Source organism: Gavia stellata, chromosome 5 (assembly GCF_030936135.1).
Source record: "Gavia stellata isolate bGavSte3 chromosome 5, bGavSte3.hap2, whole genome shotgun sequence".
NCBI classification, from domain to species: domain Eukaryota; kingdom Metazoa; phylum Chordata; class Aves; order Gaviiformes; family Gaviidae; genus Gavia; species Gavia stellata.
In genome coordinates, this window is record NC_082598.1 from 15,372,709 (window position 1) to 15,516,887 (window position 144,179).

Below are 144,179 nucleotides of genomic sequence, written 5' to 3' on the forward strand. Positions count from 1 at the left end.
GCCAAAAAGAGAGCTGAAACCATAAGTCAAAAGAACAATCTTCTTCTGGAATCATTAGAACTACAAAAGATAGAAACTAAAGGCAACCCTTTTGAGGGACCTGTTATTTCGTCTGTGTTTTCTCTTAGCTCTGGGGCTGAAAACGTTCCAGAGGGTGTCAGATGGGATGACACAACATGCAACAAGAAATCAGCAACATTGCTGTGTAGAAAGATTGCTCAGCTCATGTCTGCTGCTGAATCTAACATGAAATCCATGCCTTTGAGATGTCAAGCTTCTAGTAAAAAGGTGCTTTTCCCTCAAGAAGATTCAGCAAGCTGTGAGAGAGTTGTTCCTGCCACTGAAGTGGAACAGTCTGCATCTTTGCCTCAAGTGCATGGTGGAAGCAGTGTGATTAGTAGTGAAGAACACAGTAAAGATCAGTTGCTTACATTTGCAAGAACATCTAAAAGCAGGGTAACTAAAAATTCCCATGTTGCCACTCCAGTGTTTATCCCCAAAGGGACAATGCTCAGAGTGCTGAATGCTACTAGCACTCAAAAATCAAATGGAATAGAAAGCAGGAGTGAAACATCAACTCCTATATATTGCAATGAAATGTTTCTGCCTCGCCCAGTTCCTGTTAGTGTTTCTGAGACACTTGGCAGTTATTTGCCATGTTTGCCTGATCAGAGTGAACCGAATGCTCAGTCCCGAAGTCTGTCACTCAGGCAAAGGCCAAAGCGAGAGGCAAGTGTTAAAAATAATAGTAAACAAACTGGTGTACCGTTTCAGAAAAGCAGTGGTGTGAATAAGCAAAGCAAACCCTATTCAAAAAGTCAACTAGGTCCCAAAAATAAGGTGAAACAAGCAAGCTTCAGAGAACTTCCTAAGAGGAAAACAAGAACTCAGTCAGAAACCAGTTCAAGTTCTGACATGTCGTATCTGTTGACAGCAAGACGTCTTCGGCTTGTCCCTCTGAGAATGAATCAGTTGATAAAATGCCCTCGTCGTAACCAGCCAGTTGTGGTGCTAAACCATCCTGATGTTGACTCACCAGAGATAATTAATGTCATGAAGACTATCAACAAGTATAAAGGTCAAGTCCTGAAAGTAGTTCTATCAGAAAGGACAAGTAGTTGTCTTGGTGTCAAACGTTATCGAAAGCGTCTTACTCTTCAAAATGTTGAGACAGGAAACCAAGCAAAAAAGCAGAGTATGCTAAAAATGAAACTAAAAAAGACCCATAAAAACAACTACCAGGTGGTGGAAACTTCACCATCTGAAACACTTCAGTGTATGTTTAAGTGTTGGTTTTGTGGAAGAGTATATATGGACCAAGAGGAATGGATAAGTCATGGACAGAGGCACTTGATAGAGGCAACCAAGGGTTGGGATGTTCTTTCTCTTCCAGCAAAAAAGCATTAATTGGGAGACTTGGGGGGATTTCCGCTCTTATTTTTAATGAGTGCCGCTAACTTACTTGGAAAGTAAGATTGAAATAACTTGCTTTATTTTGCCAAAAGGTCTCTACTGTTAGCAAAATGGGAGAGGAGAGCGGAGTTATAGAGATACAGACAAACTGATACTGAGGATTAAGCACTACTTTGCACTCTCATGTTTAAAATTTGTATTGGAGGTCAACTTCATCTGTTCCATAGGAGAAATTTGTAAAAGATTTGCTATGCAAGCATCTTTCTAGTTACCATTGTCTGTGCTAGGATACTGTGCTGTAACTGGTTTGTGTTAGGGCTGTATGTGTTACAATCTTAGACGATGAGATCTTTGTAAGTTTAACAGGGTTTAGTTTGCTTTATTACAACGTGGTGTTTCAGGGATTGAGCATACATGTACTGAAAAGCACCTTTGATCCTCTGTGGGCAGCGAGTGTATATCATAGGTTTTAGTGGCAAATTAAGCACCACACATAAAAAAATGCAAGTACTCTGTTTCAGTGAAACAAAACCACTTCTGCTGGCTTCAGAGGAGATACAAGGGTGTAAATGAAGAATCTGTGGGATCAGAGTTACACCCCCTAGGTCAGATAGCACTAAAAGTTTAATTTTTTTTTTTTTTTAGTACTTATTCTTTACCTAGCCTGTATTGCATAGATGTGAGAAACAGAGCAGAACACTCAGCTTTCTGTATGTCTTTGTTCTGAGCAGGCAGAGCTGGAGATATCAACAGGCTTGGACCAACAGCAGAGAGCAGCTTTTCTCTATATGGTCTCAAGGCTCTTCTGCAATCTAAGGAAGTAATGGCCAAATGTGAACCCTCTACAACCATGTGTGTGTAGCCTGATAGAAACACATTTGCAAAATTTGGGTTAGAACTCTAGTCTGTGCATTAATGCTTATTTACAGGGGGAACTTGCTGAAGATGAAGACTTTTCAAAATGAAAAACCGTGTTGCACAGCTTTTACATTGACAGTGTTGAACCAGGTTTTCAGTGCAATCTTTCATCCTTCTTAATCTTAAGAATTTAGTTGTGTTAGAATATATTTTTTGTAGGTCTCAATTCATACAAGCATGTGCCTGATTACATATGTATGTCTAACGTGTATCTACTGACTTCAGTACAATGTAAACATTGCTCAGTTGCTTAAACACTTTCCTAATTCAGGGCCAAATTTCAAGTTTTTAGTGAAGAGGGATGGATGATACTGAAGTCTAATGTTTCTGTTCATGAACAATAGATGTTTTTCTTCATCTTGTCAATTTTAAGTAATTTTAAAATCATACAGACTGAACTATATTGAAGCACACATTTACAATTAAAATATCTTCTTACATTTTTACAGATAAGAAAATCAATACTGACTCTAATGCTGGATGTGTGTTCTATGTTTGAACTGGGACGGCTCTTGAAAAACTGGTAGTTCCCAACTCTCTTCACTGTTGGTGCATTTTTGTAAACAATTTAAGTGGGAATATTTTTTATATACTCCAGCAGATTATACATCGTTTTGATAAAGTATGTATCGTATCTGTATTGAAATGTAAATACTGTAAAACTACATCTGACTAAGGCTTATTTTCAAAACCAGTTAAAACATTGCTTTCTAGTAATTTTGCAATACAGTGTTAAAATCCTTCAGAGAGTTGGTGCTTTAAGTCAGATCTTTTTCATCATGTACACATGGAAAATTTTTTGTATCATTTGTATCAGACTAACCTGTTCCACAGAAAAAACTTCCTTTTGTCTGTTTTGTCAGTAATAATGAAATGACAGTTCTCATTTTGTATTTAAATGGAATTATATTTTTTTAGATGGGTACATTAGAGGGTTTTTTCACTTCATATACTTTGATGCCAAACCTAACAGTACTATTTGCATTTTCAGTTGTGAAAATAGCTTCCATTTTAAAATTCTGGTATATCACATATAATAAACATTGAAGTTGTTAACATAAGAAAAAAACATGGTTAAAATTCCTCCTTTGTTTTAACTCCTTCAGTCCAGGTTGCTGTTTGATTTAATTTTGTTTCTGTAGAAACTACTAAATAAATAGTTTTGAATTTGCTTCGTAAGAGTTATCACTGGCAAAATTAGAACATTCCGCATGAAGGCTGTAGTGGGGGGGCAGGGAAGTGCTGCTGCTCAGCATTATAAACTCTAGGTGGTTTAAGTAGACCACTAATGCTTGTCTTTTGTAAGCAAGTTTACTGTTGTAGTAAACATCTGCAAAGCTTTGTATGTCGCTGCCATAATCTGCTGTCTAGATTGTTAAACTGTGTTTTTCACAGGTTTAATTTTAGAAAATATTTTTTTTGTTTTAACATGAAAACCTTTTGTAAGTTAAATTGTATGGTGTATATGAAACTCTTAAAGCAGGTTATGTCATGCCTCTTTTCCTTTTTATGAGCTCTGCCAAACTCTTTCTAGCAGTTTCTGTTTTGTTAATTTTCATTCTTAGTAGGTAATGTCATGTCAAAATAATTTCCTTCAAGTTTAACAGTCTCAGTGGTTTGAGAGAAATAATTATAATGAATGTTCTCTTGCATTTTGATGCGGCACTGAGAAATAAAAAGGTTGCAAGGAAATAACAACCAACTGCTAAATTTTTTTAGAGCTGGTTTGTGCCACTACATATTACATCATAAATTGGGTTGGAATGTCATGTTTTAGGCTTGAATGTTTTTATTATTCTTCTTCCTATTCTGTAAGGATAAAGTAACTGAGGTTGCTTTCTTGGTGTATTCCAGTTACCTAGTCAAAATTCTGAGTGTGCTTAGAAGGAAAGATTATGGATGCTTTGCAGAAAAATACTGATGTTTGCCTTTCATATTTATGATCAATTTAGTTAACCCTTCCAAAACTGAAACGATGTGAATAAACATACCATATTTTTTGCTGGAAAAATATCATCTTCTTGTCATCTTTGACACACACTGGAACATGTTTTCTTGCTGAGTTTGAAGCATATCTACTGTTCCTACTGATGATTTTTATCTCTGTTTGCACATGATATGAATTCAAAGGGACTGTTTGCATAATGGCCCTACTATGTAAGTGGTTGAAGGCTCAGATATGGAATACCAGTATCTGCTACTTAAGTTAAAGAGTAAGTGTTAGTTAAGTAATAAGTTAAAGAATAAGTGTTAGTTAAGTAATAGAATTTACATAATTAAAGCTAGCTTTATAATCTGCTCCAATACGTGTAAGCACCAGCTGACACCCACTGACTTCAGTGGCTGCTGAGCACAGCTTGTTACTGTGCAAACACATATGCAGACCGAATGAAATTGTTAAACAGTGAATACTCAGATAAATAGCATTTCATGTGTATTTTTAAAAGCAAGAATATTTTTTTGTATGACTGCAGTATGCTTTATTAGGTTTTGCTACTGACTGAGCTTCAGTGACATTTAGGTAAGCCAGATGGAGTTTGGTTTTCGTCTTGTGTTAGAAGGTACAGTGCAAGATAAGCAAATTGCTTATCATTGTCAAGATATCAGGAGTCAGTCTCTCTTAACACTTTCTGTGAATTAATACAATGGCATATACTTTACCTGTATCCTCGAAGTTAAAAACAAATTACAAGAATCAAAAAAATGGAGTAGATCTGTATTCTCAGTTGGAGAGAATGTTTCATAGTATTATGGGGAGCTCCTCACTCAAAGGCTAACCTCATTTTTGAGACATTTAAATAATTGTTCTGTTTACATCTATACAAACAAATCGGTGATGTTAAGGCAGAAAACATCTTCTGCGCAACTTGAATGGATATGTAAGGTAGCATTGTTCTCTCTGGATTCCTGACTTATCCTTTCCGTCAATGAGTGTGATGGGAACATATTTGTAGAAGTCAATGATTTCTTTCACAGAATTAAATTTCTGGGAGGAAAAAGAAAAATTGTAATTAGTGATTGAAAATGGAAGTGCCAGATGTTTTTGTCTATAATATTAAAAGAGTTGCAAATGACAGTATTAGAAATAGGCAGTATTTTGCATAGAATTATCATTAGATTAGATGCAAGCTATCATAAAAGGAACAGCACCATCATTTAATCCTCTTAATTCTTTTGTGTCTCTCTGTCTTGTGTAGGAGAAAGCATCTGGCTGCTTAGGGCAAAAGGGGAGCGTGTCTAAACCCTGAGAATGCAGTATCGCCTGTAAAAGTATGTGATGATAGATTTTGAAAAGATGAAGTAACTATAAATCATTACTAACTTTCCCCTGTCAAAAGTTACACTTAATTAATAGTACATGATACTTTACACTGCAAGTTTCTTTGTGCCTTTTTAAATGTAGCTTTTATTTTCCCATTCAGTTTACTGAGAAAATTGCTATAAAATCCCTTTAAAGTATGGAATAAGAAGGTTCTCAGCAGGCTTTTAGTCTTGTTCTCTGGTGTTCAAAATAATGACATCCTCCAGGCCCGTTCCTAAAATAATAAAGGTGTGGTTCGAGATTCCTGAACTGATCAAGCAGTAACAGAAAGCTATCCAAGGTATTTATTCTCATCTGTCCTGGTGGGAGTCTCTTAATCCTACCCTTCTCATGGTTAGCAGTCCTTCAGTTTAAGTAGTTCTCTTCCGTGTGTGTAACTTGTAAGCTCTCATCATACCACTAAGCTCTCGTTACATCAGTGTTTCTCCTCTTGAGCTATGCTTTGGACTCATTGGTGTTAAATCACTAGAACTACAAACAGTCATGCAAGCTTACTGTGACATTAATGCTTATCCTGTATCTGTATAATATCACATTTACTGTAAGTATGGGCATTCATTGTATATGTGAAGGTATCTCATGGTAGTCTGTCATCTCCACCTGATCCACACCTAGTTTATAACAAGAAAATCTGATTAAATCTGTGATTTGGTGTAAGTGTTTCTGTGTTATTTTAAGATGAAAATTATTTGATCTCTAAACCAGTGTGCTATTGTTAAAAGTTTTGTTTTTATTATTTTTACTTGTATACATTTGTTCTACTTAGCTGTTTTGTCTTTGCCTTATGTTCAAGATCACTATTGTTACTAGAAATCTAGGCAAAACTGTGGTTTGTATTTCATGGCATACCAAAGTAATCCTAACTTTTTTTTATTCTCAACTTACTCTTTATCAGCACCAGTTCTTTCTCTGTTTTCTGATAATTTTTTGTTGGTTGGAAAGTTAAAAAGTCTTACTGTAATTTTTCATCTGCTTTGGAAATTTAACTTGGCTTCACTTGGCTAATGTCACATTAGTCATTACTGTACCATTTAAGCTGTAGCTCTTTGGTAATGAGGGAAAAATGTCGCAGCTGTTACTTTGATCTTTTTTCCTATTTTTTTTCATCCTGTACTGTTATTTAAGTTAGTGATATTTAAATTATTAACCTCTGAGTCTCTTCATGGCTGCTAGAACATGAAGTTGACTTAGACATCATACTGATGAGCACTGATGGTCCAGAACTTTACATCCTTCACCCTTTTAATGGAAACCCACACTTTGTTAGCCATAAAGACACCTAAAGACAGAAAGATGAAGATAATTCAATGCTTTAGAATTGTTCATTTCCCTTCACTGTCTGAAGAGACTCAAACATATCTCTGCTGTCTTAAGAATGTCCTATTTGCTGGTCTCCAGACTGTTCTGGGGAGATAGGAATAGGGTCTCAAGGATTACTTGTGAAAGGCGTAGTTTTGAATTGCGTTCAGGTGGTGGTAGGACTCTGGACTACATGTCGCACATCCTGAATGAGAACAGTTCATCTTTGAACTGTCATTTAAGTTGTGGGCAAGATGTTTTACCTTGTAAACATCTCTCTCAGTTGAAAGTATTAGCATCCCCTGGCAGGTGCTCACTGTGCCCATTTTCCTGGTGCTTTCAACATAACACTGTCAGTGGAAGACATTGTGAAAGTACTCCCTCCTCTACTCTGAAGAGTCAGGCCAGTTTAATGGCTGATAAAGGTGGTTGGAGCTAATCCATTTGACTCACTTTGAAATGAACTGAGTTGAATTGATGTGACTTGTATGACCAATGATTTGAAAATGAAAGGTAGCTGCAAATAGTGATAGGGAGTGGTGAGGGTGGAGAAAAGATCTGTGGCCAGAACAGTGATATCCAGAGATACACGTTGGGCTGTGCTCTAAGCTTCTGTGTAAAACAGGCACTGAGTTGAAGAGGAACCTACTTCTGCCTTTGATTTTTTTAGTTACTGTGTATTGAGCCTGGTGTTGCAGACATGCTAAAAACATGTATTTTGTGTGTGGCAATCTAGCTTTGCAAAGGCAATAAGAAAAATATTTAAATTTTGTATCATGAGCAGCTTTAAATGTGAGCAAGGTTTTGATTTCTTTATCTTCAAAAGAACTGTGTAAATGAAAAGAAGCAGCATTACAAGTATCTCTGGATCTTTACTATTGAAAACTGACTGGAGTGGGGGAAGGCAACAGCCAAGTAAAGGGCGCTCAGGACAGCAGTTTTGAATGTAAATGCCTAAATTCCACATATGTCCCATTTGGGGATCTGGTCTTTATAGCTTTATGTGATTTGACCTTTAGTGAGCTCAGTGTAATATATGAAATATCTATGTAGATGTGAACATCTGTGGCTAAATTGCTAGCAAAAGATACAGCTCTACTAACAGTTAGTGTTTGGGTTTTTTTTTCTCTGCTTGTATTCGTTACATTCCGGCTTGATACTGATTTTGCTGCGTGGGACTTCAGTTACTTGCTGTCGATTGCCATCACATTAACATAGAAGTAACAATTTTTTAAAATAAATGGAAATGTGATGATCAATGCTTCTCCCCCCCCCCCTTACGGCTTTAGGCTATCTGAGAGCTCATGAAGCATTCATGAAAGTTGAATTAAATACATAAAAATAGTGTTAATCAAAAATCTTTTTTGATCATACAAAGTTTTAACACCTTATAAACTGTATATGACAAATCAAGAGTTGCAATTGGATAGGGAAAACTTTGAATAATTATGTGCAAGAGAAACCAAGTTTTTAATGGGTGGAAGTAGACTAATCAAAAAGTGAAAAAATGCTGCAGAAAATCAGTAAGATTGAACTTTTGAATAAAATGAACAACTGGGGAAAAATGTAATAGGTCTGCACCTGGTTGTTGTTTAGGTTGCTTTCTCTTTAGCAGGTAAAGAGGAAATACTCAGCTAATCTAGATAAAGCAGCTGGTCTGTCTGCATTGCATACTGCAAAATGTGGTGTAACAAAGGGTTTCCCTGTGGAGGGACAATGCAGAGCACTCTGGAAAGCATTTTAATAGGCATTGGAAAATTATAGGCAGCAATTTTGTTGTAACTGACAGCCTTACAAATTGTTTTCACCCTCCTGAGATAAGAACCTTAAGCGAGCTGCAGAAGTTGAGATGACAGTTTTCAAGAAAGAGCATTTTTGGGGAATCCTTTCAGACTGCCTGAGATGGAAGTAGCTCTGCTGAGCAAGGTTGGTGCCATTGGTTGTTCATTATTGCACATGTGCTTCGTGCCCAGTCCAGTGTTAGTTTTATTTTCATGTCTGCTGCTGAGAGTAATGCATAGAAGTGGGAGGCTGTAATTTCTGTGGCTCCCCGGTACTACACATAGCTGACTAGCAAAAAAAAATTATGAAATTTTGCTGTTGTAGTTGATCTATGGGAGGATTTCTTATGGCGCTGATGAGGCCGCACCTCGAATACTGTGTCCAGTTTTGGGCCCCTCACTACAAGAAGGACATTGAGGTGCTGGAGCATGTCCAGAGAAGGGCATCGAAGCTGGTGAGGGGTCTGGAGCGCAAGTCTTATGAGGAACGGCTGAGGGAACTGGGGTTGTTCAGCCTGGAGAAGAGGAGGCTGAGGGGAGACCTTATCGCTCTCTACAACTACCTGAAAGGGGGTTGCAGAGAGGTGGGTGTTGGTCTCTTCTCCCAAGTGACAAGTGATAGGACAAGAGGAAATGGCCTCAAGTTGTGCCAGGGGAGGTTCAGGCTGGATATGAGGAGAAATTTCTTTACTGAGAGAGTGGTGAAGCATTGGAACAGGCTGCTCAGGGAGGTGGTGGAGTCACCCTCACTGGAGGTGTTCAAGGAACATGTGGACGAGGCATTGCGGGAGAAGGTTTAGTGGGCATGGTGGTGTTGGGTTGATGGTTGGACTTGATGATCTTACAGGTCTTTTCCAACCATAATGATTTTGTGATTCTGTGTGATTTTGAATTCAAGAGAAACAATACTCAGCATTGAAAAAGAAGACTTAAGGTGTCATGATTACAGATTTGGCCTGGTAGAGCCAAGTCTTAGATATACTGTTGATTATTAACGAGATGCTTGAAATCCTTATTCTGGAATTGTAACTTTCCAGTTTGACTGTTGTCAGTCTGGGCCCGCTGTGTAAGATATGCTCCAATTTGTGCATAGAAAGTACATACAAGAAGTCATATATTTTGGTATTTCCTGAGATGGGAGTGATTATGTTCTTCTTCCTTTTAGTTCAGTAAAAATTGTTCACATATTTTTCAGGTAATTTTCTAGTTGCCTTAATTTTTAAAACTGTTAAAACGATGAAAATTTAGTTTTATGTCTTCATTCTGTAGCGTACTGTACGCATACTACATTATACTGTAGTGTACCGTGTTTCGGTTCCATTCCGTTTTTTCAGTCAGTCATTGTTTCTAATCTGAGCCTGCTTTTATTAGGGCCATTACAGGAAGACTAAACAATGCAAGAACCGTGGAAAACTTAACTTGCTTTCTCCTAAATCATACTGAAACTCCAGGAAATTATCTGGGACGTTCAGTTCGGAAATGCAGACGGTGTTTTACAGAAGACTGATGGTTCACTACAGCAATGCCTGGCAGGGTGATGGTACCTGCAGTACAGTTCTCAATTTGTTCTACCCTTCTGCTTCTCAAACTGTTTCAGTGTGCTTGAACAATGAAGGATTTTTTTTCCTCGTTATTAAATCAGTGTTCCTGAAGAACAACTTGCCAGTAAACCTTGCCCCTCATCGCTGAAAGCTCATGAATCCTATCCCACATTTTCTAATAAGAATCCAAATGTAAATCTTGGACCTGCCAAATTTATCAAGTTAGCTTGGGTTGGTTTTGATTTCAGTTTTTTTTAAGACTATCTATAGAAAAGATAAGTTTTGAAAGTATTGACATGCAGGAAAAGGACATAATTGAAGATTCAGCTACAGTGGCTTTGCTACTTCACCTTAGTTGGATTTCTGTCTGTCATTTACATAGCTAATAACCCTCGTAGTAGTTTGTTGCTTTGCTTTTTTGCTGTGCAGCCCGTCCTCCCTTATGCTGAATTTCATGCTCAGCCGAGCATTCTTTATTTTAATTTTTTTTTGCGAGTATCACATATTTGTAGAGATGACTCAGTTTTAACTTTTCTTTTTTGTGTGTGAAAGACATGCAGACGCAGTATTTGTTATTTAACCAAATAGGTAGAATTAGACTCTTATCATGAATATAATTGAATTTAGTTATGTAAAAAAGCATTACTAATCTAAAGGGATTTTCTAATTGAAATTTACCATATCTGAAAGACTGATTGGTGGGGACCCACATGATTTAATTGCTTCTGAATATCCATGACAACTTTTGTCCTATTTCCTCATTTTTTAAAAAAGACATTTATTCCCCTTTTGCTATATGAGAAGCAAACAATAAGAGATATTATGCAGCAGTAACAGCAACAGGCCATGGTGTCAGATATATGGACTTGTATATATTGTAAAATATCTGCTTATATTATGACAAGTTAAAAATTTGCTAAAATAATATGTATACTAGGAAAGGGAGGACTTTTCTTTCCTCTTTACTTTGCAGGTGATACTTAGAGTAGGTAGAAGTATTATAAGTACTTAGGAAATTTTCACGTTGATTTAAATCTGAATTTGAGTTTGATATGTAAAAATCAGTTTTAAATTGTTGGTTTAAAGTTGCTTGAACCTTTAAGAACATACTTGAAATAAGAGTACTGTAAAAGAAACTAATGAAACAGCAAGTTTGTTATGTGGAAGAGCTTATAACTAATCTTTAGTATTAAGAACTTCTGAAGTGCGACATAAAAGCGATAGAATATAACATTACATTGGTTTTTACTTACATCATCTCCTCTGAGCCCTGTTCCCAGTGCGTATTGTTTGCTCTCTTCCAGGAAACGTACTTTAATGTTGTATACTCTTCTTCCATAATAGACAACCAAAACATACGGTTCAGCGTTTGATTTCTTTGAACAATCTCTAACCAAGAATGTCTCATCCTGTATGACACATATAAATTATGGATTGAATGGTTAGTTCACAAAAAAACTTGCAAGCCATCATGAACAGTTTACAGATAGATGTTTTCTCCAAGAGTTTACACCCCAGGGGTGTCCAGGTAAATTGTACTCACAGTGTTTTCCTGTAACAATGCCTTCTCTGCTTCGTGGCGATCATATTCTCCAATGTACCATTCATATTTGTTTAAATCCTTAATTTTAAGATAGTATAATCAATGTATAGAAATTAACCACAGCTGGCAGAAGCAAAAGCCAGTGAAAATAGATTATATCAAGTTTAGCATGGTTTATAAAAATAATTGTAGTGTATCTATATAGAGAAGTCCTATTAGGAAACCTGAATCAAATTAGACATGTAAATTATCCGTGGTTTCAAGAGCTCACATTGGACTGTTTTCAGGCGTGAAGTGATAATCGTGTTTTCTAAAAACCTGTCTCCTTACAAAGTGAAGCGTCCTTTACCTTTTCAGTGGGTTGGGTAAGAGATTGCATTTCTTGTTTTACAAGTGAATGTTTTGATTTATTTTTGCATGCTGTGTACGGCGTAGGAGATGGTGACCTCTTTGACAAATTCTCTACATTTAATGTGGACCCTGTAAATTCAAAAGGAAAAAAGTTGTATTTTTTAAACTTCAGTTATAGTTTAATTTTTTCCTCTCAGTTTTGCTCAGTAAGTCTGAGGATAGCATTTACAGTTAGAAATACAGTATTGTGATATTAACCTTTAAAATTTAGAGCTGTCAGTTATGAGTGGTCTTCTGCTAAAGCAGCACCAGTGATTTCAGATTCAACCCCCAAGAGATTTAACACATTATTTTCCTGATGTTTTTGTTAATTGACATCACTCTGGCAGGCTCTTGAGCACATAAACATAATAAAATATTAAAGAATAAACTATTAAGAAAAAATAGCAAATGCTAAATAAAATAATACATATGGGACAAGTGTAACGGTTCATTCTGTTCTACTTTCACCTTTTGAGCCCCCTGTATTTGTGTTAGATCAGAGCTGCTGCTATGTTGGATCATATTAAAGCCCCTTATTATCCCACTGCCAGCTAGCATTGTTTCCACCAAGCTATTGAAACCTTAAAGGATTCAGAGGTTCTGCCATGCTGATGAATTTCAGTCTTCTCTGCGGCTTGTTTCAATTAACAGATTTAGGACCAAGAAGTGAGGTTGCTCTTGTATTAAGAAAAAGATGAAGGTGGTTGTCCTTGGCTGCGTGTTCTTGCTTCATGCTGCACTGCTGAGAAGGCAGCCACCTGAGGGAGCTTAGATAGCTTAGGTAGCTGAAAACCATCTTCCCAAAGCAAATGTGGTTTGCAGCCTGTGGATTTCGGGCTGCCATTTACCTGCCAGACCCAGCTCGCCATGTCACTCTGTGAGCGCAGGGGATGGGGCAGGAACATGAAGTGTGGGTTAATGTGGGGAGGTGTGGGCAGGCTGAGTCAGATGAGGATGCAGCAGAAACGGCCTGGGAAAAGCAATGGCCTGCTTTCAATGTATAGGTCGAATGCAGTTTGCAGGTACACAACATGGGGAAAAAATGGTTAATTAAAGAATAAAAAACATCATATCCTGCTCTACAACAGAAAGCATTTTTGTTTGTTTCATGCAATGCTAGTGGGAAAAATTACCTAGTGTCTATTGTAAGAGTAAATGAGAAAAATGTGATTATCGATGGCTTCCATCTTTTCCTTCTGGTTACTCTCACAAGAGATAGTACTGTTTGCCAAAGTGGTATTTCATTATGTTTTATCTATTTTTCCTGCTTTATCAGTTAATTATTTTTCTGCCCATGCATAGCATATGACAGAATATTAAAGAAATTCAACTTGGAAGACATTCTTTTACAGAAGAATAATAGTTTTCACTGTGTTTCACTGTTTCATGCATATATGTACCATGTTCTGGTTTATAACAGCATTACATTTGTTTTTAAGACAGTAAACAACATCCACTGATCTCAGTAGACAAACAGCCATGATCTTCAGCAGGCAATCAGTCTGTTCAGAAATGAAATCACTGTTCAAAGGATCTGGGCCCAGACATCTACATGGTGTTTCTGCAGTCAGTTTGAGTTGTCAAAATGCGAATATGTCACAGTTCAGCTTACTGGATCCTGATTTTGGCATTTGGGTTCACATTGCATTTTTGTTGGCTATCCCTAGATGTTTTATTTTTAAAAAGAGACCCCACAATTAGGACCATGTTTGCTTTGTGACCGGTGCTGTGTATGCCCAGGGAATTGGTGGAGTCACCCTCACTGGAGGTGTTCAAGGAATGTGTGGACGTGGCATTGTGGGACGTGGTTTAATGGGCATGGTGTTGTTAGTTGATGGTTGGACTTGACGATCTTACAGGTCTTTTCCAACCATAGTGATTCTGTGAATTTTTTTCTGGTATGTCTTAAACTGTGGGACAAGAAGTGGAAAATTTTCTTCCGACGCCCGTGGTCTGGCTCTGGCTTGGGATGGAGTTAATAACAGCTTGCTGAGAAATTAGAGAAGAATGTTTTAGATTTTTGAACAGAAAATAATTTGTTTTCAACAATAAAAGCTGAAAATATCCAAGAGAGAAGTATGTACTTACATAAGATAAAAAAGGATAGTTGTATAAATTTAATAAAATTAATGTTTCTTCTTTAAATATTTTTTAATCCAAACTTGGACTTGAAAGGAAATTGTAGGATAGCAGGGGGAAAGGACACTTGTTTGTTCTGTCCCTGTTGTTTCATGAGGACAAGGAGTTTACAGAGGGAAAAGGGGATTCTGCTGTCCCAGAGAGCCTGAATGACCAAGAGCAGTAGTAGGAATGGTGGAAAGTGTCTGGAGATGGGTGTGGGGCACCTAGGAAAAAGACTGAGAGCCTGCTGAGAACAGCAGGAAAAAGAGACCTAGATGAGCTTTGTGGATTCTGTAAAGACAGATTTTTTTAGTAGATGTCCAGAGGAGAGTATGTAGAATTGCACCTCCAGCACAAGAAGGATGTTAATAACCAGGAGTGGCTCAGTGGAGGGCCGCCACCAGAGTCAGGGAGCTGGAGCCTGTGAAACAAAGCTGGGGGAAGTGGGCTTGTTTAGTCTGGCAATGACCGAAGTTCAGGTGAATCCTACTTCCTGAACAAATAATACAGCCCATATGTTTTTCCTGGTGTTATGCAGACGACACCAAGTTGGGCGGGTGTGTTCATCTGCTTGAGGGTACGAAGGCTCTTCAGAGACATTTGGATTGATGGCCCCAGGCCAATTGTATGAGGTTCAACAAGACCAAGTGCTGAGTCCTACACTTGGCCACAACAACCCCATGCGACGCTGCCGGCTTGGGGATGAGTGGCTGGAAAGCTGCCTGACAGAAAAGGACCTGGGGGTATTGGTCGACAGCCAGCTGAGTATGAGCCAGCAGTGTGCCCAGGTGGCCAAGAAGGCCAACGGCATCCTGGCCTGTATCAGAAACAGTGTGACCAGTGGGACTAGGGAAGTGATTGGACCTTTGTACTTGGCGCTGGTGAGGCCGCACCTCGGATACTGTGTTCAGTTTTGGGCCCCTCACTAGAAGAAGGACATTGAGGTGCTGGACTGTGCTGCTCTGTAATGTCCTGAACATCTGTAGCTTCCATTTAGCCCAGTTGATTGCATCTCTGCCTGAAAAAGCGGAGACTGTTGTGCTCACAGCATGCTCTTTCTCCATGGGTGTCTCTTTGTATGTCCAGTTTGTCTTCTCTGCCTCTCCCCATTGTCCTTCAGTGGCTCGTCCAAATCCCCTTCCTTTTTTGGGTCTGGGGGACTGCAGTGGTCTAACGCTTACATTGTGGGTTGCACATTTCTTAGCTTGGACCAGGCATGGGGTATAGCCGTGCAAGTAACTCTCTGCTTGTTTCTTCACTGCTATTGACTGTGCTTTTTCTATTGTGTTTTACTTGTTTTCTTCTTGCTTTCTTTAACAATCCCTTTGCACTAACTCTGTCCGTTGAAAATCCCCGATGCAGACATACCCACGTAGAAACATGAATCTGTTTCTTATTCTTATTTATCCCCACCTGGTTTAGTTTTCAAAGCAATCTCTGGTTCTTACCTGAGCTGCAAACGGTTTTAGAGCTCTGCATACATTGAAGGCTAGGAGAAAGCAATGAATGAAAGTAACATCAGAAAAATATTTCTGTTAGTGGCAAGTATTTAAGAGTAAAATTAGAGAGCAATGCATAGCTGTGCTTCCCCAGAATATCCCTTCCTCCCTCTCTCTGCAGATTGCAGCTTTGGGCCTTCCTGGGTTTCAGGTGGTAATTTTGTATTTAGTATCTTTTGACAGATATCTCTTCCATTAATTTCACCACCCACTTTTTGAAGTTATATAAATTTTTACTCCCCACAAGAGTCTTTGGCAAGAGTTTCACATTTTAACTGCAATGTGTAGCAAAGCACAATTTGCTTTTGTTCATTTTGAGCCCATTCCCTGCTAATTTCACCTGATGTTCCCAGTCCTTCTGTACGAAGACCCAGGGAGCAGTTGTTCCCTGTCCTTTCTGATTTCCTAGACTGCTGCTGAGTACGTAGCTGGTATTTTGTTGTGCTATTAATTAGAACGGTTACACTGGGAAGAGCACTGACCAAATAACCTCATATAACGGAGTCACTGGTACCACACAAGAAGAAACCAAATACTAGGGGTCGCAAATGCTGTCACGTTTACTCCAGACAATAATTTTGTCTTGGAGAAATGCTGTCATTGTAAAGAAGGCTAGATGAGAGATTCAGTATTTTTCTAGGAAAGATGTGAAATCATTCATGTACTTCCTATATTTTATCATACACTTCTGGTTTTTGTGGAGTACTTTAAGAGGATACAGATTTTTAAAACATATTTAGAAAAGAAAGATTTGTGCGGGTTAGAAAAGAAAAATAGGAGCAACTGTGGCAGATTTCTATGGAAGAATAATTGGTCTTTGAAAGGCCAAGTATGTATTCTTTGTATATAAAAATAGAAAATAAGGGGGAGAGGAAACGCTGAGACTGGCGATGGCAGAGCTGTTTTATACAGTATATTGGACACCCTATCACAGAAAGTGAGGCAAAGATGTAATACAGTGGGATGCTATTAAAGATAAAAATTGAATGTGCAATTAGAATAGCTTGAAAGCAATTTTCAAGGACAGTTTTTGTCATGCGTCAGGGCAAAACATATTATATCACTACATGGCATCAGAAAGTGATATCATCTTGCTTTTATTGCATAGTGAAGTATAATTTTCTAGGGCAGAACATTTAGTCCTTGAAGCATCCAGTACAAAGCCATGAAATTCTTATATTCCTACCTGGCTTCAGGATGATGCTTTGGTTTATACTGTTGTGCTCGAAAAGATATTTCAGGTTTCTTCCCCAAATCTGTAGCTATTAATAAAAAGAATAAGAACTTATTTTTTCCTCTTATGAGTAACTTTGACAGTATCTAGCAACTACCGTGAAATAAATTAACTTAATTAAATTCATATATGAGGGGAGGCAGTTCAATAGAAAAAGCTAATAGGCTACAATCAGTCTGGCTTAAATGAGTCAGCTAATGATTTCAGTGGGAAACATTTGTACTCGTACTGAATGGTGAACGTTACAGGTTTTGCTGATGTCAAGTATGGCTTAGCATAATGGTAAATAATGCAGAATGCTATACTGCAAGTATACAGAGGGCTCATAAAACCTTTTTAGAGGACAGGATAGATAGACATTGAATGTATTAATGCAGTCAATACTATTTCTAGCTGAAAATCAGGAAACTGTGCCTTAATCAGCAAAAGGAACTGCCAGAGGAAATTATCAACTCATTAACATAGAGGTGTAAACAGCATAAAGATGGTATAACCTGTATCTGTCTTCAAAGTATTTCAGAGTAACATTTTTTTTTCATGGCCCTTCATGCACACATCCACAGCGAGTGGCTTAAGCTGGTTTTTCCAAGCTGTATGTACATCTAAAGAATTATTTATTTATTTTAATGTGTTTTTAAAATGTGTTTTTTTAAAAAATTCCTGCTTTTTGTAGCTTTAAAAACCTAAAGCTTTTAAAAATCTTTTTTTCAAAATTCTCACCCTCAAGTTACGGGAGAGGAGCAAGATGGAGAGAAGGGAGATAGTCTCTGTGCAGATCCAGAGATGCAGATCCATCCTTTTCTCTTCAGGATATCCTTCCCTCAATTTTTTAGGTTCCAAAACTCTTGTTTTCCCCAGGACCTTAAGACTTTGATTTGCTTAGAACAAATGAGATACCTTGGTTCCCCAAATAGCTGTAGTCAATGCCAAGTTAAATTCCTTTTTTCTGCTACATCTTCCACAACTGTTGAGGTCGCTCTAAATCTCAGCAGATGTATACCTGGGGGATGTCTCTTACTCATTTAAATATAGAGCCAGATGGCCGGATTCTACATGGCAGGTTAGAGGTCAGGTTCCTATACTGATTACTTCAGCTGGAGTTTTAATGATAGAATATTTTGTTCTTGGAATATGAAGGAAAGACAGCAAATTAATATCATATTATTAAGTACTAACCTTGTTCTCTTCCAGGTGCCTGTATAAAATGATAACATATACAGTAAATATTTTTCTTTTGATTAGCAACTTGAACTTACCCCAACAGACCCAACTATCTTTTAATTTTAAAACAATTTATAGACATTCAATTACTAATATCTGGTCACTTTGTCAAAAACTCAGCCTGAAGGTTGATCTCAGTCCAGTGACAACAGTGAGAACTGAATTTTTAGGGGTATGAGTGAGCATACGGTTTATTGCAATGATCACCATTTCATAATGACTGTTGAGCATCAGTTTAACTTACAATATGGTTTTTCATCATTGATCCTGTATTAAATCAGGAGATTGATTTTGATTGACTGGAAATATGCTATCCAAAGATTAAAATCAGTAATTTCTTTTCAGGCTCCTCAACTGACAGTAGAATCATTTTTACTGTCATGGCAGATACTTCATTCAGAATCACTGTGCGGAGTCTTAATTCAGCATATTATGTTACAAAGAAGTGAATGATAGACAGGTGTCTAGAAATGAGATTTTGACTCATAAATTTTCACTGTATTTCTGTATTATTTGATTCACATGGGAATAGTAATTATTTTGATTAATTTGATACACACAAGACTGTAATACATAACTAGTAAAGATAAGAATTTTTTACTCTTTGTAAGTGTTGCACCTTGAGTCTTCCTTAAAAGTTACTTCCCCAGTAATGTTTTCCCATTACTTAGAAATTTATAGTCTCATTCAGGTTGGAAGGGACCTAGGCAGGTCTCTAGTCCAAACTCCTGCTTAAAGCACAGTGAACTGTGAGATGAGACGTGGGCTCAGAGCTTTGTCCAGCTGGGTCTTGCAAACCTCCAGAAGATAGATTTCATAGCTTCTCTGGGAAACCTGATCCAAGACCCTCATAGTTATCCTCATAATTAATTTTCTTCCTTATTTCTGGTTGAAAACTCCCTCATTTCAGGCTCATTGCCTCTTGTACTTCCCCTATGCACTCTGTAAAGTGCCACGCTCTGCCTTCTTGATAATCATCTCTTAGGCTGTGGCAGGCTGCTATTAGGTTCTCTCCCACGCCAGGCTAAGGGAGCCCAGCCCCATCGGCCTCATTTCACAGGGCCGGTGCTGCACACCCTGACTGTGCTGGTGACCCTCTGCTGACCCACTCTTTGTCAACAGCAGTCCTGTGCAGTACTCCAGGTATTGTCTAATGAGTGACGAGTAAAAGGGAATAGTCCCTTCCCTTGACCTCTTGGCTATGCTTCTCTTGATACAGCTCGATACACTGTTAGCCTTTACGGCTACCAAGGGCACGCCAGTGGCCCATGTTCAGCCTACGGTCCCCAGGTCCCCAGAGCTGCTGCCAAGGGTGTTAGTCCATCCCGGGTCAGGATTTTGCATTTGTCCTTTCCAATTTCAGGAGGCTCCTCTTGACCCTTTGTTGCAGCCTGTCTGGGTCCCGGTGAAGGGCAGTCCTGCTCTCAAACCTATTGACCTGCTGTTCGGTGTCTGAAACCCTGACAAGGGCACATGCTGTCTCCTCCTCCAGGTCACACTGAAACTATTTATGTCTTCAGAGCTGTATGAATGGGAAGTGATCCAGATTAAATTTTATCTTTTCCATGTTATGAGGTATACAGTATTTCTCCTTAAGATGTAGCCAAACTAAGAGCTTGTTAGGAGCTGCAGTATTTGTGCAGCTGTACAGTGCCCAGCCAGAAATATTAATTACAAATGTAACATATTTATTGGTCTTGGGGGTGTTTTCATATTTGGTTTGTAATGAGTCAGTATCTAGCATAAGACAAAGCTTTTTGTGTTAAAGTATTATCTTTCTTGCCAATATTTCATTTTTTAGCATTAAACATTAATTACAATATTGCAATCAAACCATGTTTTGTAATGATCTTTCAAACTAAAAGAGTTTCTAACCATGGGAGGACTGAGGTTCTGGGACAGCCTCCCAGTCAGAACTGTGGAGAAGAAAAAATTAAAGGATTTGAAAGTTAGGGATAGACCAGTCTATAGATTTGTGTTACAGCCCACTGTGATAGCAAATGGCTGGATTTAACTAGTATGGAGATGCCTTTCTTTCCTGTTTTCCCTTACAATGAGATAAAAAACAATACAACAGAAACATATTAGTGCATTAAATAGAACATGCAGTGAGAAATAAAAAATGGCATAAATTATAACCTATCTCTGAATTTTACAAACATCCTTTAACACCCTACGTTATTGTAGGGACTGTATCTTTTTATACATCTTATAGGAAACCACTTGTCGTAACTAAATCCCTTTATTGCTAAACCCATTTCCTCTGCTTTACTTCATTGGCCCGAGTAGCAAGTGAAGGAACTGGTTAAAAACTTTTTACAGAAACTGGGATCTGGGAAAAAAAAACCCAACTGCTTTCCTTTACCAGTCTTTGTGTAAAAGTTACTGCTTTCTGCTTTGTATATGCCTATAGGTGATTTCGCAGCATTGCTTCAAAGCTTCTGCCCTCTGGCCGCAGCCAGCTGGTGCAGGGGTCGTTGGTGGCAGAGCTGCAGGCGACTGTGCTGGGAGGAGAGGTGGTCAGCTTGGAGATGTGGGGAGGGAGGGAACAGCCCTTTTAGTCTCTGTCAGACAGGGGAACTCAGAGCTGCTGCTTCAGCATCGCTGGCGTTGAGAGCACACACGTCTCAGTGGTGCCTGGAATCTAGAGCTGCCCTTGGTGGAGCTTTGCAGACCGCCTGTGAGGAAGGTGGGCTGTGACCTGGAGGATGGGGCCAGTGGGAGATGAACTGGGGGATGTACTGGGGCTTACTGGGCTGCCCATAGCTCAGGAGGTTTGAGGACTTAGCAGAGTGTGAGCTGTGGCAGAAGGGCAGGTGGGCTGCGCTGTGTGGGGCTCTGCTGGGCTCAGAGGGCAGCGAGGACCATGCATTGCTGTGGCTGTGGTCCCCATTTTGCTGGGGAAGGCAGCGAGGGGTTCAGCTGGGGGAAAGCAGTAGGACCATGCAGGTGCCTGAGCAGCAGTGTGGTGGCCCCCTCGGTTGCTGCCAGAGCTATTTTGCAGGCAAAGCTGCCATTTGTCTGAGGTGATGGATTTTGCAGGACTTGGGAGAGGTGCTAGGGAAGGAGGGGCCAGGAGGAGAGGGAGAAGGAAGCTGGAGGATAATAGGTGACGTTCATTCCGGATATAAAATTTGTTGGTTTTTTATTACTCTTCCTGAAAAGGGTCACATTATTTTCGAGGTAGCCTCATATTTGCATCAGAGTAATACTATTACACTGCTCAGTTTTCTGCTTTTAAAAATCTATGTGGAATCTTTATTTCTCTGGAAGAGAAGGTCTCTCCTGCTGCGCACCATTCATAGGCATCCACAGCATCTGGCAGTTATGAGATATGCTTTTATGTGCATACTTGGGAAGGTAGCTTTACACTGTATGTATGTTTTTATTTCTGCAAGCAACTTCAAGAACTTACCTTACCATTCACAGAGTAGTGGTATTGAAAATGCTACATGCGTCAAAGAATGGAATGTGTTATGCTTTTTATGGTCATAATATGTACAAAGATGATTACTTACTTTGTTTAGCTCCTTAACAGATAGATGTCTGGAAAAGAAAGAATTATGTGCAAAACATTTCATTATCATAAAATAAAAATCACTTTGAGTACTTAAATACTTTGATTACATCATCACTGAAAATTAACAGCCCTTGGCACGGGAAGGATTTTATTAGTGCTAGAGAAATTGAGAGGCTGGTTATTTTTTTACATAAATTATTTGCAGGAAAAGACTTCCATAAAAAAGAATAGCATCCACTGAATTCATTATGGTAAATAAGAAAAGTCTTTGTTAAGGATTTATTCTGGGAGGAGGGGAGAAGAGATATGACTGATTATCAGCTTTCTTCACTACTTTTCATCTCATGCCAAAATGTCTTATTATGAACTTTAAAGTCAGCTATAGATGAAGGTAAATTCCTTGAAGAGTTTCAAAAATGAAACATTCAGAGAGGCAGAATGGAAGGTGTAGAGGAAAAGAGGTGCAAACCAGGAAAAGAGAAATGGAGATTGCTCTTCATGATCCTAATTCAAGTAGGTGTTTAAGTATTTTTCTGACTTCTCCTGATATACCTGAGCAACAGGAAGACCTTCCTTTCCTGAAAAGGATCATCAGAAAATATTCTCCCCCAAAAGGGACAATATATTGAGTCTGACATATTTTGTTAGATGTCCTGGGTTTGATGAACACTCATGCTTTTTAGCAGCTTGTATCTCATAATAAAATACTTAGAAGACCTGATTTTAGAAGTTATTCACCAACATAAGGTGTGGATAGGCATCTAATAGTTTTCTGAAGGCTCCAGGATTTAGTCCCTGCTCAACTCACCCCCTGGACTGAGAAAATACAACGGTCAGTTATTTTGCTAAATCAGTCAGAGAGAGTGCAAAAGGAAGACATGGTATAGAAAACCCTGCGAGCTACTTTGCAACACTTGTTCAGTGACAAGGGGTCTCTTCCTTGCGCCTGTGCTGAAGACGTCAGCGTGGAAGGTTAAATAGGCAAGAAATTTGGGAATGGTCTGTTAGGGAAAAGTTTCAGGAAGGCTAAGAGAAAGAAGGGGAACTGTTTTGGGTTTGGAGAGGTGCTTTTGTGTTAGCTTCTGCAGTTTGTTAGCTTGGTCTTCAGGGTCATTATTTGACGTGTGAAAGCCTGTATTCAACACATTGGGTGCATGGTAAAGTTAAGCGGTAATAAAGGTGTGCTTGGAGGGCTGGCCTCCACCACGAGGGGACATGCCATGGTATGGCCTGCTTACCACAGGCATGTAAAAGTTTAAATCTCACCAAAGCTTCTAAGATACATTCCAGGATCCTGCACATGCCTATATTTTTTATGAGGCTATTTACAGAGTGTATAAATAATGATGTGTTTAATTTTATAAGTCTTCCAGATCTTGTTGGAAAACAGGACTTGCACTGCTAAATCACATCTGCGGTTTGACAGCTTTGCTTACAGTCTAGCAGATAACGGCTGTAGCGCTGTACTCCTCCACACTGCAGCTCCTATGTATGTTTTCTCCTTACAAAGCTGTGACTGGACTGAAAATGAGGGAGAAATATTTTGAGTGAAGCATTTGTGTGGGAAATTTGTGAAGTGCCTTCCCCAGATCATGTGTGGTCTTAGTCTCATACTCATGTGATTAAAAAAACCTAGTTCAATTAAAAAAACCCAAATCTATTAGAAATATTTTGGTATCTGTACCTGCAGTGTGGAGTTTGGTGGTTATGATTTTTGCTGCTGCCTTTTAATTCTAGCATAAGAAATTACATGTATTACAGATTTTGGCTTTATAGTAGGACCTTTCAAATCCAAGTGCTTTGCATACTGATGTCTGCTGGCAAACATGGCTTATAACAGTTCTCACAGAGCTTTCAATGTATGTGCTGCCCTACCAAGAGAGGGGATCAGTCATGGGATTTGAAACTTTGCAGCTATAGGTCAGGTCACGCTTCTGAATATGAAGCTACTTCATATTAATAAAATGTCTTAACAACTAACAGCTTCTGGATCCTGATCCATGAAAGAATTTAAGCACCATTCAGGAAAAAAAACCCAACATACTTAGAGCTCGCTCCTTAAGTATATACTTAACTAAGCAGAAGATTGCTTCATTGATTTGTTAGCTTTCTTTTTTTCCACATGGGATTTGTAGTGACCTTTGTAAAATGAAGCAAAATTCCATCATGATGAATTGAAATTGAAACCATTTATGGAAGGAAGACAGGATTGACACAGCTCAGTTGTGCCCAGACTTCTGGCTGCAATAGGTTTTCTTCAAGAGGCATTTGTGCATTATACCCTGTGGCTCCTCAGTGTGCGTCGTTCCTGTTCCCAGCACGTGTCCACCACCACCACCATTTATGAATGTGCATTTTGGTCACACAGCGAGAACACTACACATCTGGTTACATGGCAGTGAGCAGCATACATACATGCTCATCTGACTAGATAAGTGTGTTATGTGAAAAAAGCAGCCGGTCTCGTAACCTGACATACGCATATGCTTGGTCAAACAGCTGGACACAAGCAGTTTGTGCTTCAGGACTCAGCACTGCTCCACACTGCCATGTCAGGATGCTGAATGAACATGGGTGTTGTATGACATAGGAGGGCAAGATGGAAAGGGCAAGAAGTGACTCATAGTCTGGATTCATTGGTCTCATGGGCTGGAGCAAGACTTCTGGCTACAGATTAGTCATTTCTTTTGCTGGATGTAATGTCCTTGGGATGTGGAGTGTATTTCTGTACCTCTGGTGTGGTCAGTGTATTTCCCCCTCACTTGGTTCACCAACTGTGCTAAGCAAGTGCAATTGTTTCTACTTAGTAATGGTTGCAAAACCTCTAAATGTTAGTAAGAAAAAGTAGGACAAACCTTAAAGTGTTCATGAGAGTTCCACCTACTTTTCCACTCCTTTACCATTATTTTGGCAGTTTTTTCTTTAAAAAATGCTAGTGTCACATTACGCTAAATACTTCTCTCAATTATTCACAGCTGTCTAAAGAATAACTTTTTTTTTTCTTAAGTAAAAGCAGAGGTGCAGTGGAGGTAAAGTCTTGTGGTTTGACTGGGGAGAATGTTTTGATTCTCAGGGAATGAGGATGAGGAATGCACCCATACCTTGTGACTTTTGCTGATATTGGAAAGGTATGAGCTTGGCTGAGCGTTTTCCTCGTGTGAAAGAACTGGCTGCTTATCTTCGGCTCTGGAGGAAGTGGCTGATACTGCTTTGGCAGCGTTTTCAGAGGCCTAGAGAAAAGTCAAAGGAGAATTTGAAGAACTATTAGGGAATAAAGGAGGCAGAGGGACTGTGTTGCAAGTGCAAGCTCAAGAAGTAAAACACTGGAATTTTCCAGGAGCATTTCAATGTATACGTGCTAAGCTTAGCTCAGGTCCAGGAGCTCCTTGGGGCCCTTCAATAGCACTAGTAATTTTTGATAATATTCTACATTTGCAAGACATCACTGTGCTGTGTTACGTGCCACCTCACATCGCTTTCGTGCGCTTCACCAAGTACAGCCCTCCAGTGTTGATATTTCTGGGTGGATATGGCTGTGTGTAAGGCCCAGCCAGGGAACACGCTACAGTTCAGACACACAGGAAAAAATGCTCTTCATCGCAGAAAACTCACAGCTAACACATGCCCAATGTTTCTGGCAGATGTGGGCACGCTCTGCACTGCAGTCCTGCCCTTCAGTGGTGGGCTCCTGGGGAGGGACCCTTGTGCGCTTGCATGGTATGGACCAAAATAAAGTCAGGTGAGAGAATTAAGAACCATTCTGGCCACCATAACACAAAGAGAAACAAATAGTGAAATTTTGTGGAATAATGGAATGAGAATGTTCTTATTTCTGTGCTTTTACAGTTTTGAATTTGTGAAGCTACACTGTCTTTTTATGCTCTTATTTCATATTTTAGCTTAAGGAATAATCTGAATATGTCTGTAATGCTAATCATATTTTAAACTTTATAGCTTTTACGGCAGTCAGTGTAGGCATGGAGGAATAAGCTTGTCAATCCTGGATGACCTTTTGGAAAGATGTCTTAATTGTAGCAGTTATTGTTTGAGGTTGAAAAGATAAAGAAGCAATTAATTTTTTGTTTGTGGGCATATAATAGAAAAATACATTTGTGGAATAGAGTTTGGTCCATCTTCTGTGGGAGTAAGTGGCAATATTCCAGCTGATTTCTATGGACATGATTTAGATTTGTAGCAAAACAAAATTGGCAGAAAGATTTAAGAGGCAATGTAGTCAATATTATCATAGTGAACAGAGCCTAAGGCACCAATACAAATTGATGGAAGATTTTTTTTCCCAACAATTTATATCTGGGTTGAACCAGATTCAAGATTTCTAGGCTTTTGACTTGGTCGTAGGCTCAGCAAGTTGATTTTGAAGTTGCAGGCCTGAGCTCCTGCTATGAACATTTATGGCTCATGTTTTGTTCTCCCTAATTTCATATCAGAAGCTAAAAAAGTCCAAACTGAGCCAGGTAGTCAAAGGATGCTGGCTCACTTCCAGTCATCTCATTACCATGAGCAGTACAGATGGATGCGAGTGTTCATAGCACTGAGTTCCCCAAGGACCTCAGGTAAGTGATCTATTAAGTGATCTTACCGTGGGGGAGGCACAGGTTCCTGGAAAAGAGAGGAAGCAAAAATCTGTGTAAGCTTTTTTCCTTCTTTTACTAAGGGAAATTTAAAGAGTTTAGATTAAGCAGACATGCGTGTGTCGGTCAAAGGGTTTATGTACTCTACAGCACATAACATCATACGTTAATATGCCGTTTTAAAATCACTAAGGAGTAAAAGACGTCTACATAAACCATGGCTGCAAGTAAGTGAGATAATGCAGGACTGCAGATATGAGTTCTCTTATCCTTTGGTTAGTGCTAGCAAAATTGCAGCCTTCTTTTAAAAGTATATTAAATGGCAAAATGTCCTGTAAAAATTTTAATTGATGAGAGATTCTGCTTACCTGGGGTCCATGTATTTTCATTCTTTCTCCTAAAAAAAATTGTTAATAATTGTTAATAGAGTGCTACCCATATAATCCACAAATAAAGGTATAGCTTTATTCTGGTATTGTTGTTATTATTATTGGCAGTCAAACCCCATCGCCCCCCCCCTTCAAGCCCCACTTGAGCTAAGAATCAGTTCAAGTGAAAGCAGGAAAAAACAGGTATTTTTGGTTCTTTCAGCTTGAATTATAAAATAAAGGAAATAAAAGAATTGTCATGTTACTTGATAAAACAGAGTGAACTTTGGTTTTACCTCTGGCTTTCAGAATGAAACATTTGAGTGTGATATTTATTCAGGTATTGCAAATTTAAATATTGTTCCGAGACTTTATATATATGCTTATCAAGTTGTTTGGGATACATTTTTTGTCTGTTTTGATTTTTGTATAGGAATTTATTAAAATCTCGAATATGACTGATTATTTAAATTAACATGGACATCTTACCAATAAAAAAAGCTATCTTACTCTATTTGAATTAGATTTTGATTTTGAAAATATTTTCATAAGTTCTACATATTGAAATCCTAACTAATGCAAAAAGAGATGCAATATATCTTAAGTTCTCCTTCAAGTAAGCCATAACAAATTGCTCTGGATAAAATAATGGTACCTTAAATGTTTAACAATTCTAGAAAATAACTACTGACAAAAATTCTTCTGTGCTGTTCATGCCATCTTGTGGCAAAGCCACTTAATAGCGCTGGGTATGAGAATAAATATTAAGATGCAGTTAATAACAGTGTAGTTATTATCAATAGAGTCCTCTATAAGCACTATTAGCTCAGGATGTACTAAAAATAAGTATAAGTTGCATTCACGAACTGCAGTTTACCTGCCTGCACTGTCTTTGGTTCATCTTTCTTAATGTCAGCACACATCTCATGGAGGTAGACAAACATGTAAATCCAACCTACTAAATCCTGGTGGAATTTGAAGCTTTATCTAAGCTGGCAAACTGTCAGTGGGACCTTGCCTACCGATTTCTGCAGATTTTGAACCTGGCTTACTCAAATTTCTCACAATTCAGATTTTTTACAAGCTACATCAGGACTTGCTCACAAGAGTCAGTCTAACCTTTCATTTTGCAAACTTTATAGTGCTTACTTTCTCTGTAGGAATTATTTGGCTCTATGTTTTGTATTATAGTATGAACTAAAAGGAAAAAAAATAAACAAATTCTGTTTTGCATGGAATTCTTTGCATTAGTTTTCTGGCTGATCAAATATAATACTGTCTTGAAAATCAGCTGGTACAGCAAACATAGAAAGGACCGTATTTTCCTGGATTAGCAATTGCATTCTTTTTGACTGGATTTAGTATATGGTTCAAAGATTTGAAAATGCTAAGAGAAAAAAATATCATTCCTTTTCAAGGTTAATTAGATATTTAATCCTTCAGTAGCTGAATTCATGAGGTATTGCTACATGTAAAGTATATAAAATATAAAAAGGTATATAGAAAAGTATATAGAAACCTACTTTAAAAATAATCTTATGATTGAGTAAAACCATCAATTAAAGGATTTAATAGTTGGACACCTCATTAGATTCTTGAAGGATAAGATAGCAGTCTGTCTCTGATTTCACCACAAGAAACAAAACAGAATGAACAAAAATTAAAGGTACATTTGTGACTCAAAATTATAGGATTTTGAAGCAAATTTACAGTTAAAGGTAAAGCAGTGGAGGAAAAATATATGCTAGGTGATATACCATATAATTAGCATATTCTTAGTAGGAGAACATTGTCAGATAGCTTTTGTAAATAGTTACCCTAGGATGTAAATCCTTAATAGAAATTGCTAAAGTTGATATTGCTATTTAAAAATAGTTAGTAGATTATGCTTTACAATATGTTCATACAAAATGCCTGAGAAGGATAGGGAGCCAAAAAGCATGCGATCATGAGAAGGAGAAGTAAAGCAGAGCAGGGATCTTGCAGCCTTTTGGTGGAACAGTTCAGGAGACACAGGTTTCCCCCCTCTTATGTCCCTATAATTGTAGGGAAAAGGAAAACCTAGTTTTAAAATTGAATAGCTTTTTTTTCCTCCCCTTGAGGAACAGGGAGCTCATGAGATGAAATATATCTCCTTTTGTAAAGAATTACTTTGATGTTAGATATTTGAAACAGTATTGCAAAATTTGCAGTGTGATTATTTTGGAAAGCAGCTGCTGTTCTGAAAACCATGTCTATTCTATCACCTGCAATCTCTGCTTATGTACAAAAGCTAAATATAGAAGCAACATTTTCTATTTCTGATTTCAGAAATGGGTAGATTTTCTTTATTATACCTCTAACACTTGCCACACTCCTCCCCTCCAGAACAGATGTGTGTTTCTGTTAAAAAAACAAAATAAAGATGTGATGTTAGTCATCATCCTTGAAACAATGGCTAGTAGAAACAGTGCTGCTCCTGACTGGGATGCCTCTAATACTTGGTGGATCCCCAGGAGTCAACAAGTGAGAGCAAGTGACGAGGACATTGGTGCAAAGTGAAACAGGAACGGCTCACAGGAACTTGTGGTACCTTGTACAATTGAATGTTACGAGGCTAAGACTTTAAATAGACTGCAATTAACTTTAAATGGTATTACAGAAAAGGGGAAATCTCTTTGTGAATAGGGTTTAAGATCTTTACTTACAGCTGAGTATTGAGGGGGCTGAGATGTATGCTGGCTGTTCGTTGGGGAAGTGGTACCTGAAGGCCTTAAACAACGTTTATCTGTAAAAGAGGAAGAAAAAGCAAGCCTGAGTAATTCAGTAAGACTATGTTTTAAGAAGAAGAGGTTTTAATGTTCAGAAAATGTTTTGCGGGTCAGATCTTGCCATTTTTATAGCACTGTAATTTTTTCCTTTTCAGAACTTAACCGTTATTGTAATAGCTGTATTGAGGACATAAGCATGACCCTGGTAATAGCTTTATGGTTAACATCGTCACTGTGGTTAAAAAAAAAAGCCTTCATAAGCTGGTACACAGTTAAGGCAGACATTTGACCTAAGCTACGAATAGATTAGTGAATTTGTTTTTCGTTTGAACCTTTGTTCTTGGCAACGCCGTTGTGTTGTTCTGGTTTTGCGAGGGGGTGGGGTGGGGTTTTACTCTCTGGAGAGCTTTTTAATTTTTACTTCAGCTTTTAATAAAAACTGCTCCCATGGCCATCTAAAAGCAATGCACAGGTGGTACACTAGCATGTGTTTTCGAGTCATTAATTTTATATCTCAAGGACATTGTTATTTGTCTAGGAAGGATGGCAAAATGGGATGTTAGCATTGAGTTTTGCCTTTCTGAAATACATCTTCAGACATCTTCTCGCTCTTGTATCCTGTCAGATTATAGTCACTGGGCATAACACACAGGCAAAAAGCAGCTTTTTGTTTAATGTGTTTTCTCTGAAATCACAAGACAAAAATGGTGTCTTTTTGGTATTTCAGGGCATTCTTACATAAACAACAAAAGATGTTGACTGCTGACTGAAAGTCTTTACTACCAACCCAGATAAAACCAGGATTTGGAAATTACTTCAGATTTCCAAATAAAACGCACAATGAGTCTTTGGAACATAATGTAGAATATCTGGATGTTCAGACTGATTGCTCACACACTGATAAATTTACTCACATTAAAAGCCATCTATTTGTTTAGACATCAAACTAATTCCCACAAAAATCAGTAGAAAAATCTTTGCTGGCTTTGATGTGAACTGGAGCAAGCTTTCATACATATATTGATCCTGTATTTTCAGATATTTTTGGTTTCTGGTTTCCATCTAGGATTTCCCCTGTTTTTTAACGATCTAAAACCTCCACAGAGTGTTTATAATGGCTTTGAGCAATGGATAGCTGGGATGATATTTCACTTCCGTAAATGGGATATTTATTGGCTATGTGTGCATGTGACTTAGAATAGCTTTAGTAAACCAAAACTTGATTGATGCAGCTATCTTGCAAATTTAAGAATGCCTGAGAAACGCACTCGAAGTTATTGCTTATTACTGCTATTGAAAGCAGCAGAGAATGCCTTTAAAAAGAATACTACATTTCTTCATCTGCAAATTATCATCTGGAGGAAAGTTTCATGTGTTCTTTAATATGTTTTCCATCTTAAAGGTTTCTAGGCTTAAATAGCAGTGGGCTTTTCTGAAACGGTTGTGGGTTTGACCAGTCAGTTTTTTGCACATTCCAGGTGGAATGGGATCATAGAATTTCTCCCATGAAAGTAATATTAAAATTACAAAAGCAGCATGTAATTGTTACTTTAACATAATCTAATGGAAATAAGGGTAACTGTTGAATATGAAGATGCAGACAAAGATCTTCTCTTGTTCCTGCCCACCAGTGTTTTATTTTCTCAGTCGAACCATTTCAGTTTAAAAAATAACTGGATGGAAAGCCCCAAGTCTGTACTGTTCCTATTTACCTCTATGTTTGGCTCACTTTCTGCAGACAGCAAAAGTTACCTGCATATTCAGATTCTTGTAGAGGTTTGGCAGGAAGGATTCTCAAAGCATGGATGGCCTCCAGAGTGGAAGAACGTACAGTCTCATAATCACCTTCTTCCTCCTCAGAATCCTTGGAGGAAGATTGTAAGTCACTCTTGCCCTTCACTGTCAAATCTTTGTTCTGGATAGAAGAAGAGATACACAGTTAAGTTCAAGATTAATTTCAGATTTGGAAATATTTGATTACCAGAACCAGGCATTTTGGTGCACAGAAAATTTTCTGATGGAAATTGAAGGGTTGGAAAGTAGTTGAGCAAGGGTTTTGAGGATCTAAATTTTTGATTTAGGTTCTTAAAATAGCTGTTTGGGAGGCAATTTAGGTCTCTCTCTGAATTTGGCCTGTCACCACTCTTGAAAATATAATGAGAGTGTTTAGTTTTATGATCATTGCAGACATTTGAAACTGCCTTTCCTTATAATATTATCCATGTGGTATTCGTATTGTACTGACTGTTTACTTATGTTACTTGCAAGAATATATTAACTAGCTCATCACAAATGTCACACTTTAAAATAAAAACATGCATTGTTTTTGAGAATTTGTGCTAGCAAATGTGCAGTCCAAGTGAATGTAATAGCAAGTACATATTGAACAGTGGAGTCCACAGAAATGTGGTGCTGAGAGTGACTCGGAATGTCTCTGGTTGTATCTATACACTTTTACTAGGTTTGTTCAAGATTATTTTCTGGAGTCCTGCTCCACCCTTCATACTCACTGTTTATGTACTGGAACTTAACTGCTGCCTTCCTTCAGGAGAAGACATGCACAAACAGCGCAGAGCTGAGATTACTGCCGAGTGAACTCAACTGAGGGCAGCCAGTGTCTTTGTAAGTCATATTTTGCTACCAGAGACAGTATAGGTGCATCCATGCACTTGGATCTTCCCTGATGTTTGTTTTAATCCCTTCTTGAACTCACTAGTAATGGGGAATCAATAGCTTCCTGAGGTGTCTTCTTCCACTAGTTAACTCTCCTTTCAGTTCATGCTTTTTCTCTTGAGTGCTACAAATTAAACCAATTTGGTTTACCCTCCAAGGACACTAAAAAAATTGATTACTATGCACTTTATTTCAACCTTTATTATGCTTAATGTCTATAAATAGATTTCCTTTTATTCTTCTCACTAAGCAAGTACAATTCTTTAAAGCTTTCCCGAGTTGTCAACCAACTTAAAAGATCTTGAACTTCATATCCCCAGTGTTACTTTCCTGTGAACTCCCTCCAGGTTGTACACATCTTTATTACAACATCAAGCAGACTTCCAAGAAGTGTTCTTGACCGTACATTTAAGGGTGAGGTTTGCCCTTTTGTAACACTACATAAAAAAATACCACCACACCCTAGACAGACTGCTGCAGGATACCTGGGTTTGCAGGCTCTTCTGCTGCATAACTCTTTCCAGCTCAGTAGCAGACTACCGTCAACTAGGCTGAGGATGGATATTTTTTCAATCAATTGTGCAAACACTTCACACATTTTCATCTAGACCAGGTTTCCAGGTTTCTGCTTGTGAGACTGTCTTCTGGGAAATATCAAAGACCTAACAAAATCAAGATATATCACATCTACTGTTTTCTTTCTCACCATTATGGTCGTATTTCTGCTGAGAAGAAAATTACTTTGATTTGAGGAGTTGATGAGATGTTCTTCATGCTCACATTAGCAATTTTTTACATAATCAGACTTATTATTTCCAAAAGATGCTTTCAGACTGACTTTGTTTAATAGTCTGTCCAGGTATCCAATGAACCCTCAGGATTTGCTTTCTTTCTTGTAAGAAATTGAGGTTACCACTGTTCTTTTCCATTGCTTTAGGAACTCAGGACTCGTTGGAGAGTTCCCAAAGATAATCAATTAATGTCTCAGAAATTACTTCAAATAATTCCTTAAGTGCTTTAGCATAAGTAAATATTCTCCTGGCTGTTCTTTCCCTGTTCCGCTCCGCGCTATTACTGCCTTCTAGTTGGTATTAATCCCATATAGCGTCTGATTGTAATTAACCTTTCTATGAAACCTGAAGCAGCCAAAGTATTGACTGCATCAGCCTTCTGTAGTCATCCTTTACTTGTTCAACTTGCTTATTAAGCAATAGACCTGTGCTTTCTTTTCATCTTTCTCTGACTTGTAAGATATTTGCAGTCTTTTATTATACGCCTGAGCTGAAAATCAAAACCAGCTTTCAGATACAAATGGGAAGACATTGAAATATATACTGTTAGCTTTTCAGCTTTCTTTTGAATTGGTTACATATTAAACCTTGAGGTTTATTACTGGCTGACTTACATACTTATTCATCTTCACTCCTGTTATTTTCACATGATCTTATGATAAAGCTGTATTTTAAATTCAGACCATAAATGGAGAATTGACGTGAGTGGGTCACTTCTCTAATCTAGCTCCCACTAAAACAATGTAAAAGTTCTTGTATGTACTTCAAAATTCTCATGCTTTATTTTGCATTAATAAACAGTGAGGATTACATTTTCTGTTACCAGTGTTATAGCCAAGACAATATTAACACACATCAGGAAGTGAAAGAAAAGTAAAATTTTAGGAAGAACAGTGTGATACTTACAAAATGATAGGTATTAGTAGGAATAGTTCTTCTGTTTTCTGTATGAAATGGAGAAAAAATGTCAGCAGGTTTCATTCTGTAGAAAATGATACAGTAACTAAGAACTTAAAGGAATAAAAATCTGCCAATTGCACAGTATTTTACAGATACTAAACCAAAAGAGATGAAGCAAATCCGCCCATGAGTTTGTTGACCTGTACAATGCTTGAGGAAGTAGCTGTGTGGAAATGGGATTCACAACCACTAGCATGTCTTAAGCCCGCCCACAGAAAGTACCCAGAGAAGGATGTGCTCGGACTCCTTTCTCTCTTCTGAGTTTTGCTGCTTGGTGCAGAACTGTAAGGGCTCACCCCCATGAGCTTGGGGATCCTGGTCTGGAAATCCCTCTTCTGAATAGAAACATACCTTGTTCCTTTAGTGGCAGAAGAAAATCTGACCTCCTGCTTTCAAGACTGAACTGGAAAATGAGTTGCGCTGATGTCTTTTCTGTAGTAGCACAGTACTTGCCCAGGAAATTGGAGTCCTGGTTTGAGCTTGAGAAGCTCCAAATTCACGTTTCCCAAAACCGAGAACACTCCAGCTACCAGGCTATAAACTGTTCTAGGTAGTGGCTGTCTGCCCATGGAAGTTGTCTCATGGTATAGCCAGGAGAGCGTGAGTTACTGGGCCAAAGAGCTGGTGAACAGGAGAGTGAGATCACTTGAGAAGAGACTCCCAAGTTCTGCCCTTAACCTGATTTCCACATTTAATCCACCGTTTAATGCAAAACAGCCATGGTATGTCCTTGCGCAGTGCGTGCTCTTGTTCTGGACTGTTGAAGCAATCCTTGCCTAGGCTGCCTGTAGCCTCACAAATCTTGCATCTGTGTCTACATAATAGCCTGAATCCAGAAGGATAGCATGAAAATCCTTCTATTAAGCCCAACCTATAACATGTAATTACAGCATGCTCTACTGCTTAGGAGGAAGGGAAAATTGTGGACTGAAACCCTTTTATGCCAAGGAGAGAGTTAAAACCAGACCCACATCTTGCCCAGGTGTTGTGCCCTGTGCAAGCAAGTGAAGGATGGGCAGCATCCCACAACCCTCCCTTCCAGCTGTGTTTTGAAAGAAGCCAGTCTTTACCTAAACAGCCTCATTACATTTGTCGCTATTGTTCTTTTAAGGTCTGAATACTGCATGGGCCTGGTATTGCAGAGTTTTGTATACCCCAGCAGATGGCATTGAATGTTCATTTATTCAATATGCATAGTACTTTCATCTCTGCTCAGAGGGTCATTCACGGTGGGGAAGAAGATTTATTCATGCAAACTAGTTGTCTGATTTTCTGTTTAGTTATGCTGGTGCAAATCAGAAGTAAGCCCAGTTAAATCAATGACATTGCAAGGAAAACTGATGCAGATGAGGATAATGAGGAGGTGGTACCAATATAATAACAAAAAAAGGCAGTCAGTGTCTTAAATTGTAGCCTTTTTACTTCTGTTAATAAAAAATGGTTATTCTATCCTCAACAGTAAGAAACGAATAACAGTGGTAAACATTGAAGCTATTAGCCATGCATTTCATGGTTTAATGCTAAAAGGGGACTGTTTGACACAGGCCTTTGGGTTGATTTATTGCTATCCAACATCAGTTTATAATTTGATGTCCAGGTTAGTTTATAATCTGTTCTGTTACACAGGAAACAGCAGAGTTTGGAGGAACTCCAGCCCTCCATCTCCTTTTCTTCTAACGCCTCCTTTGTACAGCGCTAGTGAAGGGAGAGGCAGCGTTGCTGCTCGCCTGCGGGCATTCCCTTTACATCAGGTGAGCGCCCAAATATTTGCTCTGTGCTAGCTGAGGAGTGCAAACCAGATAGAAACCACTCCTCCTGTTATTTAAGGATGACATTTTGGTAGTGAAGATGAATATTTCATTCTGTGAGCTACACTGTACGTACCAGGCCTTCAGAATAAGAAGTGCTATGTGCCACCTGGGTGGCAGAAGACCATCAAAGAGGCTTACCGCTTGGGGGAAGACTGTTTCTGCTGGTTACTATATATATCACCCTGGAACACCCAATTTCCTGGCTTCTGGTGCACTGGCTGTTGTACAGGGATGACAGAGGACAGAATCTTTGTGCCAGGTAGTTGCAATCAGCTGGACCTTCTGACATCAATATTTTTTCACTGCAAGCTAAAGACCTACAGCTGGCAGGAGTCAGAGTTTCCTCAAGTTACAGGGACTGATCATATCTTATTCAGGCTTAAAATTTTTTGTTGCTTTGCTACATCCTCTGTGAAATTAATGAATGGAGTATATCAGTTATAACAATAGTAAGGTGTTACGTTTCTGTGGCATATGCGTGGCTGTGTTTCTGCCAGTTGACAGAGAATGCCTCATGTCAAAGGACAAAAGGGAATAAATTAATTTATCTTTAATTTGCAAGGGAATAAAATTGTGTGCATTTTGTGCAATTTGTGCATTTTGTGGCAACCTTGCCTGCTTTTTGTAGTGACCTAAAAAAAGTCTGTTCAAAAGGGTGACAGGTTAGCAATTTATACAGGAAAACTTAACATCGGAAACATAGCCCTTCTTTAAATGAGAAAGCAGAAGATAAATCTGTTCCCACTGACTTCCGTGAGTCTATGAACGAACAGTGGTTTTTCAGTCACTGTTTGTGGTGTTTCAGCCAGTGACAGAAAGCGATAAAGTGTTGTGAGTTATATTTTAATAAACCTTGTGATACTGACAGGGTGTCTCCTAACCACTTCAACAGGAAAAAGAGGAAGCTGGAAATGCTGCAAGGAAGAACGTGCATAGGAGTTTTCAGGGTCACTTTTTTTCTGTCTGGTCCAAAAGTACGGTGTAAAAACTTGTCCTGTTAAGTATATTGGCATCTTCCTGCAGCCTGTAGAGGGGTTAGGTAAGACAAGTAGAAGCTTCCTGAATTGCATAGGTTTAATTCCAAGACCAAGCAAAAGACTAGGCAGGCTTTGCTTCAGAGACTGTGAAAAAGGCATGTGAATAAATGCCAGTTATGGTGAGCTTTTGTGATATGGCCAGCTACCCACAGAGAATAAAAGACTTGCAATAAGATGATAGACTTCTGTGTTTTATTTTTCCAGAACTACTTTTTCCAGCCTTAAATCTAAATCTTCTGTATTATGCTGATATTGAATGCATTTAAGCAAACGTCACATAACACAATAAACATACGGTATACCAAATAAATTTATCTGGCTAACTGTGCCCCTATTTAGTTAGATAATTTGATGTGCTTTGTATTAAAGAACTTTTAGCTCAGCTACAGCTGTGAAATATGGTATAATTTTCCACTGACTTAAGTAGGAGCAGTATTTTACTTAGGAAGTCAATGGGATTTAAACACATGCTTACTACTGACCATAATCTGTCATGGAATCAGATTTAAAGATCCTGTGTCATTGTCCCATTGTTCTGGAACAGCAAACAGTAAAAAGAGGGGAATCCTTCATGAGTAGCAGCAGAGGAAAAAGGAAGGTTCCCTTAGTTGCTTTCTAGAAGTCATCAGCCAATGTAATGTTTTCAGTCTCCAGCAAGAGTATGATGTATTGGTGGCTTTTTGCAGTGTATAACATCACGAAGCCAACATTTTTTGGGGGCACTCTGGAAGTAAACACCTTTTTGCTTTCTTCATTAGTGGGTATCCAATTTCTAGTTAGTGGATATCCATTTCTTTTCCTTTTTTCTTACAATTAATTTTAATTTTTATGATCTTACAATGTTCTGATCCTTTACACCTTGCATGTTACAAACTATCACTGACTCTGAGTAGTAAGTGTGGTGAAAAGACTATATAGTAACTTCCTTTTTCAGTACTGAAAGAATTTTACCTTTTGGATGTATGTCCAGATTCATTGCTGCACATATGTTTGGGCAAGATCTAAAGACACAAAAAAAGAAAAAAACAATCCACTTTAATATTAGAAATTGCCATTGTTCTATGAAGCTTCTCAAAGAGTTCAGCTTAACAGAAGAGTGAAAGCTGCAAGGGTAATAATTAAATTTGAAAAATTATTTGGCAGATGTGGAAATTCAACAATCTTGGGCCAAACCTTACATTTTTGTTCACTTACATCTCCAAGTTTGGTGCAGTTACTGAGAGCTGTACTCATTTTGCAAACATTCATTTTAGACATAAATATTGTAACAGCCTTATTGATGCTTTAGCATATTCAGTATTTTGTTCAAGGGACGAATTTGCTTAGGGAGATAGGAGCTAAACCTCTGTTTTAGCGTGCAGCTGTACCACTGCACATGGCTCCCTTCCCATTCTGCCAGCCAGCAGAATAGGTGTAACAATTTTCCCTAGTCCTGATGTGGTATTCTTCCATCCTACTATTACTCCGCCATAGGGAATATATGAGATATATTGAGTGTGGAAGAAACATCTAAACAGGCCTTGACCTTACTCTGGTGTCCTGAGTGATGGTTCTCTTGCCATCACCCTCTTTACCCACTGGACCTTAGCTCTGTACCAGCCTGTCCAGCAACATTTATGGATCATTGCAGTAGTAGTACTTAGTATTCAGAAAAAAACCAAGAAGAATTACTTTCCAATGAAGATGCAGTCAGGAATCACATTAGGACTGCATTAATGCACATTTATTTTATCTAGTACCTAAGCATCCACCCTTGGAATTGCCCAAAGTTTGCGAAATACTAACACAAATCTTTGAGTTTCAACTGCTCCACTCTTAGAACTACAAAATAATTTAGGTTAGCAGCAACTTTTGAACAACGAGTGAAGCTGAGTGGTTTCCTGTTCAGTGAGCAGGCTGTAAACCACACTAGAGTCATCTGGTCTTTCGCTGTCTGCTGCTTAGAGCATGGACACATCAATAATAAAACTTCTATTGATGTTACTTATCAGTGCTTTAAAAAGTAATTTATTTACTTACTTATTTTTTGGCAAAGTTGTCTTCCTGCTGTTTGAATCTGCTGGGCAATGTACTATCGTTTTCCTGTGAGCTCTGATAGAATTGAATAAATTTACTGTTAGCAAGTGGGGAAGAAATGTGAATGCGAGCAGAGTTGAAAAACAAATTTTCAAATCTGGGAAACACATACATGTAAACGCTTCCCTTCTTCTCTACCTCAAACATTTCCATTCTCTGAATATTTTGCTGATTTTCTTGTTGTTTTCAACTATGGAAAAAAGAACAATGGTTTCCTGCTGAGAGAATGAAAAGCAGGAAATTGAATTCCTGCATCCAGTGTTTTGGTTTCTTTAGAGTAGGGTACTTATTAAATTCTTGTACAACTGAATAGGAATTAAAACCCAGGGGCATCTACCCAAGATCTCTATTGCTAGTAAAATACTTGCTAAACACCAGCGATGTAGGTATCAAAGTAACAGAGATCAGTTCTCTTGGCCTCTCTACTTATGGTTGCTCTTGAGCCCCACTTAGAAACAGAGCTCCTTATTTTACTCATGTGAAATAATACTGATCTGAAAATCCTTGAAACAAACACCAAGATGATTTCAACTTTTACCCTTTGGCAACCAGACTTCAGTGTTGCAGAAAAAGAGTGAGGATTATCTCACCCAATAATTCCTACAGGTGGTAAAGATGGTCACGTTCTCTTGAACAATGTCACTTGGACCTAGTTCTGCCCAAATTCCTCTCAATTCAAAGATCCTATAATGAGGGTTGCCAAATCAAGTTATAAACATGACCACAAATCCCATTTAAAAAAAAATAAAATTCATTAATCAATATTTGAATGTGCACATTGATAATTAATTTTTCTAACTCTCGGTGTGGCACAAGGTCACCAAAGGTCACAAATGCAAAGCTGCAGATTTTAGAAGAATGAGAAGACATGATTTTATTTTCAGCTGTGAAGTTAGCATGAGAGGTATGCTTGAGCAGTTGCTAGCACTGTAGAGAATTTTGGACTTAGCACTCAGTTTGCCAGACAAGAACTTGGAAATCTTTATGGTACTCCCCAGCCACCAGAAGTATAAATGGTTAAATCTGTATTGCTGAGTGATCTCTCTGGAATGTCAGAAATACAAACAGGTAATTGATTTCTGTCATCTCTATGCTCTTTATCACTCACGTTTAATTTTTTTGTCCTTTAAGAGAACAATTTCATTCTTCAGCAAACAAACCTCTTCCCCCAACTCCTCCTAAGGAAGTGTGTATTACAAATGCAAAAGTCTATTTCATATGAATGTTATACATACAGTAAATGTAATTTTTGTGTGCTTGAATCTACTGCATTCCTCCTTGACCCTTCTGGTGGTGAATTTCCCAACATGCACCTAAAGAGTGACCTTCTGCAAGCTGTCCCTTGCCTGCAGCAGGGAACTATTTTAGTCTGTTTAGTCTGTTTTTTGTCTGTGTGTGAGATGCAGCACTGAAGTTGAATACCTCTTTTGCTGGCTACTTCCATGAGTCCTTCAGAACTACATCCATGTTACTGGTAACTAGTAGCATAAATGGCTCGGAAGTACGGGATTTACCAGAAACTTATGGGTTCGGACTATGAGGACATTCGGCACTTTTTGGGTAATCTATGTTAATAAAATCCCTACCTTGCCTAAAAAAGATTACAAAAGGTCTTCGTCCCCATTTTTGCTTTAAAATACAGCTATGCCATTTTAAAATCCCCATGTCTAATTATAGGGCAAAAGCATTTTTCTTTCACAGGATTTTCTTCATTCTCTGGTAAATGCTCCAGCAACATTGCTCCCTCCTTCTGCAAAAAGGCGGGTTTTTATCTATGCAATTTAAGACACTTTCGCCTCTTTTAACTTAAGGGGAATGTGGAATTTCATTTAACTGGCTGTGTTCTTTGACTTTTTCCATTTATGTTACTCATTCCAGATTGGCCAGATACAAAACCCTAAATTGTGTGATAGTGCAGTTTAGTGGCACAGACAGAGCAGCAATACCTATTCAGCTCAAGATTCAAGTTACATTATGTATGGCCAGAGGATATACAGGGGAGAAAAATCAAGGGTAGGCTTCATTTAAGTGATGATTCACTAATATTTAACTGCAGACAAATTGTGATGAAGCACCTACAGAAATACGGATGACATTTACATTAATGTCAACTGAATTAATCTTGATGGGTTCTGTTGCAATAAATTATGATTAATATGTGATGAATTGGATATATAAAGAATTCTGTTTCAAAAATCTTAACATTTCCAAGAGTCCTGAAATTATTAGGCAAATTGTAAGACACTTACTCCATTTGAAAGTTTATTTACTTCACAGCATTTAAGAGGATTATTACTAGGGTAAATTTTACTTGCCGGGCATAAAAGGCGGCTAAGTCAATAGCTGAAGTAGAGATGGTTAAAAGAGAGAAATGTCCATTTCATCTTATCTGTATTCTCTCTCTTTTCTTCCATTTCAACAGTGAAACAACAACAACAAAAGTAGCTGTCTTATTAAACAGCTCTCCTCTGACTGCAATACTTTACATGAAACAGTTCAATATTACCTGATGCTTTGTTCGATCAATTACTACATTCCAAAGGCCCTGCCGTACTCATGTGTCAAATCTTTCTTCATGAGAGACTGTAAATGGCATAACTTGGCCCAAAATATTCAGAAGCAATTCCTTATTGGTTAACCATTATTGCGGTTATCTGGTCTGGTAGTTACTTATTTTTGCAGTTATTTGTATATTTATTTGGTTTTGCAGAGATGTTGGAGAGCTCCTATCATAGAAGAGGTCCTCCCTGTGGCAGATGATTCACAATCATAAAGTCAGTCCTGTCCAAAGGATGCATCAACCAAGAGAGAGCAGGTGGATGCAACTAACAAGTGGGGGTGTGTGTGGTAAGACAACAAGCTGTAGGTAAAAAGTTTTGCTAGAAGGAAAGGAATAAAACATGGAGCATGCAACTCTGTGCTGACTGTAGACATCTGAAGGGTGTCAGTCTCTAGTTTGAAAACCCAGGCATCTGTCAGGCCCGTTGAGAGAGAAAACCACCTTTCTATCATTACTGCTATTGAAAGAAGTCACTATTATATTTTATGGGCTACTTAATACAACAAAAGGATCCTACTATTTATCAGTCTGATTATCCCAATCTATGGCCTAAAGCTATTTTCTGAAGAAATGGTTACCAGAGTGATTATTAAGGGATGCTATAACTCAGAAACCAGCTTGTTTCCTGAAATGGTGGCTGAAGATGGTATGTGCACTGCACGTAGCAGTGTGATTGGGTTTTGGGGGACTTCGCAATCACAAAATCATTCTGTTACATGGTGGTTTGAAAGTGCATTGTACTGTTCATTTTGTTTCCTGGTAACGTATGTCTCTATAGATGCTGTTACTTAATAGTAGGGTTTGGGGTGGGGGGAGGCTTAGCCACCTCTGCTGTGGCCCTGATTAAGCAAAATTGAAGTCAGTAGGGCAGAAGTGATTGAAAAATAATTTAAATCTACCAACAGATAACATTGTCAAAAATCCCTAAGGGACCACGTAGCAGAGTTCACTTTTGGAAGTGATGCAGGCAAGTAAGAGATATCATGAACCTGGCTTGATTGGGCTATCTCACTTTTGAAAGTAAGTTCAGATTTTGAAGTTGCCTGAACACAGGTGTGCCTTGCCATTTTGGATGCCTGGGTATACACTGCCTGGCCTCCAGATGCTGCTCGGGAGGGATCTAGGTCTTTTGCAGATCTTGGACTGAACTTCTTTGGCTGGTGCCTGTAGAGTTAGGCACCTCAAAACAGGGTCCAAAATCTCAGGTTTGCTGAACAGGGAGCTGCTGTGAGCAGTGGCTGCCTGAAATCACAGGCTCAGTGGTTGCTCAGGCTGCAGAGGAGGTGCATCCCTGTACTTGCAGTATGCAGCTGAGGGTATAAGGCAGACACTTTCTTCCGAGGAAAATGAAGCATAGCTATCTGTCCTCTTTTGTATGAAAGAATCTAGTGATTAGAGGAGGTGTGTTGCTTAGTACCTTGGTCATTACTGTGTTCTGCTTATATTTGCTCTCCACTGAAAAGAAAACATAGGTACAGGAACCTGGCGTGGGCTCCTGGGCCGCAGCTGAGCACGTGCACCTCTGGGCTGTCCACTCCTTTTCCCAAACACCGTAACTACGTGCAGAAGGGCCGTGGGAGAGTTTCGCTACTCCCCCCATCCCTCCTATGGGGCAGCAATGGGAGGTGACTTTGGGACTGATCTTGCTGGTGGATGGGAGATCCACGTGGGGAGTACACATCCCAGCAAAGCTGTTCAGGGCCTTTAACAGGCTGAGGCAGAGCCTCCGTACCCTGACTTGCCTGTGGTACATGCTCAGCTTTTAAGCCCTTTTGAGGTAGCTTTGGACAGGCACGGAGTTGCCTTTCTGTGTATGTGAGATAATTTGCAGTGTGCTGTACTGGCTCTGGCTGGGATGGAGTTAATTTTCTTCAGAGCAGTCCATATGGTGCTGTGCTTTGGATTTGTGACCAGAACAGTGTTGATAACACACCCGTGTTTTGGCTGTTGCTGAGCAGTGCTTGCACAGTGTCAAGGCTTTCTCTTTTTCTCATTCTGCCCTCCCAGTGGGCAGGCTGGGGGGGTCAGGCAAGAGGGGACACAGGTGGGACAGCCAACCCCAACTGACAAAGGGGTAGTCCATACCATATGACAACGTGCTCAATCGTGCTCAGCAATAAACACCAAGGGAGGGGAATTTTTGGAGGTGGGCACTGCTCACTTGTTTAATTTAATTTTTTTTTTCTATCATCTCTTTCCTTTGCTTGCTAAACTGTCTTCATCTCAAGCCACAAGTTGTCTCACGTTTGCTCTTCCATCTCTCTCCTGTCCCGTGGGGTGAAGGGACCGAGCGGCTCCGCGGGGCTTCGCTGCCCGCTGGGGTCAGCCCGCCACGTGCACACAGGCAGGCAGGGCCGAAGGGAAGGGCGGGGAGAGTCATTTGACCTTTCAGCTGTCACAGGGGTTTCAGGGTCACAGTTTTGATGCAGGCATATAAGCATCATCTGGGGCTGAGGCAAAGACCTAACCACTTTTCTGAAATATGTCCCAGGCACTGCACTAGAATGGAGCTTTTTTTGTTGCTTTTAATTTATAAAGGTCAGTTTTATGAATCAGTAATAAGATCATCCACAGAAGCATTGTACTCAGTGTTGTGACGTTAGAAAAAAACTCCATAAAACAGATGCTCATATGATTAACATACTTAAACTACTACAGCTGTGGTCCTCCAAGTGTGTCATGTAGGAGGAGGCTTGTTCTGGGTTTTTTACCTAAAGTAAGCGTTAGGAACATAATAATAAATATTAAAGGCTATATTCTCTTAGCAGAATTATCTAACTGATCACTTGCAAAACTATTTAAAAATTATGACTGGCACAATTAATTTGAATTATTTGCTTCAAAAAAGAGTGCTCCAGGTTTCCCTGGCAACCTTTAAAACGATATGTATAAACACACCAACCAATCAGCATAATAACAGTTCAAATAACCCCACAGAAACACAAATACAATGAACATAAATTAATGATTGTACTGGTTAAACGCAGATTTTAGAAATGTCGAATAGAAACATTTCCTTCATGCCAAACTGCATTAACAAGCTGCAAATTGCCAGTTCTTTGCAAGTCCACCTACAAAATATTAAACCATATTAAAACTAGCTTTATCAGGGAAACAGGTCCCCTGGCAAATGTGTTATGAATCCCACTTCTCTAGTACTGGTTAATACAGGTATTCAGGCTGACAATTAGGATACACAGAACGCACTTTTTTTTGTATTACAGACTCATCTGGTTTGGAATTGCTGTGATGAATCCTAGCCAGGTGACTTTGCAGTGGATGGGAGAGATTAAAAAGAGAAAAAATGGTAAGCCATTGTGGCTGAAGAAAAGGATGGCACTATACTAAGGCATGTTTCAAGCCAAACATTCGTGATCTTGCAGGAGAAGAAAATATTTTACTCAACCTTAATTGCAAATACTCACAGAGGCTGGCCCTTTTAAGCCATTACTGTTGCAAAACTGAGATTTGTTTTTTGTTGTTGTGCGTGACACCATGCTCAGCAGAGAAATGCCTGGAAAAGGTTTGGTGTTTGACATAGTTTTCTTCCCACAACTCTTGTATCGAATCAGACAAAACGTATTCACACAGCAACAGAGTGTTTTGGGACGCTTCAAGCCAAATTCTGCAAAATAATCTGAGCCACATTGCAAAGATTCCTCGGGGAGGTGTGGCATGAAAATTTTACCCCTGAATAAAATAGTATGAACCGTGAGCCTGCCTCCTCCTTGCCTTACCCTTCTTGTATGTCTCCTTACATGTGTGTACATTGCACAAGGCAGTACCACGCAGCTTCGTTAATAGTAGGACAAGAGGAAATGGCCACAAGTTGCGTCAGGGAAAGTTTAGACTGGATATTAGGAAAAATTTCTTCACTGAGAGAGTGGTCAAGCATTGGAACAGGCTGCCCAGGGAGGTGGTGGAGTCACCATCCCTGGAGGTTTTTAAAAGACGTATGGATGAGGTGCTTAGAGACATTGTTTAGTGGTGGACTTGGCAGTGCTAGGTTAACAGTTGGACTTGATGATCTTAAAAGTCTTCCAACCTAAATGATTCTATGATTCTATGATTCTAATATGTACTTGTTTAAGCGTAGCATCTGCCACCTCAGTCCACACACTTGAGACCAGCATGCATTTAGTCAGGTTCATGTAGTTTGAACTACTAATAAATTGTCAGGCAGTGACTTGCTGGCTGAAGAGATGCTGTCAGGAGAGATAGGGGCTGTGGGTACCTGAAGGGTAACGATAGATGTTTGACACTTGGAAGAATGCTAGTGGGAGGCTTTGGTACCCGTGGTTACTTTTCATATTACTGTGTATGTTTATGCTGAGCACATTCTTATCTACAATAGCAGCTCTGCCATGGCACAGTATAGAGCAGGGAGATTAGGCAAACAGTGGATTGAAATAGAAATGCTTATTAAGTACGAATAAAAATGGTCTCTCTGTAAGTTTTGCTAAACTCACCTGAAGTCATGTATTCTATGAGAAGATGAGGAAAACCACAAATGAACTATATCTATCGTGTGGATAGGGTTTGAACATTTTTCAGTCCAAGCAGCTAAATACTAAAGTGAGTGGGCATGACTGAGGGAAGTCTTTAATGCATGTAAAATGGTTTATAGTACATAACAATAATAAAAAGATGCTCTCGAAGCACTGTGGTTTGTGACCATAGAAATGGGAGTCATTTGATTACAATACCTCATCTGAATTTGTTCCTGGGATGATATTAACCCTTTGTAGAGGTTTAGGGTTGCATCACTGCAACTATTTTTGTTTTTACATTTCTTAGCTTCTGTGCAGCCCCTTGGGATTTTTCACATCTAAATGGTAGAGAGTTTCTTCTGGAATAAAGAGCAAAGATGTGAATGGGAAATGAATGGGTTTTACTTTTTCATGAAGATTCTGATATCAGACACTCTCAGAGAACACGCAAAATTTGAAAACATTCCATCTAAAGATAATTCTGCCTGCAATATATGTCTTTCAGAATGTTCATGTATATATATATTTTAAATTATTATCTCTTTTACCTCTCTCTTATAAGCAATATAGTTTTCAGACTTGTTCTGTGTTGTTACCTACCAAGTTATTTTTACTGGCTGTTTAAGTCCATACTTCAGGATACATTGCTTATCTCTGCCCTTGCATCTTGTAATGAAGACTGCAAATCCCTCTTCACCCAGGGAAGTCAGAGGGAAAAATATTTAACTTCTTATTTCTCTCACTAGTGCTTGAAATCTTGGGGTTACCATCTGCCAGACTTTTTGGAGACTGCTTGGTGCAGCTAAAGCCTTCTAGCTTTCCACTTGCCTAGAAGATACCTAGCTATGCCAGTCTCAGTGGTCAGAGGAGCTGAAGGTTTATTATCTCCCTCCTCTTCCACAGATGAACAATATCCTGGGAGCAGACAGGAAATGGGGTAGATGATATCTTATCTCAGAGGATGCGGTACTGGCTACAGCTACTTGCCAGAGAGCCTGGGCAGGTGCTGTGCGACCCAGCACTGCCCAGGGTGTTGTTATTATGTGTACAGCTCTTTCTAGTGTATACTAGAGTCTGGCAATCTTCCCCATAGCCCTAGGCAAACCTGTTGTTTCAGCAGACATTTGACTCAGAGTTAAGTGCCTGAATCAAAATTCCCTCCTTATTCCTGTTGTGCAGATGCTTTGCTGCTTTTCTACAACAGCAAATCATAAAAGAACCTGAGCAGACCTATTGCACATGACAGGCAAGTAATGAGATAGAACTCAAAGCAAATGCTGTTTCTGTTCTTCCTTGTTATCTGCTGTCAGGAAGGAGCTAATAGGTAAGCAGCTTTTAATTTAATTTCACTCTATCTGAGTCAAGGTGGAGTAATCTGCATAGGAATATAATAATGCAAGTGCTTCATCCTTCCATCACAGATATAGAGTCTAACCTAAAATATGGCTCTTAGTAGCCAGGGAGAATAAAATTACCCTGCCCACGGTTCTAGAGAAATATGTATCTATCTAGAGGAAAGAACAGTGTACACTGAAGCACTCCGGTTTACAGCTACTGCACTGCAAACCTATATCCACATCTTTAGTATCTGTGAACCTGACAACATTACACTGTAGTTACAGGTTGCCAATGAAATCCAGTTTATAGGTGGATAAAAATGATTGCTCCAAGTATTGTCACAGGAGTGGTTTCCATGCTGTATTAGAGGTAAGTATAGTAGTAATTCTTCCCAGTAAAAATGAAAGCAAGCAAGTATCTTCATAGCTGGTTCTTTCATTTATACGTATGTTGTTGGAGTTTTTGAATCATCAGCAAATAACAAACAAAAATAATTAATTTGATTATTTTTAATTTTTCTTTTTAAATTACCTCTTTGTGTTTTGTTAGAAAAACAGCCATCAACATTTCTTAGCACAATGTTCCTCATGGAGGACAGCAAATAGTAAAACAGTGGTTTCTGTAGGGGTATGACTGGGAAACAGTATCTATTAAATACCTGTACATTTCACAGAATATATCGTTGTCTTGATTTAGCAATCTGTAGAACTCACACTGAAAAATCAAATGTAAGAAATGCTACAATTTGGGAGAAAGAGAAGGGGCTTTACTGAATAAGTTAAATTTGCTTATTTAAACATTCATATCACTCAGATTGGGGTCCTGAAATATAAATTACGTGTTTGAATTAACGTGCTGTTGGCTCAATGTAGGCATTCATGTTTGAAAAGACTGGCTTTTCTCTAGCTCCAGCAAAGTGCCCTGAAAATTAAAAAAACCCTTCACTTAAGAGATTTTTTTTTTCTCTCTTTCTCTCTCTCTCTTTCAATTATCCAACTTGATGTAAAAACCCGTGTTCTTGACCAGTCCTGGATTGCCATCTGCATCTGTTTCTGACTGATCCCAGATTAACTCCCTTCTTGCTTTTGACCACTCTTCTACAGTGGTACCGCTCTCTGGAGAGTATAAACTCTACAGAAGTCATGGCTGGATATCTGCTCAGCATTGCCAGCTACCCGATCTTGTGGCTTCCTGGGATTTCAGTTCATGCTGCCTGACAGCTACGGACATGTATGTAGGTGAAAAGTTGGATGTCTGTATGAAAAGCTAACTAAAGGAGGGGGACTGAGGTGGAATAGACCATGCCGTTTCTCAAGCCTTTGTGAATAAGCACCTGATTCTGCTCGCTGGCAAAGATGAAAACAGGACACATTTCACAAGCAGCACAATGTTTCTTTTAGAAAAGATTTCTTAAATCATCACTTTCAACTGCAGCCTAATATTTAACCCTTGTCCCAGTTCTTCTCTCATTGAAGGCCATTCAACAGAAGCAGAAACATCCAGGAACAACAAACAAACAATTCTGTGAATAACTGGGCACTCCAGGTTTTCATAATGAATCAGAAGAGACTTAGCTCAAGTTTGTCTGTGATTCATGGGGATTTGAAGGTCATAAAACTTAAAACAGTCCTCAGGTTGTCCATCCTTTCTGCAGTGAAGTGGTCTTGGAATCAGACCAGGTATGGGGCTTGACTCCACACTGGGCTAGTTAATTTCTTCCAGTTATGCTTAATGACAGAGGGCTGCAAAAGTCTTGTACTTTTCTCTGAGGATGTCACCAGTAGCATCATCAGGATGCTACCAAAAGGAGAAGGAACACTCTGGCAGCTTAAAGGCTGCCAAATGTGAGCATGTGCTGGAAGAAGGGGAATTTATTTTATTTTACTAACATGAATTAACATACTAAAACCTGGTTTATAATAATATATTTTTCCATTATTAATCCTGTAACATAGCCCTATAATACAGTTGTCTTTAATGTTTCTATAGTATCTATTACAGTAAAAAATGAACAAAAAAATGAAAAAATGAAATGGTTGGACTTAATGATCTTACAGGTCTTTTCCAACCTTAGTGATTCTGTGAAACTGAATTTTCATGATGCCTCCACAGGAAAGCTAGATTAGTCTGAAGAGCTACTCCTTCCTTCCCTATTGGAAAGAACATTACTTCATTTGTTTAAAGACATGGTTTTTTGTAATGGAAGGCTTTGCATAATTTGACCAATTTTTCCTGTTGCGACAGCAGACTCAGAGGTACTTCACTGGCTATACAGGACCTCCATTCTTTCAGTTAACCCACTGCCACAGTATTAGCGTAGGCTGTGCCTCTTGCCCTTGCTGATGTTCAAAATGCTACCAGCAGAATTACTTTCAAGGACAAGGTCAGTAGTGCTGTACCCAGGCAGTTTTACTATGATGGTGTGTCCTGTGAAATACTGGCCAATTTTCCATCTAGGTCAACAGATCACTGGACTTGCTAGAACCCAGATATTTTGGTTTCAGCTTCAAACATAATATTAGTAAGATCTAACACTCAATGTAAATTACAAGCAAAACCCCTTTGGAAGGGGGATCTGCATTCAGTATTTGTCCATGCTAAAATGACCACTCACACACACACACACAAAACTACTTTTCTGAAGGAATAAGTTTAGCCAAGCCCCTCATCCTTGCTTTCAGCTGATCTGCTACTTGTTCACACCCAGAAAAAAAACACCAGAAAGCCATTTTCTTTTTTTTTTTTACTATTTTGGCTTCTTTATAAGCTCAACACAATACTTGGATTTTCAGTCCCAGTTGGCAAAAAATGGGTCTTAACCCTCTAGAGAAACACTGCAAGTTGATCTATTCTCATCCTAAAACTAAACACAACTTATTCACTCAGCCAGCCACAGCTCTTATCCTTGACTGATGCAGCAATAAACCATGCCTTTTACTATACCACTTACTTATTCCCTGAGCATAACATAGCCTTAACTATACTTGAGTGATGCCATAGACCTAACCATGCCACTGCTGTCAGCCCACATCCTAATTCTGTGGGGTTTATCTGACACAGTTTAAAGCTAACTCCTCAATCTAGGTCTTCAGCCTCAATCCCAGTTCTGAACCTCAGGGACTCATCTGTATTCTGTAGCTCAGGGGCTCTTGTAACTACTGATCATCATCTACTATCAGGGCCCTGAGGGCCCTAATAGGCTATAATGGCCCTGACCAGCCTCACCTGGGGCCTCTGACCACCCCTGCCCATGGCCCAGGAGCCCCATTTCTGCTCAGCTGGGAGCCATCAGACCCTACCCGATGAACAAGGTCATAGAAGTTTCAGTCTCCAGCCCAGAATCACAGAATCACTAAGGTTGGAAAAGACCTGTAAGATCATCAAGTCCAACCGTCAACCCAACGCCACCGTGCCCACTAAACCATGTCCCTCAATGCTATGTCCACACCTCCATCTCTTTCTAGCCATGCACAACTCCTTTTGTAGGAGAGGAAGCCTGTAATTTTGGAATTTGGGGGTTCAGGTAAGGGGTGGGACCTGAGAAAGGATGATGGGGGAATCTGGCAGGAAATTTCCGTGCTTGTCCCAGATGTTGGCAGAGTCTCATGGAAATAGCAAATGAAAATGTGAGCACTAGATATGAGTAGATTCACAGCCACTTTATCTGAGTCACCCTCTTGGTGTGCCAACTACCATGAAAGTCATACTATGTTCCGTATATCTGTGGGTGTGGCTGCTATTTGCAAAGACCGCTGGGCCAGAGGCAGGATGGATGGAGCTGTTGTTTGCCTCATTGCCTTATTTCTGTGTGTTCAGTGTGCAAATATATTTGCACTATGTTATCTCCGGCTCTTTCAAGTCTTTCTATACCCTCTCTGGGAGTGGGGTAGCATATAAAGTTTGGAAGGCAGAAGAGTGGCAATTTGCAGAAAAACAAATGAATGAACCTTTGTCTTAATTCACCTTCTTGCAGTGAAGCCTGGAAGCACCATAAGACAGTGCTGAAACAATTCCTCACAGACTTCACCTCTGAGACCTCCATGTCACTGGCCTTATACACCGTTCTTCACAAACCTATCTGGGATCACATCGAGCAATATATACTGCTCCTTACCAAGCTGAATGAGGTTCTCAAAGAGGTAGGAAGCTTTATGTGATGTTACTTGACTGGTTTATGCTAAAATCTTATGCAGGTCTTGTGGGGCTTTGTGGTGGTGTCATTCAATCCAAAGTTGGCTGGAAGGAAATGATTTCCAGTGGACAGCTGGGGTGGTAGTAACCAGCACCAGTGGAGTGCAGTCCAGCTGAAGGTCTCGAAGCAATGAACAGTTGCCTCTCCAGCATAGTACAAGCTACTCATCATATGGAGGAGCTGCAAAGGGTCAAGTAACCGGCCTAAGATTGCACACTTCACAGAATCACAGAATCACTAAGGTTGGAAAAGACCTGTAAGATCATCAAGTCCAACCATCAACCCAACACCACCATGCCCATTAAAACATGTCCCTCAATGCCTCATCCGCATGTTCCTTGAACACCTCCAGTGATGGTGACTCCACCACCTCCCTGGGCAGCCTGTTCCAATGTCTCACCACTGTCTCAGTAAAGCCACAGCCATGCCCATGTCTGGCCACAAACCCTGTTGATTCAGTTCCCAACCCACAAAAGGACTTCCCAGCCTGACCTTGAACCTGCCTAGTGACCACTGGCCTGTGTCTGACCCTGATTACCCTCATCAGACATGATCATATCCCTGACCAGGAAACTGACTTCCCAGCTAGGTCTTGGCCCTGTCTCATTTCTGTGAACTTATCTGAGCTGGACCTTTGGCTAAACCTGACTGCCGTCCCTGGGTGTGCCCTGCTTGTCCCACTGGGGTGGTATGATGGGCCCTGGCTGGCAGGGCCCCTGCCCCGATGGTCCTATCACCCCCCTTGGCTTCTGGCTCTGCATCCCTTGGGGCGTTTCTCATCCTAACTACCGGTCTGATCAAATCCACTGGCATATTAAGTTCAGTTCATGCTCATCTAATTCCCTCATCTTTGCCTCCGATGTTACTGTGTCTCAGCAAACCATATCCATCTGTAAAGTCACCTTCAATAATATGCATTTGCTGCCCCTGTGGGTCTCACCGGCATTCAGCAACACAACCACCTTTTCAGTTCTTACTCTCTGAGAACTTTACACTAACTCCAGTCCTACTACTAGTTTTAATATAGCCTCAAACAAACATAAGCTCTTTGTCCATAGCAGCAGCAGCAGCCTTCATCTAACCCCTCATGACTTGCAGAGTCCTGTAATAAACAAGCTCTGGTTAGTTTACTCTGAAACTCCAGTCCCTGGATCTGATTGTGTCCCAAATTTAAAAAATGCTCCACAATCCCTTCTCCACACCCCACCCATCAGCAACACACTTCTACTGACTGTTTTCAGCTCAGCCCCAAGTTCTTTCCTTGTAATTAGAGTGGTTTGACAGAGACGAGTGGATACTTGGCTGTACTTGTGACATTTGGCCATACTACTATTATAAAAGAAAATGGTGATTTCCACCTAGCCCAGTTTATTACTTTGATTTCTTTGAGTGATTAGCTCCCTGTTGTGACCAATTTCCTGTTTTTAATAATTTGTCCTGAAATATCTTCAATTTCTAAAAATAGAAGTTCTACAAATAGAACATGTTGCATGTAATAAGGGAAGGAGCAAAAAAATCAGGAAATTCCAATTCTGTGCTAAAAGCTTAAGGACTGATGCCTGCTAAAGCATTGCTCTCCCAGCCAGGGTTCTTGTCTTGCTTTCCCAGGGGCCAGAGATGGCACAAGCACCGTAAAACCAAAAACTTTTGTTTAAGTGCTTCCATGTGAATTGAAGGGTGAAATTTTAAGCATACAATTTTTGAAATATAAATGTTTAGCATGCGAGGGAAAGCAGATGAGAAGGAAGTCATGTGTGTGTTCAGATCAAAACCGCAGGAGCATCAGATGGTCTACCAGTTGCTGAAAAGTTGACCTTAATAAAGCTACGACAACTCACACAAGCTGAGCTCTGTACCACAGAGCAGGGAGAGCCATAACGGCTTTGAACTGTATGTTTTCCACTCCTCCTTAATGCAGCCTATAGTTATGTTCGATGTACATAAACTGCTCAGAATGAAGAATTAGAATGAAGAAGAATATTGCATTGGGAAAAAAATGGGTAATTAGCATTACAAGCATGTCTTTGCTGTGACACAGTAAAATAAAACTAATGTTTAGTACCATGTATTACAATTTTTGCCCGCTCCCTCAATCACATACCATCTAGAAAAGCATTTTGCAGTATCTCATAGCAATGCCTTACTTTAAAACTTCAGCATTAACAGGAAAATCCAACATACTTTAATAATAACAGATGGCTATGAAGTGAATACAGAGCTGTATTTCACTCCTGGGGCTTTGTGGCTATGCAGAAGCCACTTGAGTTACATGCTCATGGTTAATAACATCAGCAGAGCCACTCCACTTAATTACAGCATTATATTTACTTCATAGCTCTCTATTATACTTTAAGTCGCAGTAAGAAAAGGGCAAGCATATAATCCCTCCAAAGACATTGTACTGCCCTTGTTAAAAAGACTGAAAAAGCTTCATAGCTGTAGACAAAATGTAAACCCCAGTGTGGAACAAGAGATACTCTTTAATGTCTCTTGCACAGAGCAGCTTAATTGACAGTAATTCTGACTGGCCAGATAGCAAACACTGTATTGCTTCTCATTGTGGGCTAGTAAAATGGAGTATTGCCTCTTGCCCAGAGGAGGAAGGGAAGAAACGGGAGATGTAATGAGTATGTAGAAAGGACTCTTAGGAAGCATGGATATGTCTCCAGTTTAATTTATTTTTTCCTCCTGATTTCATCCCATTCTCTACAATTTTGTCCTCTTCTCATTTTATTTCTGAAGGAGAGGAAACTTATAAATAAAGCCAAATAAACTAGACTGCTTTGTTCATCAAATAATTAAGACAAAGTAAAATAAAGCTACTTCACCAAGGAAATCTTAAGAAGTATTTTAAGAGACCTTTTTGTCAGCAAGGCTGTAAATTATTGACTTAGCTTTTTCATTAACAATAAAAGGGCAAACTCTTAAAAGTAGAGCTTCATTTCAGAGGAAATAAAACCCAGGACTAAAAAATGGAATTGACAGCCCCCAAAAAGCCTGTTCTTAAGATACTTTTCCACTCCTTCTGTTGGCTCAATACCCCCTGTAGGCAATGGACCAGCACGGAATTTTCCTTTTGTGTTCCTTGCCCATGTCTAGATCCTCTCTTTAGAGTCCAAACTCAGGAGGCGGAGAATGGCAGAACTACATATCTGGGGATCAGGGATAAGGTAGGGGGGTCTGTGGATTAATTTAGGAAATACTATTTAAAAATGTATCATAGGGATCTTTTTTTTTAACAATATTATAAAATTGGTGCTTTTCCCCATCATGAACTGAGCTTCCCCGAACGCATAGTTTCTGTGGTGAGGAGCTTGTTCTCACCCACCTTGCCACACTTACAGACTGGCAAAAGCTGAAGTCTTGCTCTTAGCTCTCCCTTCATGTGCCAAGCTGTGTACTTGAAGTGTTTTGGTTATTTCTGAACAAAGTTTGGGGAATGATGTTATCTCTCTCTGTAGTAGCACTGGCCTTTTTGCAGTGAACACTGTACTTGGCTAGGTTGTGAAATCATTCCTTAGTGTATTGTGTAAGTATTTCAGAGGCCTTGACTGATTATAGGAACAGTTCTACCTGACATGCTAATAAAGGCAAATCTTACTTTCAGCACCTTACAAAACTACAGGAGGTATATTTGTGATCCTTTGGAAAGGAAGGCCTCTGACAATTGTAAATAATTCACAAATGCTAAAACATCTACTTCATCTAAATAATTTTTTAGAGTGTAGCTATATTTAAAATTACAAATCAGTGTTATAGATGGCTTCTAATTTATTAAAATGTGTACATTCATAAAACTGATGCTGGAAACCTTTGTATCATAAAACCTAGCATGTGTTGAAGCTGGCATTTTAATTCTAGCTCTAGTTCCAGCTGTGGCATTATGCCTTTGAAGTACTCACAGCTGGGGTTGAAGCTCCTCTCTGCAGACGAAGAAACCTGCTGTCTTAAAACATTGGCTTTAAATTTGCTGTAGCTTAGTTGGAACTTGGCTTAAAGACTTGCTTCTCATTGCAGAGAGGCATGTCTGTATCTACTTCAAAGGCAGGTGATACCACAACATCTTCAGTCTCAGGTGTAGTTAAACATTCACTCCCACAGCAAAGGTAACCCATCAGCCTTAAAACACAGGTTAAAATTCTGTTTATAGCTAAGTTACAGTTAGGTGCAAAGACCTTAGCTTAAATTTGAGCCTCTTTCCCATGCAAAATGTCATTTAATCAATTGCAGTATTTCTAATGTATTTATCACCCTCCTATTTGAAACCTCTGCCTGCTGCTCAGCAGGATTTTTTTCAGAACAAGCAGAAAGCAAGCTCTCCAGGTTCAGGCTCCTTGGTTTAAAACAGCAGTGCTTTCTCTGCTGAGCTGCCCCTACCTGTGAGCACTTCAAAAGAGCAGTCACAACAGGGGCCACAGCTGAAACCGAAAGTGGTGGTTTTATCTAGCATGGGAGGGGAGGCTTCACGAGTCTTCAGCCTCAAGGGTGACTTGTTCATTTAAAAAATAATACTTTTTAAAAGTGATATATTGCATGGCTCTTATAAGACCTTGAAGAGGATAATAGTAGCCACACATTCTTTCCGTCTGGTCAGCTTTGTGAGAAAATGAAATAAAAACCAAAAAAGAGGATGAGTGCACTGTTCTAGAAACTCTGTCTTAACCCCATTTCTGTACTGCACCCACAGAGTGACAGTATGTGGAAAGGTGAACCACAAAGGTTGTTTGTTCTCTTTGATTTTATTTTATGATGTACAAAGACAGTACCATTTTAGACATTATTCTTCGTCATGGTCTTAGTTAAAAATATCAGGAATACTGCATTATGCCTTTGTTTTTAGTGCTAGAGGACTCACTGTGGCAAGGTTTTGAGAGATTTTGGGAATGTCTTTGCTTGAGGATGAAAGAGAGTGTTGACTTTAACATAGTTTAAGCTCATGGATTTAAAGGTGTTTAGGTATTTATTTCCCATTGATTTCCAAGTTCAAGGGAATAAATGGCTTTGTTTTTCTTACGATAGGAGAGAAAAGCATGTGCCTCTCTTATGTGTTTTGTATTATTTTACTGACTATAACTCTGATATGACAAATACTAAGTGACTTTATACACATGGGGTTTTTCCAGAAAAATTATACTATCATCAGGTCCACAGGCGTGTGTTTTACTGCCAGCAGATCTAGTTCATTCAGTGATTACTGAATTTCCATATTTACAGAATGCTGTGTGTCGTGGTCCAAATTCATACATTATCATAATTTTAGATTTTTTTTTAAACACCTTCAAAATTACGGACTCACATTGGGTGAGCGCTGCCACTGATGAGTCAGTCTCAAAAAGGTGAGCTAGGATGGAGAGCTGACTAGCAATGTATTTGACATCTATAAAAGCTATAGCAAAGTATATATCTGATAAACCTGGCAAAACCTCAGGAACTGTTCTTAATTTTCTAAATCAGATTTGCTCCTTCTTGTTCCCAAGCCCAGTGCCCTGTGAAAGTCAAATTTCCTAAAACATACATTGTATTTTCTGGGATAGCTCAGAAAATGGGTATTTATGAAGTTTTCTCATTTATCTAAGCCTGAGCACTGAGAATTGAAAAAGTCTCCCTTTCCTCAGCTGAACAAGAAAAAAAATCTGCAAGTGCACCATAGGTATGATTTTTCAGAGTGACCTGATATTGGCTATTATACATGCAACTTTTCTTTTACTGTAAAGAGTTGACCAGAGTTACCTGCCAGAACATGAATTTGTGCTAGGCTATTATGTTAGTGCTCCTACACACCCACAAGTTCAACCCTCCACCCCATGCATAAAACCTAACTGCAGATCTTTAATTTAATTACTAGGGGGGCTTCAGCCCAGGTTAATCCCCTAAAGCTAGTTTTAAATTGAGAACTGCAAGCCTTGCCTGCTCATGGGGGTAAATACTCCCGTGGATAGTTTCATTGAGCAGTGAGCTGCTGTGGATATGTTACTATCAGCAGTGAGCTAACTAGTTTAACCTAAGTTAGCTAGTTCTTTACAAGATCTGGTAGCTACAGGGTGTTTCTGCAGTAACATTTTCTTGGTGTCTGGAGTGCCTAAAAATAACCACAACAGAAAATGAAGTACAGAATGAGCTTTTCTACGGAAAAAACTTTTTCACAGATCCTTATCATTTCTGCTGGGGTGGTCGGCAGAAGCTGCAAGCCCCCTGCTCTTTGTGGAAACGTTGTGAGGTGATCCTGACTGATGGCCCTGAGCCTGAACAAAGTGTGCCATAGCCTAAAAAAAGGCCAACAACCCCCCCTCCCCAAACCACAACCTCTTGCTGCTGGTGCAAATAATGTCTTCTGAAATACGGCTTCAGTCGTAGCCTCTGTGACATGCAAAACCTGAGGGTTTTGCAAGCCTGTAACTAAGAAATTAGGTGGCCTACCTTATGTTCTCTGTGAATTTCAGTTCTACCCTGAAAACAAACAGATGAAAAAAGTGAATTGTGGTTGTGTCCCTCAGAGAAAACTACCGATTAGCAAAACTCAAAATTTGAAGCAAGATTAGAGGCTCAACTATTACTGCTCTATGAACTGTACAGCTCCTACACCAGTCACAGGGTGGATTCTTCCATCCAAACACACACATCTGCCCCCACTCTGGGAATGGCAGGGACATTAAAGTACGTATGGGATTGTAATAACATCCTTTCTAACCTGCTGTTAGAAGAATGGGGAAAGAATAGGAAAAAAAAGCTGCAGCATAATAGGATTTACATATACGTATGTGATTCATCTCCATAGACAAGCTGAATGTGGGTTAGAGAAGCGGGCAGTGAAAAGGGTTGAAATCTGGCTGAATGGCCAGGCCTAGAGGGTTGTAATCAGTGGCACAAAGTCCATCTGGAGGCCAGTCACTAGTGGTGTACCCCAGGGGTTGATACTGGGGCCGATATTGTTTAGTATCTTCATTAATGATCCACACGATGTGGCAGAGCGAAGCCTCAGCAAGTTTTCAGAAGATACAAAACTGAGAGGAATGGTTGATACAGCAGCTGGGTGTGCTGCCATTCAGAGGGACCTTGACAGGTTGGAGAAATGGGCAGAGAGGATCCTCATGAAGCTCAACAAAAGAAAATGCAGACTCCTGCACCTGGGGAGGAGCAACTCCATGCACCAGTCCATGCTGGAGCTGAAAAGCAGCTTGGCAGAGTAGGACCTGGTCCTGGTGGACATCAAGTTGAGTATGAGCCCGCAATGTGCCGTTGCGTCAAAGAAGCCAACTTCATCCTGAGCTGCATTAGGAGGAATGTTACCAGCAGGCGGAGGGAGGTAACTCCTCAGCACTGGTGAGGCCACACCTGGGGTGTGGCGTTTTGGGCTAACCAGTAAAAGAAAGACATGGACTTGCTGGAGTGAATCCAGGGAAGGGCCATGAAAGTGATTAAGGGACCAGAGCATCTTTCATACAAGGCTGAGAGAGCTGGGACTGTTCAGTCTGGAAAAGAGAAGTCTTGGGGGGATCTTATCAATGTTTATAAATACCTGATGGGAGGCAGTAAAGAGGAAGCCAGGCTCTTCTCAGTGCTGTCCAGTGACAGGACAAGAGGCACTGGGCACACACCAAACTACAGGAAATTCCATTTAAATATAAGAAAAAATTCCTTACTCTAGGGTGGTCAAACACTGGCACAGTTTGCCCAGCGACATTGTGGAATCTCCATCCTTGGAGATACTCAGAACTTGACTGGACACAGCCCTGAGCAACCTGTTTTAGCTGGTCCTGCTTGAGCAGGAGGGCTGGACTAGATGACCTCCAGAGGTCCCCTCCAACCTCAACCATTCTGTGATTTGTCCACTTATGTATTACAGCAAATGAAAGCTTTCCAACTGTTGAAAATACATTTTCATATTAGTAGTCAGAGGAGCTGTTAAAGGAATGGCAGTGTCTTTAAAGGAAGGCCCTAGATGGTGGATCCCATCATTTGGGAGTGCTGGAGGAAACACGGAAAAACCCATGGCGAAGAGTAGAGCAGGAGAAATATAAAGGAAAAAGAAGGTAAAGCTATGAAAAGTCTAAGACATGAAGACCTAAAACCAAAGACTAATCTGAGGAGTTGTTTCCCATTGTCAGTTTTAGTAATTACTCTCAATTACCTAAGGCATGTTTTGAAATAAAAAACACGTTCCTGGCAGCTTTTGAGTTGCTCTGTTCCTTATAAATGAATTGGTCTGCAACAAAGGGAATAAATTTCAGTGCTGAGTATTTCCTTTCTGTGTGTGCTGTTGAATCCTGATGCAGCACATCGCACTTCCAGGCAGTCAATATGCTGTCAGATGTTCACTACAGAAGAGAAGAGGGTGGGGATTGCTAAGATTGGTAAATAGACAGTGATTTTGTAATACTACACAGAAGCAAAGCGACCCTAAAATGAAGATAGAGAGATTGCAGTGGTACAATGTTGCAACACCAATGTAAGTGGTGTAAGTGAGGTAGCCTGAGCGGAAGTTCAGATACTCACTGTGGGTAAGAGGCAAGGTGCCTCATAGTAGAAGAAAAGATGGGTCACCTTATTAGAGAATTAGATTTCCTTTGGGGAAAATATCTCAACAGCAAACACAGAAGTCCCTTTCAGTCTTTGCTTCTCAGTTTTGTCTTAATATTTTTTGCAAGAGGCAGTTATAAATTTGGAGAAGTATGCAAGGAAAAAAAAACACATAAAGAAAGTGAAAGGTTATTGACTCCATCTCCCAGATAAGTTGTTCACTTTGGATGCTTACACAAGAGAAATATTTTTAGGAATAATTTGTGACACAATAATAATTTTAAAGTCCATTTATTACCCATGGAAAAATCCATTGGCTCCAGGTTATTTAAAACCTATTCTTAGAGCTATCCACTAATATATGACTCTGGTACTGCTTTGAAAAACCTTTTCTGCAAATATCCCTGTTGAAAAGAAACACAGGAGGCAGTGGTTCTCAGTGAAGGACATCAGAGTGGGATTCGGAAAGCTTGCATTCCTTGCTAGGACATGCTACTGAATCCCTATATGACCTCGGGTAAATTACTCTGGCCATGCATTTGGTGTATTTTGGCTGGCTTCAAAATCAAGCCTAGACTTTGTTGCCCATCCACACTGTTACTACCAGAGGGTCCTACAAGCTAACTCTAGAGTGCTGCAGTTGTTTTTCCCAGGTGTTGGAAGATCCCTGGGTTTCCTTTTCTCTCGAGGTCTGCTCAAGGTTGCGTATGTGTAATTTGTTCCTGGCTTTACTGCCTCCCTACATCCTGTAAGCACTGGCAGTAGCATTGTATGACTAGCATCAGGCTGATGGCTCTTTAGCCTTCTTTAAAATCCCTGAAATGCTCTGCTAGAAAGATGGATGAGGTTTATATACTGAATACTAGAAGTAAGTGTAGTGGAATTAAGGACAGCCTTCAGAAATCATCCTGGAGGAGTGATTTCAGAAGTGGGAGATAAAGTGGGAGAAGGTGGTTTCAGAAAGGACAAAGTAACAGATTACAGAAGATGTGGAAAGTCTGTCAGACTGCCATGTAACCTTTAGCATAAGTGAAGCATAAAATTAACATTAATAATCAATTGCAATGACAGCTAAGTATAGAGTGCCAAAGAGAGATTGGCAAACATTTAGGTACAGTACTTACTCCTTGTTCATGATTCCTGACTCATGGAATTGCAAATCTTCAAAAGAGTCTGTGATGAAAAAGTAAATAAATTCTTTATTTAGAGTCTTAAAAATCTAGATGCATGCATTTGTAGTCTTTTGGTTTTTTCTCTGAATACTTTTTGCTAAACTAGAAAATAACTTAATTTGAGGTATCATCTGTTCTGAGGAGAAAACACTTCAGTTTTGACAGGAGTTAGTCTGTTTGAAGATGTGATGATGACTATGACCAGCATCAGAAAGTGTATAGCATGGTCATGTTTTTAATGGTGGCCTTAATGATATCTCCATTTGTACATGAACAAGTTTTCATTTATGCATACATTGTTCTACCATTACCATCTGTGCACTCGGTAATGGAATTTGTAGATGCAGATCTGTATTTATGTGAGAATCTGTGAAGTGAGATTTAAGTTGTACAAACCAAGCATAAATTTTGAAAAGATCTCTGAAAACCAAATCTAAACATTATGGGTCTGTGAAACATACACACACACTTTTTAAAAGTTTGGTTTTGCAGTTTTGTTGGAGAAATCTAAAATTCTAAAAGCTGTTTCTGAGTTGTCAGCTCTTGTATTGCCAAGTCTTTTAAACTGATGACTCTATCAATTTTCCAATTGTCTGCTTGTCTCTGCCTGATATTTCGTAATAGAAGCCTTAGTAGTTGCATAATTTGGACATAAAAATGGAATTTATAACTTTTCCATTTACTCTGCCTCTATCACTGTCCACTGCCATTACTTTCTCTCAGCTTAATAACTGTAGTGAGAGTAAAAAATAGTCTTATTGTCTTCTCTCCTAATGTGCAGCTACTTGTCAAGTGGCAGGGTTTGCAACTTTATATATACCAACTGTTTCTGAGCTTCCTACTATCCTCACCCTGTTTCACATTTTCATTTTAAATTGGCCTTAAATTCACAGACAAACATTCGTAAGCTTTCTATTTACAGGAGAGTGTGCACATTCAGTTTAGTTTAAAATGCCTTAAGCCAATTTTAGCTATTGCTGAATGATATTGGTAGTGAACCAAAATGTTTTATTTTTCTACAGTTAATTTTCTCCTGCTGTTTTTCTGTACTGACTATATTTATTCAGTGTTTGTGGAATTCTTGGTAGATTTCTATGGCAGGTTGCTCTTTATCTGAAATCACAATAATGTGTTTGAGATAGCAGAAATAGCCAACGGTGGTTTGTGATTTACAGTAAGCAGTCACAGTAGAAGCAGATGGACATCTGACTGAGAAAAAGGGTTCCTTAATTACTTTTTAAAATTAAGACAGGATTAAAATTCTGGAAGATGTGCAAGAAACAGCGCTTTTGGCTAAATGACTGCTTTTTAAGAAGTTCGCCAGAGTGTTGACTTCTCTTATTGCATAACAAGAGAAGAAAAGCTATTTTTCCTGCCTTAAATATTGGACATTATGCTTCAGGTATCTGAAGAGAGCTTAATATTCTGAAGAAAGCCACCTGAAAATTGGCTATTGAATGCGAGATGTAGGATCAAAAGATCATTTATGAAAAAGTTTGGCCCACAGTTTCTCTGTTAGGGTCTTTGCACTTGTTAAACTTGTTTCAAAATATTCAAAGATAGCATGAGCCAAATTGTGAACTTATAATAATTCCAAAAATTACGAGTAACTCACAGTACTGCAAATGAGGGGACTATTAGGAATTTAATAATGACATTGATTTATGTAATAATCTCTTTTTTGGAATATTTCCAAGCATTTTAGTGTAAAATTTAAAAGCACAGGGTCTAAATTAGAGGGAGAACAGAAAGAGAAAACGCACATGAAAAAAATCAAACCTCACAATTTTTCTAAGGCTTCCTTTGAGAGTATTGAAAGATTGAGGTTGTCAGTAGTGGGAATGTAAGATGAAGTAGGGAGAAAACTTCAAAAACATTAGCAGCTAATTCACAGAAATACCTCTTTATTTCTTGTAACTAAACCTAGCTGGAAATCACTCACAGCACAGAAGTAACAGTATACAAAGTTACCCTATACAACTGTTGTGATAAGCCACTTTTTTGTCAGTCTACACATACTGAATTTGGGTGGCTGCCTTTACTGTGGGCGTGGGGGGCTTTGGAAATAAAATTCTTGGAATAAATACAGTTAGTCATATTACTAGACATGTCTGTTATTGATTAAGAAGTTTTGCAATCATTTAGACTAGTAAACTTGGTCCAAATTGTAAATGTAGATGTTCCATGGATTAAAAGAGGAGTAAGTGACAACAAACGATAGCTGCGTATCTGCTTTTCAGCAGAACCACAAAAATCTTTTGCAGGCAACCAAACCCCTGGGGCCTCATGATGGGCTTCACACTGCCTTTCTCCCTCTGTCTGTCAAACACGGGGACAGAGAGACATGCAGCGCATTGTGCAGGAGTCAAGGAGAATGATTGTTTCCTTTGGCTAAAACCCTGCGCTGCAGAGGACCCTTGCCAAGCAAACTGATGCAGGGGCACGTGCCAGTCACACCCCTGTCCTAAGAGCACCATCTTAGTCAAAATAACGAACAAAATCTACTCTCCTGTAAGCTAGGCTCAGATGGGGTGCTTCTATTCAACTTAAAAAGAAGCAAGGAAAATAAAAGACCCCAAGCCACCAACAGTTTGTAAAAAGAAAACGAGAATTAGGTTTTATGTGCTGTCTGAAAAAATAACTACAATCAACATATGAAGGATGGTTAAAAAAGCCAGCCAAATATTATTTGCCGCGAACAATGAAAACTGATGAAAAACTTTCAAATACTGCTACTTGAATGAAGTTTCAAAATGAAAGTCCAGGGAAAAAATGTGAAAACGTGTACCCCTGCCTTTGTTTTAGCTCTGTTGCACAAAATGCAGCAGATTTCCTGGGGCTTTTCCTTTCGGAAGAAGGGTGTGCAATGCAAAGAGATTCTAGGCCTCTGCAGGAAATTTCATGAGTTGTTTGTCCAAACATCAGAATGGAGCAAATCACAGGAACCTGCAGTATCCTTGGGGTGAGCCAGTATCTTAAAACGCTGAGCAGAGATGTTTCATTTTAGAACCGAGAAGGTCACTGTCTGTTCATGTGGATCGTGCTAGTTTGTTCTATGAACAACTTGCTAGACAGTACGTCCTAGTTAGTACTTTAAGTTTTTATGCCATTTTTATTTGAATAAGAAGAAAATCTACAGGTTCTGCAGGACATTTAAATTTTTCTTATAAAAAACCTCAAACCCAACAGAAAATAACCAAAACAAAATCTACATGGTGTTGGTGCAGAAAAAAATTACTTTTTTCCCCAGTCAAAGGTGAGTTAGCAAGTACATAATTTGCTTCTGAAAATGGGACATAAGCTTCTAAGTCATTTAGACCCCTTGAAAACCAGATTTGAAAATCCAGCTGACAGCATAGCCAGAGTTCTTGTCAGGCACCACTGAAAGAAGAACTGAAGAATTTGGTTTTCAGTTCTGTAAATGATTAAGTCAATCTGTCTCTTATATCAATTCCTATAAATAGTTAAAAATGTCTACCAGGAGCCAGACCTTCATGCAGAGGCTGCGACATTACAGAGGCATCGTGTACACTCTACGCTGGTTATCCTCGCTCATTTGGTGGTCTGTATTCTCACAGTGAAGTTTAATGGAAACAGATGAAAATTGCTGTAGACACTACTATATGCCTGGTTCAGCAAATCAGTTGTCAGGGTTCAGTTAAGGTGCAGGAAATGTCGGGAAGCTTAATTTTTATGCTGCCAGTGTCCTGCTCTATCTCCTTTTGAAGTGCTGTGTAGTACCAGGCCAATTGTCTTTAGCACAAGAGGGAACAGTGGTAGAAACTGAAACAGTCATTTTACCAGCAAGTGTAAAGCAGTTGTCAAATGGCATTGTCAAGATTATTTTCAAAGTCTGTCTTTACAACAACAGCAAACAGTCACATGTAAGAGGAAGTACTTATTTATGTGATTTAAATGAATACAATCTGGTTTCACTAATTTGTTTCTGGCAATAATTAGCATGTTGCTCAATTTATTTTAATAGCACATTAATTCGATTCCTTCTCTTGCCAGAAATGCAGCCAGAAGCTTCACGGTAACAAAATATATCTCTAATAGGAGCTGCCAAAGTCCTCTGTAAAGACAGTTATTTAGGAAACTATTTGTGTTCGTTTATTAAGTGTAACTATAACGCAGCCCTAATACATTACTTCTACCAGGAAACATAAATTAGCAATGCAGAAAACGCATACAGTGAAATTAGGCAAAAAAGGCCCAGTTGCTCGGTAGAAGCTCTATTGATTTGCTTAAGGGAGAGGGAAGAAAATGGTTTAAAAAAGCAGACATGAGATTTTGCTGTATGCCGTGAGGCTGCCCAAGGTAGCAGGCTATTTCTAGGACCGGCATCCCATGCAATCCACATGTTTCAAGTCATAGTAGGCATCTGCTGAAACAAAAGCAGACTGTGGAACACAAGCTAATCCCTTGGTTAAAACTCCTTTCTTCAGCAGAAACCTTTTAAAAGCAGAAAAGCATAGCAAGAAACAAGGGCAACTCACAGATGCTTTCCTTCAGGGCACGTGGGTTTGGAGCTAGCACAACGCCAAGATGGTTTCCCCTGTAAAGCAGTTTTTGTGCACTCTTGCAAAACACTTCACAAAGCTATCTGAAGGTCAGTGATACTGATAGGTTGAAACAGTGCAAGTGGAAGAATATTCTGCAGGTTTTTGGTGAGTTTCCTGTGGACAGCTACCACCCTCCCAGGCACCAATCAACACTATGAGACCTGACCAGTGGATACCCATTGTTTCCTCTCTACGAACCTGCCTCAAAGTGAGATAAGACAGAGAACATACTTTCTCACTCTTGTCTACCTTAACCCATATTCAACAACTCTTTCTCTGTGGCGATAGCTGTTTCAAATGTTAGCACTGAGAAAATAAATTTCTTTTGATGGGCTGCTGCTTAATTTTAATGGGGGAGAATAATTATTCCTTCTGATTTTGAATTTTTTCATTTTCTCAAGCTTTTCAAAGAGCTTATAAATTATTTTAAGATATGTTTAACAATTTTCATTATCTACTTCTCAAAAGAAATAAATATTTTGGAAACAATGTGCTTATTCTTACACTATGGTTTCAAGGGATTTCAGTAGATTTTTGTACCTATGTATAGGACTACTGTGTAGTACATCAAAAAAAGGTTTTTCCTTGTATTTTAAAACATAAGACCTACATGTAAGTAGAAAAGATGTATGTGATTTCTAAACAGGTATACTTTAGTAAATATTTTTTTTCTATTAAATATAACATTTTGTAAAAAAAAAAGTTGCTGTGAGAGAAAGCTGTACATCCTGAAAGCATCAGTCCATAGTACACAATGAGGAATGGTGTCCAGCATAAGAGCTTGGCAGCATTTGAGACAGCCCAGAAATTAGCATGCATGGGGCACTCACAGTATAGCCCCAATAAATCTTTGTAATAGAATTTCCAAAACAAATGCTTCTGTTGTAAACTGACTACCCCTACAACAGCTTTGCTGCAGGCTTGTTGTATTTCTCAGGAAAAAAGAATATTTTATCTGAAAATCTTCTCTTCATGCAAGAAATCAGTTAAAAATGGAACAGGTAATTCCAATTCTCTATTAGTTCAGCATATGGCCCACAAACCAATAGGTATTTTGGCTGTCTTTGGAAAGTATGTTTTGTTTTTATTTGGGATTTTTGATGCAAATATTTGAAGCCATAGCATTTACAGTACTGTGTGTATAAATAAAATACTGTAATTAAAATCTTGCATGGAGACATCATTATGGCAGATGGACAAATTTATAATTATATGCTGCAAAACTACACAGTCCTGATAAACTGGCGTCAACAGGAGTCATTCTGTTGTCTTTAATTGTTCTTTCAGAGAATGAAGATGAACCCTATGACTTCCTTTGTAAAACAACCTGCAAATTCAGCTTTCTTCTTTCTTTTCTTACTGTGCTACGGGCAGTCCTATTTGTCCTGCTGAGGGGGAGTGACTAGAGGAATTCTTAGGAAGATTTTTAACGGGGGAACAACAATGGCATGACGGCACTAATACTGTTCATTGCACGTTGGACCTTTCTGGTTGCATATTGCAGGAGTGCCCCCACAGCTGTTCATCCTCTCTTCTTGCTTCCTGTTCAGATCAGGGTTTCATCTGACTGAAGCAATGCTAATGTGACTTTTGTTTTTGCTCCAGAAGTCTGTCCTGGCTCATGTTTTACAGAAAACAGAAAGTTCTAGAGCTGTGAGGCAGTTTCTGGTGGGATTGTGTCTTTTGTGCTATGCATATGACTCTATGACTAGGGTATTTTTTTTGCCTAGTTTTATTTGCTTTAGTTGCTGATAAAAATAATTTTTGTTGACCCACATCTACTTGCAGACTCAGTTACCACTGGGTCCCACTAATTATTCAGCTGAAGAAAAAGTAAAAAAAAAGAAATATCAGCCATTTTCAAAGTTTATTTTGATATTTCTGAAACTAAACATTTGTTTTTTCAGACTATGTTCAGAAAGTTCATATAGGTACCATTTATAAAAGCACTTGGGGTGGATTGACCCTGGCTGGAAGCCAGGTGCCCAGCAAAGCCCCTCTATCACTCCCCTCCTCAGCTGGACAGGGGAGAGAAAATGTAACAAAAATCTCACGGGACGAGATAAGGATAGGGAGATCATTCACCGATTACCATCACCGGCAAGACAGACTCTACTTGGGGAAAATTAATTTAATTTATTAACAATTAAATCAGAGTAGGATAATGAGAAATAAAACCAAATCTTAAAAAACACCTTCCCCCCAACCTTCCCTTCCTCCTGGGCTCTACTTTACGCCCAATTTGTCTACCTCCTCTCCCTCAGTGGTGCTGCAGGGGGACGGGGAATGGGGGTTGCGGTCAGTTCATCACACGTTGTCTCTGCCGCTCCTTCTTCCTCAGGGGAGGACTCCTCACATTCTTCCCCTGCTCCAGGGAAGGGTCACTCCCATGGGAAACAGTCCTCCACAAAATTCTCCAGCATGAGTCCTTCCCACAGGCTACAGTTCTTCATGAACTGCTCCAGCGTGGGTCCTTTCCATGGGGTGCAGTCCTTCAGGAACAGACTGCTCCAGTGTGGGTCCCCCGCGGGGTCACAAGTCCTGCCAGCAAACCTGCTCCAGCATGGTGTCCTTTCTTTCCATGGGTCCACAGGTCCTGCCAGGAGCTTGCTGCAGCATGGGCTTCCCATGGGGTCACAACCTCCTTCAGGCATCCACCTGCTCCGGCGTGGGGTCCTCCACGGGCTGCAGGTGGATATCTGCTCCACCATTAACCTCCATGGGCTGCAGGGGCACAGCCTGCCTCACCATGGTCTTCACCATGGGCTGCAGGGGAATCTCTGCTCCGGCGGCTGGAGCACCTCCTCCCCCTCCTTCTTCACTGACCTTGGGGTCTGCAGAGCTGTTTCTCTCACATATTCTCACTCCTCTCTTCTCCAGCTGCAATTGTGCTGTTGTTTTCCCCACCGCCTTCTTAAATACGTTATCCCAGAGGCGCTACCAGCATCACTGGTGGGCTCGGCCTTGGCCAGCGGTGGGACTGTCTTGGAGCCGGCTGGCATTGGCTCTATCAGACATGGGGGAAGCTTCTAGCAGCTTCTGACAGAAGCTACCCCTGTAGCCCCCCCCCCCACCAAAACCTTGATGCTCAAACCCAATTCAGCTCTATTTGACTCCAAGGGAACAAATCTTCCTTAATGCCTTTGTGGGTCATACAAAAGTATTTGTGACAAATGTATATCTTTTTTAAGGTTGAACAGCAAGGTACATGCCGCTGCTGCGGAGTGACCAGTCTCAAAATTTCTTTCTGTAACCGTCATCCCAGAGCAACAGACATTGATAAAAACTTAGATCTGTAAGCACTGAGCTCCTATTTCAATTAGGGCAAGTTGAAAACTCTCACTTCCTCAGAAAATTTCTCAGCATCTTGAAGTGGTTAGATGCTAAATTCCCTCAAAGTCTCTTTTCTTAAGAAAAAGTTCTTTTAACATTATAATTGACACTGATATTACTTTGCCTTTAGGAAATAGTACATTACTACTTCAATATCCAAGCTGTTCACTGTAAGAAAATGTCTCATTTACAGTGGAGGGACTCAATGGCCATGTCTTTATGCCTCTGAAAAGCAGCATCCCAGGACAGATGTAAACACAGCATGATTTGCCACCTGCAAGCTTTCCATCTGCATGGCTGCCTTGGTACACAGCCTGTAGACTGCCTGCAGGATAGGCTTAATGCGCACGAACGCGCTGGGCATCTTTGGACCTGCAAGTTCTTGTGTACTGTGGAGGATGCTGTCCTGTCCTGTGTAAAGCTGCTCTTGCAGACCTACCATATTGAAGAGTTGAGGCTTAATAGAGCCAGTAGAAGTGACCTTTAATGAGCTATATAGACATAGAGCATTTTTCTCTATAAGGTAAAGAGAAGAATGGATTGTACATTACCTTTTCTGTTTACTCCCTTTAGTTCTTGGATTAAGAACTAAAAGCCCTACATTCAGATGTCCATTTTATTTCCCTTTCATTTCTGCACCTTTTATTTTTCTTTTTAGTCAATTATTTTGTTAGTCATGACAACATGGGCACATCCCTCACATTTTGAAATACTACAGGTAGCCATCAACACAGAATGAAATGCCAGAATCACCAAACTCGGTTTCTAAAAACGTAATTACTTTTGTGTGTGAGTGCTGATGAATTATGATGGGAAAGTATACACAAAAAGACAGCTTTTACAACACAATTTAGAGGGATCTAGAGAAAATGGAATGAAGAATAAACTCAGCTTTGAGATATACAGAAAAAAACTTGTTGCCTTTCCCATGTCGGTGAAAGGGCTAAAAAAAGGGTTAAGAGTATGGATTCTTAGGAGGAATCTTCTGTCTTACCTGGGTACATCCAAACTCTGGGCTGAGGAAAGCTGGAATGAGTAAATGGTGGGCAAGACCTATTTTTTATACGTAGTTTATGTCTGTGTCCTACAGCTGACATCCTGTTGGACAGATATTGTCTTTGTGTTTTGGTCAATGAAAAAAACCCCACACATTTGCCTATCCCTTTTTTTTCCAGTTTATATTTTGATGATGGATAGTTTTATGGACAAATCCTATTCATAATAATGGAATTTCTAGTATACATGGAATGTGTATATTGTGCATCGCTTCCCTGAATCAATAATAAGCTGCCTGTAGCATTACAGAATTATACTTAAGCCTTTCTAGGAAGGTTATTTTTCAATCACTTATGGATTTTTTTTCACCATTCTCTTGCTTGTAATACTGCTTTGAAAAGCAAAGTATTTCCAATGCATTTTGCTGACTTCTCTGTTTTCTTTCTTAAGTATTCCTCAGTGTCACTTACTTACCAGGCCAAACTACAGACCAGTAAATCCTCCTGTATGTTATGCTAATATAAATAAGGCTGGCATATCTGGTTGGGAAGCTCTGTGTACAGTGGAATGGAGTCCACCTCCATATTAAAATGTCTATGTGTTATCAAGGTCACTAAGTCTGCAGCAATAGATCAACTCTGCCAATATAAATGAGGTCAGAACTTATATTTTTAATCTAAATGTATTCTTCTTCCAAGCTAAATTAAAAGGTCATAATGCTAGTGAAGCCTTATGGGAGTCTTTGCGTAATTACTGGTCAGGTGAGGATGCAGTACACTACTGCTACTGTAGGTTCACATAGTTTGTTAAGGGAGTTATGTCAATAGAGATGGAAAAACAATGGCTTTTGCTTTGGTGGATTGAATGATAAATAAATAAATAAAATAATAAACAGGAAAAAACTTGCCTCAATTCAGGTCAAGATGAAAGATGAAAGAGAAGTAACTTAATTCTGAAGTGAAAAAGCTGAAATTTTGGTGCACAATGATGTGTTTAGCTTTGTTTCAGTTGATAATTCTGATTAACCTTTTTCATTCATATAGTTTAAGCTTTAGGTGCCAAGCTTAATGACTGAAGTAGGAGACTGCTCACACTACGGTCAGTGGAGGGAGACTGAGTTTTTTCTTAATGATCAGAGCAGCACCTTTTTATGCCCTCTGAAGTGCTTTGACTATTTCCATTCTCTGTAAAGAGAACCTAGAGAGAATGTAAATTTCCAATGTAAGTCAATATGAATGCGTTCTACTCATCCTCCTAAGTGTTGAAAAGTTTCACTTTGTTAAACTGTATAAAAAATTTTTTTCTTGGCAAAATAAATTTTGCCTTTTTTGGACCAGGACATCACACTTTGATCAAATTTATAAATATATTTTGTCTCCTTCTTTTCATTACAGTCATCCATTTTCCTCCAAGTTGACTAGAAACATGGTATTTGCATATAGCAAAAATGCCTGTCTGCGACACACAAAAACTTACTGAAACAAACGATACAGGTTTTGACTGGTAACAAATCAAGTTTTCATTGATATTAAGCTGATTAACTAACTTGTGCAGGTTTGGTTTTGTTTTGTTTGATTTTGTTTTGTTTTTCCAGAGACACAGTATTTGAAATCTGCATACTGCGCTGCCAGGAAGCCTGACTTAAATCAGATGAAAGTTTTAACACTGCTTAAGAAATAAAAACCAATCAGGCCTGCTGAACAATGAAAATAGTCTCCATTCATATTTTATTCCAATTCAGCTACCTTTAGAAGATACTAATTTAAAAACTTAGCACAAATCATTAGCAGCTTAGCTCCTTTCAACTTAGGTAGTTGTCTGTACTCAACTTCTGGTTTTAAATAACACAGCTGGGTATGGGATATGGGCTTGGGTAGAAGTTGCTGAAATCAATTCCTTTGCAGAAAGAAAGGTGTTTGTGTTAGTCCATCTAAATTGCAATTAATAGCTCTCTGATCAAGCTTGAGTTTGGGGAAAAAGGAGTTCAATGGTAAGTTTCAAGTAAACCCAGAAATGGTACCTATGTGAAATATTTTGAAATTGCCCATCAACATAAGCATGCTTTTGGGAGCAGGATGCACCCTGTCACATGGCTGCCTGCTGTTAATGTGGGCTTGCCAAAAAGATCAGCAAAGCGTTACTGATTCCTCTGCCTTTAAAAACATGAAAAAACCCTACTTTATTTCTGTCTCTTCCAGTTCAGCTGATATGACAAGATAACTTATTCAGTCTCTCATGTCTAATTGGGGCATGAAGGAGCAACTGAGCAATTGGGAAAGTTGCTTTGCTGTATCTTTTCACGCATCTGTTTCAGTGTCACTATCACACTCCCCAGGCATTAAAGTAACATGTCATATTCTGTCTTTTCATTTTTTTCCAAAACAAAGTCAACCTGGACTCCAAATTCCAGAGATGAAAAGCATGGCTGCTTTTTTAGTTCTTTTTTTTTTTTTTAATTTTTACTTCCTGTGCAAGTTCTGAAACGGTTTCATATGAAGGGTTTTCAAGCAGTTAAAATTAGCCCACCAGAATGTTGCGTACCTCGGTAGCAAGTATTGAAGACATAAATACAACGTTTCATCAATATACCGCTGATTTAACATCGTCCAGCGCAGATGTACAGCTCTCATTAGGCATTATACCTGTGCAGTTCAGAGGATCACCATGATGGTAGCTGGCTAATGACTTTTTGCCACCCTGTGGAGCATGGACTCCTGGCCTGGTGTGCAGTTGAAAAAAAGAGTTAGGTAGGACTTGCTGCCTGTCCAAAAGGCAGTGTCCACCCTCAGCATAACAGACTTTCAGCTGGTGCTAAGCTCAAAGCTCAGCAGGAAGCACAAGTCAGGAACCGAGACAAGACAAGATACTGTTGACCAGGTGATCACTTATCTTTTCCTTTGTGAAATGTTAATGCTTGATGAGCTGAGCTGGATTGTCTGTATGAGAATTGAGTATCTCTCCTTGGGTTCCTGCACACATTCCCAATTCAGGTGCTTTGCACCAGAAGTGGCACTTAGCTGATGTTCTGCTCAGAAAGAGTAAGCCAATGGCTGAGACAGTGAATTCTGAGCACTGCTTTTGTGGTGTATGATTGCACCGTAATTTTAGAGTTTTTTCTAAACAAAATTAACATATCCTGTGCTTGAGTCTGACCCAAGACTGAGTACTTCAAAATTTTACTGGTGATACATTTAACCAATTCAAATGGGAGTTGACCAATTTTAGAAAGAGAGACATCAGTAAAAACTCACACTACATTTAAGAAACTTGAAGACCTCTGCATATGCTTATGCTTTTTATAGGTACTTTTCTTTCAATTTAAGCTTTTTTGCGTTGGTCATATTTCCTAGAACAGGTTACTAGAACTAAGCTTTCACTTAATAAAACTACTTGCTGAATGAACATTCACTGCAAAGCTTAGCAGCTAGATTCTCATTTAGGTAAACATAGAGATTAAAACATATCACTGGATGTGTGATACATTAAATACATTAAATATATATGGTAAAACACATCTAACCATGTGTTTTAATCTCTGAGAGATTATACAAAGATTCAGCATTAGAAGAGCTTTGTGGAGGCTTCACAGTCAGCACTCAGAATTTAAGAAATGCCATAATTTCTGTGTGGGCAAACTTATTCAGATTCCCTTTTTCCCAGTTTAATTTCTTATTTAGATGAAAAAAAAGCATTAGGATGCCTTGCTAAATACATCCAGTGAGTGGGATTTGCTCAGAAACTGTTTATTCTTTCTTCACTGTTCAATTCATGCCTCATCTTTTTACTGCATGTTGTTGGAAACCGGCTTTGAAGACAGAGTAATTACTTTCTTGACAGTCTTGACAGACTTTCCTATGGCATCATCGCTGTGGTATCTGAATGCTTCATAAACATTAACTAATAAATCTTCACAGCACCCTTGGGAGGTGATGACACGATATTATCCAAATTTGACTGATGAGGAACTGAGGGATTCAGGTAAAAAGCTTCCATTAATTTCGGGAGTCCACTCTAAGGTGACAAAAATCTAATTTTTCAGAGTGCTTATCCTTCTGTAGCACTCTATTTATCCAAAGCACAACCCTCTCTGACTTCAGTTAACGATCGTAGTCAGATTTTTTTTTTTTCGTTTTTAAAATCAAAAAGCCTGTTACCCTAAATGTTTCATTTGAAACCTCTCGTCTTTGAGAAAATATCAGTGACCGCAACAGAAGCCAGACAAAATCTCTCCTCCAATTGCAATGGGTTGCATGGTGGTTCTACAGCTGTGGGAGAGACCCACACTGGATGCTCTGACACAAGATAGCCAGGTACCTTATTTCCCAAGGGAAACACTGCATTCTGGAAACAGTGGTCTGTTCTGCCTGAAATCTTCCCAGAGGCAGGCATCCTGGGAGGTCTGGTGACCCAGCTCTTGGGCAACCTGCCTGATGTGACTCCAGAGGCAGCACCATTTAAACAGAGCCTCTCTGACTGAGGAACCCAGGCTCTAGCCACACAGCTTGGCTCTTACCTTCATAAAAGGGAGCCTGGGACCACTGAGAAACTCAGCATAAGTCACATCTCCCAGTTTCTAGACTCTTTGCTGTGATGTTGGGACTTAGGACATTGGAGGACTCTAGAGCAGTCTGCAAGGAGGGGACTTCTTACAGCTGAAAGATTCCCCTAGAAGTTGCTTAGGAAAGTTGCATCTCAGTTTATCTAAGAAACTATAGATTTGTGGGACTATTTAATTTGCGTAAAAGTTCGAAAAAATTTACAGTAGAAAAAAGTATCTGTAACATAAATGTAATTTCTGTGTCCCATCTTAAGTCCTTTCTTTAAAGTCTGGGTGCTGGAATACTAGATTTCTACATAAAATGGTAGAAAATTATTTTCACATGGTTAAAATACATTGAAATGTGTTTTTACATGGGCAAAATATTATAATCGTCTTTAGTATGCATCTTAGGAATAACTGAGTCATTTGGGCCAAGGCAGAAAATGACAAAAATGTTTTTCTTGGTGTGGATTCTGAGTTTCTAAGTGCAATAGGAACATAAAAATGATAAGAAATAGATTAGTAATAGCACGTACAGAAATCTGATCATATTTTAGCAGCACAAGGAAAAGGAAGGCTATGTTAGTAAAATTGCTCTATTTAGGCACATTAATCATATTTGCATACGTATATGTGTATGTAGATATTGTAGATACATAAATCTCACCTTTTGCTTACACTGACCAGATGATAAATGCCTTTTTTTTTAAAAAAAAGTTTTAATTTAATTTAATTTAATTTAATTTAATTAGTTAAGTCAAAGACCAGTAGTCCATGAGAACATCTTGTTTGATCTTGTTTGTATTACAGATCATCAAGCAAGATCAAGTATTTCAGTACTCAGAAAAAAAATGTTTACCACATATAACAATGAAATGAGTTTTCTGCAGTGACAAGGACACGGACAGAGTAAAATTACTCTTTTAAAGTCAGAAATTGTGAAAAATGAAGGTTTCTGTCATTCTCACTGGAGAGGAAATTTATTTCCCTACACCAAATTCAATTATTTTTATTTATTTATTTATAAACTGTACTAGTTGGGAGGCTCAGAGGTTCATACTTCCCCATGCCTTACACTTCCCCATAGCTAAACTTTGTTGCTTCTGAGGGAGGTGAGAACCCTTGCCCCCTTAGCACCAAATAAGGCATCGATTCTTTACAGGCATTTTGACAAATCCCAAAGCATGAAATTTGTAATCCTTATTGTAATGCAGAACTACAGAGCATGTGTGGGATGTGCATGTAAGTCTTGGTCTCCCTGGGGCTCAGAAATAGAAGACATGACTGATATTAATCCATTCCAAAGAGTTCAAACCCAGAAAGAGTCTCCAGCCTTACTCTTCCTTTCATACCATGATCACAGGCCAAGGAATTTCTTCCAAAAGAGAAATTAATTCTGTTTTGGAGAAATATATCTAATCTCACTTTACAGGCTCAAGGTGTTAGTAAAGCTAAGTTGCTGAAGTATTTAATCGGTGTCATTTCTCTGAAATTTCATCTTTTGTGAAATTTCAGCTACTTTGAAGTCGAGTTGTCTAATTTCCATTTCTAGTCATTGGATCTTGTTATGTCATTGTCAGCAAGGTTCAAAGGCCTCCCACTATCAAGAAGCTATTTCATGTATTCATGATCAAGCACTTATTTTATAAGTTGAGCTCTTTAAGTCTCATATCATGCAGCTTATTTTTCCTATCCTCTAGTTCACTATTTTGGCCCTCCTTTGAACTGCCTTTGCATTTTCACATCCTTCATCTGTGGACAAGAGAGAAAGTACAGCATTGCTAGCAGTGGTCTTGCTAACACTGGGTGTTAGTCCATAATTGTTTGTTGACAGAGCCTCTAATTAGTCTGTCACTGTTGGCAAAGTCTCTTACGTACTGTTAGTGTTGTTACACACAATAATTTCCAAGCTAACATTTCTATAATATTCCTCTTTTAAAACATAGAGGAAATACCACTGTAGGGGTCTAGTTGTATATAATATATTCACTATTTTGCAAGCAAACCTATGGGTTAGTTTTATATATTTATTATTGCTTTGCATTTGCTTTACTTACATTTGCTTTATATATTTAATATGTAAAAATTAGTTTGTAAATTATTTTAATCTTCAGTATATAATTCCCTCCTGTATACTACAGGAAAGGTCATTTTTCTAACATGGTAGTATAAAAGCTAAAAATGCCTACCATCATACTAAATGAGATCAAAAGCATTTAGCAAACCAAAGGAGAAGGAGTTCTTCAGTATAAACCAGAATAATGAGTGTGTCAGTCTTCTTATGCTGATGTCACATACGTGGTTTTAGCTTTTTATTTTGTTCTTCAGATTTTTTTTTATAAGGTTAGTCCTTCAAGACACTGAAGGACTACTTAGCACTGCTGATCACGTAAGACTCTGCTTCTGTGCAGTTACTACAGCAGTTTTCATCTTGGCCCATGCTCCTCAGTGTATACATGGTCCATCCTGCTGACTGTGTGTAATTCAACGATATCCTCCACCAAAAGCCAACCCTTCCCAAATAACAAGCAATTTCTGAACCTCACAAGGCTGCTGAGGAGGCAAATTTATTGAAAATGTTTTCTAGGACTTTGGTGTCTGATGCTTTGAATTGAATGATTGTGTCAACTAATTCGGCAATGTGTGTATGTATATGTGTGTCAGGAACACACACCAATGAGCAGTAGTGTACTTTGCCACTACATATTTAGTGTAAATGCAGGTGGTTACTTCAACTAGCCCATGGAATGATTCCTAAAAGTGAACGGAATGAAATAGTGATAGAAAAGAGCAGGTGTGTTAGGAGAGATGAGTCTATGAAGATTTCTCTGAAATAGTAGTCTGCAGAATGAGAAATGACTTAAAGCATTGAACAGTGTTACGGGAGGAAGGCTGATCACAAGCCAACTTCCAGTAAATACTTCATTCCACTACTGCTGTGTGTATGCAAGAGACTGATTGGGATAATACCAATTTTTTCAGTATTTTTTTCCCAGACAATGATTATTGCTTCTGGGCACTGAAATAATCGCTTTCATAAGTGGCTGGCATTTCTGAAACAACAGATACATCTGTTTCAGATAACATAATATATTTTGTTGGGATTCTCAAGTAGAACCTAGATCAAAGTACACTGAAATCAATGAAAAGTAAACTCCTTAGCTGCGTGCCTGTGCTGGTTTTGGCTGGGGTAGATTTAATTTTCTTCATAGTAGCTAGTATGGGGCTACGTTTTGGATTTGTGCTGGAAACAGTGTTGATAAAGCAGGGATGTTTTAGTTACTGCTGAGCAGCGCTTGCACAGAGTCCAGGACTTTTCTGCTCCTACACCGCTCCACCATCGAGTAGGCTGGGGGTGCATGAGAAGTTGGGAGGGGACACAGCCGGGACAGCTGACCCCAACTGACCAAAGGGATATTCCATACCATATGATGCCATGCTCAGCATATAAAGCTGGGGGAAGAAGGAAGGGGGGGACATTCGGAGGGATGGCTTTTGTCTTCCCAAGTAGCCGTTACGCGTGATGGAGCCCTGCTTTCCTGGAGATGGCTGAACACCTGCCTGCCGATGGGAAGTGGTGAATGAGTTCCTTGTTTTGCTTTGTTTGCCTGCGCGGCTTTTGCTTTACTTATTAAACTGTCTTTATCTCAACCCACAAGTTTTCTCACTTTTACTCTTCCGATTCTCTCCCCTATCCCACCTGGGGGTGGAGCAAGCGAGTGGCTGTCTGGTGCTTAGTTGCTGGCTGGGACTAAACCACGACAGTGCCACAATAAAGCATCATGGCATTAAGTACTGTAAGAAAAACATCATCATCTTACGGACAAATAGATAGAGTGTGACCCAATTTCTTAGAAGTTATGGCTTACAATTAGTATTTTATGGTGTGACTATGTTTTATATTACGAAAGAAGCATAGCAAAACCTCACATTTCCTATTCATTTTTACATGTTAATGCTGCTGTCTTTAAAAATCCATATCTACAGCTTACTAAATAATCAGTAGAGATACATGACATGAGGAAAATACAATAAGAAATAATGTTTATCTTGTCTTCAGCAGAATTACTTTTATTGAGATTCAGAGAAGCTATTGCTCTTAAACAAGCATTATTCATATTTGTTTACAATTTTCTTCCTCACTGTGGTTTACAGGGACTATGCTGACTTAGATTTGGCTTGTACACTGCATATAAACAGAATTGAATACAATTGAGACTGATAGAAATATTTGTCACATTTTATTCTGATTTTATATATTTGATTCCAAACATTCTGTTATGATGATTGAAAGACCAGCATTGCACTCACTGCTGCCAGTTCTCATGGGCGAGTCTTGCAGTATATGTTATTGTTCTCTAACTGGCCACAGCCCTAAAGTCATGTGGTTATGCAAGATTCAGCTTTCCTTTAAAAGATGTTTCTAATCCTCAGTGGAAAGCTTCAATATATAAAGCCTCTGTTATTTAAAAAAATCCAACCCTCCCCGCCTTTTTATTTTAAAGGCAATGGAATACAATTTTAGTGACAGACATATTTACGAGGCTAGCAATAGAGAGAACTTAAGAGTAAAAAAAAAAAATTAAAAGTATTAATTTGCCCAATTGCAGAGAAATCTGAAAATAAACTCACAGCAGAAATAAAATTCTTTCAACTTAATCTTTAAGGTTTTCTTAGTCTAGATAGGTGAAGAAATCTGGGGTATGGAGCTTGAATTTCTGCTACTTCATATCTCATAAATAATTTCCAGCTATGCAAAAAAATAGTAAAATACTGTATGGAGGTGTGTTGAGCAGAGAATCAGGCTAGTAGTGGTTGTTAAAGGGACGGTGTACTAACTTGGAGAGACGTGAGTTAAAGATCTGTTTAAAAACCCTCAACCAACTATTTTCTCTAAGTGAATTACAAACTACTCCAGCAGCCTGGAATGTTCAGTGATTTTTTCCCATCCAAAATTCTTCCAAATACTTCAGTTCTTGAATGGCCTCATTTAGCAACATTGCTTTGAATGTCCAGATCAGTGAGGCTACCTACAGATTTACAGACACGTACTGCATACCCCCGTACTGGGCTTCATAGTTGTCAAGAAAGTGAGGAGTGGCATGGGGGCTTGAGTTTAGTGCTGGAGCTGAGGAGTTGAGGTTAGCATGGGGCTTTCTTTGGTGTTTTTTAAATAAAAGGGCAGGGATAAGCAGGAATAAAGGTTTGGAGAGGGAACAAACATGTTCAGCTTTAACATTCTTATTAGTTGAACGTGAGTGGGGCTCATGCTGAGCAAGGTTCGCTTGCACACTCAGCCTATGTGAACGTCACAGGGAAAATTAACTTCTTCTGAACGTCATTCTATAATAGACTCAGAGTCCTGCAGTTTGTGGTCCTAGTCTCAGATCAATCTAACACAGACATGTCTTTGTGCTTGCATGAAATTTCATTGGCATATTATTTTATCCTCCAAACTGTGGGCTGTATTACAATAATTGTTTTTTTCTGACAGCCGCTCATTTAGCAGAAAAGTTAAGTACCTGTTTAACTGCTAATGTGAAGAAGATAACTGGTTGCAGCTGTAAAAAAAAATTCTCACCCTCCTATGGAAAACAGAGGATAATTACTTTATCATCCTAGAGAATCCTCTGTTTCACTTTGAATTTTTTATTAGAATGTCCGCAGGGTTTAACTTTTCATAACTTTTCCCCGTCATTGATAGTTCTTTGCTAAAATTTGGCCTAAGGTGGATGTGGTTGTGTTTGTGTTGCCATTATTATCCGCTTGCTCTTAAAGTGATCTCAAGTCTGTTTTTCCTTGGAAATTAAAAAGAAGAGTATTACAATGCTCAACTTCTACTTTCTCATGAAATGGTTTCCCAACATAGATCCTTAAGTGAATATTGTTGTAGGTTGGTGGGGAGCAAGAATGATTCCTAGCATCTTATCTGGAAATCAGAAATTGAAACGCAGCGTATAAGGAGAAGGGGAACAAGGCACATATTTGGTGAAAATAAACAGGAAGAGCTTGTATACCAAAGTCTGGGAGGAGATCCTCTGTACTAGGAGGGAAAATAACAGGGAGGGAAGAGTTATGTAAACTAAACAAAATTGTCACAGGAACAAGTGTGTATGAGTATATACATTTGACTGAAGTTAGAAAGTAAAATAAATCAATGAAAATAATTTGTGTAACACTTTCGAATGAGAGAGCAGCTGGAGAGAAGCTGTCTTCTTTCAAGGTGGGAAAAAAATCATGTTTCACAAAAATCAGCTGCTTAAGAGGGGAAAAAAAACCAGAATAGTGCTATGAAGTACCTAGGAGGTGGGGACAAACAGAGGTTGGAGACCCAAATCCTTCCTCTAAAGCAGAAGCAGCAAAGCCACATATTGCATTTCATAGGAGAGAAGCCACCAGCCTTCACCATTTTTTTACTCTCTAAACTTCCCTAAGGACCACTTGGCAGAAGAGGAATGAGAATTTCTCTTTGTCACAGAGGAATATGAGAAGTTTGTTGGCACTGCAATAAATATCTCTCAATACCTCTGATAAATACCTTTTTTTTTTTTTTTTGCAATGCTAGGTAATTTTGAAATATGCAAGTTTTACCAAGACAGTGAAGATGCTGAGGTAAAAAAGGTGTTTAAAAATCCAGTATCTTAATGGGAAACTCAAAATGAATAAAAGAATAGCCTATTTTAAAGAACAGGAAATAAATTCAATACTTAATACTATAAAGCTAATAAAGCTTAGAAAAGCTTAGCTGAGTGTGGATATAGCCCTGCCCTGAACTTATGACTGCAGAAACTTATGAGATAAAGTTTTCCAAATAGAAAAAAAGGCGTATGTATAATCACTTAAAGGTTGGAGCTATTTAGGTGGAATGGTTTTTTTATTTGGTCTGTTTGTGCCAGGGAGGTTATTTGGAGAGAGGCAGAAGCAAGCCAGAGCACAGAGGGAAAAACTGAAGATGCCAAAACTTGCTATGACTACAAAAACACAAGCCTTGAGAGAGTTTGTGGCAGAGTACTGACTAAAAGTGCCTTGTAGCTGTGAGACACAAAACCATCTCTATTTCTTTACCCCTGAAAGGCTTAGTAAAAAATGAGGATTGTACCAAAGATCCCAAATTCAGTTATTGCTGTCAGAATCCAAACTAGTTATTCAAGTAAAAAAGGATAATACTGAATTAAGTGATCCAAAATTTGTTTATTTATCCAAATATATTTTTTTAAAAAATGTTAACATACACTCAGCTTGGTTAGATATGATGAATTGTTCAGGGTGCTTTTCTTTCAACAAAGCACTTTGGGATCTGATAACACCAGAGTGCTGAGTATCGCTTTCTTCCCACTGGCTTCCCCTCAACTGCCCTCAAGGAAGGAGTAACCTTCCCCATTTTCCAGGTTTCCTCAACTCAGAGTGTAAGTGCTGGGCCAAAGAAAATAAAGCAACTTTTCTACCTGCTGCCCAGATATATCTTTATAAAGGATCAAAACCATGTAAACTTGTAGTAATTGTGAACAAATTAAACAATTACACAGTCTGTAACAGAAAGGGTATGAGGTTGGAAAACCTCCTATCCTCCTGAGCCTTACAGCTGGGTAAATGGAGACATAAAATAGCTGAGTGATTTGCTCAGGATCTAGTGTGTGAGTATGAAGTATCAGTGCTTTGAGAAGTCACTTCTGCAGGAAGATCTCTGTGACATTTTAAAGTAATGATTTCTTTTAAAAATGTATGAAGATGTTTCCAGCAAACACATCTTGTCCCTTTCTTCCCTTTGAAACTTGTTATTCTTCCTTTTTTCTCCTTTCGATGTCAAATCAGAATTTAGGCTGGCATTATAATCTTGAAACATCTGGAAACTGTAAATCCAGAAGGAAAACTCTTCTCTTGTTCTGAGCAATAAGATCACAGAATTCCTAAAAGTTGTTTTTTACTTTGGCTTTCATATCTGGGAAGAAAAGGATTTTTATGCTTTTTACACCCTAGTGACACAATGTTCTCATGAGGACGTCCTACTACCACTTTTCTTCAGTAAACATACCTTATATTAGTGGCAGTTGATTCCACTTTACCAGAAATGACATTTGCTGCTTAATCACTGACTTTAGTGTTAGAAGACTGGGTTCTTAGAGTGTATAACCCTGACTCTACCTGTGCAGGACACTTTGATCCTGCTGCATCATTCTCAGTGCTATTTGCCAAAACTGATGGACTGGACTTGTAAAGGAAGTAAGGCAGACTTAGATGTAAACTTCCCATTATTTACGAGGAAATATTGTACTGGTATTGGCTATTTTCTATTTTAAAACCTGTCTTAAGAAAACTGACAATTGGCAGTGCTTTCATGTGCTAAACAGCAGAATGGCAAAAAGCTTAAATCTTAAATTATTTCCATTAGAAAGTAGGTGTTAGCAGAAAACAAACACTGGTACCCTAAACAGCACAGTTAAAAATACTGGAAATACCAGTTTTAAAGATTGATAAAAATAAAGTGGTCTGGATCCAGGTGTAGATACAGGCTAGACCTATGTTAGAGGGATAACAGGGACTGCATACTCCCAAGATCAGGTTATCATTTGGCATTGGATGGTGGGTTTTTTTGGGCAGAGATTTAACTCTGTCCCTGAAAAATCCATGCCTCAAATTCACTGCTGGTAAACATTTCAAAGTCCTGAAGGATTCATATGTAAAACACCAGTTCATTAGTTAGTATCCCCTTCTAAAATGCCTCACCCTTGAAGACTGATCAGGAAGGAATTTTTCCAAGAATCCCCTTACAAATTTCCTGACAGTATTTTTGGACAAGGTTTGTAGCAATCCGATGGTCAATGACATGTTTGGCCACGTAGTTCCTAAATTATTCTGTCCTAGCTATTAATGCTTGATAGGAGACTGCTTCATATTTGAATTTAACAATCAAGTAATGCATGCTAATTTTTCAAAACAAAAATACAGAGCCTCTTCAAATAAGTGACAGCATGTTCCCAACACAGCTTGTGGTAAAACTGCAAAACGGTAAGTAGGAAACATATTTAGTAAGAACTGTGTATCAATAATAGGCCTGGATTAACAGTGAATTAACATCAGCCTGTTTGTCAAGGCAATCAGAGGTGGGAGGTAAGGGAAAGAGGGAGTACTTCTTCCTGCTTGCAGCATGCTCTGGGGGAGCAGGGAGTCTCTGACATTATGGACATGTATGAACAGAAGCACATACATAACTGTGCTTATAATATGCTAAAGGCTAAAGCAATGTATCCTGGAGTTACATAGTAAATCTTTAACTACATTATAGTCATATAGATATGCTGTATCTACATTACAACTGTTTTAGAATGTCTAAAGGAAGTCTCAGAAAATGAAATTTTATTCTAAAGAGGTTGCAATAGTGCATACTGGAAAATTGAAAACTATATTTTAATAAGAAAAACTGAATTAAAAAGTCTGATGCTATCTCATGAAAAGTTTGGTTCTAAGGATGGTTTTCTGACAAGAAAAGGGCAATAAAAAAATTTGAGCTCTGTCACCTGATATCTTTGATATTCTGGGTTTAGTTACTGTCTAGCATCTCTAAATTTCTCATTTCATCCTCTTCCTTCTCCATTACTCACCCCTATTGCATTACTGATTCATCATGGTGCTACAAATAATTGCAACATCACATTCATTATTTACAAAAGGGAGGCTCACTTTTCTACAGTTCTTGGCACTAGTTAATTCTATCCCAGAAGCTTCTGGAGCAGCTATAGGGATAAATCCTGAGACAAGTATGTCTATGGAGGGAAAATCATCTCTTTCTAAAATGTGGATTAATTTCTTCCTTTTTTAAATCATATGTTAATTTTAATTATTAGTAAGATTTCATTGTGTTGAGTCATTCTTCAGAAAAGAGAATCTGAAATTCAGCTATTCATGCAGGATTAAAGGTATCTCTATTTATTCAGAGATTTAAGAACAATCAGGATAGATGAGTATTTGTACAGGGAATAAGGAACAGCATTGGCAACGCCTTTGGAAATTAATTAAAATGTTTTCTAGATAATTTAGTTGAATCAAGTAATGAACTGTGAAGAGCCATGTTTTTAATGCATGTCAGAAGCACTTGGGTATTTAAATGTTGTCCCAACTGAATATTCATTCATTCATTCATTCATTTATATCTTCCATTTTTAATACTTAAAATGGCCTTTTAGCCATGCAAGAGCACCCTGCTCTTCATTTCCACTGCTAGGGGATTTGAGCATATTTGAAAGACTTAACTCCGAATCAAGTGCTGTTGCAGACCCATCAGAATGGAACTACCTTTTTAATGGAACTACTGTAAGCTCATTGTTTTGTGTTTCGCCTGTGCAATACGTCAAAATGAAAAGCAGACTATTGATTTAATCTAATTTAATCCATTCCTAGTGAAACAAAGCTGAGTTAATACAGCAATGGGAACCATGCAAAATTTTCAGACTTAATTATGTAATTATGAAAGTACAGGCACATTTAAATTTCATCCCATTTACTTCTGTGTTATAATAGGTTTTCTTTAGACTTTTATGCAAGGATGGAATGACAAATGTAAATAAAAAAGTATTCTTGGAAGTGATACTTCCTTTTTAATCTCAAAGTGAAACATGCCATTTATAGTAGACATTTGCTGGCATCAAATAATTGTTGAAGTTTTGAGGTCGCATAGTTTCAAATTTTCCATTCTGACAACTCTGCAAAATTCTGGAAAATCAAAGGGGTGACAAAATTGTCACTTACTACAAAGCAAATGAATTCTAATTAGTGCTAATGGAAATCTGTGAAATTTGTGCCCATTGTTGACAAGCAGGACTGAAGTAACAATTAAAACTCTTCCATTCTGAAGGCAGGGCTAAATGAAGACACATTCACTAGGTTATGTATTTATCATTGCCAAGTCTCTCTTGTGATAAAACATTCTGTTTTAGGAGATATCCATAAAAGATTTAGAATTACAGAATTACCCTTTTTCTTCTGTTGAGATCTTAGCAAACTAGAAGGTGAAGCCAGCTCTTCAGCAGCTCTAATGCATGAAATTCTTAAAATAATAATACACTAGAGCAGTGTTTGCAGGTCAGAGTGCTATGGCCTTTTCAGTCCTAAAATCCATTATGAGGAAGGCAGGCGTTCCGCCGGTTAAATAAAACCAGAGTACAGACTGAAGTAAGATATTTTTCTCATCTGCAACGCTCTTTAAAGAGGACTGAAATTTATCATTGCTTTGACAAACCTTGTTGATTTTCCCCCTCTGAAACTGGAATTAACATTGCTGATTTTGTTGCAGAATCACAACTCTAGCTGAAATGACACTTTGTCTGCCAAAGCATATTTGCTCGTGTACTGCACCTGCTTCATCACTGATGTCAGCTAAGCCTTGGAAAGGGTGATTTCTAGATAAACACTGCTGTAGAACCAGCCATGATACTATACAACTTATGGGCAATTGCTCTGTTTCTATCAGGAAAAAAAGGGGAAGAAAACAGCGGGTTTGAGCTAGTGAGACTGTTATTGCAGCATTTACCAGCATTACAGAGGAGATGTTAGCTACTCAAGACAACAGTATTAACGTGTTTTAACTGCTGAAGTGGCCCACAGGAAGTTCAGAATTTCCCCTGCACTCTCTCGCGCCTCACGTGTGTATCTGACAGCTCCCTGTGAAAGCACCTGGGGCCTGACCTAGTTTGCAGGGTTCAGTTAGAAAAATTAAGTGTGGTGTGAAAGGCCTTGCAGCTCTCTGTTCGTACACGTGCTAGCTAAGTCCCCAAACATGTGAGCTAGCTAGCAGCAACATGATGACCCTTCTGAGAGGTTCTAGCAGAACCCTGCACACAGACAAAGGCAGGGGCCTTACTCCAAAGACCACTTCTTTCTACTATCTTTGGAAAATTCTCAACAATAGAAAGAAAAAATACAGTCATTTAAACTCAATGAAATGTCTTTCACATCTTAACTAGTGAAGCAACGGTCCATATTTGCAGAATAGACGTTCCATTGATAATAAAATTATTAATAGATTTATGCATGAATATATTAAAAACAAATTATAAAGCACTGAATTTTGTTTTAAAGTATCAAAAACTTTCTTCTTTTATCTGTACTTTGCTTTTCCCATTCACACTGCTTCTCACTTACTTTTCCTTGTCTAATTCCTTGCCCATGTAGGAGTGTCACTGAGTACTGACAAGCATTGTGAACATAAAGCCAAGGTCGTGATTCCAGCCTACTCAGCTATCTATAGCGGTCCACATTAAGCTAAAAGCTTAAGGAGACTCTTTTAAGCATCTTAATATGTGAATTAAGCTCCCTTAGACTTCCATCTAATTATTAACATTTATCAAGTGTATATTATTACGCTCCGTCCAACCGCATCACCTCCTGCCACAAGCTTTGTCTACACTAGTGTCCAAAGATCACGCTAACACTGTAGCTTCAGTTTTTCTGCTTTAATGCTGAGCAACACCACAGGCTGTTTAATAGCACTCAGTGACAATAATGTTACAGAATCATAATTCAGGTGGAAAGGGAACCCCAGAGGCCATCTTAATCCACCCCCCCTGCTGTGGTGGGTTGGCCCACCAAAGCTGCTCTATCACTCCCCTGATAAGCTGGACAGAGGAGAGAAAATATAACAAAAAGCTCATGGGTCGAGGTAAGGACAGGGAGATCACCCACCGATTACCATCACAGGCAAAACAGACTCTACTTGGGGAAAATTAATATAATTTATTAACAATTAAATCAGAGTAGGATAATGAGAAATAAAACCAAATCTTAAAATCACCTTCCCCCCACCCCTCCCTTCCTCCTGGGCTCTACTTTACTCCCGATTTCTCTACCTTCTGCCCCGCAGTGGCACAGGGGGACGGGGAATGGGGGTTGCGGTCAGTTCATCACACGTTGTCTCTGCTGCTCCTTCCTCCTCAGGGGGAGGAGTCCTCACATTCTTCGCCTGCTCCAGGGAAGGGTCTCTTCCATGGGAAACAGTCCTCCACGAACTTCTCCAGCATCAGTCCTTCCCACGGGCTACAGTTCTTCATGAACTGCTCCAGCGTGGGTCCTTCCCATGGATTACAGTCCTTCAGGAACAGACTGCTCCAGTGTGGGTCCCCTGCAGGGTCACAAGTCCTGCCAGGAGCCTGCTCCAGTGCGGGCTTCCCACAGGGTCACAGCCTCCTTTGGGGGCATCCACCTGCTCCAGCGTGGGGTCCTCCACAGGCTGCAGGTGGATATCTGCTCCACCGTGGACCTCCACGGGCTGCAGGAGGACAGCCTGCCTCACCATGGTCTTCACCACGGGCTGCAGGGGAATCTCTGCTCCGGCACCTGGAGCACCTCCTCCCCCTCCTTCTTCACTGACCTTGGGGTCTGCAGAGCTGTTTCTCTCACATATTCTCACTCCTCTCTTCTCCAGCTGCAATTGTGCTGTTGTTTTCCCCACCGCCTTCTTAAATACGTTATCCCAGAGGCGCTACCAGCATCACTGGTGGGCTCGGCCTTGGCCAGCGGTGGGACTGTCTTGGAGCCGGCTGGCATTGGCTCTATCAGACATGGGGGAAGCTTCTAGCAGCTTCTGACAGAAGCCACCCCTGTATCCCCCCCGTTACCAAAACCTTGCCATGCAAACCAAATACACCTGCTCAGACAGGCCTAGACTGATTAGGTTGCTCTGAGCCATGTCCAGTTCAGTCCTGAGCTGCTGCGCACACTGCAGGCACTGACCACAAAGAGGTGCCTGGCACCCTGCCCCCCCCCCCCCCCGGCCCCGTAGCTGCCCCCGTTCAAACTGCCCTGCCAACAGCAGCCCCCCTTCGCAGGCCTCGGGCCACGGCGCTCCCTCAGGAGCCGTCCCCAAACCCGGCCTGTCCCAGAGCGGCTCCCTCGTCCCACAGGACAAGAAGCCTGCCGCGGCCCTCATGGTGGCGGGTCAGCCAGCGCCCACGTGGCAAACCGGATACGAAAGTAGTCCTGACCAAATCTAGTCTTGACTCCATGAGCATGGAGTAGGAAGACAGCGGAGTGTCGTTAGACAAACCAGTTCAGGCCCAGCCTTCTCCTGTGGTCTGCAGGTGCTACTAATTGTGCTCCTGTGAACCACAAACTACAGCTCGCCACCTGAGAAATAAACACCTTTTACTCTGTTCTCAAAGAAGAGTTTAAACAAGTTATTCTCAAGGCATGTGGCAAACTGAAAAGCAAGGTGTACAAAAATTCATTAAGAATTTGAGATTTCCAAGTATTGCCATGAATAAGCAAGTCTGCAGAATATTCTTGAGTTCTGGCCATCAGAAAGGTACCTATAGTCCAATCAGTAGTGTTATTTATAATAATATTTGGTAACATTCAGTCAAAAACATTAGAAGTAGCAAAACTTGGCACTTTTATTTATTTATTTTTTTAACATTCGCTGCTAACAACTAATAACTGAGGCATAGATTGCTTCTCTTTAATTAATGACCAGACCAAGATTCAAGTTTCCTCACCAGTTACCTGTGGTGCATGGTCTTCTACACAAGTGTTCTTCCGAAATACTGTCCATCCAAATCCTGTCCAACTCCATGGACTGTTAATGTGCTGCTGTCTGGCATAGTTCAGTTGTGCAGAGTGGTCTGCTAAAGACACAGCCAAGGTCCAACTCATTCCTCACCTCTCCTTTGCATTTGCTCCGGAGAGGAAAAGAGAGGTAATTAAGCAGAAAGAATGTAGTTATTCCTATCCATGGGCCTTTGGATCCAAAGTTACCCTGTGCAAGTTAGAGGGGAGGTTTTTACATCTTCGTATGTCAAAGCAAGAGGCACAAGCCCAGGGAGGATACATACTAAACTAAAACTGAAAGTTATTCCAGCAAAGAAAAGCAAGCTGCTAAAGTCTTTCTGTTGAAGTAAAATAACATTTTCTACTAATTACTTAATGCTAGCTCTCCAATACGATAGTGCCTATAGATTTTTCTTTTAAATAGCCATTAACAGTAAAAAGATAAAATGGAAAAGTGAGAATTAATGAACAGAGATTTTACATCTCACGACCACTGTTCAGACTTTTTAAATAAACTGAAATACTGCATAATTTATGATGTAGGGTTAAAATAATCTATTTCAAAAATTAAACAGAGTTTAAGGGTTAGTAGAAATTTATTAGACTTGAACAGAATATGGCATCTTTGAAGAAATTTATATTAGGCTAAGTAAGTAATGTTATTGAATTAAAATTAATGAGCAGAGAAAATGTACTCATCTGTACTGTTCCCAGTAATTGCAGGTAACCTGAGATCAAAGAAAAATAAATGGGTTTCTAGAAGTTCTAGTCATTTTTGCCTAGATTCATCTTATTTTATTTCAGCCATCAAAAAAGATACAGCTCTAATCTACGGTAGTCATCCAGGCTCACTCTCTACTCAGTGGAGAGAAATAGCTATCTCCAGAGAGCTATTGATTCCGTCTTAAGATGGATGAGATGAATTACCTTTTTCAGTGTTCATCTCTCTTCATTGACTACACAGGAGTGTAGATGGCTATTTTAGAGTAAGGACGGGATTTATTTCACCAGTCCTTTGTTCTCCAAAATCTACATGCCTAGTGTAAGGTTTGGGCTACAACAAATCAAGGTTTTTTACTTTTTGTGAGTCTAGAAGGCAACCCAGTGAGGATTTCATGGTTAGCATCTCTACAGACAGCAATTCGGCATCCATCAGCAGGGCTTATCTGGTAATTATAGCTTCCTTTCTGGCTGCAATTCCAACCAGTGTGTTGAAAGCACAGTCAAATCCCTTCCATTATAGAGGATGACTCTGTTCTTGTTATTTTGAACCCATATACTCTTCTGGCCTCTCATGTAGCCTGTACCTGCCATGCCTTCTGATTTGGGCCACAGAACTGATGACAGAAACCACTTATTTGAAAGCAAAGAAGGTGAAGAGGCCATGTGGCTAATTCATCGGCTACCTCCTGTTTCCTGCCTCCCCCACAATACAGGTGTAGATACTTTCATATAGGCTCTCTGTGCAAACTTCGTTCCGCATTTTTTGTTTGTACCAAGAAAATGAAGATTATGAATGCTAATCATCAGCATTTATTTACATCTACCAATAATTTTCTTTTCCTTCCTATAGCAGGTTTCACTTCTAGTGATAAATCAACACTTCATATGTTAGAGCTAATTAGCTTGTGTCATGTTCTCCACAGTAATAGCACTTAGGAAACACGTTCTTCACAGAGTCGAGTAAAATGCCAGATGTCAAAAGTTCAGATGAAGACCAGTAATCCAAAATTTGACATTCAGCCACTCTTTGATACTTTAATGTTTCTGCTTAAGCATCTGATCTCTAAAGATAGATACTTAAAAAACCCAAACCTTCACCTTTAATGAAATTGGAATTTCTAAATATCAGTGCTTTAATAATGTTTAAAGAAAAATGACAGTGAAGTGTGAATGGACTTTCTTAAATCTGGCATACTGTGCTGATAGGGCAAACAGGACAACACAAGAGCAAATCAAGACTGAAATAAATCAAGAGATTTTCTGTGTAGAATGATTAAATTCTCCCTCTACCTCACCCTTTTCCCTTGCATGTGTAAGACTCAAATTCAGTATCACGCATCAAAATACTAGCAATTTTTCTAAAGAAAGGGACATATTAGTAGACAGAAGGAGTACCCATCAGTGTAAGGAAGTATTATAGCCTTTATTTTGAAAAGATGTCCAACATTATAGTTCAGGGCTTAAGTTGTTCCATTAGTATTAGCAATCAGGGGTCAGACAAGGACAGCACATGCTGTGGATGGACATTTTATTTGACCTAGCGTGGAAATTCTTACTTTGTCTGCTTGGATCGTTGGATTGTGCAAGTTGAAAATTGAAGTAGAGAGAACTGAGGTCGTGGGGAAGAAGAGGGGAGAGAAGAAGAAAGAACATGCGAATTGAATACAGAGTAAGACACTTCTGTAACAAAAGAAAAAGGGAACATAACAAGGTTGGCAGGAAGCTGTTAAGTGATTCTTCACCAAGTCACATATGTCTATGAGAGGCAAACTATCCTTTCCATTATCATTTCCCCTCTCTTGTCTCACAAAACCCACATATAGTTTGGTTTCAACAAGTGTGACAAATCTACAATTTTGATATGCCTGCAAGGAAAATTGCCTCAGGAAGTGATGTCAGGCCCAGTCCTCATACTTCCCACCTCTCGTTTAGATTTAGTGATTTCAAAATTATATAGCTGCTGAATAGGAAACCACTCTGCAGAGATCATTCGTGTGCTGTTGTCCTCACAGAATCACAGAATCATTAAGGTTGGAAAAGACCTGTAAGATCATCAAGTCCAACCATCAACCCAACACCACCATGCCCACTAAATCATGTCCCGCAATGCCATGTCCACACATTTCTTGAACACCTCCAGGGATGGTGACTCCACCACCTCCCTCAGCAGCCTGTTCCAATGTTTCACCACTCTCTCAGTAAAGACATTTTTCCTCATAGCCAGCCTAAACCTCCCCTGGCACAACCTGGGGCCATTTCCTGTCCTTCTATTGCTAGTTACATGGGAGAAGAGACCAACACCCGCCTCACCACAACCCCCTTTCAGATAATTGTAGAGAGCGATAAGGTCTCCCCTCAGCCTCCTCTTCTCCAGGCAGAACAACCCCAGTTCCCTCAGCCGCCCCTCATACGACTTGGGCTCCAGACCCCTCACCAGCTTCGTTGCCCTTCTCTGGACGTGCTCCAGCACCTCAATGTCCTTCCTGTAGTGAGGGGCCCAAAACTGAACACAGTATTCAAGGTGGGGCCTCACCAGCGCCGAGTACAGGTGCACGATCACCTCCCTACTCCTGCTGGCCACACTGTTTCTGATACAGGCCAGGATGCTGTTGGCCTTCTTGGCCACCTGGGCACACTGTTGGCTCATCTTCAGCTGGATGTCAACCAGCACCCCCAGTTCCTTTTCTGTGGGGCAGCTTTCCAGCCACTCGTCCCCAAGCCTGTAGCGTTGCATGGGGTTGTTGTGACCCAAGTGCAGGACCCGGCACTTGCCCTTGTTGAACCTCATCCAATTGGCCTGGGCCCATCGATCCAGCCTGTCCAGATCCCTCTGCAGAGCCTTCCTACCCTCGAGTAGATCAACACTCCCAGCCAACTTGGTGTTGTCTGCAAACTTAACTGAGGGAGCACTCAATCCCCTCATCTAGATCATTGATAAAGTGATTAAACAAAATAGGAAATAACATGACTAGAAACTGTTGTCAGAAAGATGAATCAAAAATAGCAAATGATTCAGGGCTTTCCATGAACAAAGACTGAAAGGCAGCTTGATTCAAAATAGACCAATAGTTTTGGTTTTATACATGAAATAATTTAAAATTAGTAATAGATGCATTTATTTGTCTTATGTAAATGCGAACCATATAGTTATATTCACTTTCCTCATGCAGAGTGAGAAAATTATTCTGTATTAGAGACAGGATTATAAGGAACTGCTGTGCTTTAAAATGGTATTTGCATTGCACTAAACTTACATTCAGGAACAGGCTCCAGTTTCCATTGGATTCAGTCTCTTGCATCTTTGAAACTGTGTCTCTAAACTGAAGTTAGCTGCCTTTCCAGTGAAACGGCCATTCATTAGTGATATTCAAGTTAATATTTGAAGTTATGAGTAGAAACATTTCTTTTTCATTTATTATTCAGACACTCACATTTTATACTGCTTTTGTATGTAAATTCTCTGTGTTTTATCTGCAGTGCGCTATTCTTTATCATTGTATTGTGAGTTTATGATTTTAAGTGAAGTTCTTCTTAGTCTGAGAGCCAGGTTGCTCTGGCAGCTGTTTCCCAGCTTATATCAGGTATCAACACTTCTGGTTGCAAAAGCCACTTCTGCAATAGAATTTCCATCAAGTTCATGACTTTACTGATAATTTGTATGACCCCAAGAGGCTTTATATCTCTGCTTTGGGAGCTCTTGGTCTAGCACCTCAGAGTTTTAAGAGCTAATTTTAAAGCTGGTTTTATTCCTTCTATTTTTTTTTCATTCTCTAAATAGGTTTTATTTTATATTCATTTATGTGATTTTATTCACTCCACTTACCCATTTTATTTCTTTTTTTATTTTTTTCTCTCCCATCAAAGCTCTTGATGTGCAATACATCTGCTGAAAATAAAGAATCAGAAGGTGATTTTTTTAGATATACTACTCTGAAAACAAATCTGCTTTATGCCAATTTCAGACCAATTCTACCTCTACTTTGGAGATAATATTTGAGGAAGCGTATAATTTCTTCACATATCCTTGGAGGGGGCAATGCACCCTTAACACAGACCACTGAAACAGAGCCAGAAAAATCTTCAATGTGTACAATACCTATTTACTAACATTTACATTCCATGACATCCAAGTAAAATTAAGATGGAGAATACACCCAGTAATTGCAAGTATGTTGCAGTGCCATTTGATTAGGGTGTCCCACATAAGCAAAAGCTATATTTAAAAGACTATTTTCTCTTGCATTGAGAGGAAAAAGGCACACCAGTGACATCTTGGTGTTATGTGATAGAAAGAGGAGAAATAGGAGAAATAAATATATATAATCAGTATTTATCTGCTTAAGAGGAAGCAGTGAATGTCAGTGACCATCTCAAAATGAGGAAAGAAGGGCCTAGATTGTGAACATGGGTAAGACTTGCATGTGGAATAGATATTGAACTATTCAGCCTTGTTAGGACTAAGAATGCCTGACACACAAGTTTCTGGGATACTTTAACTTCAAAAAGTAAAATGGAGGAACGTATGGATTTCAGGATTTTTAAAGTCCTTCTGTTTTCTTTCTGGGACAGTCACTCATGAGGTAAAAGAACAGAATGTAGCCTATAGCCCTGATAATCTTCAGAACTGGTATATGCTGACATATAGCTGATGTAGTTGTACTGAATGTGTCACAGCTCACAGCTAAATTACCCATATTAGTAGCTCTAATAAGGTCCGTTCAACTACTATGCCAGCAAAGCTGTAGGATTTGTCTCACAATCCTGTATATGGTGCAGGTACTGAACCATTAGAAGCTGGCAGAATCCTGTGTATACTGAAACATAACTGACATAGTCCACTAATTAGAATAAATGCTGTCATGAAAGGTGTGTTTAGGAGGTGGAGAGAAATGGATGTAGAAGCAAAAGGAGGAACAATGTAAATGTCAAAGTAAATGTTATATTTTAAGCAGTGATAAAGCTAGTGGTAAAATGTTGGATGCTTTGCCACATATTTGTTAAATCCTAGTCAAAGTTTGTATTCTAGACTGCCAAGTCACATGGATAGCATAAAAGCATAAATTCCACCAATTTGTTTTCAGAACAACATATTTCTTTAACACAAATTATTTCTATTATAAGTAATGTGTTAAGATGGCTCAAGGTTTAAAGCTCTGATTTAAGTTTTGAATTTGAAGGCTTAGGTTTTCATTTCCAAAGCAGGCTTCTTGGTTGATTTTGGTCAAGTCCAGTGACTGACTCCTTTTGCAGTGTGGATAACAGTACTTTGGAGCCCTGGAGTTGTTGAAGACTCCGAAATACTCAAGGTGCCAGAGTGAAGAAATACATGTTAGATAAAACGTGAGGCTGATGAATATCTCAAGAGTGTCATAACTTCTAGTTATGAAAACAGGTCCTACTTTGTAAACAAAATAAGTATATCTTCTTTCTTTGCCTTTCCCCTTCTCATGTAGGATTATGACAAGATAAATGAGACAGGTGAGGAGGAAGAGCAGTGTGAGACTATCTCTGTAACAGTGAGTACGTTTCTGCATGCAGTAGGTTCAGTTAGACAATGAAAGAAGTTACAGCAGCAGTCTCTAGTCTGTTACGTCAGAAAACACTATGTGCTCTCTGTATTTTTTTAGCTGTCTATCAGAAATGGTGTGAAAAAGTGTATCTCTCAGTGCTTCTGCTTTGTCAGAAAACAAAGCAGACTTGTTAGCAAATCATTCTAGCTAGCAGTATTCAGCTCTGTGACAAGAGCTGACTTTGTGTCCTTCATTTGTCTGATCGGATAGAAAATCTTGCCTTTAGCTGAAGTGTCATAGGTATATGCTTTAGAGGTTAAAACAAGCCCCTGAATTTCCATGGTGCTCCCACTGGAAATGGACAATGCAGGCTTTGTCTTTTTCTATATTGATACATTGGGTTTAGAACAAGATATTTGAATTTTTTTTGCTGCAAATAAAATTTAAAGTTGCATCCAAGTATGTGTAACTATACTTTAATGTCACTATTGAAAGTAATCTGAGTAAGAGATCCAAAAAGCAAAGTAAGTTTAAGATCAACCACAGACAGCAGAAAAGTTATCTATATTTTACAAAAGGGTCTTATATTTTCTCTAATGCCTGACCTAAAATTTATACTTCTTTTTTTATTATGAAATTAAAAATAGAAACAGGCACTGTCACCAACTTGTTAACTGCAAGGAGTAAACAGCCACTGGAAACAAGCAGAAAAATAATCTCACTGTTTTTTTGACGATAAAGAAAATTATATACCGCATAGCTCTGTTTTCCTTAAGCTGAGTTAGGAAAATATAACAAATCATTTAAATGACTGCATTCAGTTGTAATGGTCAAGGCCAAGGGCTATCTAAATCATCTGAGGTCATGCCTATACATATTAAGTCTGGTCAGAACGCTGAAAAACTTCCTTGGGGATATCGTTAATCAAATATAACACTGCCCTGAGTTAATACAGTTTATACCTCTTTCCATATGGAGATTAACATGTTTGGAATGGCATAAGTGCATCTGTTTGGTGTTGTATGAGTAAAAATATATGGTGAAATCTCTCCTTCTAAATGACCTAATGAAACTACAGAATAGTCCCAACTAAACTTTCTCGGATTTTCCTATATTAGCAAAGGATGGATGTATTCAAATCACAGCAATTAAATGTTTATAGCATTAAGAACAGGTAAGAAAATCACAACTATACTGTCTTTAATGAGGTTCCTTCTTCATATTGTGCCTGGTATTCCTTCTACTTTAGATCTTCTGTAGAACAGGAAGCCTTAAAGATGTTGAGAGGCATGAATCTGGCAGCAGTGAATGGAGTTCTGATTAATGGCTGGAAAGTAGAGTGGAGGTCAGGTGGGAGGAAGGCAGAGAGGTGTTACCAAAGGAACAGAAAGGATGTGGATGTAAACCACAGGTGAGAAATGTGACCAAAATACCAAAAAAAGAACACCCCAAAAAGGTGAGAATTGGGGCAGGATAAAGGTGAGGATATGATGAACACCTGACAGAGCAGAAAGTATGGTCTTCTGCGAGTGGCTGAGAAGAAAAAATAACAAGGCAAAGGAAAGGAGAAAGAGAGGCAGAAACAATAAAGGGAAGGTTGAAAAAGAAAATTAAGCAAACCCTCAAAATCCCCCAAATGTGTAAAGCAGAAGCTGCTGCAGCATAGACATTTCCAGAAATGGACAGATACATATTGTGAAGAAGGAAAATAAACAACTAAACTAAAAGGGAGTGCAAAGATCAGAACTGAAAAGGGAAGACGGGTGACTCAGAAAGGATAGATGTTGTATCAAAGTGGGGCTTTTTAAAAAAATTAGTATGCTTGGATATTCCTGCGCAAACCTAATTTATTCTGTTATGTGAGGTCTGTGACCAGCCGCATGCAAATCATCAGCGCAATACTTATTCAAAACAAACACTAATTTTCAAAGGTGAATTTCCTTCCTTTCTTTGCTATGCTTTTCCCTCCAAATTGCTACTGGTTTTGTGCTACTCAAAATTCTTAGGCTACTGGGAGCTGAACGGTTCTTCAGTTCCAATACTAGGCATCAGTATTTGGATTAGAGGAATCCAATTCCTGTCAGTGATGTTATCTATTCTTGACAGCCTGGGATCTTCAACCAAGCTGTCATTGTAGCACATGAAAGGTAAAGGCCAGGAAGAGATCTGCTGTTTAATGAAATCAGAAACCACTCTGTTGGGTTAAGGTGATGGCATATCCAGTTATATCTAACTACAATTTTAGGGAAGTGGTAGTGCCATGGATTCTCAAAATCAATGTCAATTTTAAAAGGTCACTATTTCTATTACTGAACACTGAACATTCCATAGAATTTCCATCATGTCTCTTCACAATTTCGGTTGTCATTTTACATGGAAGTATTTCAGATTTAAATGACCGTCTACAGCTGTTTAAGCCTTGCAGGTTTCAGGGCTGTACTCAGACCATGTTCTTATTCTCTTCTCAAAAAAGGCTCATAAACCTGTTTAAAACAACTTATTAAAATGCTGGACTAAGTATATTTAAATCTTTTTAATTGTCATATTAGTCTATAAGAGTTTAAGGTACTTCTATGCAATGATGTGAATGGACTGGATTTAATCTGGAAGTAGAGTCCTGTGGTCTGCAAATTACTTTACTGAAATTTCTGGAGCAGTCAGGGTTTGTGGCCCCTTTGGGCTGTGTCCATACTATCAAGTAAAGGAGGGCCAAGAATTGGCCACTAGTCCTCATTATAAATGCCAATGACTGGCTCATGTCTGAATATCTTGGGACTCTCCCCCTCTGTAGAAGAGCTGTCTTGGAAAGCGCTAGTTGGAGTGAACCAAAGCAAAGCCAATGCTGGCTAACAGTGATGTGGTGCGGATGATTGGGGATCCACTCCCTCTTCCATTTGTATACTTATTTTACATTGCTTGCTCAACTTTCTCATGAAATCAAAGTTACTCATATGAATGATTCATTACTGAGTTTTTACTATTAGATCTATTACAAATAGAACAAAAATATGGTCAAATCAAAGCTGTAATTAAGGTTCACTTACTAAATCAGTGATTCCCATTAGTCACATCAGCAAACGGATATAGCGGATAACCAATTTTGTTTTGATTATATGGTTGAAGCTGAAAGATATTCCATCATTTGAATCCCCTCTTGATGAAATTTAAGGAAGGAATCCCAGATACAATATTTTAAATCATAAGGGTGCTGACCTGGTGAAAGTATCTGTAGATCATAAATTTCCACTAGATTATATTTTATTCTTAGAACTTGAACTAAGGGATTAAAGCTTGCTGAATCATCCAGAATGGAAAGGTTGTAAAGGAACTGCGGATCCTCCTCAGTCTCTCAAAGAAATTGGCTTGTAGACTGCTTCTGATGGTGAGCTCAAACGTGTTTCCCCTAAAGACAATATGATAAGATCGTGGCTTGTCTTCATCCCTGAGAACAGGGGCCACTCGTTAAAAGGTGTATGAAACTGAATACCTGTCTCCTTAGAAGACTAACTATTGGACAGACCGTTTTGAAGGACAGTATGGGGGCTTTGAGGAGACTGAATTGCGGAAGGAAAATGAGAACTGTTAGAATTAAAGATTTGAGGGACTGGGAGCCTTTTAAAAAGTTGGCTTTATGTGCATTCATGATAAAAACTTAGAGTCATAGAGAGCTCTGCAAATAGCATCATTTTAGTTCTATCACAGGTTTTCCTTTATTTCTGGTAAAAATCCAATAGTTTTGGAAGATCTGTCTGTAGTAGAGGTGCATTATTTTATCCATGGATTTTCCGAACTACATATCAAACACTTTTGCACCCAGAACATACCAGGTGAGAGAGCAGGCTATGGAACTTGGGCAGGTGTCTCTGTTAAATTTTTGGAGGCTGGCTTTTAGCATCCAAGCTGATGGTGCACAAAGAATCTATATCCATCCACTGCATAGTTTCAGTGTGTTTTGCTGAAAACAGAATCCTGTCATGCTGAAAGGTCACAGATTGGGAGTGAAGGGGGAATACAGTGAGAGAGTGTAGAGTAGTTATCATTCATGACAAGTGATAAGCCAATGCGATAATATAACTAAGCTTTTCTTTTCTTCAATAAGTTCATACATATTTGAAAAAAAAGTATAATCTCAAGGCTATTTCCAGCTTCATATATTGGTTTGATTATTGTCAGTTATAATCCTTACAGTTTTATGAAGCTACCTCGTGCTGTGTCTCTTATCCCAAATCATCAGTGCCATGATTGCTACGAGTTGAGTAAGATTAAGATTACATTATCTAATTGGTATCACATGCTAATTCCTTTGCTTTGTAATTTCATTTAATACATTGGCATTTGGGGCAGATTTTTTAGAAAGAACTGGACCAATAAGTTGTTTCTGTAGTTATAGCAATTGTGGATAGGTAATATGTTGATTTGAGCTTTTATGACTGTTGGTGGATACAGTGAATATTAGGAAAGAACAGCAGCACTAAATGGAGCAGTGTTAGTATAAAAATTGCAAAAAAGCCAAATAATTACAGGAATTGCTTTGGTCAGTTAAAAGTAGTAAAATGGAAACTTGTTTACAAGTATTTATCAGTTTAGGAAGGCATGCGAGAGAGAATATCCAATCCAACTTAAGGATAATAAGGAGCATGAGGCAAGTAGAATACAATAACCTCAGAATCAGGCTAGGATACCAGTAATAAAATAATGAAGAAAAACCACCTGGTAACTTCAGTGACTGCTAATAATCAGCAGCTCAGTTTTATTTCTAAATTGAAGGTGGAACAGTGGAAGGTGGCTGTGACACAAGGTATGCACTTTTTTCAGCCTGACCTACATTTTGTGATAAGTGCTCAGTGTGTGTCTAAGCTTGCCCAGGCAAATCCGCTATGACGTATTCCACAGGAGGTTTGTGACAAATTCTGGAGGGCTTGTAACGGGGAAAGCATGATACAGCAGTTAAGGACCATCACCTTTGACTGCTTCAGAATTGCTGGTCCAGCTCCTTATAACAGCAGCATCCTGGCCTGTATCAGAAACAGTGTGGCCAGCAGGAGCAGGGAGGTGATCGTGCCCCTGTACTCGGCGCTGATGAGGCTGCACCTCGACTACTGTGTTCAGTTTTGGGCCCCTCACTACAAGAAGGACATTGAGGTGCTGGAGCGTGTCCAGAGAAGGGCAACGAAGCTGGTGAGGGGTCTGGAGCCCAAGTCTGGTGAGGAGCGACTGAGGGAACTGGCGTTGTTCAGTCTGGAGAAGAGGAGGCTGAGGGGAGACCTTATCGCTCTCTACAATTACCTGAAAGGGGGTTGCAGAGAGGTGGGTGTTGGTCTCTTCTCCCATGTAACTAGCAATAGAATGAGAGGAAATGGCCCCAGGTTGTGCCAGGGGAGGTTTAGGCTGGCTGTGAGGAAAAATGTCTTTACTGAGAGAGTGGTGAAGCATTGGAATAGGCTGCCGAGGGAGGTGGTGGAGTCACCCTCACTGGAGGTGTTCAAGGCACGTGTAGAAGTGGCATTGCAGGACATGGTTTAATGGGCATGGTAGTGTTGGGATGATGGTTGGGCTTGATGATCTTACAGGTCTTTTCCAACCTTGGTGATTCCGTGATTCTGTGATACTGTGAACAGTGTATTGTCTCCTCAGCTGCAGCTTATGCTGCTGTAAATATTCAGCTTGCCTGCATGGCAGAAAGAAAGGGCTGCTTTTCTCAACAGAGGGACAGATTATCACCCCAATTCTGCAATGCTTTTAAAAGGCAAGGATGCAGCATTTTCCTTGGTGAAGCCTGGCTTAGTATGGCTAAGTTTGTGCTCTCTTGTTTGCTAACCTATTTGTCTACTCTGTTTGTCTAAAAGAAGGCTTGATGAGGAATCCAGAGAAGCCAAGGAATACTAGTAGAAGACTACATGATACTTTGATGAAGAGTATGCAAATGTAAGGTAGTGTGGGCTCAGGCTGTCTGGGCACTGATTACAGGATCTAAAACAAGTGCACTGCAGAGTTTTATGAGCTAAACAAGGACCCCAGTCCATGGTCAGAGTTTGAGACCATGGATTTGGCCAGTCAGACTAGGAATGCTGACTGAATTGTGCCTATCCTCAATTGACTGTGAAGCACTTGGCACTCTGAGTGTAGGTTTTTCCGTGCCTGATGCTATAAAGATCAGGGATAGGTCAAGACATCAAACATAGAATGTGGGGTTTTTTTCTTTCTTTTCTTTTTTTCTGTTAAAGGAAGTAATTTGGTTTAATAACATATAATATGCAGAATTTTTTGGTCTTGAAACAGAAGTTTCTAATGATGTGCTTTATTTCACACCCTTTCAACTGGATTGTACAGGGATGTGGAACATTGTTTGGATCTGAAATCAACTGAAAAAGTTAGCAATATCAAGGAGATTCACCCATCTTAATTTACAAGCACACCAGAGACAAAAGTGAAATCCTCTCTTTCATATTGGGAAGGGAACTTTTTATAAGTTATATACCCCTTGCTTCATAGTAAAGTGCAGTTGCAATTGGCACCCCACACTCAAAGGATTTTTTACTCCATTAAACTGAATGTAGCAGAAGTTTCCAGGCACAGACATACAGTTTGTTCTGTGGGCCTCAGTGCATTAATGCATTTGATTCAAACACAGTAGGAAAAGGTTCCAGTTCAGAGATGAAAAGGATTTACCTAAACTAATTTAGCTTTTTAGAGACATGAATGTGCTGTCTTGGCACAAAACAATGGCCAAGTGCATCCTGAGAATAATACCATGAATTTACAGTAGCATTGCACCATAGATTTAATTTGGCCTACTGCTTTTTTTCTGTAAATTAGTTATTTGTAGTAGAATTGCAAAAATATACTGACATTGTAGAGAAAACATGTTAATTAAGAAAATATTACATGGGTAACCGTTTTGCTCACAATTTTAAACATGGTATTAGAGATTTTATTTTCCCCAAATTAATGTGGTCTTGAAGAACAAAGAAAGGAAAAATACTAAACCTGTAACCATTCTGAAAATAATTGCTCGCAGGGTATTTGTGTCCTTCCTAAAGGTTCAAATGTTAAGTGTGTAGGTGATTTTCAGCACAATCTTAAGAATCATCCTAAAAGTAGTTTAGTGTTCCAGAAACTTCTCTCTGCAGAACTTAGGCAACCTGCCCATCAGAACCCACTGATGAATTCAGCTTCCTTTGAGTTGTAATCACCAGTAATGAGCATTGCCACCCACCTGGGAAATCTAAAGGCCATTGCACTGTCTCTGCCCTGTGCATGCTAAACTTCCCTATTGTTAAAATGGGTTTGCGGGCCACTGTACTCTGTTAAGGTTTCCTGGAGCCACTGCTTAATTTTAGAGGTTGTGATATTGGAATTTTTGGCATTGAACTTTGTAAGTAGTGATGTATTTACTTATAGTAGTGTATGTGACAACAGTAGTGCTGCTTGTAAACATAAAGAAATGCATCTTAACTCTCCCTAAATAGCTGAAGGGTCAAGGTCTGTGTGAACAACTGATAATTTGATTTGATAATATAGAGGATTTCTGCAAGAACTTAGGTTTAGGTGTCTCAAAGAAATGATAGACCAGTGGAAAAAGGATTCCCATTCTTACTATACAGAACTTCAAGTCTGAGTCAAGGAAGCTAAAAGTTCATTTCTCAATATAAATTTTCTAAAGAAATTTTTAATATATGCATGCTTAAAAGGTGGGATTTCTGGATTTTATGGCAGTATCTGTAGTATATTTTCAAAAGCCTTGTATATTACATTAGAATGTGCCCTCAAATGTATTTGTATCTGCCTTCTGAAATATAGACTCCCTTAAGGAAAACATCTGAATATCTCCCATATGGCCCAACTTATGAAGCTACAGAATAATTAGTAATTTTCATTATTAAATGAGTTTATCTGCATTCCATGTAAACATAGTACTTTATGTAGATACATAGAGAGCTTACGAAACTTACTATAATATAGAAATATTACATATCAAAGATGCTTTGACATTGAAAATATCATATATTCTTATTTCATTAGGCTGCTGAAACTTCATGATAACATATTCAGATCAAACCAAAGTAAGCAGCTCATTACCAATACTAGCCAATGATAGTAATAATAATTTAAAAACGTAGTGAATATGTCAAAGAAAAAAGCACAAAATATATATTTTCAAAATTGATTAATGGTTTTCTATTACCTCATTCCATCTTTGTTCCATTATGGCTGTTTGTTTTACTTTGTATATTTCAGTCGACTCTTAGACATTCAATCTGCAGGAGATTCTTGCCTAGGTTTGTTTGCTTATTTTCATAACTTTTTCCATTTCTAATCTAATGACTATATCTATCACTTGTGCTGTAGCTTCTGATATTATTCTGTTCATTCTAATACAGATTCACAGAATAACAGAATCATTAAGGTTGGAAAAGACCTGTAAGATCATCAAGTCCAACCATCAACCCAACACCACCATGCCCACTAAACCATGTCCCGCAGTGCCACGTCTACACATTTCTTGAACACCTCCAGTGATGGTGACTCCACCACCTCCCTGGGCAGCCTGTTCCAATGCTTCACCACTCTCTCAGTAAAGAAATTTTTCCTCATAACCAGCCAAAACCTCCCCTGGAGCAACTTGGGAGGAGAGACCAACACCCACCTCACCACAACCCCCTTTCAGGTAATTGTAGAGAGCAGTAAGGTCTCCCCTCAGCCTCCTCTTCTCCAGACTGAACAACCCCAGTTCCCTCAGCCGCTCCTCATAAGACTTGGGCTCCAGACCCCTCACCAGCTTTGTTGCCCTTCTCCGGACACGCTCCAGCACCTCAATGTCCTTCCTGTAGTGAGGGGCACAAAACTGAACACAGGATTCAAGGTGGGGCCTCACCAGCGCCGAGTACAGGTGCACGATCACTTCCCTACTCCTGCTGGCCACACTAACTCTGATATAGGCCAGGATGCTATTGGCCTTCTTGGCCACCTGGGCACACTGCTGGCTCATATTCAGCCAGCTGTCGATCAACACCCCCAGGTCCTTTTCTGCCAGGCAGCTTTCCAGCCACTTGTCCCCAAGCCTGTAGCCTTGCCTGGGGTTGTTGTGACTCAGGTGCAGGACCCGGCACTTGGCCTTGTTGAACCTCATCCAATTGGCCTGGGCCCATCGATCCAGCCTGTCCAGATCCCTCTGCAGAGCCTTCCTACCCTCGAGCAGATCAACATTCCCACCCAGCTTGGTGTCATCTGCAAACTTAACTGAGGATGCACCCGATCCCCTCATCTAGATCATTGATAAAGGTATTAAACAAAACTGAGCCCTGGGGGACACTGCTTGTGACCGGCCGCCAACTGGATTTGACTCCATTCGCCACAACTCTCTGGGCTCGCCCATCCAGCCAGTTTTTTACCCAGTGAAGAGTGCACCTGTCTAAGCCATGAGCCGCCAGCTTCTCCAGGAGAATACTGTGAGAGACATACTTGAGTTGTATGTCATGTAAAGAAGAAAAAGTTATCAATGTTGAATATTGTCAAAGTTTTTTGACCATTATATAAGAATTTGTTTCATCTGGTGAGTCTATAACACATAACAGAGGAAATCTGACAGCTACCTCAGCAAGATACCTGAAATTTGACCTATTACTCACGCCTTTATTCCTTTCATCCTTCTTAAGGCTGGTGCATATATTTTATTTTTCAGGTCAAATAATGGCTGACTGTTTGCCCCCGGGTATCCATGCCTTTGTTCTTGTGAGGGCCCTAGGAGAAAAGCAGTCACATAATTTCACTTGCTGCATATCTTTTTTTATTTGCCCGGACTCCTAGTGGGATAGAAGACATTGGTTAGAATATAAGAAAAAACATTCTATTTGTTTCCTAGATAGCTGTATCTATTTGTTGTGTGTTGCAGCACTGTCAAGATAAATGTACAGCTGTATCTGATGCACTTGTTATAATCATGACCACTTAATCATATTTCAGCACTGGGCTAGTAACACAACTCTCAAAACTACATACAAAATGGTTCTCTCAGTCAGAAAATGCATGCATTTCAATAGAATAGCTAATTTACACCTTACTCCTGATATTGCACTCACCAAAGGCACTAGACTGAATAGGTGGATGTGAGCGAGGGACCTGCTTATTTATTTTTATTTTGGGGAAACAAATGGAAAAACATACCCTGGTATCATGGTATGAATGTCCTACTGTAACTATTATGACGTTAGCAAGAACTGCAGAATCTAATGCTAACTCCTGCTATTTAGCCACATCATTTTTAATCTTGCTGTCTCAATTAATACAAGCTGTTTAAAGGGATGATGCCAAAACCAGAAGGACTTTCTGAAGATTATGTTCAGTAAGACTCTCATAGCAAGACTCCAGAAAAGTCTTGTAGGACTGGGAACTTGCATGTGATAAAGCTGAAGCAGGTAATTTTTTCATTTGCCCCCATAAGGGAATGCATCTCAGAGGGATGCTGTTACAGCTCTACCTTTTACTGAAATTTGGTTGTGTTAAATTTTGCGTGGAGCTTATCCAGTCTGTTCATACTTTAACAGAAGTAGTTAATAGCTACTCCATCACGTAGGAAAGGAAAATCTAAGCATACTGCAAATACCCAAATATATTAAAACAAATGCTCAATTTTCACAGAAGTAATTCAATTATGTATAGTAAGATATTGCTTATCAGTGAAGCTGCTGATACCTCTAGGTGGCAAGTAGTAGTCTCTTCTTGAAAAATGAATGTTGGGAACCATCAGTATACTATTTAACAAACGCACAGCAGAGCAATCTTTAAAAGCTGAATTTTCATACTGTTTTAAGGTTATTGCACAACCTTTTAATTTTAGTTTTATTGATGTGTGAGCAATTAAATGATTATCATCTTATTATGATAATTTCTGTCTTCTCTATTTTGTTTCTATCAATTCTCAAAGCAATTTGCAGTGGAGGTCAGTATTATTACTGCTTCACAGGAAAAGCAGAAGTGAAATGACTTGTCCAGCACACCCAGAGGCTGAATGAGGAAGGGAAAACTAAGCGCATGAAATAAGATTAGGTTCTGTTGTTTAGTCGGACATGCTGTCTCCCATGTACAATAGAGCGCAGGGGGAAAAATTGTATTTGTTTCATCTTATCTATGTCATAGTGTAGGTGTTTTTTTCAAAAAAAGTGAAGGTCTGATTCAACAGCACATACTGGATGTAGAGCAACTATAAGTTTGGCATGCAAGCACTTACCTGGACTATATGGTGGTTTTATATGCCAATGCTGTACATCTGTGTCATGAATGAGTGGTTTAGGCACCTTAAAGAGTCACCATCAAGGGTATTAGCAAATGTGATTTTAATAGAAGTTTATAAAAATGTGACTTAACAGAATTCAATGGCAAGGAAAATTGGATTAGAATCAAATCAGAATGATTTATATAGAGAGACTGGAGAAACAAAAGGGTGAAGAGGACCCTCCCATGAGTCACAAGGTTCAGAATGGACCCCCTTACATTCTAAACTCTTGACAAGAGCTTAGGTGCAGCTGAATCCAGGCAGTCTCACCATTGGCCAATGGTTCATATCTAAAGGAGAGAGCACAAAAAACAAAGAAATCCTGCCTTTGACTCACGACATTCAGAGAAGACTGGCTAGGTCTACTCCTAGTCCCAGACTTGGACAACAGTTTATGTCTAGTGGAAGAAATACAAAGAGAAGGGAAGACCCTCCTGTTGAGTCACGAGGTTCAGAGTAGACTCCCTTGCTTTCTAAAATCCTGGTGGAGCTTAGGTGTGGCTAGGTCCAATCCTAGTGTCAGACTTGGTAAACAGTTTATATCTGAATAATTATATGTATTTAGCAGCAATCTAGTTCATTCACAGTTTAAGGTGGATCACAAGATTTTAGCAGCTAATCATTGATTAGTTCAACATTTGCAAAGTGAGTTAATAGAATTTACCTCAATCACATCAGTGACTTAATTACAGATTCAAAATGGTAATAGTTATACTATACTTGCTATCAGGTACTCAAATTGATTCACACACGCATGCACACAGACACAAAGATATATATAGCGGGGGGGGGGGGCGGTGTTGAGCGGTGAGGAATGCACCACCACCATCTGACATCATCTGCCAGTATTTTAACCTGGATATTTTAAGAGATAAACAAAATCCCAATCTAATTTCCTTAGATCAGGTTCTGGTTGGATGTATATGTTTTAGTTAAAAAGCCAGCCCAAATAATTACTAAGTTTATGTCTTTACTAGAGCAGACTTGAGTAAATGGGACCCTCCTTCGAAAATGTACTTTTTTGAGTTAATTAAGTGAAAGCAAATTCATCCTTGATTTTGCTCACCTTTGATTCTCCTCTTGGTAAAAAATTCAACAGCTTTCTACTAGAGCCACTCAAAGAACATTGTGCCCCTTTGGCACAGACTAGTAAATAAGTCCCACAGAGCTTGGAAGATTATCAGCTGCTGAGGAAGCAGACACTTGACTGTGAGCCTGTAGACATACACAGCAGGGTGCATAAAATAAGGTAAAAATAATTGCGCCAATGTGCCTGGTTGAGAAATTCAAGATTCCTGAAAGTGAGAAAATAAATAAACATATGAGATGGAAAATTGTAGTAACATCAGAGTGAGGTTGTTTGTGGATGAGCTGCTTGAGAGCACAGCTTTGCTCTCTGTATTTTGCAAAGAGGAGCAAAAGAATTGTGTTGTGGATGTATGACACAAAAAGAGGAAAAGCATGGAAACACAAAGTTGTAAGTGAAAATATAATTTAAAATAATAGTAGATGAGAGAGACAAAGCAGACTTAAGACATTGATCCTTAATAGGCATGAAACAACACAAAAATCAGTGGATTGATTTATACCATTTATACCAATTTTTGTAGTTATCTTTCCTGAACTCTATCCCCAGAGAGAAAATAATGATACTAAACCTATCATAAATTGTGAAAGGAAAAGAAATCCATGAATTAAAAATAATAAAGAAGGCACTTTAGGTTTTTGCTTTTTACATGTCTCAGGTAAGAAGATACGCTCCATAGCTTTTGCCTCATACACTGCCAAAGGTGCAAGATTCTCCATGGCAGTGCCTTTGAGCCTCTAAAGTTTGTGTTAGAGTAAGAGGAGTGGTAATGAGAAGAGGTTGTGGCTGAGCCGCAGCCATTCTGTTGTGTACTTTCTGATAGAGGTATGCAGTCAGAAGAGACAGAATCTGAGACCTTTAGGCTATGTAAATACTACCCATGAAAACATAATCTCAGGAATGGCAGAGCTCATGGTAGGTTTTCTCCAATAAATGGTGGCCTAAGGACAACATTTGCATAGAACGTCTGGGTAGGGTAGGACTGTCAGCATACTGTGATGGGGTTTGAAGGCTAAAATATGGCAGAGGTACACTGAGGAACAGTGTGATTCAGAAGGCAGCTTCTGCGCACATTTGAGCTTTTGCTGACAAATTGCAGAAAGCAGATCTGGGCTTGCAGGCATCTTAGGTGCCTGAATCAGCAGAATAGTATCCAACATAGTCACAGAAAAGAGCCAGAGCACATATGGGTAGACTCAATATGTATGTCTGATCATTTCAATCGTGGAAGAAACCCGGAGCAGAACAATGAGAAAATAAGTATTTTGTGAGGAAACCGTAAAATGAGTAGTCAGGTAAGGTTTGAAGAGCTTTGTAGCTTATTTTTCCTTGTGCATACTTACTCCAGAATATCCATTCAGCATACTTTGATGAATATACCCACAGATTGTTGTTGCTGTAAATTGCTTTCTTGATTTCCTCTTTTTTTCAAGGGTGCTTTGGACTGTGCTTTTTGTTAACTGTCAACTACTGCTCCTGTAGCGCTGCTTCACTGCTTTCTTTTGTATCACGGTGGCCTTACATCTGTAGGGAACAAATCAGACATGAACTATGTGATTTACTTGGTTTTCTGTTTTCTTCACTGATTTGTCGTCTTTTTGCATGTTGCAGCAAGTTTCCCTCTGCTTTTGGTGTCTACAAAGTTTTTCATTGATCTGAAAGAGAATCAAATACAAATATAAAAAATGAACTTGTGTGACATGCAAAAACCTCTTGTAGATTTTCTTCTCATTTGCAACAGATTTTGTGTTATTTCTTTTTTTTCTGCAACATTCTAGAAAGCAATGCACAAGCTTATTTGGCCTTTTTTGGACTTACTGGGATCACCAGTACATGGTGATATGGACTTACTAAACTGAGTCCAGCAAAGGGCCACAAAGATGATTAAGGGATTGAAGCATCTTTTTTATGTGCAGAGGCTGAGAGAGCTGTGACTGTTCAACCTGGAGAAGAGAAGGCTCAGGAGGGGATCTTACCAGTGTGTATACTGATGTACACACCAGTACATACCTGATGGGACAGAACGAAGACAAAGGAGCTAGGCTTTTCTCAGTAATGCCCACTGACAGGACAAGAAGCAACGGGCATAAATGAATAAATATGAAATTCCATGTTAATACAAGAAAGCACTTTTTTACTCTGAGGGTGACCGAGCACTGGTGCGGGTTGCCCAGAGAGAAACTGGACATGGTCCCGGGTAACTGGCTCTAGGTCACTCTGCTTGAGTAGGGGGGTTGGACTTAGATGATCTCAATAAGTTCCTTCCAACCTCAAGTATTCTATGAATCTATGATTTCTTGCAGTTCTTTTCCCTATGTTTTGTGATTAATGCTTGCCTGAAAGAAAAACTGAGATTACATCATTATTCTCTAATTATTTGTTAGGAATCAATCTTTTTACCTAGTAGTCCTGAAATGCTCTAAGTCTTTTTTCCACTCCATTACATCATATTTACAGTTCCATGATAATCTTTTTTCAGAATAATTCCATATAATCTTTGTAAATTTGTCTTTTATTCAGGTAGCTGATGTTAATAACACTCATAATCCTCTAAATGTAGAAATCAAATGTCATGAAGTCAAGTGCTTGATTAATTTTGACTCAGCAAAAGCATTTAAAAGTCCTGCATTAAGCTGGTTTTTCCAGTCCTTTCTGAAATAAACAATTGTCAGTAGACATTTTTAATTTCCATGTTAAGATGATTGAACAGTCTAACGTATGCGTGGTCCTTTCCTCTCTCAATTCTTGATCTAGTCTTGTAGTCTTATCTCTGTTACCTCTTTCCTTGCTCTTCAGGATCAGTGCTATATCAACTGGGAATTTTCCCCCTGTGTTTTACTAAAGGGAGTTTGTATGTGTTGCTATAATAGCAATAATTTACATGGGCGTCTTTTGAGAACTAGATGTATCAAACAGAAGTAGAGTTATACATAGGACAGTGGCTGCCACTTTTGGTTTTCTGAAAGGTGCAGGAAGTTCACTACTTGACTCTGATGAATTTATTCAGTTATATTCCATTTTAAAGGAATTTGCTCATGAATATTGCTTATCAATATTCTTTTTTAATCACAGAAATATAACTTTCTAAAAAATCTCTTGAATGCTCAAATAATATTTTTATTTTCAATTTGTGTATCACAGATAATTGTATACAGCTGCCAATCAAGGAATAGTGCAGATTAATGATTGACAGGAGTCCTGATTATTTAAGCATTTTGCACATTTCCCAGTATATCAGTTCCGTGCCCTTCACAGTATTTCGGGGGGTGGGGTGGGGGGGGTGTGGGGGGTGTGGGTGGATAAGGACTGTTGTTGCAGCTTTCTTTGATCAAGAGCTGAGGATAACTCAGCTTTGTATAGAAATTGAAATGGTATCTCCTGAGTTGTAGCAAAACTGGATGGCTCTGGGGCATTTTTTTGGGGAGTTGTCGTGGTTTAGTCCCAGCCGGACTAATCACCACAGAGCCACTCACTCACTCACTCCCCTTCCTCATCTGGACAGGAGAGAGAAAATATGACAAAAGGCTCGTAGGTCGAGACAAGGACATAGGGAGATCACTCACCAATTACCGTCACGGGCAAAATAGACTTAAATTGGGGAAATCAGTTTAATTTATTACCAATCAAAATCAGAGTAGGATAATGAGAAATAAAACCAAATCTTAAAAAATACCTTCTCCCCAACCCTCCCTTCTTCCTGGGCTCAACTTCATTCCTGATTTTCTCTACCTCTTCCCCCCGAGTGGCACAGGGGGATGGGGAATGGGAGTTGTGGTCAGTTCATCACATGTTTTTTTCTGCCACTCCTTCCTCCTCACACTCTTCCCCTGCTCCAGTGTGGGGTCCCTCCCACGGGAGACAGTCCTCCATGAACTTCTCCAACATAAGCCCTTCCCACGGGCTGCAGTTCTTCAGGAACTGCTCCAGCATGGGTCCTTTCCATGGGCTGCAGTCCTTCAGGAACAGACTGCTCCAGTGTGGGTATTCTGCGGGGTTGCAAGTCCTGCCAGCAAACCTGCTCCAGCATGGATTTCTCTCTCTCCACGGGTCCACAGGTCCTGCCAGGAGCCTGCCCCAGCGCGGGCTTCCCACAGGGTCACAGCCTCCTTCAGGCATCCACCTGCTCCAGCGTGGGGTCCTCCACGGGCTGCAGGTGGATATCTGCTCCACCGTGGACCTCCATGGGCTGCAGGGGCACAGCCTGCCTCACCATGGTCTTCACCACGGGCTGCAGGGGAATCTCTGCTCCGGCGCCTGGAGCACCTCCTCCCCCTCCTTCTTCACTGACCTTGGGGTCTGCAGAGTTGTTTCTCTCACATATTCTCACTCCTCTCTTCTCCAGCTGCAATTGTGCAGGGTTTTTTCCCCCCTCCCCTTTCTTAAATACGTTATCCCAGAGGCGCTACCAGCATCGTTGATGGGCTCGGCCTTGGCCAGCGGTGGGACTGTCTTGGAGCCGGCTGGTATTGGCTCTATCAGACATGGGGGAAGTTTCCAGCAGCTTCTGACAGAAGCCACTCCTGTAGCCCCCCCGCTACCAAAACGTTGCCACGCCCAATACAAGTGTACAATTTTATGGTTATTTCTTTATTTTTTTACACAGATTATGACTTTTCACGAACAATCAAGCATATGCTAGAAGAAAAAGCAGATACTTACACTGTATTTGCTATGTTGTTTCTAATACCAAATTAGCAGTTAATGAGATGGAGTAGTTGAATTTTTGAAGTGAAACTGAAGTTTTTGAAACTGTTCAGGCTTTTGGAAACATTAATATCTACAGTTCCCTCTTGTCTCTCCAAAGCAGAACAGCTTTGACACGAGTAGTTACACTCCTTCACCTCCAAGGCCTATTTGCATGTGGTTTTGAAGAACATTTAAGGTGATTCCAGTTACCCCGTGACTGAAGTGAGAGACATGGCAGGAAGTATCCTAGCCCACCTACATATGTGATCACACAAAACAAATATTATTTCTATGTATTATATGAATTTTGGTCTTTGGCATAATGATAGTTCAAGATAAGAAACACATGAAAGATCAATGTAAAATAACTTGATGTGTCAAGTAGAACACCAATGGAGAGTTATTTTCATCAGCTTTAAAAACTGTCTACTGTAAGACTGTAAGACATGTTTATATGTACCATATAAACTTGGGATAAATCTCATTTTTTCCCCTTATTCTTATCAACAAAAAGAAAAAAAATCTGTGATATTATGTGTCAGTTAATTACGTATGCTCAAATCCATCATTCATGTTCTTGTTATCATGACACGGACACTATCCAGAACGAACTGGCATGAAGGAATTCGTTCCTTTATCTGATTATACATGTACAAGTTTGGACAAGCTAAGCAGAGCATCACCAAACTGAATGGCAGTGATAACCATTGATGGGGATATGGAGAACATGAGAGGTTTAAATGGTATATTAAACAATAAAAAGGAAAAGCAACATATGGCTTTGGAAAAAGTGAGCAAGAAGTTGCGTTGTAGCTTAATTTGGAAAACAGCTTAAAGGTTTTGGAGTCTTTGTGTCTGTTGATTTATCTGAAATAGGTTTCCCACTTGCTTTGAACCATTTAGAAGTAGTCAGGTTTTCACAGTCATCTTAATGTGCAATGTGGTGCCGTACAACAGATGCTCTGTTTCAGTGTCCTAAGGCTCAGCATATGGGACTCATGGCTAACTGAATTAAGATAATCAGTCGTCAGCTTGTGGAGTATTTTTCAGGGCTTTCTGATGTGATCCGGGAAGATACATTCTAACAGATACAGATCTACTTTTATATGTGGGTGTCTAGATCTAAACAAAAGTAGATCTAATCTAAATAAAAGTATCCTATATTTCAGAAACATCTGTAGTTTCAGACAACACTAAGTTGGGAGCGAGTATTGATCTGCCTAAGGGTAGGAAGGCTCTGCAGAGGGATCTGGACAGGCTGGATCGATGGGCCCAGGCCAATTGGATGAGGTTCAACAAGGCCAAGTGCCGGGTCCTGCACCTGAGTCACAACAACCCCAGGCAAGGCTACAGGCTTGGGGACAAGTGGCTGGAAAGCTGCCTGGCAGAAAAGGACCTGGGGGTGTTGGTTGACAGCCGGCTGAAGATGAGCCAGCAGTGTGCCCAGGTGGCCAAGAAGGCCAATGGCATCCTGGCCTGTATCAGAAACAGTGTGGCCAGCAGGAGTAGGGAGGTGATCGTGCACCTGTACTCGGCACTGGTGAGGCCCCACCTTGAATACTGTGTTCAGTTTTGTGCCCCTCACTACAGGAAGGACATTGAGGTGCTGGAGCGTGTCCGGAGAGGGGCAACAAAGCTGGTGAGGGGTCTGGAGCACAAGTCTTATGAGGAACGGCTGAGGGAACTGGCGTTGTTCAGCCTGGAGAAGAGGAGGCTGCAGGGAGACCTTATCGCTCTCTACAATTATCTGAAAGGAGGTTGTAGAGCGGTGGGTGTTGGTCTCTTCTCCCAAGCGCCAGGGGAGGTTCAGGCTGGTTATGAGGAAAAATTTCTTTACTGAGAGAGTGGTGAAGTGAAGCATTGGAACAGGCTGCCCAGGGAGGTGGTGGAGTCACCATCACTGGAGGTGTTCAAGGAACATGTGGACGTGGCATTGTGGGACATGGTTTAGTGGGCATGGTGGTGTTGGGTTGATGGTTGGACTTGATGATCTTACAGGTCTTTTCCAACCTTAATGATTCTGTTATTCCATGATTCTGGAATGATCTGTAGTTGGAAAAGGAGACTTTGATCTTCACTGGAATAAACTTTGTAGGAATAGTATATCATAATACAAGGATTCTATAAAAATATGCCAATGTATTGGCATAACTTGGATTGGCATAACTTGGAAGCTGTTATGGTTTTCTTGTTTTTTGGTGTTTTTTTAATTACTGTCAGAAGTCAATCAGCAAACATAGAATAACTACAAATTCATTATACAGTTCCATACTACTCTGTTACAGAGGACTTGATACTAAGACAATCCTGTACGACTTGTACCTAATCATTGAATCAGGTACAGAAGTTACCAGCAGGTTTCCTTCTGTAGCAAGGTTGTCCTCCTGCCCTTCACAATAACTGTCTGCTAATATTTATTCTTTTTTTGGTCTTGTTCCTGACTTGTCTTTTATTACTGTCCTGAATACTAGTGCCATGAGAGTGAAGTGCCTGAAACTTTTATTAATCAACAGGTTTTGTCAGAATTGAGCAGCACTACAGTATGTGCTCATAGAATTATACAGCATTTGTTATTGTCAATGACTGCTCAGTTATAAATGTACTGAAGAAGAGAGTAAACATTGTCATTGTGCTTTCAGAGAGTGTTCTCACAAATTTTTTTAATCTGTTCTCGGAATGTCTTTATTTTTCATTTTTGTTTTCCTACCACAATGAAAGAGAGATTAAATCTTAACCACATTTTTAAAAAGAAATTGATTCAGTGGCAGTCTAGGTGTTGGGGAGTTTTTTAATCACAGTGTTTATTTTAGACTCATTTGACACTTAATCTGTTTTTCTATTGAACTCTGTGCATTTTGATTCCTACAGTAGAGACCCGGTGTTCCTCTAAATGTATCATTTCTGCTTGTAAATACTTCTTCTTTTCTGCCTTGCATTGTCCTGCATTTTATTTTTATTGTTAAAGGAAGCAGAGAAAGTGACAATGCAAATAGAGCACTGTGATTTGCAGATGAACATTGTCAGGACAGGACATCAGCTATCGGGCCCTGGACTGCTCGCTCTTCTTCTGCTTTACTTCATACTATTCATTGACTTTACTGCTCTACTTCATCCTACTCATGGAGCTGTGAGAGAAGTGGATGGAAAGATGATGCTGGTTCTTCTTTAAAATCTTTCTACCTATCAAAGACGTTGTGAAGGCACACCATTGCAAACTTTCTGTTTCCTGATGGTACTTCTTTAGTCTTACTCTGTCTTTCTTAATGTGGTTTTAGAATTGTTTGGGTTTTTGGGTTTTTTTTAATTTTTTTTTCATTTCCAAACAAATACAATGTCTATAGAGTCAGGCATCAGCACTGCAGCATCTTCTCTCTCTGCTACTTTGGCAGTCTCTGTAATAACCAAAGTAGATTAAAAACAAAATCAGAAATAAAGAATGATGAAACATTTGGCTGTTGAAACCAAAATGCTCTGTAGAAAAATGGTAGTTCTGATGACCAAATTTGGAAAGGTTTTCCAGACTCAGTGTACAAAGATGAGAGGCCCCTACACATTCTCTCTTGGAATGCATGAGACAAGGCTGTAGCTCCTGTTCTGTTTGGTGGGAAAAGTGATTAGAAACTGACTCTGCCACCTTCCCTTTGAGAGAAATGAAAATGTGTCTCGGTTTTATACTCATGAAAATTGAGAACAACTGTCAAAATCTTACTGTTTATCATGAAACAAAGTTCATTTTTTTCCTGAAGTCCTACAGATAACACTGTGTAGAGTGATTTTGAAAACAAGAATGACCTTCAGTGGTACAATCTCCTGGTTGCTCTCCTGTTTTCCATTTTAAGTTTATCTTGTTGGAGATATGACAAAATCAGTGGGTTTGGGGACAGAGTGTGGGGACCATCAGCAATTCTGTATTGTTACCACAGTTTCTGAAAAAGAATGGGAGAGTAAGAGATTTTCTGGGGGTTGGAAGAATTTTGTAGGAGAAGGTATTCTCTCTGGCAGCTTTCAGGGGAACACAGATGGATGTCTTATGGAGGATATATAGTCCTTGGAATTCTTTAGATTAAGCTGCAGGTCAGGATCACCAGATCACAAAGGTGACTTACATGAGACTTCCTTCTCTCTTACTGAGTTTGTTCTCTGAGGAGATAAAGGCTAGAGCAAAAGTTCCCAAGAATCAGATTATACAGGGTTCTGGAAATATTTATTAATTTCAGTAATATTATTTTGTTTTTAATTACATGGCAGTTTAAAAAGAAACTTTCTCTCCTAATTTAGGTGTGTCTGGTTGCAGTTTGCTTGCCATTGGTTTTATATTAGTGTAAACCACTGCCTCCAATTTCCTTTCAGCCTAAGTCTGATGCAAAAAAACCCAACAACCCACAAAACAACAAACCCATTAGTGTAAGAGCTTGCACTGACTTGTATTATTTTTGAGTACTTGACTTATTTGTCATTATCCATATCAATAGCTCAAAGCAGTTGGGTGAATATTGTCTGTTTAGCTGTTGCCTTTTGAGCTGTCTGTGAGAGAATCTACATCAATTGGCTGTGGGTTTGTGGTAGTGACTTATTGTATCTTACATCCCACTTTAAATAGTAGGTTCTTTTGATCAGAGAGCTGGTTTCATCCTAGTGTCTACATCAGGAATTAATGGTCCTAGCCACCCTTTATAGTCCATGTAATGAACATAATGTGTTTTCAGATGAAAGTAATTCTAAAAAAAGTAACATGAGCTGTGTATCCAGCAATGCCTCTTTCTTCTTATTAAGGTAAGGCAAGGCTAGCAAGCTAGCTCAGATGAAGGAAGCTAGAATAAAGTGAGGTGAATCTTACCAGATTTGTCAGCTGGTTATTTTGTGTGGTGTTGTATACATTTGTCCTGCACATTGAACTGCTAGTTCTGACACAGGCTCCTACAAGTGATGAAGCAGACAGCACTTGTCCCCTTTGTGCAAAGAAAATCAAATGAAAGGGGCAGAAGGCATGGAAATGACCATGACTTCTGTCCCGAGGCAAGGTCAGTAAATAATATTCACCTGCAATTTAGAGAATTAGTGAAGTTGTTTCCTGTTCAGTGAAATAACTTGTTGATTAGATTTTCTATATCTAATTTAATCCAAGACTTGTAGGAAACATTGATCTAAGATCTAAGCATGGAATTTGCAAGACATTGACAAATCTCTGAGGCTGTGTTCACAGTGGGATTTCCACTGTTGCCCTTTCATGAGAGTTGAAAGACATCCTGAGGTGTCAGAGAGCATCTGTTTCAGGCACAGAGGAGCGTATGCATTCTGATCCCCATAATGGGCATTGCAGTTCTTGCATGTGCTGCAGTTACAGTAGGCTCACTTGGCCATGTTTCACATCTGAGTTAGGTACAGGTGCTAGTGGGTAGGAAGTATATTCATCTGTGCTCTCCTACAGTCATCAGGTACTTTGCTTCTAACCAAACAGGGCTTTAAGCAACAAAAACTAAGGTAATATGTCTGTCTGGCATGCATGATAAAACTGGATCAGAGCCATCATATAACCCCAAATCCTACAAATACTTAGGTGCATGCTTCCCTCTTAAGCATATAAGCCATACCAGAGGTAAAAGTATTGCCTACTGTGTACTTGGAAGATCTAAGCTGCAGTGGCAGAATTTTGAAATATGGAGAAAGCTTATGTTTAAAATAAAAAGCTTTTATGGAGAAGTAATCTTCTTGCCAGTTATTCCAACGGCAAGAGTCCCTCTGGCTTGAAGACTGCCCAGTTACAATCAAGCATCATATCAGAGGGATAATACCTCTCTTGAGGCATATGGATATGGATAGAGAAAGACCAAATGCATCAATATCTTGAATTAGAACTGAAGAGAGGTGCTAAATATGTTTGTATTTGACACTGATAACTCTCCTGAAGCAATATTTGTAAAAGCTTTTAAAAAGTGTTTGCATCAGGTGGGAAAATGTGATGCCATCTGTTTACCTCACACAAGCACATGTTGGTTTGTGCAAACTAGTTATTATGGATATTATAACTGGCTTGACAAGCAAACACCTGTTTGTTTCTACAAATACCAGTACTGAAGTTTGCACACACTCCCACAGACACAGAGGGGCCATCTGAAAAGGGAAATCATGCTGAACAAGAGCAAATGAAGACAGCATTAAGTACTGGTCACGGTGTAATCGTCATTGTTCCTTATGGATGTAAGAATGAGTCTGTACTCCATCTTCGTAATTTATAATCATTTCAGTATGATTACACTGACTTTCAAACTTTTATTTTTCTTGAATGTTATGCATATTTCTCACCATCGCAGCTGTTGATAAGACGCATGTGGGCAGAAATGCCACTACATGGAAATTGGAGGGTGAACAAGAAGCATGATGCTCTGGCTGGGTAGTGCTCTGAAGAGTCTGGCAGCAGGACATCTAGATATGGAGACCTAATAGCAAATTCTAAGTTCATGTTTGTGACAGAAGACTCACAAAGGAAGTGGCTATGTACCTGTCTGGAGTTTGTGAGCTATATATATGTTTTCCTTAAAATTGCAGCAGGAAGCTGGGGTGGGGAGGTATAAGAAAGGTTATGAGCAAAGGCTGTGGGTTGAAGAAGAAAGGCAGCAACTAGCTCCAAAGAGGATACTGGTTTCTTTAGCTAATAGAGTTCTCGGTTATAAGAAAGTGATTTCTTCTGAAACATATGGTCTTTTTCTTACTGTCCTATGACAGGGCTGACTCCCCCAGTGGAGCCATGCTAACTGGAAAGGGTCAAATCTATATTTCTTTGCCATAGATCACTGACTGAATCCCAAAGTGTTAAACCAAAAAATACTTACGTCTCTGGGGACAAGTTTCTGAGTATGCAAAACAAGAACTGTCCCTTATTGCCCTTGATTCGTCTGTGAGCCGTTCATTCACTGTCAAGAGTAGCTTCTGAAGTAGATTCATGCAGCTGGATCATTAGAAGTAGCTTGTGGCAAGTAAATAAAAAAAGAATAATTGTATAAATCCATCGGATTTCATCATTTGCTTTTTCACTGAGTGCTGTGACTACAAATAATCCCAGCACTCACAAAATACATCAGGAAACCTCCGCTTTTCCAATCCCAGAGAAACTGTAGACTTGAAACCAGTTTTCAGATATATTCACAAGCAGAAGCAAATTAATGATTCCTCTGACGCTGTCTCTAACAGGTACTAATGATGAAAGCAAATTGACCACTAAAGGCCAAATTCACCTGTGTGCAGCTGTCTTTAGTAGTATTACTACTACTAACAAAAGGTTATTTTCTTTGGCGGATTTTTCACTCTTCCTGGCCGCTGACCCCCATTTTAATCAAATCTGGTTTTCCTCTGCTTGAAACAACTTTTTAGTGTACCAAAAGTGCAGAGACTGACTTCCTCTGATCTGTAGTGTCTTCCAGATTTGGTGGGTTATATATTAGGACTTGGTTCAAGGACTCACCACTGAAACAGTTAGGACTATAGTGACTTCGTTATTGACCAGAATTCATAAACTGTACCTGTGTGTGTTCTTCCAGTTGTCAAGAAACAGGATTTGTTCCTGATTTGGAAATGGAATAAACTATACTGGAATACCAATGTAATCATATAATGTAACTCTATTAATATAAGTAATAATATAAAAAATTGTATTGAAACATCAAACTTCATAAAAAAGTAGTAACACTATTGCCAAGTTTGTTAAGTGGACCAGATATTAGGCTATAACAAAAAAGATGTTTCAAGCCACCAGTAATTTGAAGGGATGAGACCAAGGAAGAGAGGGAATTCTTTCCCACTGTCATTAAGGGTACTGTCATATGTTGGCAATTGTCTTGATTCCTGCTTTAATGGAATCTCTGTGCTTTCTTTATTTTCCTTTTCTGTAACTCCTTATAGCCTACTTTCTTCCCCCATGTGGATGACCACAATGAAAAACAATGGGCTCTTGTACAGCGTTTATTTAATCCTGTAATGTACATATGCATTCCACATTAGATTCCTATATCTCAAATGTGAATCTTCATGGCATTATTTAAGAAAGTTTTTTTGCATTTTCTCTGAAAAAGTGGTATACTAGATGAAGAGTGGTAGTTTATATTTTTAAATGCAACTGTACTAAAACAATCTATTTTTCTAAATAAACTTGTACTTTATGTCTCCAGTTGTGAGTTTTGCAAGATAAAACAGTTTTAGAGACCAGTAGCTAGTTATTGCCCCTGCCCATGGCAGGGGGGTTGGAACTAGAAGATCTTTAAAGGAAGATCCCTTCCAAACCAAACCATTCTACGATTCTATGATTATGTGCTTTGTGTAATCTTTGGATTTTTTTTTTTTTTGTTATGGAACAGAAAGTATTAGTTGTGTTTTATGTAACAAATAAAAGCTTCTTGCATAGGCTTTGCTGTCTATCTGCAAATCTCATTTTCGAAAGCATAGTATGAAGCCAATACAACCTTTCATCTTTATCCACAGAGATACTGTTGAGGGAAATATTTATAAAGAAATGTTGTCATTAATAATGCATTAATTAATATAATTTCTGACCTGAGGTGAAAGTGGATTAAATGGCCAAGGTGAAAGTGGGAATTGGAGCAGAACGTTATGCTGCTGGTTTTGCCCTGACAGTATGCCTGTGTGCTAGTCTCTGAACCAAGCTGCCTTACTGGATGAAAAGAGATTTCTCTTTCAGAGAGATGTGTAGCTCAATGGATATACACAAGTGCTTGGCTGAATTCTGTTGTAGTTGAGAAACACAAGTATTTGATGGGCGTATAAGCATAGAAGCCTCTTTGTAGAAAAGGAAAAGTTTAAGAGGCTTCTACCTTTTTCTTGTTTTCTATATTTTATCCTGGAAAACAGAAATTCTCAATCTTTTCTGAAAGCAAACTTTATATGAGATAATGAGTCCATGGTTCACTGTAGTGACCTCTTTGCCACTTCCCAGCACTTACTCTCCCTGCCTCTTCCTCAGCTTTGCTGGCTATACTGCCCAATTTGGCAACTTTGGTACAGAGACTGCAGCTTAGATGCACTTCTTGAATTTCAGCCACTAATTTAATCTCCTTCCCATCATCCTTAGCTAGTTCCTGAGCCACTAAAACCACCATACTCAAAGTGAGTCAAGGCCCAAAAGGTTAAGGGTGCTAAGGTTTACGATTATTGCGGACAAATGCCTGGCTGGGACAGGATATCTTGTTGCAATGTAAGCAGGTGGTAAAGCAAAGCAAAACAAAAGAAAGCAAAACAGAGAAAAAAAGCTATGAGAGTGTTGGTAAGACAAATTTGTTGTGGGATAAGCAAAGAGTCACAGAGAAAGCTGATTCCGTAGCAAATCATCAAGGAAACCAGGAAAAAGTAACTGCAATACCGTCCCTTTAGTCACATCTTCCAAACGCATGGGAGGATCTGAGGATGTGCATGAACTCACAGTAGAAAACAAATCAGAGAGCTGAGCTGGACCAGCTGGTATAGGTCTGGCAGATCTTCTTTGTACTCCTTGCCATGTTCCACCAGCTGGGCACCACTGTGGTACAGAGCAGAAACAGAAGAAACCAGCTGTGCAATAAGTTATGGGCATTTCTGTCTCTTCCCCATCTCCCTTGCTATTTGGTCACAGCTGGTGAAGATAGTGATAAGGTGAGAAACCCTTCTAAAACAAGTAACAATTAGAGGGAAGTTGAGGAAACAGAAATAAACAGGCAGTGAATCTTTTGCCTTCCAGTCATCTGGATCGATTTATAAAAGTACAGACACCAATGTTGAAACTAGAGAGATTAGATTTCATTCTGCTGAGAAATTTCTCCAGTGAGGACTACATTTGTCATCCTGTATAATGAAAATCTGATTTTGACAGTTCCATCTGTAAGTAACACTCCACAATGGAAATGCTAGGCTGTGACTCATCGTGCCACAGAAAACAGGCCTGCATTTGTGGAGCGACTTTCCACTTTGCCTTACATCCTCACAGGTTTTTTTATTTCTTTTATTAAGGAAGCTTCTATCCACCATTGTTCAGCAAATACGATCTCATCAAGTGCATCATCTTCATCTTGACAGAATTGATTCAGGAGCTGAATTATATACAGAGTAATTGGAATGACCTAGCAGACAATGTGCCTGAATTTATAAATAGGATCTGAACTCAGATAACATATAAGCAGGTAATAAACCAATCTCCAGATTTCCTGGTAAAGTTTCATTATTAGCATCCAACACCTCCTTGATTAGGTTGCTTTCCCGGTATAAAATCCAGTTTATTACTTTTCCTTTTAAATAACAAATTATTCTGTTGGGCTCAGTCAGGGGTTTGTAATTGAAAGATTTTGGGCGCTGTTCTAGAAAGACTGGGATTATTTTACTATTCTTTTACTTTTTATGTTGTAGCATGGCATCATGACATGGGAAAAGTGGCAATTTTTTTTTAAAGGTTAGCTTTCCAGGTTTCTGTTTTCAGACTGTCTTTATACAGCAGATTTTTTCCTGAAATTACCCATGGGAATGATGTATTCTTGGCTTTTCACAATACATTTTGAGTATTATCAGTTTGAAAGTTTTCTTAAGGTATGTTCTCAAGACTGTTTTCAAAGTTCAAAAGTTCTCCTTCATGGTTTCTTTTTACTATCATACAATAGATGAGATTTGAGTATACTTTTTAAAAAATATGGAAAGTGGTTGTAGGCTGGATGAGAGCTTAAGGGCTAAGAAATGACCAAACCTCAATATTCTGCTTGTATTTGCCACTCTGCTTTAGTTGTCTTAGGGAGGGCTTTTGCTGCAAACCAGACCTAGATGCATCATTTCAGTGCATGCAAAATAAATGACTAGGGAATCTATCACATGCTTTGGTGTGGACAACTGTAGAAGCTACAAATTGTGAAGATATGTTCTGGGGTTTGTTTTTTGGGTTTTTTTTTTTTTTTTTTTTTTTATTTCCCTGATTATTTGGGTTTGTTGCAGTTACAGATGAGATGTGGGAGCAATGGACCAGAGCCCTGAGGGATGCTTGCACTTGTTTGGCTTGCATAATTTGCTCACCTTATTAGGTTTGAATGGGTTACTTGAGCTGTAGTAAGGAAAAAAATGTCCTCATCTCTAAGTAGCGGAATCATCTGGCCATGTCACCCCAGTCTGTTCTGTGCCAGCCTTGGTTATAAGTGATCATTGTTTTTTTCTAATCTCCATCTGTTTAAAATTAAATGGAGTAAATTTTGTACAAAAGGAGGTGCTTTGACAGACATGAATTTCTAGAGGTCTAGACTATCAGCAAAACTGCAGCCTGAAGCTACAAATAGTGGCCAAAAATGTTTCTATGTATGGTCTAGACAGTCCCAAGGTTAGTTCTGAGTTTTATTAATATCTCAATTAAAAAGTGTATCTGGATTAAGGTGGGATATCTGGTGGTAGACAGTGTACATGTTCTAAAGGCTTCTTCTCTCCTTGCAGGGTAGGAAATAGCATATTGATACTGCACTGTTTCTACCATTTTTTGAACTCTGAATGCCAGAGTTTCAAAAAAAATATGCAGGGTCAGTTTTTATCATTATGTGGCTGATTAAATGTGATTCAAATTGTCATTTATATCAACATATATATAAAATATATGCATGATTTATGCCAGCAATTCCTGTTTATACATTCAAAAGAGCTTTCCATAGAACTTGAATTTCTGAGTGACTATGTAATTTACAAAGGAAGTCCTAAGACACTGAGTCACTTTTGAAACATTGCAACTTTCTATTACATTGCCATAACCTAAAATCAGCCTGCACTCCTCCTCTAAAAGCTTGTATAGGTGGTGAAACCAGAATGTAGTAACTGGAAGCATGGATACCTGTAGAGGGATTTATTTCCTATGGCTTAGTTATCTCTCTAACACGCTGGCAATTTTCCCATGCAGACAGCCTTAGGATTCCACAAGCTGGTTCCTGTTAAAATTTAACCTTTCTGGCTCACCTTATATTTTTTCCCCCCAAAAAATAGTTGCCCCATCTTTACTCTCAAAAGTGAAAACAGTGTCTTTCACTGCTTCAGCTGGCAAAAACATTTTGAAGCATAAGCTTCTAACACTAATACACAGAAGCGTTTGAATGCTGTGGTACTATATAGGACCTGTCAAAACCCTTAAATCAGTGATTCTTCCACCACCACTCCTGCAGAGGGGTACCTGGAGGCAATTAATTTGGATTAAGTGGAAGGAATATATACTGTCTCTGGCCTTACATGACAGTTGAAGGGATGATGGCAGTTCACTTGGCTCTTTTTCCTAGTATCTGAAAAGTATAGTGTTTTCTCACATGTGTGACTAAGAACTGTCAACCCATGGCAAGTATTTTATTTATTTGGTCTTGTAGGTTTCTAGCTATTAAGTTTAAAGGTCCTTGGGGAGTGGCTGTAGAAAGCAGTGGAGAGGAGGGCTCTGAGCTAATGTTTTGCTGCCCTGTTTTGATTTTACCTAATGAGAGAATGCATGCAGTTTAAGACAGATGGCAGTTCTTGACATATGATGAATAAAACTAACATTGAGAGGCTTTTGGGGGCTCTGTGTGTGGTCTGTTGTAGTTAGTGATGTGCAGTACGTTAAGCTTGTTGCTGTTTTAAGGCTGTGTCTCTAGCTGTCTTATAAACGGATGGAAATCTGAGGCTGTGTTCATTTTATTTGCTTAGTAATTTCTGAATCTTTCTAACTGAAGAACTTTGTTATGGCATTTTATTTTTGTCAGGTTTTTTCTTCTTTTTTTCCATCCAGAATAGTTCAGTTCTTCTGGCAGTTGTGCAAATAATGTAGGAAGAGCCAATTTTAAATAATACTCCTACTTGTAGTATAAATAATCCTTGTGTAAAAACTCTAGTTGAGAAACACCATTAAAATATTTAAAAAAATAAAATCATGCTGATATTGAAGTTTGACTTTTCCCTAATTAATGCTGTGAATACTCCTAGGATGAGCAGAATTGTCTTCACACTCTGTAGAGTTGTTAACTTCAAACAGAAATCTATTTCTTTTTCAATCTTGTATTTCTAGATGTTGCAATATTTTTGTTTACTGAGTTGTTTAAAAATATGTCTAAAAGAAAATGAGATGAGCCTTTCCAAATAGGGTGAAAAAAAAGACCCGAAAAGGGACTATAAATGGTAAGATGCACATAAGATTTACTCTTATCAAACTTTGAAAAAAATTTTTTTCTTGTGTAATGCTTGCCCGATAAATCTTAATTTCACTGTTCCTACTGTGGAAGTTTGTGAGATTGTAAAAGCATGTGGTTTTACTTTTTAAAAACTTATTTCTACATATTTCTATTGGAACAATTAAGAAACTTTTAAAAAACTAGATTGTAATTTATAATTTTAAATCCCAAAACATAGTCAAATTGTGCTATCTATTTTGAGTCAAAAAATACTGTGGTTTAGCTCAACCACCTTTAGCATTACTGTAAGATAAAAGATAGTGGTTGAATATGTCAGTTATGACTGAATTGAACATACAAACCTTGGAAATTTATAGTTAAAATCATGTGAGGAATAGACTGAAGAAAATCTTCATGTAGATGTACATGATTAGGATATGCAAAACCCATTAATTTCTGTACTTTTTACATAGGTTTTGATTAAGCTTTTTTTCTGGAGTTCACGGACTTCTTTGAAATTTAAACATAAGTCTAGATTCCCAGGATTAACATAACTTGACTATGGGAAAATTACTCTTTTAATTATGTTCCTCATATGTTATCAGCTTTAATTCTATGCAAATATAATACTTCTGTGGGAAATTATATTTCCTACAAAACAGTGGATTTCATAAACACTAATCCTAAATTAAATCCCAAGAAAATGTTAACCTGAGTTATTTCTAATGAAATAACATCCTTAAATCCTTCTCAAAAGCAAACAAACAACGTTTTTTTATTACAGGATTAAATATATCTTCCAAAGCCTTTCTTGTGTTCCTGGTGCTGCTCTTTGTTTGAAATGCATCAGCTATAGAAGTATAATTACAAGTTCTGAACAGCAGCATTTGTGTAACATGCAGCCCGAAACCTAGAGTGGCAAATGTGAGAAGCAAACTATTGATAAGACCTCTTGACATGTGTATCCAGTCTCTGCCATATTACTGAATTATCACAACAAACAAACTTGCTGATGCAAACCATGATTAGAAGAAAGCTTGTGAGTGGCTGTGTCTCCTTTCAGTCTCCTTTTTAATATAATTGCTGAGCCTGTTGGTAGCATTATAATAATAATAGCAATGAACTGTTAACAGCTTAGCTTAATTGTAGTCTGAAGTCATCAATTAAACCTGAACACAAGATTTCCAATAAGGGTTAAATCTCTGGTTGTTAATAATATCCCTAGAGGAGAAGACAAAACTCTGAGAAAGGGCCTTTTCCTAAAATTAGTCAAAAGATACAGTTGTTAGTTAATTTCACCAACTCATTCTGGTCCTGAAAATGAAAGCTGAATATTTTAGGGAGATAGTCTAACAAAAGGGCTGTATCACTGCTTTGAGTAGAGGATATAACTCAGTCATACCAAATGTCACAGTTACTAACTCATTTGTCTTTCTCATGTGGGTATGTGCACAGACACACAATATTCCTGGGTTAGGAAAAGGAGAAGCAGGAAAAATGATGCTAAAATTGAAGACAAACAGCCCCAAAATCAGAAAATGACAGAAGTTGTCTGTTTGGTCCTATTTTAATATATGTAAATGTGACTTCCTCTTTTTATGGGTGTATATGCATCATTACAGGATCATATATTATTCTGTCATCTGTTTTGGCCTCAGCCAGTGCCATTCTTCATGTCTATCAGGTCTTCTCGCTCATTAGTACTTTCCATAGCTTCAGTCCCAATCTCTCAGCCAGGATCCTTGTCCCCCATTTTTTCACCTCTGATATACTACGTTTCTTTACAGCTGATGAAGGTAGCTGTCTGCTTTTTGATGTTGTTTTAGATAGAGACATTGCAAATACTGGACAGATCTTGTTTCTGTGTTCCTCTTGGGTTTGGAGCCTGCACACAGCATGGTCTAGAGCAGTAAGGAAAACGAAATTCATACAAAATCCTTGACAGCTGCAGCCACAACTTGCAGATAATTAAGCTACCCAAGTCCAGCAGGATTGTAATGATCATGTGCAAGTTTTCTCTTTCTTTTTTTTCCCCCCAGTAACTTAGCTACAGCAAGTATACGGAGTTTCTGACTTCTTCTGCAGTGGTCTATAACACATTGTGAAGAGGTAAAATGTGGTTGAGAGATTCAATTAAATCTGATCAAATGCTCTCAGAGTGAGTGGAAAGAATATACAAAATAAGGTTTGCAACTCTCTTCAACAAAGCACACAGTTTGTAAGCCTTAAACAGACAATTCTTTGGTTTTGGTCAGTTTGTCAAGACAAGCTCTCTTACTCTGATCTTGTTTGGGCTGAAGCTTTCCTCACATGTGCACCCACAAATCACTTGACGTAGGCATTTGGAGCATGGAAAATTCCAGCCTAAATGACTTCAAAGTTCATGATAGCATGAGAAAGTAAAAAAATAGGTCTTTACTTGGGAAATTTGGACAACCTTTGTTGGTAAACATTGTCACAAGCTCTGTCCCTAAGAATAAGGACAGACATCTTTCCACTACTAAGATTGCTTTCTTATACTAATACCATTATCTGAAATGAAATATATAACACAGGAAAACCAAAGAATGTCCATTAAATCAAAAGTTCAGCGTTATACAATATACACTTCGAATTATCCCTTTTATCTAAGTCTATGGAAATAAGATATGAAGCTTTCTCCAACCCAATAACCTATTCCTTTAGAACTAAGCTCTGCTATTGGATGTATGTGATGCCTTCATTGTTTCACAGGGAATGGTTTGCACTAGGCTCAAAATTAGACCTTCTTTGTTAAAAACATTTCAAATTAACATAATGGAAGTAGCAAGAAATGCAGATGGGGGGGTGGGAAAACCTTGTTTTAGAATAAATGGCATTGGTAGCTTTTGGATCTCGATACTTTTTAGTTACACTGAGTTTCTATGCAAATTTTAAGAGTATTTAGAGACCCCAGCCAGCTGGTTGAAGTGCAAATTCTACTATTAGCCCCCCCCCAAAAAAAAAGAAAAAAAAGAAATGGCCCAAGAAAAGGGTCTTCTGCCTACTGATTCTGTTTCAAGCGATTGTGAATGTTGGCTGGCAGCCAGGGCTATTGGGGAGTTCCAGTGGTAAAGGCTGTAGCAGAATACGCCCTGCCCACACACAAAAATTTCAAGACTATTTAGCTTGTCAGTCCTAGTTTCTCTCTGCCGCTGAAATCATCTCCTGTAACACATTCATGAAGCATACCACCCCTCAACATACATGCTCATTCCAACAGAGTGTTCTGTTTCTCACTGTACTTGCAACATAATTTAAGGCTAGGATGTTAAGGTTTCAGGTAGGGGTAACACATTAAGTGCTGTTTCTAGCATTAGAGAACTGGATTTTACATCAGATCAAAAGAGATGCAACTCACTTGCTTATGTTCAAGCTTTTGGCTGTGCATCTTGGTGAACCAGGGCTTCTGTTGCTGCAGACTGGCTAATCATTTCCATTAAGGAGATTTTTTCCAGTCTCTTTTTCATGTGGTCCAAGAGTTCTTTTTCCATTAATATCTGCACTGTTTCTGGCACACTGAAGCCTACCGAAAATATTGTGTTTTTTAGAGATAAATTCACTACTCTCTTAAAAGTAATTTATGGACTCCCAGTGGTCTGTAAATAGCTGATTGAAGCCCAATAGCCTCAGGATTCTTTCTGTGATCCTCAGATCTTGTTGAAACCAGTTTTGAGTGATACCTTTTCTGAACTTGGGTAAGCCATGTTGGTTTTGTTCCCTGCCTGCACACGGCTCCCTGGAAACCACAAGTACAAAAGTATTTTATCATATGCAAAATAGGTACATGGTCTTAATTGATGACTTTTTTTAAATGTGTGGCGCAGATAACTTGTAAAGAGTTGTGAATTGGTGCTGTCCTTTGTAGTAAACTTTCCTAAGTGTATCAATAACACACTGTAGATAAGGTGTTTCAGACTGCTGGCTATATTTTTTTGTCTCATTCTTTATTTTAGGAGATTTCAGTGTGACTCTAGCAGCTGCTATGAATCTGCGTTGCATGTACCAATGAGGGAATATGATCACTTTAAAGTGATAGCAGTGGCATCATCTGTAAGAAAGTTCTCACTTGGTCTGTAGGATAAACTTCTACATACAACCAACTATATTTGCTGGTAAATTTCTGCTATATGTACATAACTTGTTCCTCAGCTTGCTTTGCTTGCAGAAGACTTGTGCATTCTGTTCTGAATATGGAGGTGTAGTAAAGGTAATATGACATAGAAAGCACAGAGATGATGAAGTGGGAGAACCTGGGTAGAGTATCGGGGGAATGAAGGTAGGCAGGGAAGGGATTGGCCCTGCTTTTCAGAAGGGAGACAAAGAGGATCATGCACATGAAATCATAACATTGAGGGTAATGAGTGATGGCACTGACGTACAAATGTGGGACACAAGCACAGCCACGCACTGGCACAGAGCTGGGAATCCATGCTGTTGCTGCCTAGATGTGCTCTATGGCAGCAGCTTCCACCCTCAGAAACTTGGCTTCTGTACTTGTGGGGTTTTTTCTTTTTTTAATTTATTTTGTTTTGATTCTTTTTGACATGTTTTGCCACAATTAATCTCATTTGAGAGAGTTTCCTTATTTGAAAAAAAAAAAAAATAAAGTTTGCAAAATAATGCAGTGGCATTCAGCTTTCATGCTAAGTTTTTTCCATGAAATGCAGCATAGAATAACTTGTTCTATGATAAATTGTTCATTAAGCTTTGTAAAACTAAGTAAGAACTACAGAGGAAGTATAGCAGAGGACAGCAGTTTTATTTGTATGAAAAAGAGCAGAAATATGGGAAGAAAGTACATTTTATCTTCAGCCTAATTACCAAGTTAGAAGAATACAATCTTGATTGAATACATGCTGAGTTAAGTCTTTGATGGAGAAAACCACCTTTGTTTTTGTGTATTTGTGCAGCTGTGAGTCCATTCAGTTCATTTTCCTATTTTTCTATCAGTAAGTGGAAGCCCATGTGATAGATGACTTTATGTGCTTGTAAAGGCATCCACCTGATTTGCTTTTTGAAACCAGGAGCCATACTTGTCCCTTGGGCAACTATTTTCTAATTTTTTTGTCTAGTAATTTATACAGCTTTTTTTCCGGGATGAAGGACACCCTTCCCCAACCACCGTGTGCGTGTGCACGCACGCGTATGTGTTGTTCTTTAGTGCATAGGAGGGAAGGAAGAGAACTTGAATTTGGCTTAGTATTTCGGACCACTAAACCTGTTTTCTCCGAAAGACATTATGAGCTGTGAATAGCTAAGTACACTTCAGCGTGTACCTTATTAAACCGTTTCTTCCTTTTTTAGTCAAGAGTGGCACTCAGCAAGCTAGAGGTACTGGGGAAAAGAACTTAATTATCTTTTAGACCTATGAAGAAGCAGCTAGGAATGGCTTTGTTGTTTTTCTGTGGCTTTAAGTGGGACTGAGAAAAGGATGTGGTTAAGCTGTTTAAAGTTAACAAAAAAACCCGACACACCACCACTCCAAAAACCAACCCCTGACAGCTTTAGCTATGCAGCCAATTGGTCGGAGTTGTATAGATAAATTCTCTAGGTAGCTTTCAAAGTCTCAAGCAGATGTTTTTTGTCTTTGAGTCTCTCTAGCTCAATAGCAAAGATTCTTGTTCCAGCAATATTAAGTATCCTGTTTAGTGTAGTTGGTGGAGGTGGAATTTTGACCTCCATTATAAAACTTTCCCCTAGAGCTTAGCTTTTAGTGCTGCATGGTGTTTGCTTTTTTCTTTACCATTTCCTTCTGCAATTATACCCTGAGATGTTCTTGCTCCTGTTCTCAGTCTAGTCACTCTTTACAATTATTAATGATCCTGGATGATCCTATTGCTTGCTTTTAGCTTCACTCCTGGATTTTTAAAGGAGGATGAAGTGATTCTATTACGGTTATACTTCAAAGTATTAAAATAATGATTCAAACTAGATAGCTAAGCTATTTTTAGTAACTGCAACATAAAAATCTTTACTGTAACATTACAAGTATCCAAATTAGAGTGAGGCAACTGTGTCTTAAAATTGAAGACATTTACTTAATGAGGTACCAGGCTTACAAAATCATATAACTTTGCTAGAGAAAGCAACCAGCAAGTCTTCACCAGATATATGCTGCCATTTGTTAAATATTTCTTTGGACTTTTTAAACCACTCATCTAGCAGGAAACACTCTACAATCTTAACATTTTGTTTTGAATACAAATGGCTATAAAATATCCTAGAATAATAGAAAAGGGAGGAGAAAATGAAAGAGTCAAATGAAAGTCAAGTTTATTTAATAAATAATACATTCTAAAGCTAAACACATTTTAGCAAAAGCCTGACTGTTGCATATATTGTAATGACAGAGAGCTGCTTTCCGCCATAGAGTAACAGCCATTAGGCACTTCATCATTCTAATTCAGAATCCCTTTCAATACTTTCAGAAAGTCTCTTTACTGCCTTTGGATAAATCAATAATTTTTTTGCATTGTCATAAACATAAAATAAAACCAGTATTATGATTTTTTAGAAAGACATATACTTTGGAATACTCTAGATAACTTTAATCTTATTCTGTTTGACAGAAGAGAAGTCTCCAAGGTGATTTAGGGGACAGTTAGATTTACAGTACTTTAAAGAGAGCATATATACTCAGAATGGATGTGGAAAGACTCAGCCAAATAAACCTCCTTAAAAGGTAGTAATTTACTTATACAGGCCTGTATAAATTTGGCTACCTAACAAAATATATGTATCCAATTTACAGATAATTCCCTCATCTCCTCCAAACTCACTATATAACTGCAAGGTAAAGACAGATAAGAAGGTGTAAATTCTAATGAGCTGGGTAGCAGCTCTGGGTCAGTTCCACATTGATGGGTTGCTATAAAGGAACCTAGGTTCATTAGGTCAGTAGGACTGTAGAGGGCACAGGAAGGAACAAACTATAAGCCATCAAGTGTCTTTTAAGTAGAGAATTGCTTCGATGACAAATGGTAATGCACTCAGTACTGTTGTTGGTGAACTCTTCAAATCTGCAAAATGCTTAACTTGCTATAGAAGAGGTAGGGTAAAGCAGTGAAAAACAAACAAACAAAAAACCCCACCCAGCTCTATGTAAGCTTGTACCTTAACAATATTCGTGCTAGGAAAATCAGCAGGGTAATCTTTGTTTCTATGTTTAAATTAATTATGGGATTATATTTGTATTTTGCCTTCTTCTGGCCTGCTGTATAAAAATAATTTGTTCATTATTAAAATCTTTGAGTCCACTTTTCCCACCTACTGCTTCCTGCTAAATTGTGTTGAAATACATTCTATCAAACATAACTTTAATTGCCCCATTGAAAACCGAACCTGAAACAGTGAACAAGCCTTAGGCAATAGACAGCTGATATAATTTTTTTGTCTTATTAAAAAGGAGAAATTATTTACATTGATAGTAGATAAGTCCTTCCTGCAATAGCTATTTGTATTGGGTATGCGTGGCAAGGTTTTGGTAGTGGGGGGGCTACAGGAGTGGCTTCTGTCAGAAGCTGCTAGAAGCTTCCCCCATGTCTGATAGAGCCAATACCAGCCGCCTCCAAGACAGTCCCACCGCTGGCCAAGGCCGAGCCCATCAACGATGCTGGTAGCGCCTCTGGGATAACGTATTTAAGAAGACGGGGGGAAAACCCTGCACAATTGCAGCTGGAGAAGAGAGGAGTGAGAATATGTGAGAGAAACAACTCTGCAGACCCCAAGATCAGTGAAGAAGGAGGGGGAGGAGGTGCTCCAGGCGCTGGAGCAGAGATTCCCCTGCAGCCCGTGGTGAAGACCATGGTGAGGCAGGCTGTGCCCCTGCAGCCCATGGAGGTCCACGGTGGAGCAGATATCCACCTGCAGCCTGTGGAGGACCCCACGCTGGAGCAGGTGGATGTGCCCAAAGGAGGCTGTGACATAATGGGAAGCCTGTGCTGGAGCAGGCGCCTGGCAGGACCTGTGGACCTGTGGAGAGAGAGGAGCCCATGCTGGAGCAGGTTTGCTGGCAGGACTTGTGACTCCGCGGGGGACCCACACTGGAGCAGTGTGTTCCTGAAGGACTGTATTCCATGGAAAAGACCCACACTGGAGCAGTTTGTGAAGAATGGCAGCCCGTGGAAAGGACTCATGCTGGAGAAGTTCGTGGAGGACTGTTTCCCATGGAAGAGACCCTTCCCTGGAGCAGGCGAAGAATGTGAGGAGTCCTCCCCCTGAGGAGCAGCAGAGACAACGTGTGATGAACTGACCACAACCCCCATTCCCCGTCCCTCTGTGCCACTGCGGACGAGGAGGTAGAGAAATCAGGAGTGAAGTTGAGCCCGGGAAGAAGGGAGGGTTGGGGGAAAGGTGTTTTTTAAGATTTGGTTTTATTTCTCATTACCCTACTCTGGTAATAAATTAAATTAACTTTTGCCCCAAGTGGAGTCTCTTTTGCCTGTGATGGTAATTGGTGGGTGATCTCACTGTCCTTATTTCGACCCACGAGCTCCTTGTTATATTTTCTCTCCCCTGTCCAGCTGAGGAGGGGAGTGATAGAGCAGCTTTGGTGGGCACCTGGCGTCCAGCCAGGGTCAACCCACCACACTATTTTACTGCTGACCCATTTGAGCACTTCAGCCAGCTAATTGGCCTTTATAGTTAAATTAGTAGGCAAGAGTGTTATAAATCAGAGAGGTGCTTCTCAGCAAAGTGAAGACTATCAGTGCTTAATATCTACAGAAAGATGAGGGGTTAGGAGAGTATCACTTCATCATGGAAAACATGCATCATGCTGTCACACAAAAAAAAATTGTCCATGGATTTCTCCAGAACTGAATCAGTTTAATTCGTGAGCAAAGGAGTTCATAAATTATCCGAGACAGTCTCATTGACTGCCAAATTCAAAATTCTTATTAAAAAAACAGGACCCTGTACCAGACAATACCTCATGCAGTACAGCAGATGAATGACACTGAACTTGAGCTGCGCAAGAAGGAAAAAAAAATCAATAGTCCTTACTTCAAGAAACTTTGGGCATACTTATTTTTAAGTTACTTGCAACTATAGGAAGTTTCTTCAAATAGAAAGCAAAATATCTGGCTCATGTTGCTTTTGGTGGGGAAAAAAAGTGTTGTAAGTGTGAAAACTGTGGTCTTTAAAATGAAAAAGTGTTAGTATATTTGTGGAAAGTACAACCTCTCATTACTAATTAATAGATCATGAAATTATACCATTAATAATTGGAACCAGTTAATTGGGAGTCTGAACTCCAAAAAGCTTGCTTTCTAAATTCTCCAATAAATCAGAGAAAGGAAACTTTATTATAAATGGGAAAGTCAGACCTAATGAGACTGTGACCTAGCAGAGGATTTGACTTTCTACTGAAACAGTATAGCCCTCTGTTCTGTGAGCTTATTTTTATCTGTATAGCTCATTATATATGGGAAAGAACATAAAATATACATGTCATATTTAATTTGCTGAACAGTATTTGTTCGTAGGTTTCTATAGACATAGCTACATTGGTGCATTATGACTGTGATTTTTTGTAGGTTGACAGGGATAAGAGTAAGGATTTTGGAAATACTAACATATAACAAAAATACTAGTCAAGACTGCTAGGTAATTGAGACGCTGATCACATACACAATAGAAATTATAATCAAGGAAACACCTGATTTTGTCCAAAGGTATAAAGCAAACACAAACATTTCTGTAGACAACTGATACCTCTTCACTCCCATCTTAAAATGAGAATTTTGGTTCCTTTTATCCAGAATTCCCAGATCTGGGTGGGAGTGTCTTGTTTACATGGATCCTGGAGACAAGAAAGAAGACATTAGGAGGTGAGCACTGAGGGACACCAAATACACCTATCTGAACTGTACTTATCTGTGAGATTTAGACACCTCCTTTTTATTGTGTTGGTTCAGACACAAGGTTTTCCTCTTCAACCCACATTTCTTACATTGCCTTAGTGATTTGCACCAATAAAGGCTTTATTCTTAAACTAGAGAAGAACAGGTGTTTGTTGACTTGGTAAGCATCCCTTACTTAACTAAAATATATATTCGGTGCTTTGGTTCACCTTTCAAGAACTCAGCGACTGGAATTGGGACTGGACCTAGTTGTACAGTTAGAAAATAGTAATCGGGGTCTAAAAGTAGTTAGGCCTCAAGTTCTAACCAGAAGTCTCAAGTGAAATTCAGTTGTGGAAATAGCTGTTACTTAAAGGTCTGCAGTTTTTATTCACAGACAGTGAATTAAACTGTTTGCAGGCAGATTTCCCTCAATGTTTGTCAATTTATCTTTCTTTCCCCCTGGATCCTTGGACAGGCAAAGAGAGAGATTGAGAATTCCTGCAAACAGCAGAATGCATGGCAGTTAAATCCTTACTTGACACCAATGCTGCAGGCCCTGTTTTTATAGGCTTGTTATTTTAAATGACTTCCTACAGACCTGAGGTATTTCCTGACTCTGACTGCCTTTACTTTTCATGAAAATGAAAAACTGAAGGAAAAGGGGTAGTAGATTGTTAACACTGGACTATCAGGTACTATTGGTACAAGAATAAACCACGGTAATATTGAAGATTGATGCTAGAGCTTTGTATTTTAATGGCATGAGTGGAAACAACAATTAAGTATTATATAAATGTCTTCTGGTCTAGAAGCGAGGTCCCAGCTATCCTGAATGTTATAGCCAAAATTTGTGGTTAAACTTTGTGGTTAACTGCAGAGATGAACTTCGTAGGTAGTGCCGTAAGGAATTAATAATTGTCTTTAATAATGTGCAACAAATAAGGTACTGGAAGTGGAAGGCAACAGAATATTGAATAGCTCCTTCATAAATGAGAGCTAAATAATGCCTGACTCCTATTTAAAAGAGTAGGTGATCATACGATTAGTCTATATCAGAATGTATAAATAAAAAAGGCAGTGAATTAGGTGTTATCACTAACTCAATTACAGCATCAACAAATCTTGAATAATGAATTTGTAATCTTAATGGTGTTCTTCAGCACAATGGTTTGGGCAATGTTATTATGTATGTGCTGTTACTGAAGGCAGGCAATGTGGCCTGGTAGATAAGGCATTGAGCTCAGCAGGGATGGCCAGAGTACAACCCAGGCTCAGCACTAACATTGAGTAAATCTGTTCAGCTGTGAATGCTGCTTACTGTTCTTGTAACCCACAGCCTAAGGGTTCAGCTGAATGTGATCCAGGCCTCATTTGGTGCATGACAGCTCTGTGACTAAGGTTCAGTTTTACTGGGAAAATTGTTATTAAGAAATAAGAGAGTATGTGAGCTAAAGCTATGCAAGATAACAAAAAGTAAAAACACAAACAGAAGTGCAGTAGCTGAGATGGTAGTAATCAGCAGCTCAAGGATACAAGAGGAAAAATACTAATATGAAAAAGTATAAAACAAACAAGACAAAGCACAGCATTAGAAGACAGCAACTCAGCAACATCAAGAATCAGTCAGTTCCAAGAAGTAACAGATCCAACCCTTCCCCACTGGCCTGACAATTGTCTGGCTAGGAGAGGCTCAGCAGCTGTGTGTGTCCCTGCCAGGGGGTTGGTAAGCAGATCAATGCTTATGCTTCTTGTATGTTAGTACTTGTTATCTACTATGTTAGCCAATAGATGATGTCTGAGTAATCTTAAATTGTGTACACTATGTGTGCAAGGTAAAAGATGCCCAAATAAAAGTGACTCTATGCAGCACAGTTATGCATAGTCCCACCCTTGTTTCCTCACTGATACCACTCAGTGGTGCAGTGATATCACCAATCCCAGTAAGAAAGGGGCCCTGCTCTCAGCTGGGGCTCTGCTTCACTGTGGTTCAAATAAGAAAATGGAGCAAAAATGTTAATGTTATTAATTGTTCAGGTATTTTATCGACAACTAGAAAAAAAGACTTCTTGTCCTGAACAGACTCTTTAGGGATGACAGGTGATGTGGTCAGAGATCAACAATGAGAATCATGATATATGATGAATGTTTTAAAGAGGAACCTGGAGAAGGAATTAGAGGCTGTTTTACAAATAACATGCAGGTGGCACAGACACTTATTTTTAGTACATATTTAATATATTTGATAGCCCATGTCCTTTTTTGTTGTGTTGTAGGGTATATAGTGCAAAAACATGCTCTAGTTAACCATTTTATACTGTTGAACAGCAACATAAAGCAGTATCTGTGCTGAGGAAATAAAAAGGACTTGTGAGTCAGACAACTTTGTGTATAATAAATTCAGCACATTAAATCTGGCAGCAGCAGATCACAAAAAGCAGAATTCCCACAGAGATGCAGAAAGATGCTCCATGTGAGTTTTTGCTGATCTTCTCACTTGGTGATGAAAAGAAATCGCTCGGCTCTATTTTAACCCTGAATATTCTCATTTCCATAACAAAATATTGGCAACTCCTTTATATAATCTTTATCCTGTGATATTAAGATTACTTATCCAAAATGAATGCCTGCCAGGCTGATATGACACTCATAAGATTATGGACTTCCATGTGATTCATAATTTTTCATCTTTTATTCTATTTTCTTTAAAAATATTGATTTTTCCTGTATGCGGATATATTCGAAGTATTTACTGAGAATCCAACTGCTGGCATGTCAGTCTTCCTTTTCTATTTCTACAGTGGTTTAAGAGGTCTGTACTTTAACCCATCCAATTTAATCCATGCAATTTTTATCACTTTAAAATAGAATTTCATGGTGAAACAGAAGAGGTTCAAAAGTTCATGAGAATTTGCATTTGAAAATGAGATTTTGACTTACAAAAGTGTATCAAAGAGCCTGATTCATACAAAGTATTGAGTTTGAGGTGCACAAACTCCAAAAAGCTGTGTTGGGATATGTTACCAGCTCAAGTCATGAAAGTATGCAGGCTCTTGTACTCAAGCAAGAAGAATGAAGACATTCTTTTTCCATATCTCTATGAACAGGAAATCTACTTGAAGAAGAAATAAATTAATTCTAAGGGTTATCAGACCTCACCAGGGTAAATTAGGTTTGTTAATGTCAGCTAGACACATCTTGGTTCCGGTAGATATAATGAAGACCCAGAGTAATTTATTTGACCTCGAAAAAGACTAGCATACTTTATCTTCCTTAATGAATCTGAAACTTATGAGAATTTTATGTTTGGAAACTATTTCAAGGGACTATACACAAAGTATAATCTGGATAATAATCCTGGTTTTATAGTCTTTTCCTAAGCATTTGCTTTTTTGCCATTGTTAGAGATGAGATAAATGCCTACATGTTTTCATTTGAATGTCTGCTTTCATCTGAATGTCTTCTTTTGTTTTTATTCAATGCAGGACAAAATTCTATCATCACTTAAAACTATGAACATTTTACAAAAAAACTAGTACAGGTACCAGTTTCGTTTTTACTACCAGTTACCATATGTAAGAAAGAACCTAGCTGATTCTAATGTCATGAATTTAATTAACAATTGGCATTTGACAACTGCCAATAACAAAACCAGTTTTATGTGTTAAAGTGATACAGAATTGAAGCAAAAAGCAAAATAGCCACCTTTTTTTTTTTTATGCCAAGTTTTTGTTCTGATTACTATTGCTCTTCTAGTGAGGTTGTTCCTAAGAAATATACTAAGGTTAATGGCCATGATATAGGAGAATGCTTGCATGACACTTATATTACCTACTCAGTTACCTACTCATATATAGCAGAATCATAATGTGCACTTGATTACTACACAGTTAAGTACTGTCTTGAAAAAGAATGAAGAGACCTGGGAGAAATGGAAGAGTGTATAGCTATTTTGCCTGGAAGAGTTTTTGCAGATAGATGCTGTATGTAACCCAATGCATTTCTTACTTTTTTTTCCTCCAATTGTTCTCAAGACTTTCACATGGGATTAAGTTCTTCCTCAACAAGATGTAGATTAGCATCAGAGGAAAGGTTGAAATTTCTCTGAGAGAGGGAAATTGCCTTTCGTTATCTGTTCAATTTGATAGATTTTTTTCAATTGGAGTATCTGTAATAAAACTGGAAAACCATGTGAAGTACTGTGTTTGGTGGATTACTACACAACTATGATGACATATAATTGGTCAGGAAGTTTGTGTAGGGGAGCTAATTACTGTAGGCCAAAAATGTATAATAGTTTTATCTGTATACCCATTTCTTTAAATGGGCTACTAAGGAACATAACAGAGGCAGTGAAAAACAACATTCCACTGACTTTTCTTCAGAATATTTTGGTGTACCTGAATCCAACTGTCATCTTGTCTGCTGCTAATATCACATAATATGCTGTTCATATGCACAATCTTATCTGTACATATTAGTTTTATTAGGATTTTAAAGAGAACCCTGATTTGAATATACTCATTGACTGTTTTCTTAATAGATATATTTCTCTGTACTCAAAATCTTACATTTGCTTTTGATGAGAAATTTTGTACATATTAACAATTCAATTTGTGATGTTTGAACTGTACAAATTGCCAGATACTTACAAACTATTCCAGTTTATCTACAGCTAGAGAACTATGCAGGAAGCATTTTTTTCCCAAATTATCTACAGACCAAGAGTTAATTGTTGAGGATATTCATAAGCAACTGGCATTGTGTACCAAATTAACAAAATTTAAGTGGCTAACAAATCCACAAAACTCCTGTCTTAGTTATACATGTAAAACTGTACAGTAGACTCAGTTTTACCAAACCAAATTCCTAGGTGCCTTCATTTCTTCTTTGCAAGCGAACAACTGCTACCCTCACAGCAGAGTTGTGTGCTTGTTACTTGTCTCTCTCCTATGAATTTACAGTTCAGCCATCCCTGAGCCTAAATTCTTTGAAAGGCCTAAAATTGACAGCTCCGCTCAGAATACACGTAATACTGACAGTGCAGATTCTATCAAAAAAAATCCTGCTGAGATTGACGCTTCCCAGCCTTAATAGGATAAAAACAAGAACCTTGGATTTACTGGCTCCCTTGAGGAAGTTCAGACCCTTATGTTCTGCAAGGCTGCCCTTCAACCAGCCATTAGGCAAGGACCACCCCCCATCTCTGGTTTTGCAGCCAGGTTGTTACATAACAAGGGGTTTAATTTTCATAGTCCCTTTTTGTAAGACTATTCCTACAGTTAACCAATGGCTGTTAATACAGAAAGCAAAAGTAAGGCTGGGAGTAGAAGTCTGATTATTCTAGTGTTAGAGTCTTCATCAGTGGAACTTCATGTCATGTTCGTTAGTTTTCCTTTTTTAGGCCCATTTGAAATAGGTGAGGAAATAAGCTACTTGGCAAAGCATATGTTTAAGATAAGCACTCAAATATTCTAATTCTTTCCGGCCACCTGAGAAATTTTTTCTATACCTATAATTCTTGTTGTTCTGAAACAAGAAATTTTTTTGTTTTACAAGGCTTCCTAATCTCTGTACCTAAAAGCATGTCCTGAATTCTGTGAACGCTGGAAAAAAGGAGCAGGCTTTGAACACAATACCTGCAAATTGTTACAGGGCCATCTTCACTGGAATAACCATACAAATAATGAAACTGCAGATTCAATCTTGAAGCTGGTTAAATAAACATGCACAGATGTCCTGCTTAGTAGAAGGAAGCTGAATGATAAATACCTCTCTCTGCCTGAAAGAATACAAGAATATAAAGGGATTCATGATTTAAAAGAAGAGAGAACAGCAAGGAAAGTGTGAGAGAAGCAAAGAAAACACATAATTTTGTTTTAAGCCAAGAGCCCATGGTTGCATGCAATTTAAACAAAATTTGTTCAATTGGCTCTGATTAATGTGTTTCATAATTATTTTAGGCTCACTCACAACAGCTGTAAATACTTCTTTCTTCATAAGAATATGCACTCTGCACCTGTTTGAATAAGATTAAACTCTATTAGCCTTCTAATAAACTGTGTTAACCTTATCAATCATTTGAAAAATATAGCCATGTTAATAATTTTAGCATCAAATATGATTATATCCTCACATCAAAGCATTAATAGGATCAAAGATACGTAGCATTTTGTAAGAGGCTTTAGTGCTTCTTCAAGGCTTGGTTTCATGGCACCAGAAAGCTCCATGTTTTAATCCACAGATGGCCAAGGCCAGGTTTCTTTTTCCAGCTGACATAGCTGAAATCTTTCTCTGGAAAGTTCCTAATTTGTTCCTGCAAGAAATACCCACAAAGTGATTTGGATTTTTCAGTTTCCTAAAGGCAAATAACAACAGCAAAGAAGTCATATTGCACAGCAATCTGCAATAAGTAGTTTTGATGATCTTATGGTTCAGGTTTTATGGAACAAAGATACATGAACACTCTTAATCTGTAAGAGTCCGTGGCAAATGGCCACACAAATGCTCTTGTCAGATTCATCTGAGAAAGATGAATTCCAGAATATGCTGACTATTCTCAGCATTTTACAATGATTTAGAATATTTGAAGATTTAAATAATTCGGTATCCAGACTCGAAACCAGCCAAATATAAACTTTAAATGTTTTCTACTATATTGTTTAATGCTCCAGCCTTTCCTACAAATGCTGAAGAATCTGAATAGCTCAATTAAAATGAGAGGAATTCTCTATTTTACTAATATTGAGCACTTGATTAAGTTCTTTCTTGTAAAAAGGTCTAGAGCAGAGGTTATATTATATAATTTATGGTTCACATTGCATACAAACATTTATCACAGAGTTTGGATCTGAACTTTTTTTAGAAGTTGTAGTGCTGGATAGACAGTACGTGTATTTCAGCATGGAATTAGCTTTGCTGAGAAAGTGTTACTGTAGTCAACAATCCTTTACCTTTTTTCCCCATTTTCTGAGTATTTTTTACCTCTTCAGATGTGTTTATAATGTGTCCTTATTTCGATAAATATTTCAGCTAATAAGTACAACTTAAGCAGCAAATTTCATTTACTCACTCATTTCCTTGACAAGTTTAATCATTAGTGCAGTACAGTAAATAAATTCTTATACTGTGCTTAATTCTGTTGTTCTCCTAAGCTATACTTATGAAATGGGTATTTGGTTCTTGAACTATAAACCCAAATTTCAGTATGCTACCTGCTCTGGTTATGAATGCTCCTTTAAAGTCTATCATGAAAATAGGTCTGAAGAGAAAGAGTTGCTCTTATATGATGCATTTAGCTTTTTATTCTTCTATATCACTACCTAGCTTTAATTGGATGTACATCTACTTTCATTTATTGTCTTTGTTTTTTTCATGTGTGAATGATAATGTAACAGCAAGATGATGAAAACAATCCTGTTTTCCTTGTGAGGATTTTAGCTTATTGAACCCATGTGTTACCCTACTAACTCAGGGACACCCCTTGTCTTTCAAAAGCTAGGGCTTTTTCTCATGGTTCCCATTGTCTTCAGTGAAATCCTGAGGCTGCAAGTTGACCTCTGGCCTTCACACTGCACAAGAACTCCAAATCAACCAACTGGATGCAAACATTACCTGCAAACATGTGTCTACCTGGAGGTAGAAATGACCCACTGAGGCTAAGAAAAGAGAGAATGCCAGTGTCTGGTGAGGTGATTTGTAGTGACACAAGCTCAACTAGGCAACACTTGTTATTATATATACACTAGTGTGGCATTTATTTGGCGTTCACTTTGATGAATCATAGCTCTAGAGAATATCTCAGTAAATCAGTGATGACTGTATAAGATAAAGAAACAATATTCCTCTTCATAGTGAAAGAAAAGGTAACATGTGAGGAACACTTTAGGAAGTCACTACAGAATCTCTGAAGCAGCAGTAGAAATTGTGTATCATGCCAAGTGTTATTTGCATGTGGCCTGATGCATTCCTAGCCTTTAATTGCATGCTGAAATGTCAAACCTCCACATGGTTAATGACCTGGAAATATTTAAAATTGATACCTAACCCAAACTTCACAACAATGTAACTGCATTGACCTTAAAAATTCTAATTTTTAGCTTACGAAGACCAAATTCTGAGTTAATCAATGGTAAAGGAAATACCAAAATGATGATAAATGCACTGATTTGGGGTACTAACACCAATTCAATAAAAGGAAGAAAATGATATTGTACCTCACCTTCCTCCCCAATATTTTTGAGCAATCAGCCTATGGAAAAGGCATCATAAATTTGCACACTTACACCTCTGGTTTTGTATCACAAGAGTTTCCCAGTTATCAGTATTTAAGTACATGTTCATGTTTAGAAAACTCAAATATATTCACTGGTAACCAGTTCATAAAAACTGAATTTAATTGATTGTCTAGGGCAATTATAGTTAACTTCTTTTAAAGACTGTCTTGAGATCAGCAGTTGAAAACACTATATAAAAATGGGTGGTAAAAAAAGAGCAATATTCATATTTTGTTATTATGGCTCTTTTTTTGAAGATGACATAAGTAAATTAAATATCTAGAGTGTGAATATGTTCACAGTAACTTAATGACAGCTTTATTTTATCACTCAGAGTCCAATTCCAGATGAGTGCCAGTGTGAGAGGAGTAGACTAGTTATTGTAGTAGAGGTTAAAAAACCCAGCAGACTGAATCTATGCAAGGGTGACATGACTGAATGTGACAGAAGAGCTTACTAATATATACAGGTGATTAAATACATTGGAAAGAACCTACTATTAGTGTTATGTTGCTCTTGCTATCACAGAAAATAGTT

At 39.0% G+C, this 144,179-nt stretch overlaps 2 protein-coding genes across 2 annotated transcripts in view; one reads left to right on the plus strand and one right to left on the minus strand.

Moving 5' to 3' along the window:
• ZNF518B (zinc finger protein 518B) overlaps positions 1–2,001 on the plus strand; it is a 3,859-nt gene extending 1,858 nt beyond the window's left edge. Inside the window, exon 1 of the mRNA XM_009817003.2 lies at positions 1–2,001. This exon is cut by the window's left edge and continues 1,858 nt beyond it. Coding sequence (XP_009815305.2) covers positions 1–1,407 — 1,407 coding nt within the window. The 3' untranslated portion in view covers positions 1,408–2,001.
• Positions 2,002–5,170: 3,169 nt separating this feature from the next.
• Positions 5,171–43,867, minus strand: CLNK (cytokine dependent hematopoietic cell linker). The gene is made up of 18 exons (XM_059817893.1): positions 43,668–43,867; positions 38,807–38,878; positions 37,739–37,788; positions 33,886–33,923; positions 31,268–31,430; positions 29,453–29,532; positions 29,102–29,147; positions 26,766–26,794; positions 26,406–26,425; positions 24,907–25,035; positions 21,804–21,831; positions 18,241–18,259; positions 17,017–17,092; positions 15,780–15,820; positions 12,167–12,297; positions 11,818–11,895; positions 11,528–11,683; positions 5,171–5,317 (listed from the first exon to the last, which is right to left on the minus strand). Exons 1-18 carry the CDS (start codon positions 43,865–43,867, stop codon positions 5,171–5,173), a joined length of 1,503 nt encoding a protein of 500 aa, XP_059673876.1.
• Positions 43,868–144,179: the final 100,312 nt, after the last annotated feature.

Bases quoted from the DNA above. Each gene is read 5' to 3' on its own strand.
- CLNK (XM_059817893.1), bottom strand. From the start codon at position 43,867: ATGATGCTTATATGCCTGCATCAAAACTGTGACCCTGAAACCCCTGTG. The intron at 37,789-38,806 runs GTAAGTAAATAA...TTGTGTCTTTAG, and splicing joins ACAACTTTGCCAAAAAATAA to ATCTTGCCCAAACATATGTG. The intron at 5,318-11,527 runs GTAAGTAAAAAC...TTTTCCTCCCAG, and splicing joins CAGGGCTCAGAGGAGATGAT to AAATTTAATTCTGTGAAAGA.